The 144,179-nt window shown below is 34.2% G+C and overlaps 3 protein-coding genes across 6 annotated transcripts in view; 1 reads left to right on the forward strand and 2 right to left on the reverse strand.

The window, feature by feature from the left end:
• Window positions 1–4,700: 4,700 nt before the first annotated feature.
• LOC142972511 (uncharacterized) lies at window positions 4,701–112,482 on the reverse strand. Of its 4 annotated transcripts, none has more exons than XM_076113712.1 (12): window positions 112,284–112,482; window positions 76,295–76,345; window positions 19,542–19,649; window positions 15,022–15,205; window positions 10,936–11,104; window positions 9,850–9,959; window positions 9,295–9,407; window positions 8,366–8,502; window positions 7,933–8,085; window positions 7,396–7,576; window positions 5,799–5,938; window positions 4,701–5,706 (listed from the first exon to the last, which is right to left on the reverse strand). In XM_076113712.1, the coding sequence occupies exons 4-12, from the start codon at window positions 15,193–15,195 to the stop codon at window positions 5,435–5,437; spliced, it is 1,449 nt and encodes a 482-aa protein (XP_075969827.1). In that variant the 5' UTR covers window positions 15,196–15,205; window positions 19,542–19,649; window positions 76,295–76,345; window positions 112,284–112,482; the 3' UTR covers window positions 4,701–5,434. The 4 variants fall into 4 exon arrangements, with proteins under 4 accessions (XP_075969827.1, XP_075969830.1, XP_075969829.1 ...); XM_076113715.1 differs by lacking the exon at window positions 112,284–112,482 and adding an exon at window positions 88,674–88,689; XM_076113714.1 differs by lacking the exon at window positions 112,284–112,482 and adding an exon at window positions 77,610–77,668.
• On the forward strand, window positions 95,971–101,173 carry LOC142972510 (uncharacterized). The gene is made up of 4 exons (XM_076113711.1): window positions 95,971–96,346; window positions 96,768–96,969; window positions 97,597–98,456; window positions 98,701–101,173. The coding sequence occupies exons 1-4, from the start codon at window positions 96,335–96,337 to the stop codon at window positions 99,751–99,753; spliced, it is 2,127 nt and encodes a 708-aa protein (XP_075969826.1). The 5' UTR covers window positions 95,971–96,334; the 3' UTR covers window positions 99,754–101,173.
• Window positions 112,483–142,694: 30,212 nt separating the features above from the next.
• The window catches only part of LOC142972512 (uncharacterized), an 18,721-nt gene continuing 17,236 nt past the window's right edge, over window positions 142,695–144,179 (reverse strand). The window contains exon 5 of the mRNA XM_076113716.1: window positions 142,695–143,614. Within this exon, the coding sequence (XP_075969831.1) occupies window positions 143,247–143,614 (368 nt within the window). The 3' untranslated portion in view covers window positions 142,695–143,246. The remainder of the gene's footprint in view (window positions 143,615–144,179) is intronic.

Below are 144,179 nucleotides of genomic sequence, written 5' to 3' on the forward strand. Positions count from 1 at the left end.
AACTAAAAGACAACTTTTTGAGTGAACCTGAGACTATGGCCTATTAAACCACGTTATTAATCACGTTAATCCAATTAAATAATATTCGAATTTGCAACAAAATACTTATTCCCATTAATGTAACGTCAAACGTGGCTATTTTACAATCAATAGAACTTTATGCAAACTTATAACGAGATCCTATTGGCTGTTTAAATTCCTCATCGAATTGCAAAATCGAATTTCGAATTGATTGGCAGCGTGGGATTGTGTTGACTTATTTGTTTGGTTATTGTTCCCAATGAGAGCAAATTATGAGGGACTTCTTTGAATATGGACCGAGCTTTGAATCGCGTATGTTTTCGTTATTTGGCTTAAATTGCTTCATTAGGCCAGTAGGCACAAATATTCTGTTAGATTTCCGTATAATTTTTAGTATTAAACCAACTTAATTTTATCTTGAAATCCATCTTGTATCGTATGGATATAGGAATCGGTGACACCGTAATATAGTAGAAATATTTTTTGTGAGATAATCAGGTGACCCATGGTCCTAAAGGGTCAGAGCCCATTCGTCCCCTAAAATTCGTCCCCTAGTATAAAAGTTGTAGATTCGGCCCCTACATAGGTGCCCATTGGTCTCCTGGTAGGGGACCAATTAATATTTTAATAAAAAATATTATTTTTAAGGTACCCATTCGTCCCCTCTAATATGTATATATGCAATATAAGTTAAAGATTCGGCACCTATTCAGGTGCCTATTGGTCCCCTGAGATAAAATTAGCTATATTTTACATAAGAAACGGTTAACATAATACACTTGTGAACAGTTTATTAACGGAATTAATTTAATAAATCATAACAGATCATTGAAAAAAGAGCTATGATGAATGATAATCCGTCATGATAATAATATAACCTGTCGATAGGCTTACGATGTAAGATTGTCTCACTACGAATGGCTTGTTAAAAAATCATCAAAGGATCAGGTGCAAAGGGGTGTCCACACAAATAATCGGACTCCTGAATCGATTGAAAATGAAGCGAGAATAAATCGCATAATAAGGCAATTTTGTGAAAATCAAATTTCACTAGGCCACTGCTTGGAAAAGCTATGCATATATTTATTAATTTAAAATGAAAAAACAAATATAAGATTAGTTTTGTACTAAAATAATGTTGATTTGTTTAATCTTCAATAATTAATGTTATTTTAGTCATTTTTTGTTATTGTAGTTATAGTTTGTTAGATTCAATCAAGACTGATTTTTGTAAAAGAGTTGTATTTTGTTAGTTTCTACTTAGGACATTGTGATTTTGTATGTGTTAATCTTATTTGAAATAAACATGATATCTACCGAAATACTATATTTTTTATTATAGCCTTTTCTGCGCGACTGTACCAGGACTACCAAGCTGCAGTATACACATATACATGTACTTATATTAGAAGAATGAATAAAAATAAATATTCTTCAGGGGACGAATGGGCCCCTCAAAAGTTCCAGGGGACGAGTGGGCACAGGGTGCGAATCTTAGGGGACGAATGGGCTCTGACCCGTCCTAAAAGACTGCTTTTTCACGATCATGTTGAATTCAAGAACAAATTAAACCTTCTTCATTGATGATATTATAATTAATACAATTAATCGATATACCACATTATTATCATCAAGTAAGTTCTTTAAATGACTGCGTATTCGTAGCCTCATCCCCTTACACGAATCATTCCTGTGCTGTGTCTATTCCTATATTTGTTTTCATAAACCTATTCAAAATTTCCTCAATTTCTATAAATAAAATTCTAAATCGACAATATTTTCAAAAGATCGTAACGCGATCAATCTTTGGTAAAGCACCGTATAAACAACGATGTAATTCTATGGATAACGTATGACCCGTTTACTCTGTGGAGCCCCTTCGTGCCTCGGAGAGCACGTTAAGCCATCGATCTCGGTTTTTCCAACACCTACGTGAGTAGCTTTTGTTAAGTCTGCATGATAAAGCACCCGTGTTATACCGTGAAATGTCCTGATTAAAACACCTTTCCTTTATAGATTACTGTGTTAGAAGTTTCATTCTTACTGAATTTTTCTATCTCGCTTTTTCTTGCTTTCTTTTCTTTCTTTTAAAGACAATTGCTGCACTAAGTATTGCGCTTCTGTCGCGGGGACTTTCACAAACATACATATATAATATCACGCCTTTTTCCTATAGGGTAGACAGATACCAAAGAACACCAAAAAAAAAAACGTGAAGGCTTTAATTCTCTGCAGCCAGTTTTAATGTGGCACGTTTAATGTAGATTTTAAGACATTAAAATACATCCCGTCACACGTAAGGTTTTTGTATGGCATGCTTAGAATCTTTAGTAAAAACTTTAAGCACTATAAAACTCGAGAATTAGTACAATGGGTTTATGTCAATGAAATAAAAGATCGTATCGTAGTTAAATTTTTATTTAAACCGAAATTAAATAAATACACCTTTACAGCAAAATTTCAATATTAGATTTAAATTACCTACGTTATATTTATTTTAAATAATAAATGTGACTATCAACTGTTGGTACAGGGATACACATTCACAATTGAAACATTGGTATATTGCTTCGAGAAATTCAGATTACAAAGGGTCTTACACTATGGTTATGATACAAGCATTCGTACAACAATTAAAGGGTAACAATGCATATAAGTTTATATAAACAACACACATATATAACAGTGAATATATAAAATTCCATTATGACTTAATTCTAAATTGATATGCTTGATCTTATGGTCCGTGGAGCTTTTGAGTACAATGCTACCACCCTCACGATATGTTTTATGCTGGTTCTTTTTATATAGATTATTTTATAGTATTTTATGTAGAATATAAAGTGATATATAGTGTAATGTTGATCCATGAAGATTGAAAGATGTTTGTATATAATATATTATAGTATTTTTATGTGTAGTGAAAGTGAACCATGAATAGTGATTGATAATTTTCCTTATAAGTATAGTGAGATACATTGAAACTATAGTAAGTTATATAGTTTTTAGATAAATATTTATAACTTTTTAGATACTGTCAGTGACGTTTTTCTTCAAAATCCTGAGTATGTTATAATATATTTTAGTTTCGCGTTTATAGTTCATTTGTGTGGTTGTGTGTTTGTATGTGTGTGCGTGTATCTGTACTGTGTGTCTGCGTCTATGTATGTCTGTGGGTGTGACAGTATCTCAAAAGTTAAAACAAACAATTAACCTTAACTTACGTCGGATTTCTTAGAAGCAAGACAATACGAATATCAGAAAAGTGCAACACGACATATAATATCGAAAAACGTTTATGAATATCGATTATTATATTTGATATATGAGACGGTTTACTCTTAAATATAATCAGGTTTTCTGACCATGATAAATGTATTATATAAGTGCTATATATCTGTATATAATGTGCACAAACCGCTATAATATATGAACAATGAATGTAAACATCGAAGCATCAACATTGATAATAATAAAATGGATTTCTAAAATGTATCAATGTATGCAAATTGGTTACAAAAGTAACCAATCTCGCGTCTTACATAATTAACACATTTTTATTCTAAGATATGGTTACGATATAAAGGAGAAATTAAAGTTTTGGTCGTCCAAAGATTACCCCTGGATTCTATCACATCTGATGTGCTTATGAGCCTTTTTAATTAGGAATAATTACTCCAAGAAACTACATTTCCTATCTTTTCAGATCAGAAATATGAATTTTTTTTCGTGCATATTAAAGTTTAAACTTTAAATCTCAATATTTTATTTCCTGACCAAATACACCCAAATCCATACAAAATGTTTCTCGTTTTAACATTTTACGAGAGCACGAAATGCAAAGTGCACCTTACCCGCTTTACATCATAGAAATAACTTCCCAACCTCCGATTTCAAGTTTCCGTAGCCAAATTGTTCATCACACCGTTAAAAGTACATTTACAAGCGAGCATTGTGCAGGCTATGAGAATTTAGACCAAGGTTTCTTCTACAGCTTACCTCAAATGTTATATAATATTCATTTTAAATATTTTGTATATTTATTCTTATAATTAGTAATTCAGACTAAAGGATATGTTTTTGGTTACATTTTTATCACTCGATAATGATTACACATTGATTAGTGTACATTGATCACAGGGCTCAGAACATTTTTTTACTTTTTCAATGAACTCATGTGACCAGGTTTCATCTACACCACAGGGTCACCGAAGCAAAGGAAAAATGTTCAAAGTCACATTTATTACTCCACTACTTACTAACGATAAACTTTAACATCAAATTTTAACTAAACATAAAATCATTTAAAGCTACAAATATTAAAAGACTCCGTATTAAGCCTGTTAAAACATAACTATAAAAATAAAATTACTTCTACAACTTTAAAATGTCTAAAATAATAAATCTATTTTAAATTATTGATTTTATAATAAATCATACAAAATAATTGATCGCCTAAAATCCAAAAGTTTTAAATTAAAACAGCGTTTTATAGAATTTCATCTAACACTTAACTACTTAATACTAGTTCTACATCAATCGAACATTTATGGGCTCTAACTATGTAATATAATAATCAAGATAACATATTCGTATCATTTCGAAAGCTAACGTAACTGCTCCTGAACAAGACATAGCGTACATAGAAGTTTCAACCGGCAATGTTCCTTTGCTATATAAGAGAAGTATAATATATCATATTATATGTATGTATGCATGTGAGGTATACGTACCTCGAGCCCCACTTACATGTATCATAGAGTAATATCGTAATAGTCAACATTGTAAATACGTAAAAGCTTACTAATAGATTACATTGTAAGGCAGGGGTAAACGATAAAAAATATTAGAAATTCTCCTTGAAATTCATAGGGCATTGTAAATTACAAATAAAAATGTTCATGCTAAAGACCGTGTAAAATATCTAGCTCATTGTGAAATCACATTTTTTGACGTTTTTACTTAAGTTCCCTTCTGTCGGGGCTTGCTACGACCATTAAACGACAATGAAACACATCTTCAGTGATACCTACTAATACTAGAATGCCTGCTGTTAGATCGTGTAGTTACCTACATTCTGGTACATTACTATTAGTAAGGCATACCGTAAGAGGTTTTTACTACATTGTAAAAATACTGTACCACTAACTTACCGCTCTTGAAAAACGACCATCTTCACTTACCAAGCTACCGCTCCATATATACTACATTTTTTGTTAATCAGCCCAAATTGATATGTATCGTAGTTTATTGCACAAATTCATCACTTTACGAAGATTTGAACCGAAAATACGAACGTTGCGAAGAGGAACGTCCCGAGCCATCCGGCCACAGCTGGCGCGGGGGTAACGCTTCGCGTGAAATTAAATTAGGATTAACTTAGGAGTTAAATAAAATATAGTTTATGATTATTCTAGAGCCACCTAGCTGCGACGACGAGAAGGGCGTTGGTCGCGAGGCTAATGGCGGGGCGAGAGGTGGGCGCGCCGGAGGTGCGTCCGAACGGCGGTTTCCTCTTACAGTTCATCTTCTCGAGGGGCATCTTTGCCACGCTGTACTCCCGGTGCTCAGACACCATCGTACACATGGTCCGTTTCTTCTGCATCATTTCGTCGTCCCTGTCCCGGAGACCAGCGAGCCAGGCCTCGTACCAAGCCAACTCACAGTCGCATATCAGTGGGTTATCTACGAGAAAGACAATAAACATTAGATCGGAAATACTAGGTATCAAAATTAATAAATCGAATTTTTCAAACGTGTCTATTGTAGTTACTGACCCATAATATCAACCACTCGAAGCGTATCCAGTATCGGCTCCATAATTTCTTCAGGGATGTGTTGCAGTTTGTTATTCTGAAGATTCAGCGTCTCCAAAGAGTTGAGGTTATCGAAGCCCATAGTCGGCAGCTGGTGGATCCTGTTTCAACAAAGTTCTTGGAATTAGTCAAAGTAGTTAAAGTTGTCGGAACTGAGCTGCAATTCGATACTCGAGAGTGGAAAGCTAAGTAAAGTACAATGTAATCTATACGAGCGACGTGAACGTAGAACATAGTACAGATATTCCCCTTGAGGATTTTTTGACTTTATTAGTTTGGTGAATACATCGTACAGAAACTTGAAGTGAGGTTATCTTGAACTGTAGCTATACATCGCGTTAATTATATAGATGGTTTGGAAAATGTATTTTAATTTAATAATTAACGCTTTTAATATAAAGATAATCAATAATAAAGCACAACAACAAAGAAGTTCATAATTCATTGAAACTCGCAGCGCCAACACAAAGAGCGCCTGATAAAAAGTTTTTAATAAAATTAGCACAATCGTCGATATCAAAGCGGATAAGATAAAATTATTCCCCTCATCGAGCAGGTTGAGTGACGTGACCCAAAAATCGAGGCTCACGACACAAATATTAATATACAGACTTAAAATATAGAAGGTAAATTAATCAAACTCGAACACTACCTCACAAATGAGAAATATTTATTAAATCGTAAAGCCGTAATAACTCTCTCTAACAAAATTTACGGCTTGAATACAGAATATTAAGCTAGAATATTTAACACGGAGAGTTGAATCCTTAAATACGTAAGACATAAAAGCAAACATTACTTGAATTATTTACTTGCTACTTTATATTTTTCATCCTTTTTTACGTTTTCGAGATTTGAGAGACGAATGGGCTATAAAAGCTTTATTCCGATGTTTTTTCATACATAATGCGCTCGTAATGAACATTAAAAACGCATTATTCATGTTGCATGTGTTTTATGCGAGATTATAAATATTCAAACACACTCAACAGTAAAAATAAATTTTATAATGGGTATTAACTATAAAGGAAGCATTTAACCCAGTTTAAATTAAACATCTAACATTAACTGGCTGAATTGGGACAAGTTTAAAATCTTTCTGATAAAGAATAAGTTTTTCGATGAATATATAATACGTTGGGCATGATAATACCTCATATTATTATGTTGGTCGTGACTTTAACAATCTAACTGCATAATACTAATTCAACTCTTTTCCATGACATTATAGCCCAACAATTCAGTAGAGAGCCTGATATGCAAAGGTGCGTGGGTGGAGGAGCTACACAAGAGTAAAATCTTCAGTCACTTACTGGCTTGTCTGCTACAGCTAATCATACTTATTATAGGACAGATATTCACAGATTATTTATCTGATAAGCACCCCTGACGGGCGTCGTAGAAACTTTTTTGGCAGCACATTCTAAATGTCAAAATGTCGATAGCTAGCCGGTTGTCGGTAGTCGATAGTGGTAGAGAATCGAGATATTGGATACACCGTGCATGCCTAGTCTTTCCACTAAGTTGTTTGAATCATCATGAAGCTATTAAAACTTACATATTCTTCTGCAGGTTGAGGAAGGTGATGGAGTCTCCGTATCCAGTGAAGGCGTCCTCGCTGATGTAGGTGATGTTGTTGGAGCGCAGATCCAAGTGACGGAGACGGTGCAGCGGACGAAGAGCTTCTGAGGGTATCTCGTGCAAACGGTTGTCGCCAAGACGTAGGTATTGCAGGTTTTCTATAATATCGTTATAATATAGTAATAGTGAACAACTGTTTTTTTTTTAATTGTATGTACATATATTTAATTGCTGCCAGCATGCAGCAAAGTATTTTTTTCTTAAGCATTATTATATTCTTCCACAGCTTGGCTCTTGTTTGAGAATGAAAGAGAAGAGCTGAGTGTATAGTCTTTTATATGTACTTTAGGTAATATTGTTTGCTCTTTAACTACGCAATTCAGAGTTAACGGGCCGTTCCTAATTCCTGAAAGGAATCGCGCAAGAACTATTTTTGAAGTCCATGGAACTCAAGAGCAACTACAAATTCTGGTGCTTAAAAACCAAATTAAATACTTCTTCTATGTATTCTCACCTTCAAGTCCAGCAAAGGCAGTTTCATCAATCCTCTGAATCAGATTGCCTTCCAGCTCCAAGGAGTTGAGGAACGTCAGATGCGAGAATACCTGGGCGGGTACTTCGCGCAACTGGTTATGAGCCAATCCTAGCGAGTCTAGGTTACGCAAACCTACGAAAATACATTAATTACAGAAAGTTGTTACAAGGATACAAACGGTTTTTTAATTAATTCAAAAAAATGCCTTCTTATATTATCGTTTTTGTTTAATTTTATTTTCTCTTCACACAGTCATTAGCGATTTAACTTTGGTCCATTGTTAGGACTTCAATTAGTTTTGACAATTGTTTCTCAAGCATATATTTTTAACGACAACAAACGCGCTCACTTCATATCGAGTGACGTTTTAGTATTAGTAAAGTAGAATTATATTTAGTTGACAGCAATTTACCTGCAAAATCTCCTTCAGAAATAGAGCCGATTCTATTCTCCTGCATTTCAAGCTTTTTCAAATTCTCGAGCAACGCCAGCGCTTTCTGAGGCACCGCTGTCAAGTCGTTACCGCCAAGATTTAACCGCTTCAGTTTTCTATAAAGAAACAATCTATTTAGTTTTAGGAAATTAAGTGCCTTTGTTTTGTAACAACTCTAGAGAATAATATTAATATTTCAATGTTTACACACACGCAACCGAGAATTCGTTTCAGTGGGAGGCAAATCGACCATTAATCAATAATAGGTACGTTATTCCTGTTAAAAGAATCCAAATTCAACTATTTTCTGATTCGCTGAAATGATCTAACTATTATTTTGTAGGTATATTGAAAGTGACAGTACAAATAATCAAAACAGATCGAATATCGGAAGCAAAATTCTGTGAAAACTACACAATAGAACTATTAATAAAACAACCATTTCTGTTTATTTACGTTTCCAAATATTTCGAGCTTGTTCAGTGTGGATAAATATATTACCCTGTTTGTCCACTGATAATTACGTACCGAAATACATGATATCTCCATAATAAATTATTTGGTTTAATTTATATGAAGTTTTAATACTATGACGAATTTACTATTGCAATATTTACTAATGAATTACGTGATCAATCATTTTCCATAACAAATTAGGTTCTACTAATTTTTTAACCATTATAATATCATTATAATTAGGTCCTGCTAATTAGGTTGGAATTGGTATTTTCATGAAAATGTAACAGGTGTAAAATATATTACTGAAATAATATCAAGACCATATACATATTATTATGTATATACTTCGTTAATAATATATACTCCAAAAATATATGAGTACTTCATTTCTGCACGAGTATTTGATAAAAATGAAGTCAGTAGAAATCTGTTAATGATATAAAACTCACTTCTCCAATCCCTTGAAAGCCTCGCCGTCAACAACAGATATCCGGTTCTCGTACAGCGTCAATATCTCCAGTGTATCCAAGCCCATGAATGCCCTGTTGTGCACCGCAGTCACCTGTGAACACCGCTCCTTATAAATCATGTGCACTGAGCCTTAGGCGACCTCTTTATTTTTAACTCCACTTTATATAAAACATATCAATAAAAGTAAATAACTAGACCAGAAAACCGAAAGGGAAAAGTCAAAATATTTGCCAATACCAAAAGTTATAGCCAAACGTAAATTGAGTTACAGACAAAATTTTACTAACTCTCAACTCACGTATGTTCAATTTTTAGTTTAATAGTATCCCTAGCGACTAAATTGGGCAAACCCTGTCTAGAAACTTTGAGTAAATCCAGACTACATCTGATATTTTCACTTCTACTTTATTTTACCTTTTTCTCGCGACAGTCGGCCTTAATATCTCCCTAATTGTCTTTCTAACAGACGTGTACAGGTATTCTTTGGCAAAATCGATATTTATCTGGAACAATACGTTAAAAGCCAGTCTCACCTTGTTATGGTTCATGTTGAGAATAAGTAGATGATTGAGGTGCGTGAATGAGGACGTAGGTATTGTCGCCAGGCTGTTCTGCGACACGTCAAGTTGAGTCAGCTTGTTACCTGAGGGTATTGTCATTTATTGAGTTACGTTTACACGTTACGCTAAAAGTTTCGTGTCATGCCTCAAGACTTTATTTTGGGTACAAGTTTATACCACATCTTGCTTCATTCATCATAAAGTTTGAGTGTCTTACAAAATTGTATAAATTAGATGTTGGTAACACTTTTGAATATTAACGCCACAGAATCAGACTTCGAAATGCGAGTGTTTAGAGAATGTAACAATAGGAAAGAGGTTCTGAATTGTTAAGAGAAATAAAACGATGTAAACCACTTTACTATCATTACAACTGGCTGTATAGTCGACATAGTACCTACTTACGACCTACCTGTGGCGTGAATAAAGCGGCACAGCTGGCAACATGCCAGGGGGAGCGATCCCAGTCAAGTAACAATAATAAAAATGGTTACAAAACAAGTGAAAAGAGCATTGTCGATGTTGCTCGAAGCAAACCGTACATCAAAGCAAGCGAACCACTAGACATTACTTTTTATTCGACTGCTAAAGGTTTCTTCTGTAGATTTCAAAATCTTTTGCAAGATCTTGGTCAAACTTTAGAACAATGCTACTTTCTGTTTAATATTTTGTAGATTTTATTATTCTTTCTCTTAGGTTTGTCAATACCCTAAATTAAGACTCAAAACAAGGATTTAAAAATTAGGTCAATAAAGTCTTTAGGCTTAAGCTGCATGTGCCATTGATACACCTATATTATTCAACTTAATTCTGAGGCCTTCTCTAATCAACTTCTTTGCGTACTTCGGTCTTTCACTACAAAAGATCCCTTCCTCATATTATATTTTCCTGTCTATCACGACTTATACTATCACGACTTATTCTTTCCTAAAAAAAAGCGCTTTAAAAAGTTTCCCATCACCTAATTCTATAACTATGACCAACTATTTCAAACTTAAACATTATTTATAATAGTCGTAAGTATGACTTTGTTTACAAACAAGTCATATTGAAACTTACCAATAGAGCTGAGGGACGAGTCTTCAATGACAGCCAAGCTGCTGTTATGAACGGTGAGATGACGGATGTCCAGGCCGAGGAATATGTACGAGGGCAGTTTAGCCAGGTTGTTGTGACGCAGCTTCAAGTAGAAGATTATCGTCGGCTTCGAGCGGAGCGCGTTCATCGCCTGAGCAAAAGAATAACGATTAATCAAATAATTTACAGCGGCGATTCTCAAATACCACCTGACACAACTGGCCTAGTTATAGATAATTTTTTGTATGATAACAAGATCTGGGCCCCTAACGGGTGCCGTATGAACTAACTATTCGGTATATTTTAATGCTTTACGAACTAACCGGTCAGTACATTTTAGATGTCAAATTCCTGATAATTGTTAGTACCGACTGTAGAGAATCGTGCTACAGTTCAGTACAGTCATGTTGTAATTAACTTCTTATTTAAACTGGTGGCTACTATTTATAATTTAAAAGCGGTGAGCAGTTTACCTGTTTTGCGAAACTAACCTAAAACCTCGGTACTTGCAATCGTATAATACCTTCTGCTTAAACCGAAGTAGTGCTATTTATTAAACAGTCTAAGCAAAATAAAATAAAAATTCAAGTCACTTTTTCAATAGAATCACATACTTCAGTAATCTTGACTAGACCCGATGGTAACATTCTAAATATAGAGTCTCATTTCCGAGCTTTCACAAGGACGACCAGCAAACGAATAAATCTCCGCCCCTACATGGCCTCGGTCGAACTAAAATAATACTAATTTGAAGCTGAGAGCCCATTGCCATTGACGTAATGTAAGGGCACATCAAATGAATTTGTTTGTACTTCAAAAATGGCTTAAAGGTATCACAATAACTAAAATTAGAAACAGGAATGCATTTCAATTTGTATTAACAACATTTTATTAACAACATGTAAATAAATAACAATAATTTGAAAAAATAGAGTAAAAAATATTTTCATATTCAACTCTTGAGAGATAAGCTATTTCATAAAAACAAGTCAGAGGAGCTATTTTTTACCACAATCGACTATCAACGACCGAGTAGCTGTCAAGACATTTTGAACGGAAAATTGATCAGCGCCCCTAGCGTATTCCACAAGAACTATTTAAACGTCAAACGTTCATAACTCAATAGTACCGGATGCAGGAAATCGCGCTACAGATATATCGGACACATTCAATTCTACCATTTCAGACTGGCGTTAATAGATCAATCGGTCAGGACTTAAGGCGAAGATATGCCACAGAAACGCAGCAGCTTCGTGGAATCGTGCATTCAATAGTCATCAATAACATTCAGTTTACACCGATCTGCGATAGAGGGATCTATTGAATGCATTGTTGCTTTAGTTGCTAGGACAACATGTACGTATTTTCTTATATTATATAAATACGTTAAGTCAACGTTTATTTGTAGAACGTCGGTCCAGTCTGCAGCGCTATTGTTAAGTTGACACGCCTCTGCGATATCTCAGTATAATGTCATTTGTATTGCTCAGCAATCGTTTCTTTTATATTTTTTTTCGTTTCTGAGAATTATTGTGTCTGACAGCCTGCAGCCATTTTGTTTTTATTAATAATCTAAAACAATTTTGTGGCGACTATCTACTACTATCAACTCAAAAAAACTGATCAGTGCCTCTAGCGGAAACCGTAGGAACAATTTTTACAGAAGGTACGTTTTAAATGTCTATCTCTCGGTATTCAATAGTACCGACTGTAGAAAATAGTGATGCACCATGCAATGTCACTAATTACAAACACAAATTTAATTTTCGCTCATTATTTTTTTATTTCTAATTGCTCAGTTCTTTTGGTAGAATAATTTCAGTTGGTATAGAGTTATAGACACAATGCGCAGGATACAGTGTTAAATAACTAAGTAAAGTTTTACGGAGAAAAATGGCGCAGAGCCAAAGTTTTCCTACTTTGATAAGGCAAACATTATCTCAGTGTGTGACTAGAATAGGTCTTAATATTCATGAACTAAGTTCAGATGCATGCCTACACTGTTTCTACTAGATACGGTGATTTTATGTTATTATTCAAAATTATGATTATAAAATAGCTTAGGGTCGAATTATTAATTATTTTATTTTATAAGAATATTTTTGGTCTATGGTCCGTTGACGTAACATTGTCTAAAATTTTCAATTTTATTTCCAAAATTATATTTTCGCAATATTTTGGATTTAATAAGCAGTAAATACATAATATTATACAATTGTCTTTGTTATGGAGGAGGGCGACCTCAGTGATGACGATAACAAGAATAAAAAGGGCGACAAGAGAGCCCGGGATAGTGGTGACAGCAGCGAGGATGGCTATATCACGGTTTGTAGGAGAAAGCAGAAGAAGTTGTTCAGAAGTTTTTCAGCTGAAAATAATATAAATTCATCTGAAACATTCGTGGATGCTGAGGAAAGTATGCGAGTTGGAGGCGAATATGAAGTATCCTTGTCATCGGTACAAATTTTACCAAAGCAGATGGCTTTGGCTCGACTTATTCGTGATCAAGGTATTATGAACATCATTAAAATTAAATATAAAAGCCCGTATAAAGTATTTGTCCGATTCAGTAATAAAATTCAAGCAGAAAAGCTCGCCAACTGTGAAAAATTAATTGAAAAGAAAATACGAGCTCAGTTTATTGATGATATTAATTTGTCTTATGGTATTATTAGAGGGGTTGATCTGGATATTGATGAGAAGGAATTACTAGAAAATATTTTGGCGTCATGTGACATTCTGTCTGTGAAAAGATTGAAGAGATTGAACGGAGCTCATGAATGGGTTGACAGCGAAACTTTGAGGTTATCTTTCAAGAGTAAACATCCTCCAGTGTCTATTTACGCATACGGGTGTAAATTTACCGTCGAGAAATATGTATTTCCAGTTACACAGTGCTCCGCGTGTTGGAAGTTTGGGCATATAAAGAAATATTGTTCGTCGAGTAAAATAGTTTGCCCCAAATGTGGCTTGGATCATGTGAACTGTGATATTGCGGTATTTAAGTGTCCTAATTGTAAGGGATCGCACATGGCTCTAGACAAATGTTGCCCTCGATTTGTGCAAGAGAAGAAGATTCGTTTTATTATGAGTGACCAGAGCGTTACTTATAAAAAAGCTTTCGAAATGTATTTGAAAAATAAAGGTGAGAAGTCGGTACGTCAAAGTATGGTTAAAAAGAAACCTATTGACTTGAGCAACGTTTTGCCAAGTGGAAATAGGACATACAGCAGTGTTGTTCAAGCAAATGTTGTGGTGCATAGTTCTTCAGATGGCCAGCAAGACATGAATTCTTCTTCCCCGATATTACCACATAAATACAGCGTTAAACGAAAAGAAAAGAACACAAGGACAAAAAGCAGTCGGACTGAAAATGTGGATTCGTTTGAGTCCATTCCCACCTTTGTACAATCTGAACAATTTGAGAAAATGACTGGAGAACAACCTAGTAGTACTAAACAGAAAAAATTTGACTTACTGAATTTAATTTGGAATTTAAAGAATATTTTTATATCAGAAAAAACTGTAGACGAAAAGATTCAGTTGGCATTTAGAGTTATTTGTGACGAATGTAAATATTTTCTTAGGAGTATGTTTAACAGTGGAGAGGTCGTTGGACAGTTTTTTAATCTTTTTAATGGATAAGTTAGATATTTTACAGTAAAGCTCACAAAGTTTAAGGCCTAAATTAGTTGATTTTGGAACATTATTGTTTAGAGAAAAGGAAAATAACTGTAACTGTGTCGATATTTTTGTTTTTGTTGTGATGGGGCTGACTTAAACTCATAGAGTTAAAAGCCCTCAATAAATAAAGATTATAAAAAAATAAAAAAAAGAATATTTTGATTTTATAGAATGCGTTACATCCATCTAGGGGTAAAATTTATCTGTAGCATGATTATTTACTCTTGGTACCACCAACTAACTAGATTACGAGAAATTAGTTCTAGCGAAACACGCTAGAGGCGCTAATCATTTTTCATAAAAAAAATGACTACACTGGGAGATAATCGCCCTTAACTTCACCTGACTGTATCAATTCAGTAAAATATGTTACGAAAAACTCACTTTTTGTATATGTTGTTGTTCAGTGAACTCGCACAGTATGTCGAGGCCGTTCTTCTTGACGGTGCAGCTGCAGGGGGTGATGTCGTTGGGCGGCGGACACTGCTGCGCGCCCTGCGGGTGTGCCGGCCGCGCGCACAGCACCACGCAGCACACTAACAGCCAGCGAGGCACCATTGTGGATAACCTGGACATACAGACAAAAAATATAGTGAAACTACCAAAGAAGTAAGATAGTCTTTTGCATATAGAATTGGGTGTCTCTAGCCAGTAGCGCCATTTTAAATACTTACTCAATTCTGTCAAATTATTTGTATCTCGAAATGCATACGCAAAATTTAAAATTAATAAACCATAGTTAGCCTGATTAAGTTTAAAATATATTAATAACAAACTATTAAATTATTAAATTTAATAACAAACTATACAATAAAAGAAATAGCGCTTAAAAGTTTAAAATACAAAACAAAGTGACATGATTTTATGGTACAAAAATTGCGCTGCTGATAGCTTCAAATCAACAACACATGATTTTATGGTACGTCAGAAAAATTTATACTTAGTTACACAATCAAGGAAATAATATGAAAACTAAACAAAAAATCAATTCAAACCCCAAGATATTCAAGTCTGACATAACCGTGCACTTGCAATTCAGATTTAGCTCCAACATTTTGACGTTAAAATTGCAACAGGAGAAAAATCCCTAGCCTTCTTTTGTCTCAACTTATCCCAGCTTCGAAATGAGACTCCGCATTATACAGGAACGTAGCTATTTTACATTTCTGTTTTAAAATACTGCCTCGAGTTAGGAAATATACTAGGAACGTTTCTCGAGGAAAGCCTTGGCAGAGATTTTTGTTTGTTATATTATTGTAGGTTGTTTGGAAGCGTTTACGTTGCATAATGGACAGTGTTGTTGGTGTCTGATGTTTAGAAGTTACTTTCAAAATTGATATTACATTGTCATGTAAAAATATGAATAAGATAATTTTATAAACTTTCAGAGTTAATAATATGCCTCTTACGCACGCAAGTAACATAATAGACAGCGCAACTTATATTAATACGATGCTTAAACATACGTTACATTATATACGTTGTACATTACGTAGGACACGTAAGACTTTTTTGAGGTTTCAAGTTCTCCTAATGATTTTAATAGGTAAAAGCATCCCCAATCGTAGTCGATAGTTAAGCGACAGATTCTAAGCTATGCTTTGCTACTAAATATAGTTATTGTGTAGCAAGGCAATCGAAGCTAAATAAATACTTTTGAAAGATATATTATTATTTCGGTAGCTCGATTCTCTACTACTATCGACTACCGACAACCGACCTGTCATCGAGAAATTTTGTATCAAAATCTGATCAGCGCCTCTGACGGGTGTCGTAGGAAACATTTTGGCAGTACATTCTCTATGTCAAAATTTCGATAGCTAGCCAGTTGTCGGTAGTCTGTAGTGATAGAGAATCGAGGTACAGCAAATTAAAAAAAAATTAGAATAAAAAAATAAATTTATAACATCTCCAGTCTCCTTCTATAAATCGAACCCTTTATTACACCGTGAAGCACGTATCAAAAAATAATGTTCCTATACATTTAGATTGGACATGTAGGTATTGGCGAGTTGAATTATTCTATTGGTTCGGACGTCTACAGAATACTAATGGGCAAGTCTGTGGTGGGTTCACAATTGTTTAACAGCCCGTAGGGTTGCTTAGTAATTGTGTGGTTGAAATAACAACTGTCCTGCGAAGTAATTAGTTTGAGATAATGGTACGAATTAAAAGTAAATATATTGTAATAGGGCATGTACTGACGCTCTGGGCGTTTTAGTGTTTAAAATAAGATTGAATAAGACTGTTTGATACCCATTTACGCAGGTTTTACTAATACATGATATTGATTTTGTTCATACGTACATAGTATCACGCCTGTTATTCCAAAAGTTATACCCGGGTTTTGCCATTATCAATGTTAGTCCCATATAGTAAGGGGCGAGTATATTGCCATATTATTATGTATAATGTTACTCTTATTACCATAATAATATAATGTTTAAATTGAATAGTTTAATATTAATTGATGATACATATAGACGTACTTTATGGTAAGTCCGATAATACGTAATAACTAAAGTAACTAAAAACAAAGTACATTTAATTATTTTATTACTAATCACAATTACATATATTTACGAATGGAATGGAAAACCCCGAAAATAAACCAAGGACACTGACAAATTTAATTAAAATATTAAAGTAATGAATTAATAGATAGTTCGTGTATTACATGACGTATGTGGGAGTAAGTCCTTTGATCTTAATATAAGTTAAACTAACAAGTAATAACTTCATTTCTTAAGTAAAGTGAACATGTTACCTGCGCACACTCACTAGCTCGAAATACTCCACTATCTACACTAAGTTTAGTTATGTTTATTTTTATAATTTCACCCTACACACAATGTCTTTACTTAATTCTTAACGTGACACGTTACAACTGTGGCACGATTCTCTACAATTGGAACTATCAAGTATCGAGAGCTTGACATTTAAAATGTACGGCAAAATAGTTCCTACGTCGCCCGTTAGAGGCGCTGATCACGTTCATTTAATATCATTTAATGCAATAAACAATAATATGTAACGAACCGTCGGTTTAAAATAATCATATTAACAGTATTACGCTTAATTGGGAGGTTTAAAACGCTCACAGTATAATTCGTTTATCAAAGCGGAAACAATCATTTTTGAGCTTAAAACATTAATATTTTATATCAAACTAGTTTTATACGGATTTATAAATAACAATTGTGGGTGTTACCTGAAACCAGTAATAAATTTTAACTTAATGCTGTTCGCGTGTATTGTCAACGGGTTTTTTGTATTTGTATTATTTACAAAGGGTTGTGTTAAAATATTACCATAATGTTATGGTGACCATAACTTTTATTGTGATTTAAAATGTTAATTTAATTATAAAATCTAGGTCCTTTAAGGCTGAATAACCGTGATCAATAATCCCTTCTTATGAATACTTAGTAAGTAAAATATTGCAATGATAAAAAATGCAGTTTCATTATTTATAATCATTTCGCTTTCTCACCTAAACGTTTTTTATTATATCGTAATAAACCGTTTTTAATACGTAATATTAAAATTAACGATTGAAAGCTTCAGAGTAGCATTTGATTATTACATCAAATAAATGACATCTCATACAAGAATCTTCGGATAAATCGTGCACCTTTACAAATCTTTTCATGATCAAATATCTCTTTACCATGTTGTGTGATTGGATCAACCGTTACCACAAATCAAGCTACACTGCTACCAAACTACTTCGGAAACCAGATGATACATACCACAAAACTGGACCTGACTTCAAAGCTTTTAGGCTAACGACTAGTACGTTACTCGTTATTCCTCAAAGTCTAGCATTTCGAGTACACTTACGTTCAAAAAATGTATACGCTGTCACATTTTCAAACGTAGTTTTATACATACATAATATCATGGCTTTTTCCCTTGGCAAAACAAACATAGTTTTCTGTGTATAAATATGTACAGAATGATGTTAGTACTGTATTCGCCCTGGTTTTATCTTTGTCCGGGGTAGATATCGCAAATTTTAACTAACATAGGAATACAATGAAAATGTATTATATGGCACAGGTCCATCCTGATCAAAGAGTGTTAATTACTTGATATACGTGTCTTACATAGATACCTGCAATATTAGCTCATTTTGTAATATTTGCATGATGATTATAAAAAATATTTTTAAGCGAACACGCAGACGTACCTATCACTTCCATTATCATTGATGAAAATACGTAATAGTGCATAGATACTTTTGTCATCGATTCTGCTCCTGTTACTTTGAACTTTAAATTCAAAGAGTAACTTGGTAAAAGGTACGCGTTACAAAGAATCCATCACGGACTCACAGCGGCTGCTCTCTTCCGAAACAGATTTGAAAACTTTTAAAAGTCGAGCAAATCCGAAACCTTATTATTAAAGTTGTTTGTTTGCGCTCCTTCCCCTAATTTGATTCTACATCTACTGAATAGATTTGCGAACTAGTTTTAGAAGTGGAACTGTGAACTCATTGTGTTACTTAACGATTATAAATACGAATGTTAATCTTTATTATAGCAATAAAACTATATCGGAGCAAGTCTTTGTATTGTTATTGATCTATACAACATTTTTTAACGCTTGTGGCGCTAACATTTATTGATTTTGAGTCCAAGAATCTCCGTCCTCTTTTCATACACTGGCCATTTTGCACTATTCCCATAACATAAATTGCTTACCTCTATAGGAAACTTTAAAAAATATCTACTGATTATATCTTACAATAGCCGTAGACTTTCCCAGTTCAACCAAATTCATTTTCCTTCCAAAACATAAATCTAAAACATAACAAAGAAAACGAACCAACAAAAAAAGCTGTACAAAAACCATGCGCCGTCTCACACACACTCATTCACACGATTACATACAATACTTACGTGTTTGTCTGTGTGTATGTCAGGCCGGCGAGCGATTATGTAGGGGCGAGGGGAGTGCCGATGTCATGGGCCACTAGGTCATGATCACAGGAGTCGTTGTGGCCCGCCCTGCCGGAGATACCATCACGTTAGTAAAGTACAGAGGAACAATTTTCTACGAATAACGAGTAATCGACCAGCACATGAAAAAGAAATTGTATTAAAGGTTAATTAACACCCCTAGCGTATTTTGCAAGGACTATTTCCATCATTTTTGCTACTATCAACAACCGGACAACTAGTTTATTACTGAAATTTGTATGAAAAACTACCGATACGCAATAGCTCCGACTATTGAATTTGGCGTTAGGTAGGGGCGTTTTCCTACTACTACTATCAAATATCGACAACCAATTTTGTTCGAAAAACTGATAAGCACACTGAGCGAGTGCTGTCGAAACTATATTTGTAGTACATTTTAAATGTCAATCTCTCGATACTCGTTATGACCGACTGTAAAGAAACGCACTACAGTAACGCGATTCTCTTCCCGTATAGACTATCGAAAACCGGCTGGCTATCAAATAATTTTATATCAAAACTTGATCAATGCCTCTAACGGGCGCTGTCGGAACTTTATTTGCAGTACATTTTAAATGTCAAATTCTCAATACTCGATTTACCGACTGTAGGGAATGAGCTACAGATTCGGATACTCGGTCAACAGCTGTGCGACTAATCCCTATGTAACTTACGACTGTTTGCCGTCGCAATTGTACCATTCGTACTAATTCGCTTACACGGACGTTTGTGATTGTACTGATTTAGTTAGGTTTGATGCTTGTTAGCTGTCGAGTATGATTGCGGATTGACAAAATGTGGTTAGTAAGCTTGTCACTTTTGTTATGAACAATTTGTTGCGGATATTACAAAAAAATAAGAGCACAAAAGTAATGTAAAAAATATTTTTAACATTGGTATTACTTTAATCACGATTACAGGGAATCCATTAATTCATACATGTATGAAAATCTTTACATCATAAGGTACAATTTATCTTGAGTTCGTTACGTTCAAAACCAAAACAATTAGATAATAGCAAAACCTCAACATTCATTGTTTAGAACACACATTGTTAATCGGAAAATGGGTAGTCACCATTTTCACACCATTTTTCGCAAAGGTTATTATTTCAATCAAATTTGTAACCCCATCGGTCACTGTCATAGTAATCCATTTCCTCCGGTCACTGCGCACAATTACTTTTCACTTAGTTCGCCGTTGATCGGGCGGCAATTCTGAGAACTGTCACATGTAAGGCAAGGGTATCGCAGTTCAAATATATTGGAACACGTCGAATAATTATCAACGTGTGTGTATACATGTTTTCGTTTCATATGAGCTTTGTTATGTAATAAATTTACAAATCAGAGTACCGACTTGCTGATTTGGCTATGTAAAATAGAAGGAAATCGTCTCTTGTTGGATTCTAAAGAATAAAGCTACTGCAAAGAAGTAATTTCTATATAGTTGGTAGGATAAAATCTGTAGGTCGCTGTATCTGTTAGAAGTTAAATGCATAGACAGTATAAAACAATTCAGTTAATGCTGACTAGATTATATTTAAGAACTCTGTGTGCTTTCAAAATAAAGTATCAAACAAACCAACGTCAGCTACAATTCCATGAGTCACTCTATGTTCTAAATTTTGTATAATCTCAACCCCATCAAATGCAAACCTTGCATACAAAGCTCTCTAAATTGTCAGACTAGAATCCAAACACAGACTTACCAAAATAGCCAATGGTTTTCAATAAGCACCTCAATTGTTTTTCAACCAAAGTTGTCCAATTCAAAACAAACTATCCTAGATTTTATTACGTACTTCCATTGTAGTCCCGAAACTGATGGGTACGCAACTCACAAAGGGAAGGGCTTTTGTTCCAAATAAAATTAAATGTAGAGAGTCACTTCCTTCCCTTTGGGAAATTTAAAACGCCTTGATTCGATTATCTTCCCCGCGCTCGAACAACGCTTGCGATTGTATGCAGATATACTGAGTGATTGTTTTACAATCCTTCCGTGATAATGTTAGTGAAATTTATTCGTTTTAAAACAAAGAAAAATGCGGAATTTAATTGTATAGACACAAAAAGTTTCACGCTTAAAGTTTGTGGGCTTTAGGGTCGATTTGCAATCGGTGAACCAAAATAATTTCGTAAAGACATACATAATATAATTAATAGATGTGTTGTGTATTTTATTTATATCTAAGGCTGTCTAAAATTACAAATATAAAAGAAATAATCATTTGTCTCCAAAATTAGATTACGATACAAGGTGAATCTTTGAATATAGCAGTAAAGAAGTCAAGATTTATGATACAAAACAATAAATGTAATAAAAGTAGAGGCGGAATCCATTATTCAAATAAAATATTATCTTAGTTGTGTACCTGAAATATTCATTTTAATATTTCTATTTTTGTACTCATTCCCAAGTGGACGTGAATATTTTTTCCTGAGAAGAAAATATTGCAATAAGCCTTTCGGGTTTAAAACACATTTTTCTAGGAAACAAATGAAATGAATTTTTCTCCTAGCTACAAATTATTTATACTTTCACTAACTTAGTGAGTCTTGTGATCTCATTTCAAAATCAAACACTCACTAACACAGCAACGTGATAAGATCAAAAGTTATTAATAATCATGGTATGAAGACTCTAAACGCCTGCTTTAACTTTACTTGTCAAAAATTATTTCGGCCCACGCCAAAGGCTCTAATAAATTTTTCCTTTATTATTTTCTCGATAACAACTTGATAAAAGGCAGAAAATAGCTCTTTCACTATCGAACTAGACACTGATCCATATTAAACGTAAAATCTCTCTTCGATAAGAAGATAAAACAATATTACCGGGTAAGTAATACAGACTCCATAGCAAAAGTGCTCCTCTGTGAACACCAAAACTATAGACTACCTTTTGTGGACACAAATAAGGTCATACAAACAATACATTTACGTTTATCTAGTGATATTTGAACGTACATACATTTGTTGTAGGCGGACGGACAAAGAATACTGATTCGTCTTTGACGGCAGCTAAGTGAATTGCAAGATCTCGAGTCTTAGGGAGGTCGGATCACGGGTACACCTGTCCTTTACCTTAATATCTATTTCTTACAAAATGCTATTGTACCTGCCTTGTCACCTTAAGCTTTTTCTAAGTGGTTTGGGACCGGTTTTCAGTTAAAACGTTGGCTTGTCACGAGGGAGACTGACAAGGTCGTTTAATGGATAACCTGTGCTACTTTGTGACAGATATGATAGCGAAATCTTTTATACTGCGTTTATTTAAAGGCGGCTGTGGTTGCAGCTGTGGTGGACATGAAGCAGCGCATACAAATATTTATAATCTTAAATTTTTGACAGCCAGTGTCTTTAAATTTATTCTATCTGCTATTTGTGATACGTAAAAAGTAATTGATAAAAAATATGAAAATGAAAAATATGAACACAATAATTGAATAGTTAAGTATAGATCTCACTAAATTATTTGATACAATAAATTAGGATGACCAGTGGGGTAACGCAATCAGTAGGAACGTAATAATTCAACTGTACACGTATGTAAATTATTTCAAAAACAGTTTTACCAAAACGTGACCCAATTTCAGTTTAACTATAATTCTAATCATAAACTAATCAGACCTAATGAGCTGGAACAATGTAATTCGTGTATTTTAAAAAACACACACTAAAACAATGTGTGTTCGACAATCAGGCGACCCTGAACAGGCTACGCGGCGTAGCTAATAAGTGCGTAGCAACCTAAGTCATTAGGTAGATGGCTACGAGCCTGCTACGTGCCTACGAAAAATCTGATAGTATTGTAATCATGAACATAGTGTTAAATAATTAATAGTAGAACATCCATTACCCAATGGACATGTTTTTCTGTTCTGGTTGTTATGAAAGCCTATTGCGGGCACTTTTCTAAAATGCCTTTGTGAGACTTATTCAATGAAAATTCAATCAGTTCGCACAGAAAATGAGAATTTGTTCCATTAACGAACCGTGACAATAAACTTTTCACTTTAATCAAACACTTTTGCATACGTTTCACAAAACTGAACTTAATAACTAAATAACACTTTCAATAATTGACAACAAAGCGTTACTTTCATTTTTTGACAACAAAGCGAATAAAATTGTACAAATCTAACCAGACTAAACCTCAAAAGTCGAATAATGGCTTAGACTTTACCAACTCAGACTTACATAGCTTAACCAATCACAAGCGAGGATTTCAACAAACGTGTACTTGTCATTTTCTGTGTCCGTCGTGCTACAAAGTGAACTAGATTTGCACATTAGTCATGTACATTTTTCTACAGTTGCTTTTTACAATTTAACTAGGTATGGTATGTATTATTATGCCATGAAAATGTTTTAAAACAAGGACTGCGAAATAATTATAGAAATCAAAAACAAGTTTCCTGACGCTCGGACAAAATACGCTCGGACGTCTTTTCATTCCGTCAGGAGACCCTGACGGAATGAAAAGACGTTATGAATCAAAATTTAACATATTAAAAAAAAATATTTAGATTACCTAAAAAAATCCCAAGATAAAGACACATAATACAAGTTCGGAATATATTAAAATAGTTACCAAATTAATGGATTAACCATTTTTTTTATGAGAATTGATATCTATCCCAATGCTCTCTTCGTTTCGTGTGTTTCGTGATCAACTACCAATAAGAGTTCAGTAAAAGCAACACCATCAATAATGATAAACAAACGAAATTGAGCCCTTTTTACTAAGCAATATACCTACAGCCACAAGTCAACTAAACCAATTAAAATTTTAAAACAGCACCAGAAACTCTGGTAAAGAATTCACTTCAACACTGAACAAATTCTTTAAACTTTTCTGAGTTAATTCACTACGACACTAGCCTCCGAGAGACCTAAAAAGTAAAACACGACTTTTCCTTTATGATTTTTTATCAAAATAACCTTTTTTGTTACCTCTCTAGAGGACTGAGGTTGTCTTCACTGATATGATATTACGAAAAGATCTAGTCTGAAAAGAAAACAGTGTTTTTTTACTCTTATCTGTAGCTGCCAGCTTTATATCCTACTAATCCTATTTATATTATAAATGCGAAAGTTTGTGAGTATGTATGTATGTATGGATGTTTGTTACCTTTTCACGCAAATACTACTGAATCGATCGACCATGAAGTTTGGTATGTAGGTAGCTGAAGACTCAAAATAACACATAGGCTACTTTTTATCCCGGAATTCCTGAAAGATCGGGATATACACCGGAAGGGTTTCCACGCGAACGAAGTCGCGGGCGACCTATGGCCCTTAATAAAAAGAAAGAAATATCCTATCCCTACAGTAATTATAGACATTTCACTGTGGTAGTTAATCCCTTCAAGAATACATCAGAGGCATTATTTATTTAGAATCATCTAGATAGTGACTTGATAGTCCAATGCGAAGCTGACGATAATGGAGAATGTTACCTAATTTTGATTTTTAGCACTCCATATTCTCGTTTAAAAATAAAAAATACTGGTGAAAGAATTACTTCGATACGTCAATTAGTTTTCGATTTATAAGTAAAACAAGTTGTAACCGCACGACGCTAGCTCTCGGTGACGGTGTGACGTCACTCTACACTTGCTCAGTCTGGCTCACACAGTCCGCTTACGGTCGCGCGCTCAATGCGTTGAAATTATTCCTAAATACTTTTAAAAATGTCCAATTCAAATACTAGGAAATCATATGTTGTGCCTAAATGTAATTTAATTTTATGTAGGTAAGTACATAAGGAATAATAAATAGCTTCATCTTATAATGAAACAATTTCTAACCGGATTGATCGCGAGTTTATTGATTTTACTGTGGCAGGAGAAATGTAAAATCAATAAGTACGCGATTATTTCGGTTAAAAATTGTTTCATTATAATATGCAGTGATCGTAAATATCTAACATATTAGGTACTTATATGTATAATATACTAGAAGCGGCCCGCGACTTCGCCCGCATGGAAACCCTTCCCGCGTAAATCCCGATCCTTCGGAACTCCGGGATAAAAAGTAGTCTATGTGTTATTCTGGGTCTTCAGCTAGCTATTCATATATCAAATTTCATCGTAATCGGTTCAGTCAAATTTGCGTGAAAGAGTAACAAACATCCGTACATACTTACATACATACATACGTATATAGTAGTATATACATATATACATATACAAACATACGTACATACATACATACGTACGTACGTACACACATACGTACGTACATACATACAGACGTACGTACGTACACACATACGTACATACATACATACATATGTACATACATACAAACATACGTACATACCTACGTACATACGATGACATACATACATATGTACATTCTCACAAACTTTCACATTTATAATATTAAGTAGGATTTTGGAGGCAACAAAACCTCAATTTGTTTCACAAAATAATTCGTAACCATTATTCCATTTATTTTAGGTAGTTTATCCGATTGCCCTTTTTCAAATCCTTTATCCATTTTATTAATCGAATAGTATTTACTATTATTATGAGTTATTTTATACATAAGCGGACGAAAACACAACAAAATACTATGCAAGCTATACTAAGACTACCAAAATACTAAGCGGGACGCGGCCCGCGCGGCGCGGCAATGTAATATGACGTCACAGCCGCTCACGCGGCTGCTAGCGGGACTCGATATTTTTCGAAACTTTGAATGCTTATAAAATCAAAACTATTCGGTATTTTTGACTGAAACAAAAACTAGTTTATATGTATACATACAGGCTATACTGTGTCAAAATTTAAAGCGATTTGGCATACCTAGTAACATTCTCCATTACGTCAAAGGTAAGATGATATAGAAGGATAGTAGAGGAAGGGTTGACCCCACCATCATATGGGATGACTATCCAGTAAGAGAGAAAATTACGGGTTATTCCACTTAACTCCAAAAAAACGTTCCACTTTAACTCCAAAACAGTTTTAATAAATATTTTATTTAAATATAATTCATTCCACTTTAACTCCAAGAAATCAGCAGAAGTAGAGTCAGCAGCATAAAATATTTAGCCATACGGATGACATGGATGCAGAGGGAGCAGTTCGAGTCGCTGCACTACGCGCAGGCATGGTCAGGCCCTGAATAATTATAATATTGAACATCCAATCTTATTACGTAGTAAACATCACTTAAAAATCAAAAAAAAAATCTAAAATTATAAGAACATCGAAGCGAACAGCGCGTGTACTCCGACAACTTATATCTAAAAAACTTATATCTTATACATTAAAACCTGCACTATTTATTTTATGTTAACTTAGCTAAGTAAGAAATTTAATTTTTATTTAGAACTTTATTCTAATATAACAGCTTAATCCCGTCCTTGACTTTCAATCTTTTCACCAGGATAGCACTTTTGATCCTACGGTGTTCGTTTTTGAGGACGATGAACTGACTAACCTAATTATAATAACTTGGTTTGTGAAAAATTACTAGGACGTTTGGTATATGGGCTTACACCAAAATATCGTCAAGATATAATTTTTGCTGCTGACTCTACAAAAACTCTTTTGGAGTTAAGTGGAATTGATGTAGGGAAATATTTCTATCTGTAAATTATTTTTTTTTATTGCTTTGGAGTCAAAGTGGAAATAATGTATGGGATGTTAAAGTTTAGAGAACAATGGATTTGGAGTTAAGTGGCATAACCCAAAATTACATGATACTCCATAGTAGATAGAGCTAGAACATTGCGCTTATATTCTAGGTTTTTTTTGGTGTTTGGATGCATGTTGTTCCAATTTTATTTATTAAAATAATCTCCAATATTGATGGATTTTTAATCAAACAGCTCAATTATATAGACTATCCGCGTTTGTAGCTAAAATTATATTCTATAAATAATTGCTCCATCGAAATTCTGTTCCATTTCAGCTCCGCGTAGGTCAATTTGTGAAATATCAAAAAATCAAACACCAGATCTTTTTTTAACAATACAAATTGTTCAGCTATTAATTCTCACCCGATATTTTTTTGAAAACTGGATAACACTTTCATGCATTTTAATAGGAATAACCGTTTTAAAACTAGTATTTGTACACGGATTTGTGTGATTCCGTTACTGACATTTGAAAGGCAGTAACGAATCTAGCGAACTATTGAGTCGTTTGCAACCATTTTAAAGGACCTATTTTTAAAACTTTGAACATGTAACACTCTGTAGCTCGATTCTTTATTACTTTCGACAACCTATAAGTCATGGAGAAATTTTGCTCGGCTAGTCATCGAAAAATTTTGTATGAAAATCTGATCAGCGCCTCTGGTGGGCATCGTAGAAACTATTTTGGCAGTACATTCTAAACCGTTTCGATTAACGCTGTACTTAAGCGCAAGCGATACCATCGAGTTACAAGTTTAACATTTAAAATTGTAAAGAAAAACTTGTGAAGTCCGATATATTTTTCAAACCGGCTGTCAATCGGAACTATTCAAAAATCGGAAAATATTCAATTGTCGATAATCCACAACATTAGCAAATTATCCCTCAGGATTTCCTTTAAGATACGCACCCTTAAATAAGCAAATACTGTAAAGTTTCACACACTTAGCCTAAACACCAACGGGAACAAAACACGTGTCATGTTTGCTTAGGACCGTCTCTCAGTAAGCCATTGTGTTCTGTACCTACATGTATTTGCGCTAAAGCTTCAGGCAAGCCGTCACACTCATGCCCCATTAACATTTATTAACATCTAACGCAATTCATTTTCGTGTTAACTTGTAGTTGTAGAAACAATTAGAGAACAAATTTAGTTATGCCGCTAGGGGCTAGGATATTTAATCGTATCGAGCACTTGGCAAATAATTGATACTTTATCTTAAACTTGTATCTTTTTTAAAAACTGATTTTTTTATTTACAAGAGAATAGTGAATACTAAAAATACATATAAATAATTGCACAAGAGTAAAAAAATATGACTGTTTAATACGGCACAGTGAATTACAAACAGTTTTAATACACAATTATTACCTTTCATGATCAGATAACAACCTTATTTCTATACTGTTGAAATGAAATTATAATTTTATATTTGACTTTATTTTGTACATCATTTATTCAAAATACCTAAGCACACAATGATTTTTAACGAAAATCTAAGTTTTAAAATATCCAGTTATAAAAAATGCATTTTTATGATTATTCATGCTTGCCACGTAAATTCTTTATATTTTACTACAAGTAATAGCATACTATATAATATTCTTTAAAGCCGTAACTGTAAGAAATAAAACTGTTAGTTTAACTAGTTGGTTACGTTATACAGTCATTTAACTGTTACTGCTAAGTGGTTACCACAGAACTCTATTATTACGGCACTTGGTGTTACAGACCCCAGTTTTAGTACCCATAAGTACAACGAGTATGTTGAAGCTTGTTAGGTTCAATTTTCAGCAATAAAAACACGTAAAGCAAATATATTTAAAAAGGATGTGAAATTATATTTCACAGAAACATTAATCGTACATCACATTATTTACATACACATTTATTAACTTGTGTTTGACATAAAAATCGTTGGAAAATGAGTCACATATATAGGAATACATAATAATATGTATCTTATACACATCATGCTATTATTTTATAATTGAATATCATTTAAGAACTTTAATCCAGTCATAACTTTCAAACTTTCACCTTTAAACTCAGTTAGATTGCAAGCACAGCTTGTGTTTCTTTCGTTACCTTCTCTGCGTATTCGATGCTAAAATGCATGTTCGCATTAATCCCTTACACTAAGTACACTCTAAACCCTAATAAAAATTAGGTTAATTATATGACTCTTGATCTTATTTTATCTATTCACTTTATATCATTTCCCCCCTCGTCCCAAATTCCTCACCGAAAAAGCCACACCAATACATACACTTACACCCATGTAATTCTAAATAACCACACTGGCCACGGCCAATTTGGTCGCTACTAACCAGAGCGGTAAATTCTGTTATTTCTTGGGAACTGCGTCCAATTTTGTGTTCAAATTGGACAAACGGCCGAGGAAATAATAACGTTAATTAAGGTGGAAAACAAAGAGAACGATCCTTTCCGTCGCGACGATTTTATGAGAGCCCGCCCTCTTAACGCAACAAAGTGTTTTATTCTGTAGCTATGGGCTTATACGTGTGTGTGCGTATAAATGCGTGAGTGTATGTGGGTGTATGCGTGTGCGTATACATGCGTGAGTGTTTGTGTGTGCGTGTTTGTGTTTTGTATCGAACACATGAGATAGTCTTCGATTTTATAGTACAACTAATATTTTATGCAAGTTATGAAGATTTATTTTGCTTAGATAAAGTTAATGTAGTAAAGATTTTGAACTTTTGCTTTGTAGCAATATACTTTAGACGCACGTTTTTAATTATGGATTTGTTAACACGAATAATTTCTATTCGTATCATGAAGTTTTCATTCCTTCATACTATCAAAACAAATAATTTGTATATCATTGTTTTATGCTTCGTACTCACATGCGGTACAGACGCGATAGCTGTCCTAAATCAATGTGTTAACTTAAATCAACGCACTTAATTAAATCAGTGTGTGAAAATTCATCCTTTATCCTTTTGTATCCTCATCCACGATTTTCGTAAAGCATTTTACCTAATCGAGCCGGCACTTTGAGTAAAACTTAAGAGCAATATAAAGACTGATAGTTTTATAATACATCGCATATTATTTCCCCATCCTGCATTAACATTGTCTGTCAAAGCGCATTACAATCACTTAGATCCCTTTGTTTCATGATGAGTTGACGACAGACAATCAAACGTATGGCGTCGCCCCTAGTTTTTATGTCCCACACTTAAACTCGTAAAACACATTTATATGTTCGTATACTATTAGTTTTGTAGGTAAATAATACTGTTAAGAGGGTTTATTTCCTTAGCTGTTTTCTATGATCATGAAATTATTTTATTAACTTGATTGTAGTAGTTATGCTGTAAGTGCTTTTTTATCGTTGTGAAATTCTACGTTCTACTTTATTCTTCATAAATGATACATAGTATTTAAAATAATTCCAGTTTTAAAATATCGATATGAACTGTGTGCTTAAAAACCTTTTACATGGTTGGTCCCAATGATGACTCATTCACACCAAGAATTAGTGATATTCTAATAATATTCATATAATATATACAAAACCATAGCTAAAATGAATTCCTAGCTTTACCTCAGACAAATGCGTTTTGTTTATTTTAATAAAATACTAACGTCCGCACAGAATTTTTAATTCATAGTACTACTACACCTACTGTGAATTAAAAACACAAACTAAAAATAAACCCCGGAAGCTTTATTTAAAAACAAGCATTTGTTCTGTCTAGGAATTAAAACTAGCTGTATTATATTAAGGTACAGTTGCACCACATTTAAATAAGTACCAGAGAGTTTGACATTTAAAATGTGGAACAAAAATAGTTCCTACGGCACCCGCTCGAGGCTCTGATAAGATTTTTATATAAAATTTACCGATAACGCGCCAGTTTTTGATGGTTAGTAGTAGTAGAAAATCGCCTCGCTGAAAAAAAACATTCCTACAAAAATACACTAGAGTTGCTGACTAGCATAAAAAAACTATCGATAGATAGCTGGTAGATAGCTGGAGAAACGCGCTATTCCTGTGATTTTGACATGTTTTTTTCCAACAATTACTATCACTTTATCTATTTATTCGGATAAAATGTTATGAAGCTGGCCCTTAGTCTTATTTAGTTCCAGAATAAATAATAATTATAACTTTATCTTGTGGATAGGTAGTTACCTTACACTTATTTACAAGCTGGAGAACTTGCTTTCAATAGTGAACATAAATTATATTAGTTTCTCAATACACGCATATCATAAAGGCATATTACAAAAGCTCGTTTTTGGTATTACTAGTCGATTTTCAAGGGATAGGCGTTTGACGTGAATAAACATGGACACTGGATCCATTAATATTCATTAAGTATATTGAACGGACTGCGGAATACCATCCGTCCATTGTGCCACAAGTTTCGGGTTGGAAACAAACAAGAAACATAATAACACGTACATAATTTGATATGGAGGTACATTACAGAAGAAAAAAGAATAAAATGAATAGACGCAAAGGTCACATAAGCCTTTTTGTCGCTAAAAGCACCTTTTATATGAATAAAACGTCATAAAAAAGTTCATGAAGTTGTATGGAACTTGGATTCGATTATAGAAGGTCGAAGAAGAATTCAATATCAATATGAGTTTTTGTACTTAAAAAGTGGTAGCTCAAATGGATAGTTAATTAGTAACTAGGGGTCTAAATTGAAAGACTGACTTAAGAAAATATTATTCCTAAAACAGAGTCACCCCGAATTAGCCAAGTGAGACACCCAAATGATGTAAATGTACGGCCTCTCTTATGCATATAAAAAATAACTCCTTATTCCCACTAGGATCGGCAGAAACCATATAAAGGTCTCTCTTATTATAATAAAAATTACATACATTTTAACAAAAAGTAAGTTAAAATTTAAAATATGATCCGTCGCATGGCGATCAATTTGTGAAATATATTCGTACGATTGTAAAAATTACAATACGTGATGTGAATTATGCTTCGCTTTTGATGTCAGATACGTGCAGATCAGTTTATCTTGCTCCCAGAGGACCTCTCGCTTTTATTAATGAGAGCTTACTATGAAAATAATACATATTTAATATTGCGCAAAGGATTGGTTGCAATTGCAGTGTGAGGTTTAAGCTCCGTTTACAGTAAGTATACTAGTAATTTATAGTAGGAATACTCTGAATACTATAAATTACTAGAATAATTTCTCTCCTCTCTCTCTCTCTCTCTCTCTCTCTCTCTCTCTCTCTCTCTCTCTCTCTCTTTGCTCTTTAGTAAATATTTGATAATGTTTGCAAAAAGGTCATGTGCGTAGTACTCGTAACCGGCGGTCTTGTATGACAAGATGTATGGATGTGAATGAAGGGGTGCTCTCTGGTCTCTGCCTACCCCTACAGCAAGAAAACGTGATTTTATGTATGTATATATGTATATTCGGAGTTTGATAACGAATTTATCGCAATAGGCGCGCCCCCTATATTTAAGTAAGAATTGAAATGGCAAAATGTGGGTGTTTATATTGATTATTCATACTTCCTTAACCACACCATCGGGTTGAGAAGGATTTGCTTAACGTTTTAGGCGGGCCGAGCCTTGGTTATGCTGCGTTTTTCTTTTTTATTATAAAGGAACATCATGATCCAAAAATAGTTGTTGCTACTTTATCATTAAGTATCACATTATAATGTTTTTAAATTGCCCGAAACTCATAAATATTTCTAACGAGCGGCACTTGAAGAAAAAAACATAAAAATGTTGTCGAAGTCGTTTTGAATCCATCAATATTAGATTACCAACTCACTAAGCTGTTACAATATTCTTCAATATTTTGTAAAATTGTGAATATTTTTTTGAGTATTTTATGGTTATAGTAGGTGCTGAAAGTTTTGGTAGCTGCTGCTCAGTAAATTATTAATATATAACATTTTCTATCTATTATTTTAGTAATGGAAATAGGCACAACGATATTACGATACTATAGATATGTAGTAGCTCTATGTAAGTCTGTGAATATTAGTGAACTACTTGATGTTCATATACATATATCTCAAAGAAATTTGGCCCAGGAATCTTATATCCAAGGGTTTTTCTATGGAGTATATATTTACAAAAGTTAAAGCTATAAATAAATGGCTTTAAGTTTGATTCACCGTAATTTAAATTATTGCTTGGATAAGATATAAATCTACACGATGTTATTTAAACAATGACAAAACTAGCCAAATGAACCAACAAATTTCAGAACTCATATAAATTTCAAGCAAAGCCGTATGACAGTACATTTACGAAATTGGGTGAAAGATGCATTTTCGTATAATCACATGGAGTTAAAGTTTAACAGTGTTGTATGAGTTGGGAAGCTTTTAACACGTTTGCTTTGTTACCTGCTATACCAACTGACATATTCGCTATTATTGTACGGCTTTGGTATAATGTATGGAGAGTTAACGGGTAATCGGTTGCAAGAGAACTTTGTTTAAAACTCCTGTTATGCATAGTGTAATTTGGTAAATTTTGTATGTAAACTTTCTCAAACAAGTGTTTAATTTATCTTCACTACATAGTATAAAGCAAAGTCGTTTACCACGTCTGTCCCTATGTCTCTATATATGTATGCTTGGATCTTTAAAACTACGCAACGGTTTTTTTAATAGATAGGCTGATTCAAGCGAAATTTTATTATATGTGTAAAAATTTAAGCGAAGGGCGAAGCGTACATATTTATAAACTCTGAAACGCCCGTTCTGAAAAAAACATTTATATATGAGTAGTGGTCGTATTAAAAGATGGTGCGGCCTTTACGATATTATCCATAGTAACAGTATTAATAATATGAAAGTGTTGTCCATTATTTACGACAAAATAGTTGACCTGTTTTAAATATTGGCAGGTTAAGATAAGGCTTGATTATACCTCGAAACTTAACACAAGATATTTTTTCAACGGACGGAGCTACGGTCAAAAGCCAGTATGAAACGCTTACTTCTAATATTCTAGACAGATACTTCTTATCCCATATTATTTTATGTAAAAATACACACAAGAATAACCTTTTGTATCGTTACGAAAGTGAAATCGTAGGCGGCAACCATTGTAACAAAGCTGGGTTTATATTGGATTATTTCTATAAAAAGTACCAGTTTCTAGATGATATTTTCGGATATAAAAGAAATCTATTTTCGCCGGATCATAGCCGAAATAATAATATAACAGATCCTTCAATCGTCTAGGCTTGATTCGCCCTATGTGTTTCGACATAAGTAGCACGATTCTCTTCTCGCTCTCTCAGTCACTACTTTCTAGTATCGAAACTCGGACTTTTAAAATGTACATCACAAAATAGTTCTCAAGGCGCCTAGAGGTACTGAACTGTAGCGCGATTCTGTATAGTCGGTACTGTCGAGTATCGAAAGTTTGACGTTTATATTGTACTAACAAAATAGTAACAAAAACGCCCGTTAGAGGCGCTGATCAATTTTTCATACAAAATTTCTTGATGACAAGCCGGTTGTCGGTAGCCGATAGTAAATTTGGCAATAGGTACCCGGTTGTCGATAGTAAACAGTAGTAGGAAATTATCCCTTTGAATATAACATGTAGCCTCATTGATACGAAACTTTTTATACATAAAACAAATTCTCTTTGTTCCAACGTAGGGTCAACCAAAGATAAAAGACCAAACGGATTACAGATAATAAAATAATCTTGCAAATATGAAAATGTATCATAAATAATACATTTGTCGTGTATATTATGAATTATGGATTTCGACAATAAGCCTTAAATTCTCATGAATATTCAAATGGTTTGGATCAAATTTAAAGTTATCGAGTTTCCTTGGATTTCATTGATTACCTTCCCGTAGTTACGTCGTTATGTATTTATGAGGCCTTGAGACAGAATGTGTGTATATACTCGTGTAATACATGATTATAATTATATATAATTACTTACGTATTATACATTATCGATAGATAATTACCATTTACAGGGGTATGGTAATTATACATATACATACGTTGTTGTTGTATAATTTCACGTACGAAGTTGCTGTTTAATTTCATTTAGAATTCATTTTTTGAAATATATTATTGGAGACCCTATAATACATATTTGTATTGCTGACTTATTTAAATAATACATTGTATTGCAGAAACAAAACAAATGGTTTTTATAGCTTAGCAAATGAGTCCATAAAAACAGACATTTGAAGATAATAAATTTGAAAGAAAAGAAACCAAAATACAGAAATATAATAAACTTATTTATTTATTTTCTTTGCCTTTATAATTCACCGTCAACACTCAGTTGTATCAAAATATAACTGCGTCTAAATAAAATAAAATTCAACTGGATATCAGTTTTTCGTAACGCCTACCAATTGACCTTCGCAACCCAAAGGGATAATGATGATAGCCTCAGGCTTACACCAGTTTTCCGGCTATACTACGACTTTGTGCTATATACTGTAATTTGCTGTGATTCTTTCGTTAATTGTTTTTTATTTAACGCGGCATTGTTTTAACTGTGTTAATTGTTTGAATAGGTAGCGACTTTGGCTGACTAACTACATAATAATATCATATTGTATAGCATTGTCTCGTATTTGCCGTGCGAAGGAATAACTTCTTAACTATTCATCCCTTCTGACGTCAGACTATTATTTGATTAACCGAAGACAGCATAAAAACATTAAAAAACTTATTTGAATACCGCAAAACCTCTGCTAGACCCAAATCAATACCGTCTAGGTATTCAGCCGTGACCTGTTCGTGACAATCGCCGGAATAACAGTAAAACGTTATTGTACTTACGTAGATAAAAATTAATTGCCGCACGTTGAGAATAAAAGCCTCGCACGTTTTATTAATATCGTAAAATCCCACTGAAACACACGACCGTCACAAATATGAGCGCCAAGTTAATCACACTGCACGAGTCCAGGAATACTCGCGAATAGTTTTTATCACTTACACCTATCATATCACTCTACACATATTACGTAACACTCTCCCTGAAAGCACTCTTTGCCGGAATAGCGGAAAAATCAACCATTATATTTTATAGCGAAATGCACTCAACGGCGACTCGCAAAAAACTCTACGTACACACGTTTTTCAGTTTTTTTCGAATGTCAAATACATCTGCGCAGAACGTCGCGCGACTGTCCAGGCCCCTTCGGTTGATCATATTCTATTATCATTTGATAGGCCACCTCCGTTTAGGCCGAGTCATTGTGCGAGGAAGTGTCGTATCGTTTTATCGTTGATAACTCGATTCACGTGTCGGGAGGGAATGGTGACCATTCGGCGGAGCGAGTCGGTGAACTCAAACAAAGGATTAACATTGAGAAAAACAAGCATCGCCAACGGAAACTTTACTTATCTGATTATTGAATACACTTAAGTAATTTTCCTTACAAATTCTTATTCTTTTCGAGTCCTACCCAATTGGCATCGATTACTTAAAGAGGAGGAAACATGAAAGGAGGTCGTAATTGTCACATAATTGCTGGGAAAATAATTTCATTGCGTAGTGGGGCGAGGCAATCTGCGTCCAATTGAGATAGGTGGCGAATTGGATCACGTATCGGATCATGATTACAAATGTTTGCCAAACACACGGAACGTGCATTTTGCAACGATTGCAATTAACTAACGATGACGTCAGGCCGCGCACGCAACTTAATTTATTATGGGTATTTGAAGGCTCATTTGTATTCAAAAAGGAAATTGTATGACGTCAAACTGAGAATACGATTGGATTTATTTTTATAATCGAATAAAGATCACGAGATTTCGTCTTCCGTTTTTAATTTTGTTAGTGTGTATTTAGAATGTAAGTGGAGCAGAAACGTGCAAGGTGTGGGAACTGCGTGAATCGTGGTTGCCTTGTGGGCTAGGAAGTAATAAGCGTACTCTATTTATGTGTGGTGACGATTTAGCTCATCGCTTATGTTTATTTGGCGGCGAATGTCGTCTACAAATTGTTTTATCCCGTTTCACTTTTTGTCTCTTATATTAATTTTAATATATTTTTCGTTATATTACTATTTTAAATGAGTAAATGTGTTATGTATTAAAACACACGTTTTATTATCTGAATAAATATCATATTTGAGACTATTTATCTGCTTCTACACAAAATATAATAACAACCATATTCGGCTTGTAAACGGCAGCAACTACTACCTAACATTTGCACAGATACACACAATCATCTCAATAATCGGTTACTGAAAATCAATATTGTGCCGACAGAACGTACAATGTTCCTTATTCCGTGAATAGCTTAGCTCCAAATATATACAGCGTTAGCTGGAACCACGTACAGTAATAACATATGTATTTAATCGTTTCCTTGGCGTAGGCAAGCGTAAGCGGTGACAGTTTACTCCAAAGAGCATTGTTTAGCGACCTTCATAGCTGAACTTAGGCAAGGTTCACGTAATATTGTACATGTTAAAAGTACTTAGCGTCGGTTACAGCTTTTGTTTCAAGATATTAGCAGACATTACGAATATCTTGCAGTTCTGAATGGCTAACAACAGAATCGCAAGTACACATTGCGATGGATAAATATTTAAAATCTAACTACATACAGAGAGTTTTATCTTAGAAAATGGGATATTGCATTTAGCGTGAATGCTATTTTGGCATTGTATAAATAATATATAGGTATACTATAGAAAATAAGTCTATAGAATTGATGTACCTCGCTCTACCTGCTTACCCCAATGGGAAAAGGTATTTTTATTCATCAAGGGTTGGGTAGCCAAAGTAACCAAGGGGTCCGGTTATCGTCATTTTTAATGGCATGCATAAATTATACATTATCTAGAGGCTATGTTATTTTAGGTGTTTTATTACTTACAATATGTGCATAAAAAGACTAAGTGTAAATAAAAAAATTCTAAATAAAAGTGAAAAAGTTCATACTATGTGCTTTATTGGCGTCGATGTAAAAATTTACAGCATTAGACCATTTTCCATGACTATATTAATGCAGTTAACAAACAAACGGTGGTAGAAACTAATTTTTGTGAACATTCTAAATGTCAAACTTTTTATACGATAGTATCGACTCTACAAAATCATACTACTTATTTTAAACACCATATTTTTGTAAAGTTACAGTGCCTGTCTATTGCCTGATTTGCATTTCATTCTGTTTCTCCCAAAAGAAGAAGACCAAACACAAACAGAACAAGGCACGTTAATAAATTACTAGATTTTAGCGCCCAAAAGCAAACATAACCTACGCTTTCCAAGCATTTCGTAAAGCAGGAAAACCAAAAACAGTATTTAACATCTGGTCACAGGAAAGCTCGGCAAATAAAAGGTATAATACAAATGTAAATTTTCCACATGGGTGTCGTTATGTGCCCTTACTAACTCGCTTACATAAAATTAAATAGCTACTCTGAGAGCCATATTGGATGGGGCAGAAAGCAAAATGTCGTATCGGATTTTAAGAGAGTACCTAATCAATAGAATAGGTTTATATTTCTGAGTATAACTAAGTATATAAATACTTTTCGAACTTTACATTGGGAATTATGGGAATGGACGCTGAGAATAAAATTAATAAATAAGTTAAGCTATAATTTTATTAGCGTATTATTTTCTTATTGGTATTTTTCTATATTTTCCTTCATGAGTCGATTATTTTAGATTTTTCTATAAAGCTAGTGGTAAAACGGTTGCGAATTAAGTGTAAATGTATAAAAATATTCTCTATAAAAGAATAGAATTTTCACGCGAATTAAATGTGCGACCAGAATTAAATTGGTCTCTGAATTTTTCAGTCGGTAAAATTAATAGTTATGTACCCCAGCTATTTGTGGAACCAACAACATCGATTTAAACTACAAAAACTGAAAAATATACAATTCTATAAAAATATTATATTGTAAAATGAAAACAAAAAACTTTGGATACACTTATACAATGGGAGCAATCTTTTTTTTAAACATTTCAATGTTCCTTTTGTCCTTTGCGACATACAATTATAACTTTTAACAAGTTTTTGTACGCATTTTTTTCATTGTCAAAACAGTAAGTTATTAAAAACGAAACAGAAAAACTATGAGAACAATTAAAAATCATATTCAATCTAATTCAATTTTTTTACTTTTTATGAAAAAAATGCCCTCTTATTCGTAAACACACTATAAACCTATTTTAGTTAAAAAACTACTAAAATATGTTTTCTCTTTTTCTTTTCGCTAAGGAGTGAAAGAAACAAAACTATAAGCCTTTCATAACTTCATATATTTTTATGAATATATTGTTTCATTCCAATTCATAAAAACGTTTATTTAAAAGAGGTCAAATGACCACATAATAAAAAATAAATCCACAACCCGCCCCTGAATCATATTCGTAATATTCCCACATTCGAATTTAAATATCGTTCCAACTACAAAATACGGCTGAACTCTACCCTCTAGCGACGTACGGCTAAGTTGTATCGGATAATTTTAGAGATGCGGAGTGGCGGGGTGGCGTATCGATCGCGCCGGTAACGGTCTGCCTCACGACACCGTCCCACTGTTTTCTTTACCTTGAACCTTCAAATGAAGGTATAACTGAAACTTGTGGTCACGTCCCTATTGTAGACATTTTTTTTAGAATGTCTCACGGATTTTGAATATTTGTTTTTTATTTTCGATTATTGTTATAAGGATTTGAATTTTGAATGTTTTTTTTTTAACAATGTTTTAAGAAATTGAATTGAGAATGGTTCTTTTTTTATTTGGAAATAAATTAAGGTATTTATTTTCATTGTTAGCGTTTCGCTCCATATTTTTTTTTGTGTTGTGCAGTAAAAAATATACTAAACTATAATAAAATTGTATTCCCGAATCGTTCGTTTAACCAAAATTTTAAACGATTTGGTTTTGCGTGGTTAAAATGTTAAAGCAGGTTTACTTCTAAACCACTATTTATCGTATATAGTATTATAACTTTTTCACTTAACAAAGATTCTAAGAAGTTATGAAACTATCGATAATAGACTGTTTCCCAGAATGCCTCCAATGAAGCCATAATGCAAATTTCCATAACTTTTATGAAAATTGAATTCTTCGTAAACTGTTTTATATTATTGGATCGTACGTATCGTTGAAGCAATTCTTGGAACTTTAACGGATTCGATATCCAGCTGAGGGAGTTTCTTGCAATTTCATCATTTCAATTGAGAATAAGCTTATTTTGCGCATATTTTATACGCGACCAATTACACCATTTTTTTCTATGAAACTTTTCTTGAACGTAATATTTTTTTTAATCTGACAAGTAATTATGTGCCCAAGAATCATTGGCTTCAGCTTAATTATAACACTACCTAGAGACTCACAAAAAAACGTTAATAGTTACTACTGTCATTTGAAGGAATATATAAAATTTGTTTTCTGCCTTATTGCTGAAGGCTGTATAGCTTTCTTTACTTACTTATAAGAAGCACTTACGATATAAAATATTATTATTATGGTAATTACGTCTTTCTTTGATAAACGACTTTGTTATTTAAGTAATGTTTGACGTCAATGGAACTTGAGGAAACCTACAATAAGTAAAGTGCCTTTATTGTGCAATTAGAATATTGTTACTAAATATAGGAACATCACTTGAATTTTCCATACTGAAATGGATTAAAAGTTTCAAAAATAATCGTTGCTACTTATACCGCTATAAGATTCTACGTTCGATCACATACTGTGTACTTATATATTTTTGTACTTCAGTTTTAATTGAATACACAATTAAACAATACATCGATTCACTATACTATTATAACCTTTTCACATATTATTGTGAAAGCGTAACAAACATAGAAACTTACTTTCGCATTTAAACATAAAAATTATCCTAAAATTACAATTTTCGTCTTCTCAGCTCAGTGAGGTACATGTTACATAATAATAATATCGTTTTCACTCCATTTAAATAAAACATTTATATTTATAACCTAACTAAATCTGTTCACGCAAAATCCACTTTCCTTCGTTATTTTACTAGACAAATACTGTTAAACATTTACTGAATATTTTAAGCTAGGGTTGCCAGATTCAAAATAGAAGTAGACGGGCGAACGAAACCGCAGACTGCCGGCCCATGGTAACTAGTAGACGTACCTTAATACAGTCTTGGGCAAAAACGTATTTTATGCTCGAAAGTGTTGTTTTAACTATTTCTTATTATATTTACACTATTAAATGTCGAAACATTTACCGTTGTATATTATTGCAAAGCAAAACTTATCTTATTTGTAGTTTTGATTATGTCTTTTCGTAAAATAGTCGAGGCGATTAGTAGTGGGTATATATTAAAAATGAAATGGAATTTCTTTATTGATCACTGAATATTATATTTTAAAATCAAAAAATGTCTCCCAGAGGCAATCTCTTCTAGGCAATAAAAATATTATATAGGAGTTATCTATTAAAAAGATTATCAATACATCTAGATTTTATCTAACCTTTCAACAAAATTGTCATACGCGAGCACGGATTCAAATTTTACTTTAAAAAAAGCAACATCAAAGTCGCGAAAGACTGAATTCTCCCCGTGGGAAATAGCTAAAAAAAGCTCAACTAACAGATTCAAACGTTCACTGTTTTAACTGAATTTAGTAGATTTTTTCATGTAGTTGAAACACTGGCACTCAGAAAATTTGTTCGTCAAAACAAAGCTATGCAGTAAAATGCAGTAGCCTGATTCTCAACTACTATATTATATCGACAACCGAGTAGCTATCAAATAATATATAAAAAATTGTATGAAAATCAGATCAGCGCCACTAGCGGACGGAGTAGAAACTATTTTTGCAGTACATTTTAAATGTCAAACTCTGGATATTCGATGGTTCTGATTGTAGAGAATCGCGCTACAGTGTTTTGAGGAGGCTTGATACCAATATCTTGTTAAATTCTATACGGTATTGTACGCTTTGAGGAGTATACGTTTCATTGTCTTGTAGAATGTTTGTGTGGAAACTGGTTTTGGTTCGAAGGTGAATCGTACAGGTCAGCTGAAAGCTAAAGGACTTTTGATTTTGCTTTCTGCCTGGTCACACGAATACATACAGTACACCAAGTATACACGATTTTGATGTGCCTGCCGTCTCTCACACAGACACAGAGGCCAAAAAAGCTACTCCTAAAATTTTCAGTTTGATATACCAACACTATTCATGTCATTGTGAGAAATCAAATTCAATGCAGTAAAGTAAACATATTTAATAACTAAAGAAGCGTTTTGGTACAAATTACCAAAACTACACAAAAAGCATGAGTAATAAAACTTGTCAAACATCAAAGCATACCGCATTTAACTTGAACTATTTAGTAATTTCAGTAAAATTACAGCACTTATTCAACGTTTGAATATTATGACTCTGAATAACATACCCGAAAAGTCAATTTAAGTAAATTTGCGTTTAAAACCGTGCTGAGTTGTGACACAGTAATTATGCAGTTCGCTACGTTGAACGGAACTGACGACAATTTCGACGAAGCCTCCACTATACATGTGAACTTTGCATGTAAATTACCTATACATACAAGTCGGTTTCAAATTGAATTGGCGACGAGAACATGTTGCCGTTCAACGACAGAAATATCGATATTTTTAATTAGTTTATTGAAAACCATATTTGCTATGGTTCAGTAGGGAAGCGTAACTGTGAATCGCGGATTTTATTTTCACATAAAATATAGGAGTCAGATTTCTGTTACAGATTTTCGATTCATACAAAAAATATTTTTTTTATTGAAACAGATCGAGACACGTGGCAATGAAATACGATATTTTTATTTACACGTACCATCGAACCTGAGAATATCACTACATACTTAATTATGTCGTTTATTGAGTAATCTAAATAGTCCTTCCCGCCTGAGATACAAGTTTACCTAGTTTAGGCACTGTCCTCAAGTAGTTTTTAGTCGTAATATAATATTATATGTAATATGTATGAAATTATGTGATTTGAATAAATGATTATTATTATTATATCTAATACGATATGTCTATTATCTACATACCAGTTTCTGCGCTCGTTGAAAATACAATGACAATAAATTTCTATGAAGATTACCTGTAAAAGAAAACAAAAAAGTTAATCTTACTTATACAAGCGATCTTCTCTAATAATAATTAAGTTTTCAGTAGACTGATAAAAGTACCTAAAATGAATTCTGTATTCTAATTTCGTACCGAATAGATTAAAAAGTCCCAAACTAATATTCACTAAAAATAAATGTTATCGTCTAAAATAACGGCTAAGCTTAGTTTAGTTTTAATAAAGCCTGTTACTAACTCCCTTCAAATTTTCTTTTTTACAAAGCAGATGAAGTAAAAAAATAACCTTATTAGAAAACTAAGCTACTAGATTATTTACATTGTTCGTAATGAAGGTCAAAATATTAACTTATTTCACATTTTGTAACTTATACTTTTGACCTACACGTAGGTTAAATTATATTTTGAGACCCTTTTTTGCCATTAAGTGGCAACTAGTCAAGCATAGTATACAACTGACAGAAACAAAGTTAAAACCTCTACCTATAGTAGAAATCCTGATTATTTTCTTTAGTTTATTTAAAGAATTTTCTTTAGCCTGCGAATAAAAGCCTTTCATTCATTATGGTCCGTGTAATTGTTTAAGTGTAATATGATAAACAAACGGACTTAGTAGTAATTTTAAGTCATATTTTGTTACAAATAGTGACAGAACATTCACACTGGTCCCTAAAACGGCTATAATACGTACACTACAAAGAACGTGCGGACACGTAACACTGGACAGTGCAGCTAAACTCTTTTATCCATCAAGACGTGCTTGACATTTTAAAACGAAGAAAATCGACATTAAACCAAGGCCTCCCAAACACAAACTCAGTCATAACATAGAATATTCAGAACTTTGAACAAAATAGAGCCTAAAACAAAGCCTAGAGGCCAGATTTATTGTGTGAAAATACTTTTTACGAGCCATCTCGACGCGTTTATTACATTATTTCAGACATTGACGGCTGTATTACAGTTGCCCCGCAGATGTTATTGTTGTTATCAAGGCCCGGGAAAATCCCTTCCAGGGACACTTCTACTTAATGAAGAAAACGGCTTAAGCACCATATTTCGATATGAATTCCGACGTGACTTTACAGCTTTGTTTTCACTTAGTCAACTCATAATAATAGTGTTTTTGTATTAACTGTTGTTTATTTGCTTTTTCATAAATGTTTTTATAGTAAACAGCTATAACAATTTTATTTTACAGTGATTTGTGAAGGGAAAGAAATAAAAACGTACAGAAAATAATGCACACCGCAACTCACAAAATAAAACTACTAAATCTTCTAGCAGATTCATCGCAACTACCGTCAATATTTCACAGAATAACCAAGTTACGGCGAAAACTCCAGACACATCACAGAAAGCCGCTCCGATAGATTGATAGGAAACGCTCCGTATCAAGCAACTCGTAGAAGCGGAAACGGACCGACCAATCCAGTCGCGAATTCATAATCAGTTTACGTCAACGGAACGTAAACAGGATATGAGCAAACCGCAATTGCCTCAACATGTTATGTAACAAAACAACTGTAGAAGAACCTCCATTCGTAAACAATGAATAAAACATGTAACAACAACATTGTTGTTATCCAACAACAGATCGATAGGGTATCTAAGAATAACTTTTAGAGCGAGAATTCGAGAAATTTCCACGAATATATTCACGTAAACTAGGTTATATTTCGCTTAGGTTTTTATATGTGAGGTTTACCGCTGTGCTCTCTGAGTTAGAAAATACGAGTACGTTTGATGTCACGCTAGAGTGTCTTGGATTCGTTTTTATTATTTCGTAATACATCCTAGATCTGAGATGAGATCTTCTTACTAAGTTATCTGCAAATAAAAATATGAAATAAAGGTTCAAAGCTAAATATGGTCGTATATCGTTGTCACTGCGGGGAAGCTGTCGGCGAGCTCGGGCACCATGGTCTATCATGTAATAAGAGTGCGGGTCGTTTCCCGCGTCACGCCCACCTAAACGACATAATTCGCCGGTCTCTTGCCACCGCGGGTGTTCCAGCTCTATTAGAACCCAATGGGCTGGCGCGCGACGATGGGAAGAGGCCGGACGGTATGTCATTGTTGCCTTGGAGTATGGGCAGGCCCTTGGTTTGGGATGCAACCTGTGTCGACACCTTGGCGCCTTCCCATATTCCAGGTACGGTGGGCGTTGCGGGCGCTGCTGCCGCATCAGCAGAAAACCTCAAGCGGCGCAAATATAGTAACATTATTGGTAATTACGTATTTGTGCCGTTTGGGGTTGAAACCTTGGGACCGTGGGGCCCGAGTGCTCGTAGTCTCTACCGAGAGATTGCGAAGCGTCTCGTCGATGCTACGCGTGACCAGAATGCTGGCCTTTACTTTGGTCAAAGAATTAGCATTGCCATCCAACGTGGCAATGCTGCCAGCATTCTGGGTACGTTACCAGTCGACGATGGTGAGGAGAAATTCTACGACGCGTGACGCACTCCTTTTGTATCCATATTTTATATTGTAAATATATTGTATAATTGTAAGTATGTAAATATTTTGTTTTTTTAAATTATTTCTAGTTTAGTTTAGTTTTTAAAAGTTACTTATAGTTAAGTTTTATTGTAATAAATTTTGTGTTATAGTGTAATTAAATAATTATAGAGTGATTTTATAGAGCGTGACAAATATGGTCGCGATTTTAAAAGTTTTTAGTTTCGAGCTTTCTCAACAAAGGTAATTTTTAAAATTCACGTTTAAACTAACAAACTATTGCAAAATTAAGGCACGGAATTAAAACAGATTTGTTACAAATAATTATACGCTCAGAGATTAAAAAAGTGAAATCCAAAATCTTAAGGATTAAAACAACTGGAATTTAGAACGTTAAAAAAACTTTGTAATTTACGTCGGACGTAAAACGAGTGGAGGGCCGTAAATCAAATTATATCAAACATGAATTATAGAGTACAAGTGGGCTGAAGTCTTTTTCCAGTCCGGTGGGCAATTCGAGATAACTTGGCAGAACTGCCGTGTGCTTCGATATTTTTCTTTTTATTGTCTTTTTGCGTTCTTTATTCGACATTATTACTCTCCCGGGCAATCTTTGCTGGCTGTTACGACCTTCACTTAATAATGCAGTTTAGGACTTCCAAGTAGGTACTTTTTTATTTTAACCCTTGAGCTTGTCTGGGTCTTAATTAGGCTGCTTATGAAATATGTAATAAGTTAACTTTGTAGGAACGTAGAGACATAAAATGTTATACGTTGAAACGTTTTCATGGAATAAGCTAAGACTCTTCTTATTTTATAGTTTGACAGCTAAGTAAATGGCTATGACATCCACGAGTTAGCTAGATTATGCTCGTAATTGATAATTTTAATTTTTCTGTGTAATAAACTAGCTGTATCGAACAGGTCACCATCAGCTGCCTGCCTGCGGATCTCTGATGATTTCAATTCTCAATATTTAATACCTCCGCTAGCTGAGAACCATGCATACAAGGCCACCTAAGGCTTCTCAGGGCTAAGACCTAGCTTTCATCTTTTATTCAATAGAATAATTATACAATATCTATGATATCAACACTACCACGTATATATAATCTACAAATAACCTGATTAAAGACAAAACATAACTAAGAGTAATTAAACAAATTCTGTCTGCCCACAAAAATAAATTTACCATATTCCTTCAAGCTTTACACATGGTGTCGGTTGTAAACCAACTGTGTTTGTTACAACCGGGTTTAATTAAACAATCAAATATAAAAGCGTTAGAATTATTTTTGTGTGACCTAATTGGAGTACGGTGCGAAAATAAACCTTTTTGCAAAAAGGCTTATGAATTGTTAAATTTAGAATCAACGGTTTTGTTTGTGAGGGTTGTGGTGAATGTCAAGTACACATGACTGTGGTGACGATTTGACTTGTTGGCTTTTTATTTATTGTTTGGATATTTTTGATATGCGTTCAAGTGCTAGATAGTTTCTATCTAGTACTACGATATCTAGTTATCAGCATATCTAGTTGCCTAAAAATCTGTTTCAAAACTGGAGTTAGAGTCATCATCAATAATTAAGTATTAATAGCGTTTCTACATACTAGTAACAAATAAAAAGGAATAGAGGAAGAAGGAGAGAAGGCATGATATCTTTAAAAACTATCAATAAATAAAAACGGGACTCAATCACCATCCGTGCTTCAAAACTCAAATATGGCGAAATATAGATGCCGCTACGTACGTCAGCTTAAAGCAGCATGCCGTAACTGGCAAAAGCCGAAAATTTATTTGAAGAATACCACACAATCAAGCATGAGCGGTCAATCGTCAAGCTTTTAGAACAATAGAGCAACGGACAACTTCAATTACTAAGCGTGCGAGTTTTAGACTACCCTTTAATCGGCTTAAACCTGTGCCTACATTGTCATGAGATTATTTTAGGCTTCTCTGCATGTTTTGGATGCTAATACTGTATCATATCAGATTATGACATTTTGTCGAACCTTGAAACTGAACGTGAGATTATAATATTGAGCTAATTTGGTTTGAATATATGTAACGAAACAAACTTAAACTTGAAGGATGTTCAGTTATTGTTTTTTTTATAATGTAAGGCCACAAATATGAATATCCATGTTTAATAAAATCCAGGAGAAACTTAATTACTAACTAAATAACTACTCATATCTTACATCACAGATCTAAGTCACAAGTTGTCTAAAATCTTTTTAGATAATACTTCAAATCATTGACAACAAAGAAGAATGTAAATGCTCCCTTTATCTTTACAACACCCAAATATTAACTGTGGTAGTAAAATCGTCCAGCATTGAATCTACCTTCACATATACCTCATGTATAAAAACTTTAAATAAATTAAAGACTAAAAACCTAACTAATACATACTCAAAGCAATACACTCACATTGAACAACTACACCCCGACCTATTGTATCACACCTACATTTTTTCTCGAAGCACGTTATCGTGTGTACGTAAATAAAGTGGGGTACATTATTCATGTGCACTCGTACTTCGTCACAAATTTACTACGACGTAACAACCTTCGGATAACATATACAAAATAGATGACGTCATAAATCAGCCCTTCGGGTTATAGCTCGAGTTAATAAAAGGTGGGAATCCCAATGTTAGGAAAGAAATTGAGGTTGTATCGTTCAAAGGTCGCATTGAAAAGAATTTGTAGGTCTTCCCATCTTGATAAAGTATCTTTAAGATGGTATAAAGGATAGGTTTATAATCCGACTTCATTATATCAAATAAACAAAATTGTAACGCCTGAAAAAATTACTATTTGCTAATATTATGCATTCTTAGTACTTTAAACTCGAATTTGCAAACCAAATAAATGTATCGCATTTCTACAAATATACTATTTTCTCTATTCTCATTCACAAATTAAGGGAAGTATCGCGACAATAATTTAGTAGTTTTAAAAACGATTAAGTTAAATAAAGTTGTAATCTTCGTAAGTGCCGCGTTGACAGACAAGGTTAGCGCTTAAAATCATCAAACACTTCACGTTCGTATGTTAAACAATCCCTTGTGACGAAACATGAAATGGGTAACATAGTCTCTTAAATATTCTTTCATTTAATCCACTCACCAATTATTTAGTCTTAAAAGTAGATAAGATTTGCAGAACTTAAAAGTTCTGTGTTAAAATTGGTACAGTGGCAAACATCAGATACTCTGCAATTGGACAAAAAAAAACTGATTTTGTGATCGTCAGTATAGTCACTGCAGAAACAATTAGTACGAGGACAGTATTACACAAGTACATTTTTAAACAATCATTGAGTACAAAGGTTTTTCATTTCAGTCGTTAAAGGTGAGTTTCGAAGAAACAGTATCATTATATTTTTTACATTGAAGTATTTTTTAATTTTAATATTTAGCTTTACCTTTTCAAAAGTAGTTAAAACATTTAATGTAAAAAGATTTGAATATTTTGAATGCAAAATTATATCATTAAAAACTTATATTTCAGTGCATGAAACGACCACGTGATTAGATTTCCCGCCAAGTTTTAATTAGACTCTCGTTATTTTAACTGCTTGCCACCATTTTGTTAAATATTCATCGCGCGTTTTTGGACAACGCTTTGTATGATGGAACAGTCATGTTTTTTAACTAGATTTATTTAAAGTTTTGCAACTGCTTTTTGGAGAGTACCAAAACTATTTTTCGCACCTCAGCAGTTACTGTTGTAGAGGAACTTTTAATAAATAACCTTTTCGTTTCTTTGAATTTTTCATACATAATATTTCGACTTATTCCATAAGAACGGCACAGACCGAAGGACGTCACTTGGTCAACTTTCTATGCCTCACTTACATCCATACATCTTGTCATACAGAATATTATTGAATATTGAAACATTTTATTTTATTTTATTGTACCTATGTTTAGTGGTCAACATAGTGTCAAAATTATTCAAGTCACCCGAAAGATCATACGACTTATTAAGCAGTTACGAAATACAAGGTTTTCAAATTTAAATTAATTTAAGTAATTAAATCTTTCAACATAAAAATAACCACCATTTATATTTACCCACCCATTTTTATTTTACATTCGTACAAAAAGTCCACGAAAGAGAAACATTATTTTAAATGAAAACCATAGAGTTGCGGTTCGTTACTTACATTGAGCGCGATACAAATTAAATCAACGACAGTACATTATCAACTAGTGACCTCGTTTTGATAATGAGGAGGTACACCACATGCAATGTAGCAGAAAAGTATTATTAATTTCTTGTAACGGCATTAATTTGCATTTTAATTGATAAACTACTTATAGAAAATGAATTATGGGCGCTGTTACAATTTTATCACTTAATGTGACATTTTATTATATGCTACGAGGTTAAGTAAGCTTTTTTTATTTAGCACTTACTATCGATCGCTAAAAGCTAGCTTTTTTATTCAGCATAGGATTAGGCATTTTTCTCCCATTTCACTTGATGGTAAGTGATGATCTCTGTTTATCTCCACAATTCATATTCCTAGTTCGATACTCTACTGCCATCGACTACTGACAACCGGCCTGTATCCGAGAAATTTTATATGAAAATCTGATCAGCGCCTCTGACGGGCGTCGTAGGAACTATATTGGCAGTATATTCTAAATGTCAAATTATCGATACTCGACAGTACCGACTGTACTTTATTATAAAATCGTGATAAAACTAAAACTTTAGAGGTAATTGTCAAACTGCAGTAGCGCTATTACGGAATATCGACACCGCGTATCACATTCAAGTGAAGTTTGAAAGCACCTGTCAAAAGTAGTTCTTAAGTTTCACTCTAGAGGCGCTGACTGTTTGATATAAAAATAACAATACCTCTTTGACTGCACAGTTTATAAAGGTAAGTGGCGTGATCACCTTTCAACGTTATAAAAGCATTTTATTTAAGTACTGAAGTATAAAGTAAAACAACTTGATTTATACCTTTTTGATAACAAAGGAGTAAGGGTCGGTGTACACAGGTGGTTTTATTGTTTCGATATCAATTTCTAAATCAATCCCAAAAGAATTCCCGAAGGTTGGGGCACAAAATGATATTTCACATACATCGTCCGTGTTTCACCGATGCCAAAATAGAAGATATTTGTCCTACTCGGATTTTTATTAAAATACACATAGGACACACGCAGAATGAAAAATAGTAAAACAAAAAGTAGAATATTTTAGTTTTTAAATAAAAAATATACACTTAATTAAGTGCATTTTACTACTATATGCTTTATTTAAAGGAAAAGTGAAGTTATTAATGTAACATAATCTATTTATTTTTATCTTAAGTCAAAGTTTGCTAGAGAAATACAACACGGATGAAATCAAAATCAAAATCAAAATCAAATCATTTATTCATTTAGGTCAAGTGCTGACACTTATGATAGTCAATGATACAGAGAGTGAATTTACCGCCAGTTCGGAAGGTAGGGCCAATGAGAAGAGCTGGCAAGAAACTCCTGGCCACTCTTTTTAATCGCCAAATGATTTTAACAATATTTATGCTGGTATAAAACATTGATGATGTAAGTAGCTGCTACCTACCAACACTACCGAACACACTTTGGTCATAAATTAAATCAAATCAATATATTAAGGTGCTAAAAAACAAGATATAAATAGTATTGGAAGCATGATGGGAGCATCTACCCACATAGTAATATAAGTAATGAAATCATAAGAGGCATTTCAAGAGCATACTGTGATACATCTTGATTTGTGTAGAACGCGTAACTAACTAATCCCATGTTTTCTTATCCATTAAGTAGTCGTCAATCTTATAATAACCCCTTTTAATAAGATGATCTTTAACAACTGTTTTGAATTTTTGTTGGGGAAGATCCATAACACTGCTAGGGAGTTTGTTATACAACCGAACACCAAGACCTGCAAATGAGTTGTGTACTTTTTGCAATCTATTGCAGGGACCTACCGATGAAACCGATGAAACCGATCTGGAAAAACGGTAAGATAAAAATCCTATTTCTTATAGTTAGAAGGATTTCAGTAATAGACATTTATCGAATGAAGCTTTAACGCTTGTAGCGGAGTCCGATTACAGGCAGCGAGGCTTTGCGCGGTAATCTGCGACAAAATAAATAGAACTATTCGTATTGCGAACAAATCGCCACGTTTTGTCGCTAACCCGGAAGCGAACCTTCATTGTACAGCGTACAAGTTTAGTTTGTTTTTATTTTTAAAAAAGTACGGCATTGATCTAAATTTAAAATAAAATACACAGAATTTTCGATGAACAATATTCAGTTAGCTTGACATCCCTTTTTCCGAATTCAGTTAACAAAATAACAAAAGAGGTAGATAAACATCAAAATTCTTTCCACATTCCTTGCTGTTTTCACAATGAGACCATAGCAACGAAGAGCAAATATTGCGATGGAATATAAATGATATCTGACATCGTGCTCGGAGACAAAGAAATTTACAAACAGTAAGCATAACTTTGTAAAATTCCACGAATACCGATTACTTAGTCTGTTTATACCACTATAATCCTATTTCACAGTTTTGTGAATGACTAAAACGTGTTAATTTACATAGCGCTCCTTCCACCCGACTTAACTCATTACAGACCCAACTAAATTATTAATTACGATAGTGGTGGTGCGTCTACGTGTACGCGTATTATACTAAGAGCTCAAACTCATCTCGCCGACGCAAATATAGTATGAAACTACTTTGGAACCTTCCTGGCTCATTTAGAAGTTTCGCACCTACTTCAACAACGTTAACTACAGTTGCGGCCGGCAGTAAACAATTCTGCCAACTTTCTACCATAAAACATAAAAACTGGGGTGGCAGCGGCAAAAATTCTAAGCACGTCGTACAAATAACTCGATTTGCTGTGTCAGGCAAAGGCAATTATTTGTTTTCTGTGTCTAAATATGCCTCACCCGTGGGAGCAGGGAGCTACCTATTGGATTTATTCCGGTCAACTGTGTTACATTTTGTTCGTTTATTAGTTTTCCGCGAATAATAAAAGAGGTAAAAGTTGTTATTGGCCTTTATTGCGTCCGCTTTATGTACTGATGTGAAATACAATACCACATAGTTCACATAGTTGGGGAAATAACACGCAGTTTGAATTAATAAATCGTTTTCACACCTGGTTATTATCGCACTGAATGTACTACGCTAATCAGGATCTAAAATACCTTTTTAGGTTTTGAAGTGTATTTTATTCAAACCGATATTTCGTAGATGATTCTCAAGACAAAATAAAACTTTACTGCCCTGTCCATTCCTTAGAAAGGAAGATTAAGTTGTGAAAATACTGTAATCTTTGAAGTAAGTTTCTGTTTCTTTAGATTCCATTCACGTTGTTGTTAAATGAACTTTATAGAGTCAATTTTTATCCTTTATCTTGACGTGAGCTCTACCTTGTTCTTATCTCTACATTTTTCACTTTCGCCATTTTTTGCGTCGACTTTTTCAGGCCACGAAGGTTTTGCGACCTTTTATCGTGAAGTAAATTATTAAAGGCACTTTGTTCTGCACTACGTGTGGTTTTAGCAACGTACTATATTTATTCAAATAACGGTACCGATGAAGCTATTTATAATTGCACTTTAACATGTAGCCTATGTACTGTGTTCTAAAATATCTGTGTTGTTTAAACCACAATCATTTCACGACTTTACTTACGCTTTAGAATTTAAAGCAACAGACAACGTAAAGTCACAAAAGAAGTATTACTGTAGCCAAATTCTCTGCCTCTATCGAGTATCGACAACTGGCTAGCTATAAAAAAAAAATGTATGAAAATCTGACCAGCACCTCTAGCGGACGTCATAGAAACTAATTTTGCAGAACATTGTAAATGTCAAACTCTCGATATTAATTGATGGTTTCAATTGTAGAGAATCGCGCTAGTGGTAACCAAATCTATTACACTCTTAAAATTATATTGTCTTAACTATTCACCACTGTCATTATTATCAAATAATACAAACGACAGAACATTCTAGAAGCACATCAATATGTTTCGAAGTGACTATTCGGAATTCGGAGTGACTATAGACTAACACTTAGCTTAGACCAGAGGCCTATTAAGCCAACGTGTGGTGAATATCAATCTGACCGCACTTCGAATCTCGCTGTATCTTCACAATATGCGGCCATTTATCCAGTTCAAGCTCAGTTTAAGCTGTGCTCTATTTTAAGACAGGTTAAAAGGTATTCGCTGTCGGCGATATAGGTAGCTATAGCGATACTTTTGGCTTTTAATGCTTCTAGAAATCACACATACATTATTATATTACATATTTTAAATGGGTGGATTACAGAAGTGTGTAGAAAATGAAGCTTAAGTTTAATTGTGAAACAGTGACAGGCTATAAATAAATGATGGTTACATATACCTAGAACGAATATATTTATGTGATGAGCGTAGCTATTTGTACTATGTCTCGAAGTAATGTGTGGGTTTTAGGAAGGCATTAATTAAATTAATCTACTTAATATGGCTTTGTGAAAATACTGCACGTTTAGTGAAATAAATTTGCGAGATTGGAAGTCTGAAGAAGATTTGCGAATCTTTAACAATAAATCACATTTACATATTATGACAAACTACTTAAATGCCTAAGTTTGCAAAATATGGCACAATTTAACTAAAACTAGCTATTAATTCCTATTAGTAAACTTAAAGCGTAATTACTAAACTTCCAGTAGTTTTAAAATATACACACAGTTACCACGCATTAAGGGATTTGAGAATTTACGCTACCCCATCATTTAAGAGTTATTACGCACTGTCGACTAATTGCTGAGAGATGTGAGGAAGACCCTAATTTAACATATTTTATTGTGGTTCAATTAAACTACTCTTAGTAAAAATTTAGTTTGACAGTCTGAGAGCAAAGTAAAAATAAAAAAGACAAATAATGATTAGTAAATATTAGTTTTTAACTACATCAAGTAACGAGTACATGTACACAAGAAGAGGTTGTACATAATTAAGTATAATTCTTATGTAATATTTAATTTACCTTTGGCTTTGTGTCACGTATTGGCAGAAATATTGAATCCATTTAGAAAAAAATATATATTTCTAGAAATAGGCATTTTTTTTTAATATGCTTTCCACGCGAACAGTAAACTATAAATTTAATTACTTATCATACTTACTCGTAGTTGAATTGTCGATGATGCGTAACATTTCTTAAGCAAAATCAGTGATAAAAGTTAGTGCGTAGGAACCGTAGGGTCGTCGTAAAGGTATAAGTTATGTGTGGGCGGTAATTACCCCCTATTTGTAATTACATACATCGTGAATGTCTGAGGATGAATGTACTAAGGAAATGTAACGTGAGGCCCCTTTTTGAAGGGATTTGAAACTTCTAAAGCTATGGATGTAGGGATATGAATATTTGGTGCTTTGCGAAAGTATTATATTGATATTTTAACTTGCTTTCGCTTTGGGTGCTATGTATTAAGTTAAGTTAAGTTATATTCTACGAAATAATTGTCTTAAATTTGTTTTTTTAATCGAGAGCTTAAATTAATTATTCTTAAATTGGTTAATAATTAACCTTAATCATTGAATTTATTAAATTGAGTATTAATCTTTCAAGCTTTTCAGGTCAAACACTAAAACCTTATTATTAATTCTGCTTAGTATCAAAGCAACAAGTGGGTTTACATCGATAATGCACCGAGGGGTTTGAAACCACTACCTTTCAATCACCTGTTCAACTGACATAATTGTTGTTTGATTGAATTTCTAATATTATCTGCTGTATGATTTAATGTTTTTGAAGACAATATACTCGTATTATTATGCAATCACGTCACTAAACATTATAAAACAACGAAACAGATTTTCATTCCGTTTAAACCAATGTTCAGTGATACAGTGGGCCTCATAAGAAAACATTTGGAAGGCGTGCGTGGGATCGAAGCCAACAAGCAGAGGCCATGGCCTAAACAGTTTTAATTTATCATTATTATGAGTTGGCTGAAAATGTATGAATACTTTACTGTCAACGACCCGCTCGTGGTTGTATTTGGCCACATGTAGCTCCGAGTTTGTTGAAAACAATATGCCGAGTATGCGGAGCCAGCAAAACACAATGCGAAACAACGGTACTTAAATTAAAATAAATAAATTTGGTAATAATATGTGCATTTGTCATTTTTATTTCATAAGAAACTCAGCACCGGGTTGAATTTCCTTACTCGCAGCTAACTTAAAAGCTCGTGACGTCATCATCGTCACAGCGAGAATTCCATAAATAATAAATGCGTGGGAAAACGACATCGTAACGATTGATATTTAAAGTTCGAAGCTATCGCGTACAAATTATTGAGGCGTAACGAGCCGACCCCGATTGCTGATAATTAATCTGCTTTAATAAGAACTTTCAATATATTTTAATGAGGATACCAATACTGAAATCCATTGGAAAGTTTTATTTCTATCCATTTATATTGAACTTGTTACGTGCTCTAATAATATGAAGCCTTTTCGTTATAGAAAATGTTGAAGTGATTAAGCTACTGCGAAAAATAGATTTGTTCATTATGCGATTTTTTTTTCTAACATACCTCTCCAGTCTAAAGTTATTACAAGTAAGTTAAAGACTATGTTCCACACCTAAATACTATGTTATTGATTCTAGAAATCTTTGTAAAAAGGTTTAGTTTCGTTGTTATGCTAACAGAAATTGCTACCTATAGGCAATTTCTTAATCACTTTCAGAAGCTTTTAAACTTTTACGCAATTATTTATACACCAATGTCTTCTTAAACCAAAATTGTTAAATAGGTTTTCGACATTTTTGCTACCATATACTAAAGAAACATTGTAATTTCCAGCAATATCCAAATTAAACAACTCAATCACTTAAACAAACTCGACATTAAATAAAGTAAATAAATCAATTCACAACAGTTTCCATTAAAACGCCAAAAGAAAAATATCAGATAGCTGAATGATATCACAGTCGGCTGGTCAAATAAATGCTTCGGTTGTCGTATGAAACATCAATTACTTTTAAACCAATTTGTAGTAATTATTAATGGATCGCTGGTTGCAACGTAACATTAATCTGGATATACATATCGTACTATGTTAATAGCATTATTTAAAGGCAATATTTGTGTATTTGCTTTTGTGTTTTATTGTATTAAATACTCAGTAACTATTTACGTAAATAGTTGGACAATATAATCCCCATTATCATCATATTAACTTTAATACTAAAAACCGGTACGGATATTCTCTTTATAACCTTTATAATAATTTAGAACCTCATGTATTTTGTATTTCACGTCCATTGTTTGTATGTTTGCAAGTCTCTACGACTCTATTCTTGTTATAAGTGTTGTTTAAAGTAACATAGAAGTCACTTGTGGAGGAAGTTTCACTTTTCAATTAAATAAACTTTAAAACGGAACGCCAACCCGAAACGAAATTGCCTAATCTAAAACGATCCCCATTAAATTGTTAGACAAGTTCATCGTCAAAACGACAATCATTTTAAATCTTAATATTATTCTATCACTGAAAGTTTCACTGAAAATTAGCAGAAACATAAACTTAAGGAACGTTGTGAAACAAGTCATTTCAATGAAAGGAAATTCTCTCGTTGAACACTTAACTCAAGGTTTAATAACTGAATTGGGTTGAATTAGCTAATTGAAATTGCAGCCATCAGATTCTATTTACTTCTGTGCCTAACTTTAATTTCATCCCTTTAATTTTGAATAAGATGAGGCTTAATATCCTTTGTACGGTTTATATTTCAGTCTAGATTCTAACGAAACAATCACATGCGTAGAAGCAGGCGAAATTTCAAAAATCTAATCATTTACATATACTTATGGTTGTTATTATAATTACTGAATCTGGAACTAGCTCGGAAAGAAGTAGCAACGTAAAAGGATTCACGAGCATTTTTTACAGTAGCCCAATTTACAATATTTAAAACAACACAATTGCTGTTTTCTTAAATAAGCAAATATCTAGAAATGAACCAAAACAAATGGTTTAAGTGACTATTGACTTCAGGAATCAGTTCACTCCAAATATTTAGAGTAATAGACCTCCTCCGAAAATAGATTGAAAGTGTAATAACCTCGGAAATCGTCCAGTCAACGATTTAGTACTCTCATATTGCCATTTCTAACACTTAAGCGCCTTCAAAGGTTCAGTAAATGTCGGCGTTTAGTCCTAAACCCACACAGTTTGTTCACAAGCCAATCTAACCCAGCCATTGTGATTCAGACGCTCCTATATCAACATGACCTCATAAAGTACCGTTCTTTCAAAACTTGCATATCATTAGCGCTCATAAAGAAAACACCACATTAGAACAAATTATGAACACGCAATACTTGAATTATAAATGCATTTAAAATGACTAATATCGCCAAATTATCTAACGTATAAAGTGATTGATGATTTACATACCCTTGATGTAAGTCCTTTATAAGATTTGCTTAACATTATTATATTTTAGCGTATACAAAGGCCATTTGGTGGAACGAAATGCCTTCGTCTGATAGAACAAAGTAACTGGCTAGCAACAAAAAGCAATTTAGAACACTCTCCTCTTTGGTATGTAGACAAAGAAAAATATTATCTTGTTAGAGCTCGAATCAGCTACGAGCGCTACGCTGCGGCGTAGCTGGTTGGAATATATTTAAACGAATGCCTTACGAAGGTCGCAATAAGTGTTGCCAGTACTTTACCTTGCCGGGCACTTTGGCACGCCCTGTAAAACTCCTTTTTGACCCCTATTCGAGCGCTCGCCTACACCGAGTTAACTCGCCCCTGTAGCCGATTTTACGGTTCCGCACAGTTAGGTAATGTCTATTTGGGGGTTTAAGACATTTTATTCAATATTTGAAAGGCTGCCGTCGTTACCCGCTCACTAAAATTTTGATGACCCGAACTCAGTGAATTATGAAGGTTTCCTTTTACTTTGTAGGCTTTTATAAATTGCGTAGTAAAATGTCACATCCATAGGCATAAGCAAATTATATATTATTATCATAAAACCTATAATAATCGGTGATGTACAAGAAATAACATGAATAACTAGTTGTAATTTGAACCTTTTTAAATTACTACATCTATACTAATATTATAAAGCTGAAGAGTTTGTTTGAACGCGCTAATCTCAGGAACTACTTAACCGATTTGAAAAATTTATTTCAGTGTTAGATAGTCCATTTATCGAGGAAGGCTATAGGCTATATATCATTACGCTACGACCAATAGGAGCAGAGCACCACTGAAAAATGTTACAAAAGCGGGGAAAATTTTGACCCATTCTCTCTTATGTGACGCAAGCGAAGTTGCGCGGGTCAGCTAGTAGTTGATATAAGTGAAAATATAATTTGACACACCTAAATTAGTTTTTTAATGCATGTTCATTTAATATTGTTTAATTATGAATGGTTAAACCAGGTACTCGAAATGTACATAACATCTTTGTCTCATTGAATTAATAAAACGTTATCTTGCTCACGGAAGCACACGAGACTCCATTTTATCTCAAACCACAGTGTACAGAGCGTACGGCCATATTCTCTGTAATAACCATGGTTTTAATTTTAAAGTAACCGTGAAACAATTTCGCTGACTTTCGCAGGAAATGAGGAAACGGAATGCTTAATAGTTCTGGTGTTTCATTCAGCTGAAAAATCGAGACATTAACAAAATCTTTCAACATCTATAACTTTACATTTTTATGTGAGGTCCATGACTTTTGACTTCTAGGATTAAATTATTTTCTTTATACATGCCGAGGCTCCGGGTTATTCCACTTAACTCCAAAAAAACGTTCCACTTTAACTCCAAAACAGTTTTAATAAATATTTTATTTAAATATAATTCATTCCACTTTAACTCCAAGAAATCAGCAGAAGTAGAGTCAGCAGCATAAAATATTTAGCCATACGGATGACATGGATGCAGAGGGAGCAGTTCGAGTCGCTGCACTACGCGCAGGCATGGTCAGGCCCTGAATAATTATAATATTGAACATCCAATCTTATTACGTAGTAAACATCACTTGAAAAATCAAAAAAAAAACTAAAATTATAAGAACATCGAAGCGAACAGCGCGTGTACTCCGACAACTTATATCTAAAAAACTTATATCTTATACATTAAAACCTGCACTATTTATTTTATGTTAACTTAGCTAAGTAAGAAATTTAATTTTTATTTAGAACTTTATTCTAATATAACAGCTTAATCCCGTCCTTGACTTTCAATCTTTTCACCAGGATAGCACTTTTGATCCTACGGTGTTCGTTTTTGAGGACGATGAACTGACTAACCTAATTATAATAACTTAAATCAAAATTACTGGTTTGTAAAAAATTACTAGGACGTTTGGTATATGGGCTTACACCAAAATATCGTCAAGATATAATTTTTGCTGCTGACTCTACAAAAATTCTTTTGGAGTTAAGTGGAATTGATGTAGGGAAATATTTCTATCTGTAAATTTTTTTTTTTATTGCTTTGGAGTCAAAGTGGAAATAATGTATGGGATGTTAAAGTTTAGAGAACAATGGATTTGGAGTTAAGTGGCATAACCCTCTGAAACACTAATTAAACACCGTCGATAGCCGTTCGATAACTGAGTTAGATAGTCCACAATCGCCCCTCCGTATTATAATTTCCATCTCAAATAAAGAAATGGTCGTACATTTAAATAAATCCCTTTTTAAATACGTGTTGAACCTCAATAACGTTTAAAAACTCTGGTAGCGTTATCGGAGGATTTGACATTTAAAGACGGTGTGAATAAACCGAGCGAAGGCTTTGAACGAACTCTGAGATAAATTCTATATGGCCTTGCTGTCTTTGGAACATTTTTCAAGAAACCTTGTGAAAGTCGAGAACTTTATCCCGCATGTAAGAGATTGTAAGGCTTCGAGGCTCTAGTCTCGTGTTAGACGCATCTGAAACATCTCCCATGAATAAATGTTTATATATAGGGCGATAGACATGTGAAGTTACATTCTGTATCCAATCTTAGCGTACATTTTAAAATGCCACGTCCCTTGCCGCTGAAAATACCATAGGTTACATACTGAATTTTAAAAAGGTACTACCACTGCACTTAGGTATTGTCACCTACCCTAAATATTGTAACAAATAAATATGAATCAGTTTGCCTTAACTAAAAATAAACACGAAATATTTTTACTGCAATTGTTCATTAACGCATCCAATGTACATATAAAATATAAGTTTAAAATAGTTTCATGGTTTGGTTGACGTGGATGGAATTAGACGAAAGAACGTACGATCTCGACTAATATTCTTTGTCTCTATTATTAGATTAACAATCCTAAATCTCAAGACTACACTTATACAAAACGAAGACTACGACTTATACAGAAGAGAAAAAAACATCAAAAAGATTTGAAAATGAATGAAGTTATCATGAAAACAATTTACTCTTAATTGTACTTGTCTGCCAAAGTCCCTAATCTCAAGTTTAAGCAAGTTAAGATGGCGTTACTTGTCCAAAAATAAGTTGTCGTACACAAACGTCAAGTTGGTAATCGCTTCTTCCTTGGAGATTAATTTAATAAGCTTTACGAAGCACCAACATTTATTTGACGGACATTCATGGAAAAATTTGACTCAATTTTAGATATTATTATCGTGAATTCATATTTCTTCAAGTATATTTTGAAGCCATCAGGGATGATGTAATATATTTTCTATGTTTGTTTCTTTAGCTTCTTCCATTTTAAATTATACCAGATGAAGTCATTTCTTATTAGAGCTGCTAGTAAAAGACTAATTTAACGTATTTTTTGGCCTAATTTACTTTGTCTAGATGAGATTATTGTTAAACATAATAGAGGCCAGATTTTTTTAAAAACACGTAATGTACAAAAATACTTAACTTGCCCTTATACTAATTCTTAGTGCGAGAAAATTGTCATTAACGCGTTTAAAGTCCTTTATTTTGTCCTTTTTTTAAGTAAAGTACAGAAATTGCTTCCTGAAAAATATACGATTGAAAAACATTACAACTGAAATCTCAATGTAATAACATTTCGCAAAAACACAAAGGTTAAAGTTACACCCAATATTAATTACATCAGATTAATTACAGTCCGTGCCATGTACAAGTAATTAATGTGTTTTTATTACACTTATGGAAAATTAAGGTCGGCTGACTCACAAGGCAAAAATATTTTTGCCAGCGCTGTAAACAAGTGGTACGCACTAAAATAATGGCGTAATTTGCGAATTAACCCGATAGATGGCGCTGTAGTTGTGTGAGTTATTTGTTTTCAATGGGTTTTTATACTCGTAGTTACATAGAAATTTTATTTTAGACATTTGGTTGAACATAGAGAAACAAATACCAGGGTTACATGACTGAGTACAAGACGAACTTTTGATCAGTATACTTCTATTGTGGATTATACAAGGTTTTACGTAGTACGGCGGTAATAATTCAAAACTGCTATGATAGATACCTACTTTTCATGACTGATCGAGTAGGTATGTTGTTTTCTTTTTAAGCATGAGTACATGACATTACCAGCTACAGTCTGTTGTCTTGTTTGATGTTAGCCGACTCGGTACAGCTGTTTAGTATTGAAAACTTTTCATGCGTGAAAATTTATAGTGAACTTTTATGATAATTTTTTTCTTTGTTATATTCTTTATCAGTTATCGTAGCAATACACTTGATGTTCTACACACATAGTAGTAAAACCGTTGAGTTACCTTTGTATAAACAAATCAACGTAAACGAAGGCTTTCAATATGAAGTGGCAAGTGTTAATATGTGACTGATTATACCTTAGGGAAATGAATGCCTATTACGAACACGTACGTGACATGCCGTTGTATGAGAACGATATGAATGTACACTCATGTACATTAATGTATAGTGGAGTTCGGAGTAATGTACTTCGCCAACGATGTTACGATTTAATTGATGCTTACTAAGAGTTATTTTGTATTAAAGTTTGATTAATTGAATAAAACACATTTACGCAGTAGCCTTGATCCTAAAATCTAACAGTGTTAATTTCACCTTTTTCACTTATCTGATCACTAGATTAAACATACATTAAGAATGTTACATAATTATAAGTTGCCCTACAACTTCACTTCCTTGTTTCAGTTATAAGAACGTCCTTTTTCAATAAAAGGTAAAAAAACGGTGCATATGTGTTACTGAGTCTAATCATATCCCTGAAGAAAGCTTTAATTTTCAGTCGTCAAACCTCAATGCGATCCAAATCCGATGAAATTTGAGCCGTGATCCGTTTATCCTATATATAAGACTTTTACGATGTGTAAAATAAGAACATATTTGTGTAACTGCTACGACTATTTTAGTGAAACGCCAATGCTTAAAAGCCCAAAGTGGAGGCTCAAAAATGAAATGTGTACATTCTCTTACACAAAAGATTTACTTTACATATGTACCTAATTACGTAGATTGATATAAGGCAGGAAATGTGTGGAACCCACGCCCGAGGCCGAGTGTAATTGACACCTCCTACTCCTAATTAAATACGAAAAGTATTTGCGAAAGTTAAATCTAAGCAGAGTTTCCGAGATTTGAGATCTTAGATTGGGAACTTTATTTTGGGTTGATGTTTTCAAGTACATAAATGGAATATCCCTTTGGATGTTACACATTAATTAATCAATCGTATCTTTTAAACTTGTTTATTATATCTAAATATAATAGAATAAGGGATTAAAACGAACACACATTTTACCTTGGAATGCCTGTTGTTTCGGCACATACAGGCCGTGGTCGCAAGTTGACTACGTCAATGGGTGTTCGCGTTATTTCCTATATTATATTATAAGTCGTCGATAAAATAGATTGATAAATTGACGAACGGAAGGTGATGGTAACCTTTGGTAACCTTTTTGAATGTCGGCATCACGAATCACTGAAAAATGTACAATTTTACTCGCATTCTACAGTCTATAAGGTCAAATGTCAGAAGGGCAATTTTCGTAGTTAACCCAATTTTTGACTCCTTTTTATTTTTGTACCGAAAATGCATGGAAAAAAAACCGTTTCCTGTATTTTTGTGATAAAAATTATTAAAAATTCTAACGATATTCTTTTCGAATGGTCATTCAATATACGGATCTCAAAAGCTACTATACTCGGGCCATTTCAAACGTGCGAACAGAGTCATTGAATCAAAGTCTCTCGTTCGCACTTATACATTGTCACACTTCTATGATTATAACAAAGTTCTCACGTTTGTAACGGTCCGAATATAGTGCAATATTTAGGCAAGAAGCCTAATTATGGTAGCTTTTTCCTTCTAAGCTGAATTGACCAAGCGTGCATCGATTGCTTATTAAAGAGAACCATCAGCCGCACTCGTCAGCGTAGTGTCCCATGCACGCCACTGACGTCATTGTAAGAACAAAAATAGTCCTTACACTACGTAACAAAGGATTTTCCTGCAGTATATTCGTCTCGCTCTCTCTTTAACAATAGTCATAGGTCACAGGGTACAACTATTACAATAAATTATTCATCCACAGAATTCATTCGGAGTTTCTTGCACACCGGTCTCTCATTCATCCCGGAACTAACTGGGTGCAATACATTTTTCATTCTTATACCGAAGTCGACTCTTTGTACTTTCAAAAGAGACGTACAAAAGATGTCGCAAAACTTAGTTACAGAAGTTTATTTGAAAATGCTATTCTTGTTAGAGTATTTAGCATTTAAATACTGGGGCAAGTAAAGTTAATTTCTTGTTTTTATTAGAATGTATGTCATTTTATAGATAGAGCTGCTTCAAAACTGCAATACATACGTATTCACATTTCAAAGCGTCCTTTGAAGAAACAGAGGTAGGAACGCCAACAAGACGTTAAAGATTTGATGTTGGCAACTAGGTACTTCTTTCAAAAGAGTCATGTCAGTGACTTCCAGAAACAAAGTCGCCTTCATCAAGTCGTTGATTGTCGATGACTTTGGTCTTCTTAAATGCAACAGATGTCATTCAGTGAGTAATTAAACTAATCCCCGTTTAAATTAGATAACTTAAACAACTATGAATAGTCCCAGACCTAATTTTTATAAAATGTCGGTGAAACAAAGTCTAACAAAAGAATAAATTAAAAATCGGGACAAAATCAAAACCCGTAATAAAATAAATTATAAAATCATTCAGCAATAATGGTTGTTATTTTCGTATATCTTTACAAAGAGGGATGCCTTCGGGAGGCTTTTGTGTGAACAATGGAAGGCATTATACGAGCCGCCGACAGTGACTCCATCTGTTGACAATGGGCAATCACACCACTCCGGCCCGTCCATACAACAACACGACAACGGACAAATCCTTAGAAATAATACAAATCTAAGGGCTTAGGCTGTTTTTCATGTCTGGGTATTTCTGACCTTTAAAATGTCCTGTCAAAATTATAAATTGTTGAATGAAAAATATGAGACGAAAACAAACAATGCTTTGTCTCAAAATAGAAAGGAGTTGTTTTACTTTGAGTTACAATACTACCTTCTATACGCCTTTACTTTGAATATTTTAGTTTTCTAAGAATATCCTGACTTTTTTAATGATAACGGGTCAAACAGCGGATAACAACTTAGTGATATTAGTCTAAAGATTATTTAAAACGTTGTGTTTGAAAGTATCTTCATACATATATTTCTTGTATCTTGTGTTTTTTATATTTTAAAGTAATTAGTAAGCTATAACTTTCAAAAAAAAGCTCTTAATGACACGTTTCTATAACGAAATTACAGATTATCTTTGTGAAAATACACCTTAAAATTACTACAACAAAAAAGATAGGTGCTAAAAAAACACAGTATCATCAATTTGATAGCATTCGCCCACTTCCCTACAAAACGATATTAAATAGATATTTTATAGCAACCTTACGAAACAGACCGTAACCGTAATCTTCTAAAAAGCTTTTGAATAAGAAACTTTTATACGAAATAGAAAGAAGTCTTTGTTTCGAAGTCTTTTCAAAATCTAAATTGCTTTTTCATTATTTATAATAGCTGAGTTGTTGGGCGATAGAAAAGATTATGAATGACCTCGTCATGTTGATAGTTATAAATAGACAATAATATGATAAGCTTGAAGATATTTTACTTAAACTCGTGTATCTATCTTATATATAAAAATGAATAGCCAAATTGCCAAGCGCAATACTCAAAAAGAGCTCAAACAATTCGAATTTATGCTTTTGTAAAATTCTCTTCAAGACACGGGGAAGGTATTGAAGAAAAAAAGCAACGAAAATTCGCGAGCTGAGTAGCACGGGTCCACTTGTTACAATTAAAAATGAAATTGTCGGATACAGAGTAAATAAGGCATTAGATCTAGTACTTACAGAAATGATTTCTAATCAGAATGGTGTAAAGCTGGTAAAAAATATCGACATATGCTTGAAACAACCCGTATTGTGTTTATCACTTAACTTACTTTGCTTAGTTTTAATACTCAAAATTAATTAAGCCATCCTCAAGTTACTCCTGTTTACTTTTAAAACAAATGCTACCTTAAAGATTCCCTTTAGGAATATTCAAGTTTTTCCAACATAACTATCCCTTTAAAAAGTTTCAATATAATACAGCCGTCTGCGGTACTGAACAGCAAAATACACTTAGGTCCTACACCTTTTGAAAGAGCCTTTTGTCTGTTCAAACTTGTTAGACTAGGCAAATTATGTACTTAATAGCTAATTACAGCGGTGGAAATAGTTTGAAACCACAGACCTAGAAGCCGACCAGTGAGCTAATTCGACAACGATTTTGCATTGAGATTAAAACAACAAAAATAAATTATTATAAAGATTAGCTACTCACAGAAACTCTGTGCGGCGCGGCGCTGTGGCGTGAGTTTGAGCACCGTTGCTTCAGAGGCACCGCAAACCTACGCCTTGTTTACCGTTCGCAAAGACAAAGTTACCCCACCCTCCTACGTTCCCGCAGAATTGTGGAACCACGATGCATGGATGCGTTATTCCATAAAACTTTCCCACTCGTATATGAATTTACAAACTTCTCTTATTCGAAGTGAGACAATTCGCACGGTTGAATATTAGTTCTGTGTTTTAAACCGTATGTTCATCCAGTGGTTAAATGACGTTCGTAGCAATGAGGAAAAACAAAACTATATCTAATTGTCACTCGTGTCAATAAAAAAGCTTATCAACTTGTCAACTGTCACATGCATGTGTCAGTATTGACACACTCTTATATCATTAGTACCACGATTTCCCGCTAGGGAAATTAATTATCGTCAATATACGCCCTCATTAACAAGGTAACATCACGATTATTAACACCAAAATTGTAATTACGGGCGGCAAGATGTCACCGCTGGTTGTGAATCGAATCTCTGCATGTTGTATGTAATTTGAAATTCCATTAGCCGAGCTTCCGCCTCAGAGCATTTGAATATTTAGTGCCTAATACAGACATAATTACGTGGGGTTGTGTTGAGAATATTATCTACTGTATGAGTAAAAAGTAATCCATTATGTTAAAACTCTCGTCTTCAAGTCTCCTGCAAAATACAATAGACGTATAAAGTCTCATGGTATTCGTCACACAGCGTGGTCTACTATCACGCTCACGAAACAGTAGCTCGATTCTCTACCACTATCGAGTACTATCGACCAGTGACAACCAACTAGCTTACGAAAAATGTTGTATGAAAGTCTGATTCTGCACAGTCGGTACTTTTGAGTATCGAGAATATGACTTTTAAAATGTACTGCAGAAATAGTTTCCACGACGCCCGCTAGAGGCGCTAAGCCGATTGTCATACATACGATGATAAGTAATATTCTTACTTATTTTTTATATAGTATAATAATCAGTACTGAGAACTGTTTAAGAGATAAACATTAAGTTCTGTAGTGGTTTTTTGCGTGGAACATAATAGTCTGTATAAAGATAAACTGCAATAATTACATTAAAAGTTAAGTACATATTTTTATTTCAGTCCCTTTCTTACAACTACAGTAAGTTGTATGCCGCGCGTCGACATTGATGGATCACTATACACTTATCGCGACTGGAAAATTACTTAAAGGTACTGGAACTTCTTAATATTTTTTTTTCCATCGTTACAGTAATTTCAAATTAGTATTCGATTAGAGCGATATTTTGAGACTCTTCCACGACAAAGAAAAAGATTATTTTAAATGATTAAGTATATTGGCCTAATTTTCACCCGGTATCAACTTTTACTAAACAACTTGCAATAAAATAAAATATTTTTGGTAATACACCAAAAATATTTTATTTTATTTAAATAAAAGCCCATTTTAATTTATCCCACGAATGTTCCACTGCCGAGTTTGAGTCTACTCCCGAAAGTAGGCAGTGTTAGGCTTTGAATCCACCTCGCTGGCCAACCAAGTAATGTGTGTATTGGTATAGTCACCGCTGGAACAAGTAACAAGTAACTATACTAATACACACATTACCACTAACAATCAGACAAAAATCCCGGAGTTTTATAACTAAAAAAAAGGAAAGCTGCCAACACCTAACCTAGATTACCAACTACAAAAGTATATCCACATTTCGCGAGAAAAAGAAAAATAGTACAAAAAAACCTAGTTGGCTTTTGTTACACGAATGTCAGTATTGTAGATGCAACAGGTACTGGCTGTAAAGACCAGACACGGTAATGCCTGCAGCTGACAATAGCTAGCCTTTAAACAGATGGCAATGTTTTCTCAGTGTCTATTTTTCCCGCAGCTAAATTAAATAGTTGAGAAATATCGTAGAGGTTTTATGTGCTACGTTTTAATGAATGGTTTACTTAGGATTTAATTTTATAATTTACACTATGAATGTTGTAGACTTTTGTTATATTTCTGAAGTAGGTAAGAATTGTTAGTTGTAACTTAACAGGTTCCCTGTCCCATGAATCATATGTGATTCATGGGACATATTTTGTAACAAGGATTGTACGTTCATGAATCACATATGATCAAATTTAGAGCCAACTTAATGCCCCTTTTTTAAATGGACGTAGCAGGTTAATGCACATTTTTAGTATTGGGACGTATGGAGTACATCCTCCTGATTAGCAAATCAAATAAAACCACAGTGATTTATCAAATTATTTTAACAATTTACTACAAAAAAAGAGTGGGACATATACGATAGAAAAAAGTGGATTGTATGGGGACAGGGAACCTGTTATGTTTAGAAATAATCTTTGCAAGCTGACCGGCTTAACCACGTCATATGGGATGTTTTTGTGCGTTTCCATTAATAGTCCTATAAGGAAAACTTTTTTTATACGTCCTAAAAAGCAAACATTATGCAAAAATTAACAACAAGTAACGTACCTAGTTTTTCCCTCATTTTCTTCTGCGTTTGGGAAAAAGAGTCACTACTATGTTTTTAACCTATCTCTATTGGACAAAATGAAGGCCCTTCATTTCCATAAAGTCAAACACCATCCATATTGTCATCATACCAAAATAGAACCATAATTAACTAGGTCATTTACAACATTAACATAAACCGCAATGTACCATTTTCATTCCGTGTCCAGTTACCGAGGCGTCAGTTCGACAATAGCGAGCGAGAGCAATGTAACGCCTGCTTTTCATAATTCACAAATAAAATGTAAAATAGCTCGCAATAACGGTAATAAGAAGGGGAATAATCAGTTCGTGCTGCGTCGTTTTTGTAAGGAAATGCAAAACAAAACGTAAAATGTTTTGAGAATGCCGGAAAAGTGTAAATAAACTTTGTAATTAATTCAGTTAAAGGGTTCACGTATTAAAAACATGACTTTTTGTTTTTGTTCCCAGACACAACTTTTTTTAAATTTTACAAAACGTTTTACACTAACTGTCCTACTAATAAACGTCGTATATACTCTGACTAGTTATTATATAGCGTCACTTTCAATCAATTTTGAAACTGAATAAAAATACGCAGACGGCACGGTAAAATACTAGACTAAGACTAATCTAGTTTTAATTTATTAGATCAAAATAGTTTCCCCATAAAAATTTAAAACGTTAAACGCACCGCCCCACTTATTCCGAACTCTATCAATACATTTGCAAAACAATTTATCGTCTTCAATGCAACCAATAACGGGTTTAAGACGTGATAGACCAAAATACTCCCCAGTTGATTCGCAGTGGAACTTGTTAAATGCAATTGATCGCGCACGGATCGTTGCGGTTCTAGACGACAGCAGTCTACGACAGACGTACAGCTTATTCTGAATACTATAGTTATATAGTAACTATAGTACAGCCAATCTTAGTCGCAGTGCTAGGATTCAAATCTTATTAATTAGTCGACACCTGTTTCAATATTGTTTTATGCGATGCTGTTTGATTGGTGCGCATCTAGATTGAGTATTGTTCAATCCGATGATCCGAATGTTTATTTAATATAAGTAAGAGAAATTCTACTAGTTACTAGTTGATATATTTCTTTGACTAGAATAAATGCAAGTCGGCCGTAGACGGTTACTATTTAAGATATCGGTTTTGTTTTTCGCATAAAAATGATATTAAAAACAAATTCACGTCTGGCAACACTACAGCGGCAAATCTGGCCTCAACATCCACTATAAATAAAGCAATTGGAACGAAAGCGAACATTGAATATTACGAGCTTGTTCCACAAAGAAAATTTCTGGCCACGTTCCTGGTACCAATTAAATATAATGACTAATTAGAGCGAGCGGAACTGGCCGAAGTGCGACGAAGATTGCCGAAGAAATTGTGAGATCACGTAATGCCTTGACGACGAGCCAACTCATCAATACTCATTTGACTTGCAAATACCAATAGTGTTCGATTCGATAACGAGGGTTCTTTCTCAGAGTCACGGGTAGCAACAGGTGACAGCCCCTCATTTTTCAAGCATCTCATCGTTATTGTGACCTGAAAACCACAAACTAGCAAGACGCGAGCCGTAAAGGGGCTATTTTCATTCAAATAAACTCACAACAGGCTTTTCTCGTGAATATTAAGACATTATTCGTGCGTTCAAGTGTTTCTTAGTAACTCAAAGGGTTAAACCCCTTAAGCCGCCATTAAAATACCACAACTAGTTATGGGATAACGTTCTCATTCATACTACGGTGCGCGAAAGCTTAGAGTTCTCAAACAATAGTAATAGAAGCTTTGTATTTTCACATTTCCTCATAGTTCTGGTAAATAAAGAGAACAATAGCGATGAAAAACTATATACTTTTTGGTTCTCAGTACTTTCTCTATAGGAAATATTCATACTTATAATAAAATCGTTTCTAAATAGTTTACGATTAAACTTCATATTTAAGAAGTTCATATATAAACTTATATGAGATTGGACTCAACGCTTAGTGCTTATTATGCTGTGCTTTACAATCCATAATAGCATCTAATAGTATGTACCGGACACATATTTTTAATTACTTAGACCCCGAACGTGTTTGAACGATATTCCAGCATCGTAACGAACATTATTTAAAAACTCCATTGGCCAACCAGAAAATACGGAGCCCAATTAATAAAAGCGCTCGATATTTACAGATATGTCTGTTTGAAAGATATTTTATTTTTATTTTTCCGTCCATCTAGGTTTTGAATAGATACAAGAGCCACAAATAGTTTAACAAAACCAACTGCATAATTCCATTTATCGCTGAGCAATTCATTTGTCAGTACAAAGCAGGACAAAAGGTGAACAGAACCATTGAAGTTTTATGCAACAATTAAGTTCGTTGGGACCGACTACAAAAAGGCTTACTGAGTGAATGCACGATGAAAAAGCATGCACAATCCCACTTGTCGCAGTAACGAGCCGTTGTCGAGTTCCTATTATTACTACAACCGAGTTTTGTTCAATGAGACTCGAAATTTCGACCAAGTGTGTACAATGCCTCTTTCGTGAGTTCATGTATCTACAATGTTAGTGAGTGATGCTCAATTTGTTGGCCGTCTAACTTTGAACTGCTTCGTAAACGACGAGTATGTCCACTTAGATGATATAATTGCTTTATCAAATTAATTGTTAACCGACTTTGAAAATGGAGGAGTAGTTTTATTTAAATAGTTAGCAGGAGTGTTCGACGCATAAGTGTAATCCGACATTTTGCTAATGTGCATCGAACTCTAAGTTACTATTAATACCCTGTAGCCACTATCTGTATTAAAGTATCTGCTACATATTTAATGTCTACGGCTAGGCAAAATAGGCTACGCCTTTTAGCAAATGCCTTAATGTATATTATGTGATATACTAATATCTGTTCAATACGATTTAAAATATTATTTTGCTGGCTTTTTCCTTTCGCCTTCTTAATCGAACTTCCTTTTGTCAATTCCTACTTTTAAAATTAAAATAGCGAACGTTCGCACGCTGGTTTAAAACGGGAATAATATGAATGGAAAAATCCCATTGGTTCAGAAATGGTAATGGACAGCACCTCGATCTTTTTCATTATCTGTATTATTGTCAATACCTTTAGCCAAAAAAGGCATAATGTGTTAATTCAAATGCATTTTATAGTAGCTGAATATATATCTGCATCCTGTAATAAGTTCATTGTTTGTTGGTAATTTTGATATCTATAAAAAATATAAACGTAATTGGAAATTTCTTTGTCATTGGCATGTAATCTGGTCACCCATCCACTGACCAACCAAACTGATAGGATTCAACAAACGATTTACGTAAAAGTCATATTTCAGTCCGGAGTTAATAAACTTCGCTTGTACAGACAGAATTTGATAGAGATGAAATGTGTGAATTTTCAGACACAAATGGGAACGTTCAATGATTAACTACGAAATTTAAACTGCGCTTCACAACACATTGGAACTCAGAAAACTTTTATTTAAATATCGCTATAATTTCGTACTGCAGGTGATGTTTTACAATATATAAAAGTTTACAGTGAAAAATGGTATGCTTGAATGTTTTATAACTTTGATGTATGCAGTTACTGCGAGATCCGTTTACAGTCATAGGCATAACATATTTATTTTAAATCTTAGCATAGGCGAGTGGATACTTCCTGTTTCCGGAAAGTTGTTCAAACAAAATAGTTTAAAAAAAACACCATTGTAGCATTCGAACTTAATGAAACCTAGTAGAAATACACTATATTCGGGTCATTATAAACGTGAGAACTACGTCATGTCATTTCTTCGGACGCTCTCGTTCACATATTATTGTGCATTGTCACATTCCTATGATTCTTCGAATTATGACTTAGTTCGCGCGTTTGTGATGGCCCGAGTCTAAATAATGTTTGTTCCGTGTTCAAGCTTAATACACCTCAAAAAAAGGTATAGTGTGGTCCATCATAATAGCACTCTTATAAAATATTACGATAATAATATTTTTCCGAAAGGTTTTTTAAGTTCGGTAAATACCGTTGAACAAAACACCGATAATAGGGTATGAACCCGCTATGGGGTAAAGGTACGTGTATTATCGAACCCTTACACTTCGGTGGCGTTATACAATGTTAATGCGAAAGGGTGAGCCGATCATCGGGAACCAAGTGCCAAAATATATTGAATATTAATTACATTTTTATGTGATAGGGTGTGAAATGGAGTATTGCGAAATTGGCTATGAAATAACGTTTAATACTTCATTTTAATGGTATTTCTAACGCGTTCGCGAACAGTTTAACTAACTCTATCCCAGACACTACTTTATGTCCGGTTTCTGAGGGACATTTAGCGGTAGTTTATCTATCCAAACTGTCATATTCATTTGAGGTTAAACGCTATTGAATAGTTACAACAAAAATCGGGGATAAGTTAGATGTTACAGGTTACACGTTCAGAAATCAAGATGTATGTAGTGTGTTTGGTAAAAGCCACAAAGTAAAAGTTACTTTGTTAAATTCTATTGTTAAAATTGTTATAAATAAACGTGAATCTGTGTGATGTTGTATGTTTTTCATATATATTTTAAATCCTTCAGTGGTTAAGTAACGGGTTGTGACTTAATAAAGCACATAGATATAATTTATAATATAGATTAAAATTACACATGGATGGTAGCTAAAAAATATTATTTCAGTTTTTTAATGTTCTCCTTGCGAATGTCAAACAAAATTCTTAGTAAAAAAAAACGTATACTATTACTTGTACAGCAATTAAAAATTATTATTAAAGACCAAAAGATATTATATTACTCGGATGAGAATATTATTTGATCAAACAGGATAATGTCATGACATTTTACATTTAATTTTAGTAAAGTAAATGTCATCGTTGTAAAGGTCATTCACATCAACCATGAGGGATGGTACTGAGTAACGACTGGCATGAAATGATACTAACCCTTAATTATTCGGTATAATTACAGTAAAAAGATAAGGTAGTATTAAAAAGGTCGTATGTGGGTCATGCATTTTGTAAGGAAGTGTACAAATTAGACACATTGTTTATTTACTATTATGTGTTCATTATTATGAGTGTTATTATGAGTTTACCTACTATAAATATTTAGCTTTACAAGTCTTAGCAAATAAAGTATTTCGTAAATAACCGTCCATACCTAGTTACTAAAATAATGTGAAATTTTGATTTATTTTTCGGTCCATTTAATAACCATTCTAGATGATTTTAATAAATTATTAAAAATCCTGCAATCACATAAACCATTTAAATTTAGACCAGGAATTTAGAAAAAATCACTGAAAGACGGGTTTTTGTGTACAAATCTTTAAGCATTCCTCGCTCTAAAGAACACTTAACTAAACTATAAATTCGACCGTAGCTATCTGACTACATTAAGGTTTAAGGTAACATCCTGTTTGATTTTCCCAGTTCGTAGTGACGAGGGATTCCATGGAACCTCTACATTCACCTCACCTGACACACGTATACGAATGGCGGCTTTGCGTGATTTACGAGCACAGAGACGCCACGGTGGGTAAACATCGACCACTTGTTACGGAGATCAACCTTTGGTAGGGTTGCTTAACCCAGGCGCTAATATACTGGAGGACGACTTCCTACTATTAGGTATTGCCTATCGACAACCGGCTAGCTAAGGTACGCTTTATTGGCAAAAACTATTTAAAATGTCAGACGCGCTGATGTCTGCAAAAAATCGTGCTACGTATTTATATAAAATTCTGGATAAGATAGATCTTTTGATACTGAAAGTCACTCAAATGTGCTTGCGGCTAGTCTAAAATTATGTTTATTTTGTGTCCGGAACTTGGCGTCTTAATACAAATGTCTGCCCGATGTGCCTTAAGTCCAACACACTTGGTTGCCTTATCAATCTCGTTCATAAATATTACCGTTAAACACCGCTAAACAAACTACACGTTTTATATAAGATCGAAAACTTCAAGCAAAGATAACAAACTATAAATAGATTTTCATTTATCTAAAAATATTTTTGGACTCACGAAAAACGATCTTCTTCCTACACACACTCATTGATGATATCAGCTTTCATAAAACAGAATTATGTATATTCCGAAACGTGAAAAGAAAACCAGCATCTTGGCACACTTGCACAATTCCCATACCTTCTAAGCCTTCCCGAGAAACAAAGAACCGTCAACCAGAAGATTAGAACACGACAAAATCACATAAACCTTAGATAATACCTGGCTTTTATTACAACCGGGTACATAATACCGGTGGGAGATACATACAATGAAATATTACTCCTCGCCGTTACTTAATCACGTCTCGGAGGATCAATGATTCTGTGCGAATGTTGGGAGGGACCTCAAATACCTTTTGTATTCAGGTACGTTTATCTTTATGCTTTACGACGGTTATGTTCGGTAAGATTGATAGTTTCGGTTTCGGGTTGCGGCTACCTCGTCTGGGTTTGATCAACAGGTTCACTGCTAAGAGAGATATACTGCTGATGTTTCTACTCTAACCTCCTATCGTATGTTCAGCCAAAAGACAAATAGTATCACCTAGAATGCATGACCAATTTTGACGACTCTACCAACGCCGCCTCTTAGACTGAAATAATGGGTGTACATTTCAAAGCAAACTGATTTAACTTTCCCCCCACGATGTACGGTAACATAGCACCCGACCGCACTTAACACAGCCGGTAATAAAAAATATTTCACCCATAGTACCGGCGCCGCATCCCAATTTGCCTTAATGCGAGTGTCCGCTGAATATTCATCATTATTATTTTCAGAATTATCTTGCATTATCTCCCCGCACACAAATTTTCATTTTGCGGTCCACAGTCGTTTGTTGGACAGCCACAATTTTGCTATCTACGTTAAAGGAAGATATAAACTCGACATCGTTTACCGCGTTCTCGAATTGTCACAAAATATCTTTATTTGAAACTGAATATTTTGACATAACACCGGGAAAGCTCTTTGTTTCCGCAGTCTCCCGGACTTATTATAACGGACTCAAGGCACGCATTCGGCTAATTTTTTAACACAAAATTTTTGGGGGCTTACCTATTATATCTTCGGTGTTTTATGGGCCTCTCGCCGCCCTTGTTCCGGCTCCTGGAAAAATAAATTCAATTAGGACTTTCTTCGTACATTTTTTTAAATAAGGTATGATACAACTTTTTTCCTTAACCTCCCCTTTGATAACCCTCCCTGATCAATGAACTGGACTGACATGTGCGGCTATAGTTAGTACAAGGACTCATCTGCCATGACGTACAATGTTTATGTAATATCAATTTTGTTATTAAATCACGTCGAAAATTCACTTGTTCAGTGAAAGTAATGGAGTCTTTTGTAAATATTCAGCAAATTACATTTTGTGATTGAAAACAATCTAGATTTTCCAAATCAACGAGTTTTGAGAGACGTAATTTGTAGTGGTATGAACTAAAATATGTTTTCATATAGACACACGTTGTCTTCGTCGCAACACAATTTGGACAGACAGCAATTTGCCGCGCGCTTGATATGAATTTTTAAATCGTCTCTGTCTCAAGTACAAGGGTTTGTCTTGCCCATGACAAAAGGAAAGATAGAAAACTATATAGCAAAACAGGCATGCAATTATACTAAATAATATATGTTTACCAATGTTTACCACTACATTTCTTGCTAGACAAAACTATAAAAATACGTGGTTTCATTCAGAAACAAATTAAAAAACCTTAATAGTAGAGGGTATGGAATTTATCAGTACTTATGTTTTGTATTTTAAAACCGGTTATTTTATCATATTAGTTATTTTATTAACTTAAGATAAATATTTGAATCCACGCCTCTAGCGACGAATTTCTTTAACCACAAACACACCCCGTGTAAAGTCGTCTCTTATAAACATGTATTCACCCTCTCTGTTTAATTAAAAGTAGTAGTTGCCCCGTGGTTTCGCTTGAGAGTAACATCCGCGTCCCGGCGGTGCTGTACAAATGGACTAAGGCATTAATTAACTAACGGGTAATGTCATCCTTCGCACACACTTCCGTCTACTGTAATAAGGTTTACATATCGTATGACTAGCGACACGCCCCGGCTTCGCTCAGCCAACCTTTAAAAAAAATTCACTAAAACGTTTTGAAAATCACTCTATATACTAATGATAGCCGCATGATTTGTTGAGTAAATTTAAATGTTAACGCAAGCTTAATTTTAATGTAAATATTTTTACTCGAACACAATTTTTACTGATTTTAACAGGAAGGAGGTCGTACTGCAGTCCTGAAGACTGTAATTCGACAATGTTTTTGCTTAACAGAACCCTATAAATTCCTTTAAGTCAGTCTAGTAACAGTGATTAACATTTTTATCATTTAACACTTACCTATTTTACAAGATAAAAGATTTTGAAAGTTTCAGAGTTTTAGTTTGTCGGGGCAGGCTATTTAAAGTATTCAACTTCACAACGGAATAATCACTGAAATACTGAAACCTTATGATTCAGTGTTATGCCCCTATAAACACACCTAACAATATAATAATAGGTATGAGCGGTATTCTCGATTGTTAATTGTCATAGTAAATATTTTGAAATAGCATGCGTCAGAACGACCATGTAACACGCAATATTTTGCACAACATGTTCATTATTTTTGTAATAAAACATTGATATCAGTATTCGAATAATATTTATGTGTGCGAAAATGTCTCTGTCCTATTAAATCTCGAGAACAGCAAGATCGATTTGGCACTATTGTTTAAAAATCTTTCTGCAGTACCAAGGTAAGATTTATATTTTTTTTATCTTGTTGGTTAAACAATATCGAATAATGTAAATTTATTTACGCGCAAGCAGAGCCGGTGGTACAGCTGGTTTTACTAAATTACTGCTTTTGAGGTTCAATTGGTAGTGAACACAACTGCTCACCGCGAGTTACTGAGTTCGATTCCAGGGACGTGAAATACGAAAAATTTGTATGAAGTTCTCAAGTCTCTCTGTTACGAAAATATCATGTGTCAGTTGGACTAGAGAAATATTATTAAATTTATATGGTAGCTATTAAACTCGCGCATTTTACATAGGACTTAACAGCTAACTCTTGTACGTACAATGTTCAACAGCGTCAACACAAAACGAGTATAATGCGAGCTGTTAGACTTATACTACCAAATACCTAACACTTTGTACTAATATACATGTAGCTAGAGGTTTAGACACGAAGTGGTTGCTAAGATCTTTAGACAAAACAGTTGAGAAACATTATGATTTACAAAAGCGAAGTAAGACTATTAAAATAATAACCAGGGACTATGTTTACTCAAATTTTCATTCTTGACACATCGATGTCAAAAAGACCTTCCTTATTAATCAGCTGTTAAGAATCGGCCATTTTGAGACCTAATAACCGTTATAGTAGAGTGCTCGGTTCTATAACTTTATAGTAGGTATAAAGAACAGATTAGCACTAAAATGATGTTATGAATAAAGATATTGGCAATCGTACTACTAATTGGCTACTATAAAGAGCTTATACATATGTGTGTGATATTTTTTTATGAATAAGACCGTATATGTGTATTCTGTTTATTATACAGATAACAATCTCAACAACATATTTGAAAGCCAATCGTGAATTATTTTAAGCATCATTTCATGCATGCTAGATAGGAACCGGGTTAGCGCCAAAGCCGGTGGTTCGTTTTTGCAACCAATAGATAAGCGCCCGCAACATTTCAGGTCAGCTACAAAAGTCGCTGAACGTATACAAGCTTTCGAAACTCTATATTCTGAAGCAAAACCATTGCAATGTGATTAAAATTATTCATTCCAACCAATTCTAATAGAGGTTCAGGTACTTATTAAACTATCGTAACAATAAGGTTTTGAAAATATGACGTAAGACGTTGATCAGCGACTTTTGTTATTGTAGCTGTACCTACCTACTGCTTCTGTAAAAAATAACCTTAACGAAATAAATTATACGAATTTTTTTAGTTAAAAAAATTGTCGCATACTACATTACAGCATAATATTATAATACTCTAATAACCAGAACAAATGAGAACGCCCACAACGAAATGGTCTTTATTTAATTTCGCTTTTCAATAACATCCTTTGTGTGGTACTGTTCAATGTATTGTGCCGGCGTACGGATTATGTAAATGAAGGTATATTTACGTAAACAGCCACGCGAAAAACATTACTCCCGGAATATTCGGAACGAAATGAAAATCTGAAAGCCAAGCTTTAGAGATCGCAAGCCGGGTAGTACACGGCAGGTAATTGAAGCCAGTAAAGCATGCAAGTCATTACCGACACGTAGCTCAAACAATAAACTTTTTAAATAGCCCATTAAGGTTCTCATCGTTGCTTCGTAACATGTTTCGAGTTTTTTTCATAGCAATTACCAGTCCGACGTTAGAATTAAGTAAAGTCGATAATGTGTAGCTTGGATTTGTTTTACTACGTTATTACTTAGTTAAGTACAGGGTTTGTGTAGTTATTTTTATGCTAATTCTGAATATGGAGCTAAAAATGTTCAGCTAGTTCTTTCATAAGCAATACCGTATTTTCATTATACGAGCACGAGACATGGTTGTTCTTAACGTTTACTCTTTTGATGTTCAATTCGTGTTTCCGTTTCGTTCGCTCTTGATTTATTATCCGTTGATACATAATTTTAAAAGAAATTCAGTATTATGTATTAAATCCCACAGAAAACCAGACTTACAAAAGCATGTAAAACATTTGCGTGAGATAAAAATCGCTCGATAATAACAAAAAGAGTTATGAATTTTAAAACATTAGCGCAACGCGAATTTTCGCTCAATCACCTTTGTAACTTACGACCTTTAGACTCGAGTTCATCGTCGTAAACACAAAGTTTTAGATTGAATAATTATACAAGTTAATGAAGTAATAAATAGCGTGGTTACTGAACATAAAGTTGACTAAAATACGATTATAACTCAATTGGAATCGGCATGGTCAGGGCCGGTGGGGGCTTTAATCGTAGGTTTTTACGCCGAATGAAATAGTAGTACAACCATTCATCTCTTTTACAACCCATTAGTGTCCCATAACACCACCGCGGTAAACAAAGACCTCAAAAAGTAAATCGGCTCAAGGTTCGGAGTCACCTTTAACAGAAGCAGAATTCGCGTACGGAGCGGCGACACGAAACACTATCGACCTTGCGTTCGAATTGTTACTGATAGCGCATGAAACATGTCACAAAACCGTAATACCAAAAATTTTGCTTAAGGGCATTTTGTGCAAACTTAAATTTCGAGTCTCAATTTATATTTGCACAAAATGTCTTCCCAATTAGTTCAGTAGTTTAAGCATGAAGAAATTTATCTTGATTTTGTTAACCCGAAATCGCACAAAAACAGAAACTTTGTAGCTAAAAAGCTATATTACTTTAGTCCAAGTGGGCGGAGTTGCGGGCAAGAATAAATAACCGGCAAATGACACGTATGATCATAATAATATACTTAATAAACTAATAGCTATCACAGCTGCACAACTAGTTACTGTTCAAATAACGGCCATAGCAATCAAAGGCTTGACTAAAATTAATTAACTAACCCTATATTTGACATACGCTGATATCAGAGCACATTGTAATAATAGTTGAATTAATTAGTACCTACCATCAAATTATATGATTTGAATGAGCTGACGGACGCTCCCATAGAAATTTGTAGTGGCAATATATGTCCATTTTGTTGACAGAGTAATGATTGTGTTTGATTACTAATTGCGCTGTGTGTGGATGACAGAAGTTAAAGTGATTGAACGTTATATCGTTATGTTGTACTTTACTATGAATGCAAAGGGGACTTTCCTTTTAGTGTTTCTTTATTTAAACTAGAATCAAATAGTCTCTGTAATGTCGTCATTTCGTGGTGCGATTCTGTGCAGTCGATACTATGGAGAATCGAAAGGTTGACATTTAAAATTTACTACAACATTTTATGTAAAGCAAATTGGATTGCTAGCCCATTGTCGATAGTGGATAGTGGTAGAGCAACGCGCTCTGTAGCACGATTATCTACAGTCGGTACTATCGAGAACCGAGAGTTTGACATATAAAATGTACTGCAAATATAGTTCATACGAAGCCCGCTAGAGGCGCTAGTCAGATTTTCATACAAGATTTCTCGGTAGCTAAACGGTGGTCGATAGTCAATAGCAACTGAGAATCGCGCTACTGTACATCCATTGTATTTAACAATACAAGATTGGCACGAAGAAGAAGAAGCAATACAAGATTGATATCCTGTTATCGCTTCTCACGTGGAAGTGTCGGAAAGAATTCAATTTAATAAGGCGACAAAAAAACATACCCGTTAAATCAACCAATATTTATCTAAATAATATTTAATGTAACATTTGCAATGTTAAATCGACGTACAGATAGCCACAGAATAACAATATACTTTGAATTTGACATTCGAACCCAAATCGCAGCCGTTAACAGTCGATTTTATAACCTAGTTATATTGAACAACCTACAAAGTCTACAACTATAAATAGATGCCTACTATTGCCTTCACGTCCCTGATATTCGACCTCATCGAATATTCTAGAAACAGAAAAGTTCTCGACATTCGATAATATACCGCCGAAATAGCACTGTCACGTAAGCTGCTATGAACTTGGAATATTCAAAGGGGATCGATAATCTTAATATACAATATGTCGGATTATAATATAGTAATCATATTTGATGATAAGATAGCCATTGTGGGGTTTCACGAGTCAGAATTTACAGTGTTAAATGTATTTTTAAATACTATAATTGTAAAATGGGCACGATTTACTTTAGGTCATTTAATACATGTTATTTTTTAACACTTTCCTCGCAAACCACGAGTTGAAACATGCAAAAAAAATCTAACAAAGCTGTTGAGATTTGAATTAAAATATACACGCCAAAATTAAATCATACAAGAGGCAGCGTGATAAATGAATGCAAGTCAGGTACTTTCTTGCTCACAAATCCTTACACCTCGGTTGGATCGCAGCCAATTTCCTACAATGTAAAACGCCAATGTCAGGATTTCGTTAGTTGGCAATGCATTCACCAGATTTAAAGTCGTTAAGGAGACTCTTACGGGAAAATATGGACGCTCCCTCAGGAATTTATTTCAGAGTTAGAAAACTTTTCTGCTTTCACATTTGCAGTTGCACGGAGGTAACGTTAGATTTCCGAGTTGTAAATACGTAATTACGGAATATTAATGATATTATCCTAGAAAATCGGATTGTAAAAAAAAATCATTTACAGTTTTAAGTAAACTAACAAAAACCCTTTTCACAAAACATGAATGATTAAAACTGTTTAAAATAATAAAGAAAATCCCCAAAGGTTGATTATTAAAAGCATTTCAACAGCCTGATAATTAAGTAGTTTTATAATAAATGAACAGTCACGTAATTTGGTTGATGAAAGAACAACTTTGTATGCGGAACGCAAAGCTTTTTCAATCTTGCCCGACTAAATTGAGTGGGCTGGGGGCGATTAGGCAAAGGGAATTGGATCACAAAAACACTCGTTTTTTCACTGAAGGCTCGCAGACAAACATTTTTTGGGACGACGCTTCATTGACGAACTGAGCCGTGTTTACATCCAATAGAGTGGCGTTAAAATTTCGCTCAGAAATGTGGTTTCAATACCAAGCTTAATCCCTTTAGTTACCGCACGAGTGCATTTTTAGTGATGTGCTTTTGAATACGTGATAATTAGGAAGTTGCAATTAACTGTTAGCACGTCGCTTCTATTAATTATGTCGGGTTCTGCAAGTGAAAGCTACGTTAGAAGTATCTGTCTATCTGTGGAATTAAGAAAAGCGAATTGAACCGGGTTATTGTAATTTTTTAATAGACAAATTCAATCGTGATTTTAATTGTGTTTTTATTAATGCCAAAAAATCAAACTGAAAAACAAGTCGTCAAAATATATAGCGTTACATAAAGATATTGTCGTAAATAAATAAATGTTTAAATTAATAATTATAAGACAAAGGGTTTGTATTAAAACGGTTGTTAATTTGAAATATCTACGGTTTCAGTGCCGAAGGGGTGTAAAGTTTTGTGTGAAATTACATTTGTGTACAAAGTTGTTTAAATGAGCATTTGCTTGTAAGGCTCTGGCTTCAGGCTCTTACCAACTGCCCAAGTTCCTTTGTATCTTACTTAATACTTCCTTGTTTGCAATTATATTACAATTTGAACTGTTATGCTTTGACTACACTTTGATTGAATGCTTAGATTAGTATTGAACATCTTTACGATATAACATTGCAGTTTTACTACTATTTACTATTATATTTCAGACGATGGAACAATAACTATTGCGGATTGTGAAAGTAAATTTACTTACTAGCAAAGTTATAATTTTGCTATGAGTAAAGTAGATTGTGCCTTATACTCTCGTTGTTCTTTTGTTAAATTTAATTGTTTCTTATCTTTCAAGTTCTAAGCCTTACACTCGTTCGTATTTATTTCTATGTATAAAAAAAGACTATTCAAACCTTACTTAGCGAAAGTTCTCTGAATATACTACTCCATAATGAGGACGGAAGATATTTCCTAAAAGTCATGCAACGTCTATCGTAAAGACAAAATTCACAAATGCATTTCCGTGTCAAATGAAAACCTACGTCAACGAACACGTCACCACGAACTATTGCACTTTCCGATAAAACTCACTCGTCAGCTAAACCTTCTGTCGACTTCTATTAAATGTATCTACTTTGAACGAAGCACGTCAACTAGACTAGAACAATGTTTACCTGTGATTGGTTTTCGAGATAAACTGGCTGCGATCGAGTAACTTGCTCACGGGACGATCAAGTTGGCTTGTTTGTTGTTTAGATAAAACCACTGAGGTGTTCTACCAAACAATGCTGGCGTATCTGATCCGCCCCGGCCTATTTGACTGACGAATGGGAGCGGTAAATTTTACGCGTAGGAGAAAATCGCGTGGCTTTGTTATAACATGGGGTGTGATACCGCAGCTTTTGTTATAACAAATAGGAGTTATCTTTAACAAAAAGGGAGATTTTAATCCACCTGAGTTAGCAAGGTTCGTTATCGGGTGTAAAGCCGGCTGTTGACTATCGGATGTAATACATACATATATCATAATAGCACGATGTTGCTCGTGCAAAATGTATAACGAGCGATAAAATATTTTACCTGAAGATGTAATACAAATATTTCCCACGGTAAAAGTCCGGCTACTGTACTATTCTTTGAACACTATCCTTAGTATCCTTACTATGGAGCATCGCTTACGAGTCATGTTATATGAAAATATTAACTTTTATCTTCAACGTCATGCCGAAGCAGTTCTCTAAATTGCCACTAGATATGAAATAGTACTTCAGCGCAACAACGTAAAACCAGGAATATTGTAGCACTACATATGCCCGGAATAACAACTGACAAGAATTTTTAAATGTCATGTAGCTGGCGATATTGCTATACCATTTTAAATGTTAACTCTCCAAAAAAAAAACCTCCTGGTCCATAAAAATATCTTCTGCTATGTATAAATACTTATTTTAAATTGCTTCCCAAATAAAATGTTCCACCCACATAGCATGTCGGAGAGTAAATTAATTCCATTACGATATACACATACATAAAATAAGTATTTCGATACGAGAAAATCAAATTCGAATGTCGAGAAACATTTTTGTCAACGGTATGACAAATGATGTTACCTTTAATACTCGGCAGACGTTTCCGGGACGTTAAAACCGTTATTGGTCTACAAATAAAATATTTACGGACAATCCGGGCCTTATTAACGTCCAAAGTGGCGAATAATATTTTTCTCAGATACAATTTTTCATAAGTGGTCACGACATTTTCACAGCACTTTCCATAGTTTTCCGACGGAAGCACTTAAGTAGGTCGTTTTACGGCTGGCATCACCTGCACCCGGTTATTTCGAACCATTTCCTTCCTCGGCCGTGTTTTTCTTGAGCTTACATAATCCTCTCGGATCCCGTGCCAACGCCACGAGCCAATTTTGAAGCAATCGATAGCCGATATCGCGTTTAAAATCTACAGATACATCCTATCGAGGGTGTAAGATCGTAGTTTAAAGGAACAGGTTACATTGCACCCGACTTGCTTCACAATATATACCCGGAGTAACGGTGCACGGAGGTTCAGTTCATATTGATTTTAGTATCTTCGACGAATGTAGGTTGTGTATTAGTCACGACCAAAATAAATCTCTGCCGCCTTTCTCTGTATTTGTTAGTCCGTATAACATTAGGTTTTCTGCTTTTAGTTCTGTTTTACTGTAATGTCTTACACTTTTTATTATATAATATATTCGGTCATGTAACTGAAATTGATAAAGTAATTTTTTCCCAGTTAAATAGGCAGAGACCGTATTTTTCAAAAATCTCTTAACGTATGTAATCTTGATTTTATTATTAGTAATTCAAGGAAATGCAACAAATAATAAATGAATGTATTACCTATGTTTGCACAAAGTGGAGGGGAGGCTCCAACCCCAATTACCCCGGCTTGTAACCTACTTTCACTAAACGGGTGAACACTGCTTATTACCGTCTACGTCGTTAGTCGCTTTCAAAAAGCGAATAACTTAAACTTTCAACTCTCCTTTTTTCAAGAAAGTATCTAGAGCGCGTCTGTAAAGCCAAGAAACTCTTTTAATATTTAAACATTTGTTAGATACTAACTAGATAATTAATTGCAGAAACATTCTCTTTTTTCTACCTGGGACCGAAGAATGGCTAGCGAGTACTGTCTTCCAAGAAAATATTCTATTCTCTAGGGTCATCCAATTATGCAAAGAGCTCAGCTACATAAAAAGATGTTCTGCGATTTAATGAATCGCTTCATAATGAGATTTATTCTTGAATGTTCGCCAGAGAGACCGGTCGAATTAACTAAAGGCGAGTATTTTAGTTTCTGTTATACAAAAGGGATGCTACTCGATAACGTTATGCAAGAAACTAACTTTGTCCCGGACTCCGGGAATTTCGATATCAAGTGTCACTTGGAGCAAAAACCGGTAGCGGACCTCCTCGCAGAAGTTGCGCTTCAGACTTGTTATCTGCGCTCTGTTCCTAGCTCACGTTTCACACCAACAGACGCAACTTTAATAAATACTTGATGTTCTTATAAATACAGTTTCAACGCCGCTGTTTTACATTGCTAAATTGATAACATCAACCGTAATTAAGACTCTCAGAAGTTATTGCAAACATGAGGTATTTTAACTTGAAGGGTGCAAAAGTGGTACGGTCGATAAGTTGGTTCGAAACACACACCGCAAGCCAGAGCAATTTTACTCAACGTGTACGTCAAAGGAGAACCACAGTTTGCACAACTTGCAGGGCACGATGAAATATATTCCCGGAGAGATTACAACCGGTATATAATAAACAAACTGTATTTCTGTAAGGGAGTTTTGGAGTGTAATGAAAACCGTATTTGCAATGGAGGTAGGTAGACATTAGTACGCACCGAGAACGTTAGCTCCTCGCGAAGATTGAAGCTCGACTGAGTCTCCGGCGGTGACAAATCGAGTGAATCTTCGACTACCTTCAACTAGCGACGTGCACAATGCAGCAATATTTCAGTGAATGCCGTCACGAAGCAGAATGTTCATGTGAGCATGTGAAAGCCTTTCACAGCCACTCGGAACCATTTTATTAGCAGCCAATAAGCCGTAACGTGTCGTGGCCACTTATACCGGCGCCATGGATAGAAATAGGACAGCTCTTTATCCAGGAAGTGCCTTTTTTGCTCCCGGACAATAGGTAACGCACGTGGTTTCTTTTATGTTGGGATATTTATTCACATTTATGAAGGGTTGCGGATCCACAGGGTTCAACATTAGTATGTTTTTCCAGTGCCGATCGAGGAAAATATTTTGGTTCTCTATTATTCTTCACTTAAGAACTCTAATAAAATTTTCCTTTAAAATTGTGCTAAAAGTATGCATTTACGAAAGTTGTAAAAATGTGTTTTTAGTACGTATGACAGGTTTAATCCGTAAAATATCATCCCATGGTCCCTCGAAGGTTTCGTTGAGATGGCTAACAGGTGATTCTTCTTAATTCAATTTCTTTTACTTAAGATATTACGTGAATCTATGTATGAAAAAAGATGAGTTGCCCTAGCTGTTTGCAAGGTTCACAAGACTTAACTGCCTTCATGTTCTATTCAGATATCATTAGCAGTGTTTCTTTATATTTTAATTTTTAGATCCAGTTCTTTGAGAAAAATAAACATGAATTTATGGCAAGCTCAAAACCAAAGCAATTCGTAAAGATTTTCCTTCGTTAGCCGTTGTCTGAAGCCGTGAATCACTGTCCAGATTATAGTGCTGCAGAACTTGCGTCACAGACATCGATCTCACTTAACCATTTTATGTTTAGCCCGGGCAGCTACCTGTTTCCTTTACTTTTATAAGTGGATTCTAACTTTTGTTGACTTTTTTCTGTAGTTCCCGCGTTACCACCTCGGAAAAGGGGATATGAAATTAAAAATAAAACAGTTTGAACTGAGAAAATGAAATTACTGACTAATAAGAACAGGAATGTCCCCCGAGCTTATTAAACTCCACACGGAACGATAACGAACATATTATAAACCGCCATTTCAAAACCAATCTCATCAGGACCGTTCTTGAGGCTTTAAAATGGCGCTAGAATTACATGGACGCCATAAAAATTCACGACGACTCCAACAAAAACAATCCAACGCTACAATAAAAAATAAATGACACAAATATTTTCCCTCATTTCCTGGGAAAAGTTTGAAATAAGCCATTAGTTTTGCGAGAAGAAACGTGTCCGGCATGACAGAGCGTTTCACAAACGAACTGTGACCCGCAGGCCGGAACTTTGCATCCATCTAAAATTTCTTTGCAATGAATATGAGAAAGTCACGTAAGTACTTTAAGAAGAACATTTTTTTCTTTACCAACTCAATTTGTTTTGCTTTGCACCCTGCAGTTGTCTCAGATAAACAAGGACTTTTATGGTATTTTGACGGCAACGTTTACAAGTTGCTTCTGTTCGAAACATTCGTTTGTTGTGTTTGAAGGAAGTCGTCCCGGAAACCATCAATTGGCCCATAAAACAACATCGTCTCTTGATCTTATTGGCTATAAGAAAAATATATTCGGTGGGACACGAGGCTCAATACGTTAACTTTATTAGATTCTCGTAAAGAAAAATGTTTTCTTATAATTTGGTGTTTAGAATAAAAGTTTGAGAGTTGGATATGAGAGTGCCTTATTGTTTTTTTAACTACATTGTGTGTTATACTGATATCTGGGTGACTCAAATATTTGAGTTTGTGGAATTAAAGTCATTTAAACCGAATCAATAAGGTAATCTTAATTTGACAAAAATAAAGTAAAATATCAATGTACTTTACCTTGGTCTAACGTTGAGACTCACTAACAAACTACTAAGGTATGGCTTAGTCAGTCGGGATAAGTAAGCAAGCCAACATTAGTATGCAAGTGATTGTCGTCTTGCATCACCGTAGTGACCGAAGTACTGCCTCTTATTTATAAATACCTACAGGTAACATTTAACATAACACGCTAAGGATTTACAAGTTTATGTAGATAAATAATATAAGAATATGTATTTGTTTTCAAAATAATTATTGTATTATTATTGCAAGCATACGTTCAGAGGCATATTATTCATAAATATTTTAACAGCAATATTTTAAAACTGCTTTTTCAGTACATATTCTACAGTCCTCACAATTTCAACAACGCGTAAAATGCTGATACGACGCCCTAAAACGATGAATGATAGCGGGGTGAACACCTTTGCGTGCTTCAATCTGATCGCAATCACACGTCGAGGGTACTGGCTCCTATTATTACTTAATCTTTTGATTTTATAGCTGATTTCTTTTTATACTGACATAGACCTTGATATGATACCTATAGGTGCGCCAAACTGGCCAAGACTTCCTTACAGCATTCATAGACAAATAGCTTTAGGAAATTGGCTTGTTTCCTCTACCAGCTTGCTAGAAATACATTATTAATATTGTACATGAAAGTTCGTTGCCTCCGTCGGTTGGTAGCTCGGTAGTGTTTCTGACTGCTGATCATGAGATCTTGGGTCTGAATACTAGCTTGGGCCAAATAGTGCTTTGTAGCTGTAGCCGGATATTGGCTAAAAGGACATAATTATAAATTACAGTTTCAGTTCTCCTGTAATGGTGAAATGATATTAGCTTAACATCAATTGATGGAGATTGAAGGGTTTCGCATAAATCTGAAAGCCTATAAATCGTTAATAAATCTTTTTACGACTCGATTTTATATTTCTCCGCGAAGTATATTTTTAGATACAATGACAGCACTTTTCAGTAAATATTATTTTTGTAACTTTTAAACTCTCGCGTTGCATGTTTAATGTATAATAGAATACGGGAATTAACGCGAACACGCATTTTACCTTAAAATGCCTAACGTTTCGGCGCAGGTTGCACTCGCCTTCACCAATGTTCCAATTAAGGAGTGTTTGGACGTGGTACTTTGCGATTATACATTGAGTTTTTAATTAAGGAACATTTAAAGTTATTTTAAACTACGCTAAGTACTAAACGCTTATACAAAGTTCAAATAAAGATAAAATCTACAAAAGTGCAGAACAGAGTAACCAATCGCAAAGATATGTATATTTATATTGGCAACATCGTTTCTATTTCCATGTCCACCTGCACTGGAAGGTCTTCAAAGTATTATTTTCTAAGTTGGCAACTCATTACGCGTTCCTACAAACGCTGCTAAACTACGAACTCGTGGCAACTGCCAGATTACATGAGAAAGAGAGACTGCCACACCGCATAAAGTTTACCATCTTAAAATAAATTCAACTTTGCGTGGAACAAATCCTAAAATTATCTCGTGAAATTTTTGTCTTCAAAAGTTCGCAAATTGAAGTGAGACTTTACAATTTTATTCTTCGTTTGTTTATTTGGCTACATTTGGAAGTGGTTTCAAAGATATATTTTGTAAAACAATAATCTAAATTAATTTCATCTTTTATTTCCTTGAGAGAATATAATTATTATTTTCTTGTATTCGATCGGATCGATAATTAATAACATTGGTTTTCATACATCAAAGTAATAACTATTGTGATAACCCCCTGTACACTTACACACGCGTTTTCACCATAGGAGTAAGTAAATAGCAGAGAACACCACTTGGTACGATTCTCACAAATTTCCAGTGCTTCATTCACATCCATACATCTTGTCTTATAGGACTGCCGATACACAAAAGTTAGATTTAATTTAAAGGCTGCAAACATGCTGCAAAACAAATAATGTCCGTTTGTTAAACAAACAAAGTACACATGAACGACTCAAATGTTATAAAAATATTTTCACTGCAAAGAACATGATTATCATTCCATTCCTTTTTATTAAAAATACAAAATTCTTCATAGGAAAGCAATAAGGAAACGTCCCTAACCATGTAATATATAAAAATAAAGTAGCAGTCTATTTTCCCCAACTGATTTATGATAAAACGAGATTACAGACTCCATCTTCTTTATTGGCTTAAAAAGAGATTTTACTGATGAAATTATCGGTCAAACCATTTTAATATCGTAACATTATTTAAATTTTACCGTAGGGCGATTTTCCACAGTTGTATCGAGTATCAAGAGATTGACATTTTAAATATGCTGTAAAAATGGTTACTAACGTGTCCGCTTGAGGCGCTGATCAAATTATTTTATACAAAACTTTTCAATAGCCATTTTTCATAAGTCAATGGCGGTAGAGAATTGCGCTATCGTTTTCGAATTCGGTAAAGTTCTTACTTCTTAGCGCGATGTTCTTAACTGTTTTACGGATAAGTCTACTTGTTTATGTTTCGGTAGTTTAAAGAGTTAGTAGGATAAAAGTCTAAGATAAAGCTCACCTAGTAATATGAAATATTTTAAGGAAAATTGATCAGCCTTAACTAAACTTTAAAAAAAGTATGTATAAAGTTTTTAAAAGGCTACAATTTCCTTACTCACCTCGGGGTTATATTTTATGCTTAAGATATTCATGAGCATAATCCAAGTTCTATTGTAAGCCGGTTTGAGGCAATCTAACTTTTTCTACCTTTCTAACATATATTGTATCAAATACGATATCTAGATATTCTCGACATCAATTCCGCAAACCTGTATACGTAAGTAAGAAATAAAACGAATCAATCTATTGTAACAGAATAGATCAAGTATGACAGTAATGACTCTAGACTTAAATATATAAATTATGTAGCTAACATAATATTTAGTTTTAATACCAAGGGGACATTCTAACAGGCCAAGCAAAAGAATAGAAGCTCACCTAGGCATTGTTAATAAACATAATTAACTCATCTAGGCATTATTAATAAACATATTTAAGTGGTTTTCATGCAGCATCTCCGCTTTGAACTAATATTAGTAAATTGAATTTTTGTCAAATTTTCTATTCCCTTTTATCTACCAGATAGGGTCTCTGTCACTTATCCGAAAGTCGTGAAACTGGTCCTAAATGTCGTAAAACATTATTTTTATTTGTAAATAACAAGAGATAAGACAGAACACGCAGTAAAGCATCAAGGAAGTAATAACACGTAAAAGCTAATACATTAGCTGAAGTGGATTCCATACGTTTCTACCACTATACGACAACTTAATGTTTTAACAAATGGACGAATGTCAATTTCTTTTTACTGATTCCAATGAGATATACGCTCTTTCAGGATTATTTGAGACGTTTCGACAGAAACTCAATACTAGAATTTATTATCACTTGAATAAGGATAAGAAACAAGTGAAACTAAGAAGATATTATTATGAAAAATATGTCTGTAACTAAACTACAATACACGACGCTGTACGTTTTTAAAAGCTTAGAGTAACCTCTTTGCTATTCCTCTATTCCGGTATAGTTCCCTCTCTGAAGATAATATTCGTGTATTTCACAAATTTTATTTATTTGAATTTTTAGGTATTATTAAAGTGCAAGTTCGAAGTCACGCACAGAAGCCAGTTAAATATATTTAAAAGGAATCTAATCTATAGATTAAGTCAAACATCGCTCAACAGCTAAAGTCAGCCATCTTGTTACGTGTACGTCATAAAATGGTGACAATCATTGGCGACCCCACTCGCTATAATCAACGGAACTAGACCGACGCAATCCTACGACTCATTAGGTGCGCGGAGTACGCTAAATTACCTATTACTTTTAACATGCTAGGAAATGTGCACCGTTCTCTCTCTACCTTAAACGTCAGATAGAATATACGTAGAAATACCTACGAAAGATTGTCGTGCCTTTTATTTTAAAAGAAAGCAATGGCATTACTAATTTCTTATATAATTAAATTACTTAATCGTGTGCAATGCAAATCTTAATTAGTATTACTTACATTGTAATTATTAAATTCGGCTAGGTATGGAGTTTTAGAAGCGTGTTATTTTTTAAGGAAAACAAATAGGTAGGTACATTCACTCAGCAAGACTGGAATTATATATTATAATGTTTTTCTCGATTTTTTTTATAGAAAGCTACCAATTTTACAATGAACAATAAAATAAAATCTTTAACTAAAACGCAAATGGCAGACCGACGAAAAATGTATTGCAGCTCCAAATAACAAAGGCAGTGTTGCCAAGCGAGCATTCATCGAAGCTGACGTAGAAAAATTGTCAGGCGCATGAACTTCGACGAGTGTGTGGCGACGAGTAAATTGAACGACGAATGTTCAAGCCTATCTGCATGGCTGGCTGCCTACACACCCCTCACTTCTAATAGGCTACCCTTCCTCAAACCACTTACATCTCCAGCATTTGCAAATGCAACAAGAATTTTAACATTACTAGCTGTCAATGCAGAAATTCATTTAACAGGTACAGACACCGAAATAATCTGCATTTCAATGATACGAAGAATAATGAAATATTTGTTACTTTTGTTTTTAGAATTACTGAATTCGTCACGCATACATTTGTACAGGGATGGGCATCAAATTAGACTACACTAATGATGCGTTAACAATTTCCAAAATACATTGAACTATTTGTTATATTATTAATTAGGTAGATACATTATAGAGTAACTTCAACAAAGCGTTTTGTTCTCTACCTATTTAGGCCAAGAGTCACAAACCGGCGGAACAAATCAGTAGTTCGATTCTCTACTATTATCGACTACCGACAACCGAACTGTCATCGAGAAATTTTGTATGAAAATCTGATCAGCGCCTCTGACGGGTGTCGTAGGAAACATTTTGGCAGTACATTCTAAATGTCAAAATTTCGATAGCTAGTCGGTTGTCGGTAGTCCATAGTAGTAGAGAATCGAGGTACTGTCGACAAGTTCCTTGCCTATAATTTGATCAATGACAGTCCAACTCTAGTTACAAACGTCACCACACCTATAAACGCCCACTAACCAGCACATTAAACTACCAAATGCAAAATTCGTGCTGCATTTCTAGAAATTGTGCATCTAGCACCACGGGGAGCGCCTTACTGTTGAATGAATTTGGTCGTTAACGCGAATTGCCGCAGATTTCCTCAGGCGCTTTGTGAAAATACCGACCGTTGAAAGATATGTTCCCGCAACGTTCCCAGCAACTATAGAGAGACAACTTAGTGTTGCCTTGCCATGCACGATTTATTTAAAGTATAGATTATTATTCTACAAAGCAGTGATAGACGAGTAGTTTAAGTTGGCACCTCGCACGCAAGTGGTGGCAGGTTCGAATTCGAAGCAACACACCAATGACTATTCGAAAAATAATTTTAAAAAAATTATAAACTTCTATACTATAGATAACAAATTGCAGAGGAATATACACGAGTTTTAATGGATGCAATGGGCAATGGTTATTAAAATTTGACGTACAGTAAAGTCAGTGAATAACACAACTTTTATAATAATCTATTCTTTATTGAACTTTTATAATCTTCAAAGTAATTTTACAATCATACAGTTGACTGAAATCAATTATGCAACTGTCATTTTTATATAAAAAACTACTACTGAAAAGGTGACAAAGTTATGACAAAGCTCCAAATTTAAAAAAAATACTTAGTTACTTTGTGTAATAATTTAAAACCCAATTATATCATTCGTATCACGGGCGAGCCCTACATATAGTACAATGGTCACTAAGAGCAACGGTAACTGTCCCGATAGCCGCCCTTGCCGGAAACGTAATTACCATCGACCCCTGTAATTAACTCCGTCCCGTTTCCGTCACGACGCCGCTTCACACGACACGACACTACACGGACACTTCACGGCCTATATTTACATCATACGACTAAGCCCCGGTTTCTGAAGCACATTTAGTAGTATGTATGTCAGAAATGTCAGAAATTATAAATTGTTTTTTAATATAGCGTAGGTATAAATCATTTAAAAGGTACTTGACCAGCGCAGTTTTATTCGCGTACATAGGTACGCTTTTCTGGTACCTACTTATTTTTTATGAAATCACAATGCAGTATTTTATCGAAATTGGTGTAGGGATTTAGCCGTGAAGATAATAATAACACACAGACAGACTTTTGCATCCAAGAGTATTTAAGTAGGTACCTAATTGTTATCAGAATTACCAAGATGCACCCAATTGAGATACCTACCTACTTAGTTTAAAAATATTTCAACAGATTTATTATATTATGTATACGTAAGTAGGTACCTACATGGATCCAAGTACCTACCTACTATACCTACCTATTTTATAATTACGTGGGACATTAGTAGTACTTAGTAAGATATTTATTTGAGTACCTCATAGGAGATATCACTATAATGAGTTTAAAGTGATATCTCGTAGTGCTATCGTTACTCAACGATGACGTCATGCTCAAATGATAGTCATCGGGGACTTCCCTAAGCATTGACCCGTGCTTTATAGCCGAGCGAACACTTGAACAATCCTAAAATTGGGTAAATTACCTACCTAATTAAAAATAAGTAAGGTTAGGCGAAATGTATACAACTGACTACCTACTGAGAAATAAATGTAATAACGTATTTTTACAAAAGTGGACAATGTCTAGATATATTGCTGTTGTAACTGTAACAACTCTCCTGTACACATGTTTAGCAAATAAACGACTATTACTATTACTCTTACTATAGCCAATACAATGAAAAAATATTATTTGCTATTGTTCTGAGTTTATATTGTTATTTATTGGATAATCACATTATCCGATTACTATTGACATTTCAACCAGAAAAACAAACTTTGAAAAACATAATATTTATCTACGCTATCTTTTGTAACGTGCTAAACTACACATGCAAACCTACAATAGAAGTAAAATTTATTGCCAAAGGTGAGCAACTTTATTTCTCAAACTTATTTAAGACACTATTATTTTCTTTAGTTAGCAGATGAAATATTTTTTTTTTATATATACATATATAATATATAAAACTTTAATCTAAAATGCGAAAAAATTGAGAATCACAAATTAATAGTACCAAAATAAATAGGTACTCTCCTGATTTGTCTACTATTTTAATTTTATCTCAACATCCGATTTACTCTATGAACGGGGAATACCTAGAACGACTACACGAAACTAAATAGTGCTGTGACTAAATGCAACTCGTAATGTCATCGATTATGTCAAATGTGTTTACGTTCAGCGCTTTACGTTTAATTAGTCGGTTAGTTTAATAGTAAATAATATTAGGCCAAAATGCGTTTAATGAACGCCTAAACAAACAAAGTAATAGTATGCTACTTTAACATTAATTATATGCCCAGCAGTGGGACGACATAGGCTTATAATAAAATATAATTGTTTCTATTGATAATCGCTAAGATCGCCGATAATAATCGATTAATTTTGTATTTACGCTGCCCGTTAGTGCCCGTCACTATCCACTGATAGTGTTTTTGATTGATAAACAGAAAATTAACAGCCCGAATTTCATTTCACTGTGATTCTCATTCTTGAGACAACTTTAGACACAGTGATAGCTTTTCGTAACAGCAATACATAATTTTGCAGAACAGGTGAATCGTGAAAACTTGTACCATGGCAGATCATGTAAGTTGACTTTGATTTTTAAACTTTTATTGTGATTGAAGCACTTATATATTTTTTAACAATGGTGTATTTGTGTCCTACAACTACCAACTTTCCTGAACAAGATTGTTATTATTCGAAGATTTGCAAATTACAACTTCTGTGAATTTAATAGGATTGTTTGCTGTTCTAAAGTGCTTTTGAAATATTAAAACTTTACAACACTATGATTTTAAAGTACTTTTTTAAATCCTTGATTTTTTTTATAATCTAAGGACCACCCCGAACGAGGGAGAGGCCATGTAGGGTTTGAGTTGTGTAGAGTGAGTTTGAGGACTTTGCATAATTACTTATTTATGGAAACTTATTTTACTTAGAGTATAATACAGTACACATTACATTGTAAATTTAAAAATGTATTTAAATAGATAACTTGTTTCAGGATAAATGGGTTTTGGGTGAATTTTCAAATACACAATATTTTGTGTCCTTTGATAATCTAGACATGAGTCTGTTAGGACATCTCATAGAAAAGCCTGCGGAGAAGAGAAAACTCTTGTGGTCGAGGCAAGACTTGGATGGAGAGTCGGGATATTACTATGTGACGGTTTCTGAAGGCACTGAACATGAAGAACATTGTTATGGTAAGTGTTTGTCATGATATTTCATCAAATTGGTATTATATATAGGTCTTTAAATGAATATCATATCTTATCTTATCATTAACTCCCTGTTTCTGAGGTACATTTAGCGGTAGTTTATCTATTCAATAATGTTTAAACTCATCTATACTAATATTATAAAGCTGAAGAGTTTGTTTGTTTGAACACGCTAATCTCAGGGACTACTGGTCCGATTTGAAAAATTCTTTCAGTGGTAGATAGCCCATTTATGGAGGAAGGCTATAGGCTATGTATCATCATGCTAGGACCAATAGGAACAGAGTACCAGTAAAAAATGTTACAAAAACGGGGTAAAATTTCACTCATTCTCTTTAATGTGACGCAAGCGAAGTTGCGCGGGTCAGCTAGTATAAAATAATGCTGTTGAATAGATAAACTACCGCCAAATGTACTCTTCGGCATAAAACATCTAATTTCTTAACTTTCTCATAATTATAATGAAGCTTAAGATTGAACAACTTTACCAATGAGTAGCCATTAATATCGCTTAAACAATTTATTGTTAATGAAATAATAATTGGCGTTTTCAGTAACTACAAACTATCACTTAAACCTTAAATATTTTGCAATTTTTTCTGTTCTTTGCAGAACCATCGGAGACTGATATATGTCATATTTGCAATATAGAAGTGCCTAAAATATATTACAGAGCGCACATTAAAACTGAATATCACCAGATACACAAAGCATTGGCTGAAACATTCCTTGAGAATGTTTCTAAACAAATTAGTGTTGAAATTGAAAACCCTGATGTTAAAAGAAATGATGACATATATTACTGTGAACCTTGTTCAAAAGTTATTGCTGTAGAAAATAGAGGGAGACATAACACATCAACCTATCATTCGAGTTCTGTTGAAAGGCAGAAAGTAGCTGAGAACTTTTTAAAAATTTACACAGGTAATATAAATGACGATACTGAGAATGACAGTGTAAATAATCATGCAACTGAAAGTAATGGTACAAACACAGTAGTTCATGGCACAGATTCTATGTACAGTACAAACTCAGTCTCTGATCTAAGTGAGAATGAGAATGGAAACAAAATTATTCCATATAAGGCTAAAAAAGAAACTACTAACACAACTTTGCCTGCAACTATCACTCATAACAATAGTGATAAAGTAATGCCTATCTCGGGTATTGTTGGTAATAAAGGAGTAGATTTTATATTGTATTTGAAAAAGATGATTCAGAAATACAAACTGACATATAAGCTACCGATGATCGAGAACGATGAAATAATTGTAACAACACCCAAGGGTCACATAGAAAAGGTTCCAATAGATACCTTCCAAGGATTGAAAGAATATAAAAAATATAAAGAATCAAAGCATTGTCAATTATGTAAGAAGTGGGTACTTAAGGAGGACAGGTCACACATAGAATGTGAAACTCATGTGAGGAATTTGTTACAACCCATAAATGATCACTTTTGCAGAGAATTGGTGAGTGTTATTGCTTATCATTTATTGTTTTCAATCGTATTTTTCTTCCTACTTTCTGAGTTGTGCTGTTAGATATCATAATATGATATAATTTTTTTGTCCTATTCAATATTTCACAAGTATATTATACATTGCTGTATTTAAAAAAGAAAATTTGTTGTCCAATCATTTGTAGGTCAATTACTTTGATATAAACTGAGCTTAAGTAGGCATGTTTAAATGACAGTTAAATGAATTGTTTCAGACAAGCAACAATTTGTGGAGCCATTGCCTTCTATGCAATGATCTAATTTTAACTGGAGCAGTCCATACAATTGACCCAAGACATGAAAAATATTATACACCAAAAACTGCGGCAGGGTCAACAAGCACAAAAATAACACCGAGAACCTACTGTGATGCCTGCAAGATTTATATTGATTCACATAACTACTCGAGCCATATTAATTCCAAGAAGCATAAACTCAAACATAATACAGTTGTTCCTGAAAACAAACCAGCAGTACAACCACAAAAAGAAGCTACAGTTGATACATCATCATTTTGTAAACTATGCCAAGTACATGTGCCGAAAGGCGGTATGGGGGTCCACGAGCGAGGAAAGCCACATAAAAACCGACTTATGTCCCGGATTAATGATGTTGACTCACGACCTACAACCATTGAAAAAACTGCAAAAGCGATTGCCAGTGCTGTAAAGAATCTGCCTAGTACGTCCAAAGCCAATCCTGCAGTCCCACAAAAAACTAAGGAACTGACAATTGACGAAAAAATGGCTGAATATATGAAACAAATGGAATATTTTAGTGAAACTGAACTCGATTGTATGGTGTGTGAGGTAAAAATTCCCAATTATGATTTACATGTGGTAGAACATGTCGAAGGAGCAAAACATAGAAGCGCTGTTGAAGTTTTACTCAGTGAAAATAAAACGATAAGACTATCAACCAACATGTACTATTGCGAGACTTGCAAGATTCAGTTTGATGACTTCATTGACCATTTCGAGGAGAATGTAGACCATATAGAAGCGAAATTATTATCTGCAGATAAAATAGATAAGGATGAATTAATTGAATACGTGCACGACTGGCCGGAAAACGGCAGTAGTTTGGCATTTGCATACAGAAGAATATATGACCAACTGTTAAAGAAAAATAGAATATTAAAACTTTCGGAAACGTCTTATTACTGTGGTGTATGTCTTATAAATTTGACACGTATCAGTGAGATAGATCACATGTTTGGTGAACGACATAAACAATCGTTACTGGCGCGAGATACAAACTTTACATGAACAGGTTTTTTTATTATGTTATAATTTCACCTACAATGCTCTTGATAAAAACTAATTAACATCATGCCACAGAGTTATAATTTTAGTACATCTTATATTTAGTCATCATAGTGTATTTTATAAGTTTAATTTTATAACTGAACACACTGTACATAGCAGCTATCTCGCCTTTATTAATGTAAAGTAACTAGGTATTTACAATATTATGTTTCTTAACAGATAATAAAATAAATGTTATTTTTGTTTTATAGGGCTACTTTTATACATATTTTAAACATAGATATTTTAATAGCAGTGAAAACATTAACGTGCCCAGTATATGACTGTAGGCTCGCTATCTATTACATGGGACTAACATTGTGAACGAAACGCGGGCCTAATTTTAACCGACTTCAGGAAAAGGAGGAGGTTCTCAAATGACTTGTAACTTTTTTCATATATGTATCTCTGTTTAAGCCTTCGGATATAACAAGCGTGATGTTATGTATGTATTATATAAATAACATAGTATTCTTATGCAGATAGTCGTTTATTAGATTTGAGTAAGTAAATTAAGTATTATTGTTTTTAAGTTCTTAAACTTGATTGAAACGAAAGTGTGTATAGGCACAAGGAATAATATACGATCATGAAAAAAAATAATTTGTAAACACGATACGCTTCTTTTAGTTGTATTTTAATCTAACATATTAGTATAGTGAATAAAAGTGACAATTCATACATATATCCTTACTAGCTGACCCGCGCAACTTCGCTTGCGTCCATTAAGAGAGAATGGGTGAAATTTTTCCCCGTTTTTGTAACATTAATTACTGGTACTCTGCTCCTTTTGGTTGTAGCGTGATGATATATAGCCTATGTCCTTTCTCGAGTAGGTATCAAAATATCTCCATACCAAATTTCATGCAATTTGGTTCAGTAGTTTAGGCGTGATTGAGTAGCAGACAGACAGACAGAGTAACTTTCGCATTTATAATATTAGTATGGATGACTACTATTTTGTATAAGGTATATTTATTGCCTTATGAGATCAGTGACTATTGGGTCTCGGTTTTTTTAATATACTTATCTGTTGTAGGTACCTACATCTTTATTTAACTGGCCATCGAGGTAATTTTGGAAAATAGGGGCTTTTAATTTTAATCCTATGGTTTTGTTTTAACTTCAGTATATTTTTAATAAATATTACTTACTTGTTTTTAATAACTACAAAGTACCGTATAATTATGATTGGCCGTGTCGCTAGCTTTAATTCGGCTTATTTACTTTTTTTTATTATTCCCAACATTTTCCTAAGTCACAGTTCATAGTATATGTAGTTGTTTATTTTAAGTGTTATGTGATATTAACGTTTGTATAAGAGCTTATTTTTTATGATTATGTAAATATTTTAATTGTAATTGTTTTAATAAACATTTGGTCAAAACATTGTTTTTTTATTGCAGTACCTATTAAGTACAGTTATTAGTCTAAATAAGTGACAATTAAACGACTCGATTGGACTACGAACGCAGTTTTTCTTTTGTTTTATAAACACACTAAATAATAATGTTTTATAATATGGTGGTCGTTATTTGTAAAACAGTTGCACCATATAACGTTTACATTAATATTCAATTCCATTCATTTTGTAGATATAGTTGAAACCATCAAATGTACTTAATCTACCTTTAGTAGGTATTCTAGGATGCCTACTCTACCTTTTCAAATGTTCAGTTTAACAACAGCAACATTTAAATCAATCGAAACTTTGGAAATTTAAGATTGACTAGCATTAATTCGATTCGCAGTCGAGGGAAGGGCCTGCTACGTAATTGTTTAAGTTTCTGTCAAAGCACTCTGGCATACGATGACGTCATAATTGTCCGTTGTACGTTTAACAAAGTTAGTGGGTTTGTTCGGTGTAGTGCTGTTAAAGCGAAACACTCGTGGACTTGATAACACTAAGTTAGTTACATCCTGTAGCTACGCTTCCCGAACGATAAATTATGTACCCACTCGTCTGTATGTTGCTAACTACATGAGTGACATGAAAATAGCCTTTGCATGTTTAGTTGTGAAATACGATGCTTGTGAATCTAGAGAGTAATAGGGGGCTCAAGCAAATAATTCCCTATGTAGTAATCGTAGTAGAGCTATCATCTGTGGCGCGGTCGGTAGTGTATCCTGCTGACCACGAGGTAGCTATTTCGTAGCCCGCAACTTCGGCCAAAACAAGCGTGATATTATCTATACTAATATTATAAAGCTGAAGAGTTAGTTTGTTTGTTTGTTTGAACGCGCTAATCTCAGGGACTACTGGTCTGATTTGAAAAAATCTTTCAGTGTTAGATAGCCCATTTATCGAGGAAGGCTATAGGCTATATATCATCACGCTGCGACCAAAAGGAGCAGAGTACCAGTGAAAAATGTTACAAAAACGGGGAAAATTACGATTCTCTTATGTGACGCAAGCGAAGTTGCGCGGGTCAGCTAGTGAACTATATAGCTGACCCGCGCAACGTCGCTTGCGTCACATAAGAGATCTTCATAAAAGTACTTCAACTGTAACTAATAAATACATACGAAATAAACCTTATCTAAACTAATGAGATTAACTTTAAACATGAAACTTGATCTATTTTACCCATCTCTATTTGATTAACCATACAAATCATTATTTGTGCGAGGTTTAGTGAATGATAAATGTAAGTAGGTATAAAGAAATAATAAGTATCTACATTTTCTAAGAATGTTTATTCTGGATTGTTCTCTAAAATATTAATATTTACAGTTCCCTGTGTTCACTCGTTTTTAATTAATCCCGTTCTATTATTTTATTTAGCAGCGACGAGCAACGTATTGTTAAAAAATTTAAAACACTTTTTGCTGAAGAATAGAATTGAGAGGCACTTGTTGAGAGATTTTTTCTCTTTTTCTTTGTTGCTAATAAAATTAACTAGACGTATCTTAGTTCATTTGTAGGTATATGGTATTATTTTTAAGTTAATTACATGACGTCCACCTATGCGGCCATGGGATATATAAATAAGCATTTTTGTACGAAATCTTAAAAAAATATTTATGAAATCGTTTTGAGTGGATTCATTTCTGATAGAGCAAAAGAGGTTGGATCCAAGCTAACGACCGGTCTTGATCGTGGGATTAAACACTTTTTACTGTTGATCTACTGCTTCATCATAGTTTTAAAATTAGCAACGTGACGGTCCAAGTTCTCGAAAGTGATTCCATTCTGGGAACCTATCTTAAAGTATAGGTAGTGGTACGCATATAACTAAGTATTCACTTAGCAAAACAAGGTGTCTAGTTACTGTCTTACGATTAAACAAATGAATCTTGCGTTATCTAGGCTTTCTGTATAAAATGAGTGACTAATGGATTTATTGTGGAAAAAGACTGAAATTTATTATAATATAAGCCTGCAGGCGAAAAAATACCAATACCTATAATCTGGTCTATTTTATCTAATCCTACTTCTAAATCGATATTATTTTATTACATTCATAGAATAGTGAATCTTCAACATAAAACCAAAAGAAATAATATGGCAACAAAAGATACGAGAGGATCCCTACAATATTTTATGTAGGGAATACTTTGCATAATATTCTAGTGTCGGCCTATCGTGTTCCGCGAAAGGAGATAAATTCATACGTATTATATTTATAACAATTTCATATGAAATTTCAAACCACATTTCAAAGACTTCTAACTGGTATATTATATTCCTTCTCGCTAATGTATTTGGAATGTTCATAGCTACTAGCTAGTATGCTCGAGATCGACACTTTCCCACCTGTGGACTATTCTTCTTTGTCAAAACCATATGTCTAGAAGATTATTGTGATTTTTATTTAAGTAGGAGGATTATAGGGTATTTCAAACAGAATAGATAAATAATCCACGATGATCCCGTGTATTCTAAGGCCAAAATTGACCAAATGCATGAATGACATTCATTGATTTGGAGAGGAAGAAGTAGATATAATTACTTCGACATTTTGGGATAACATGGACGAACAAATATGAGGTTTTAACATATTTTACTTTAAATAGTTCTTTGTTATCACTGTTGATTTTAAACAGTAATAAACCGTAAATATTATCGTTGTCAGCTAACAATTTCTAAAAATCGTTCATATTAATATCTAATGGGTAAAGTAAGACGATAAACCTAAGTCATAAGTCTGCCTATATTTCATAAACTTAATAATTCGAAGTTTTCGCCTAACTTAGGAGTGTTCTAAGGAAATGGATGTGAACTGCTTAATGCTTTAATCCAATTCTGTCCTTTAAAACATTACCGAAGGAAATTAGTCACGGTCTGCGACACTTTTAAGACTGTAATTTAAAGTTTAGAAGATAAATTAGGTTTTTTTTACGCTAGTAACACAGGCTTGCATGGTTGAGTGGAAAAGTTGTCAAAAGACCTCATTATGATTTCTTTTTAATAGTTTTTTTTCTTTTAAACGATTTAGAAAATTTATAATTATTTGAATACGTTAATGGCACGCTGCGTAGGTAGGTCGTGAATTCGATTCACACACGGAACAATTATTTATGCGATCCACAAATAGTCGTTTCGAGTCTGGAGGTTTGTAAAGCTCCCCGCGACACAAGAGCAATACTTATTGCGAGTCTTTAGAAAAAAAACTTAATCATTTACCCTCGGTTTCTGAGGTACATTTAACAGTAGTTTATCTATTCAATACCGTCAAAACTAAAAAAAAACGCTATTGAATAGATAAATTACCGTCAAATTTACTCAGAAACCGGGGGTAAATAAGATAGGTAGGTACATATAATATACCAGAACTGTGGTAGTATAAATAACAAGAATAGATCGGAAATATTTCGTAGTACCTAGGTACTTCCGATCCACAAAGATTTACGGTTATTTTATATCAGACCTTGGTTTATTTATTACATTCTATCAAATTCTTTTTCTGTTTTACTACTAACTGAAGAATGCATCGAGCGGCCATTTCTATTTTATTCGTTACGATTTCGATTCGTTGAGGGAATAACAGCGATGAATTGAATTCTCTCACTTACTACTCATTATAACACATCCGTATGTCTGTTCGCAATATACTCATAAACTGCCGAACGGATTATTGTGTGGTTTTTCTCATCAATAGATAGAGCGAATTTTGGAATCTTTAGGTGGATTTACAATTTCTAAAGATTTTATTTAATCTCCGTGAACAAACCAAATGGTATAAGTTGAAAAATTTGAGGCGCCCATAGCCATTTGCGCTTACCGGTCAGTAAACGATTTGTGGGGAAAGCAAACCTTGGCGCGGTCATTCCATAGATGGGTGACCGCATAGTGGCATTTGAACTGGGCTTCTCCGTGCTTCTTAGGGCACGTAAAAAGTCGGTCCCGGTTGTTGTCAATTAAGATAACAGTCGTTAAGCCACGTCAAAAGCCCTCGGGTGGTTTGAACAACTTTGTCATTAGGTTGACCACTAACTATCCGATAAAAAATAAATAAATATAGTTGAAAAAGTTTTATATAAATATATTTTTCTATTCACATCTACGTACGAGGACTTATTTTAATCGTATCGTGAATAAATCAGGAGTCCCGGCGAAACCCATTTGTGGCGCAAACATCTTGACACTGGAGGCAAATAGCTGTCCCTACGTGTGGCTACACAATTCCTATGACAATGTGTTTACATAACTTACGAATATATAACTCGCTGTACGATATGTGATTACTATTACTAGTAACGTAATTGAAAAAAATTGAGTTTCCATGGTAAAAATGGACATGTTGCTATTTTTTTAAGATCTTACCTCCCACGCAAGCCGCTGGTTCGAACCCGAGGCAACCAAACGAATGTCTGTTCGATGTTACGTGTGTGTTTATAAATCTATACCTACTAATATTATAAAGCTGAAGAGTTTGTTTGTTTGAACGCGCTTATCTCAGGAACTACTGTGCGAATTGAACAATTCTTTTACTGTTGGTAACCTATTTATTGAGGAAGGCTATAGACTATATATCATCACGCTACGACCAGTAGTGAAAAATGTTACGAAAAACGTGAAAAATTATGACCTATTCTCTCTTATGTGAAGCTAGCGCAGTTGCGCGGGTGAGCTAGTAATTAATAATTGTTCCAGGTGAAGTAAAACACCGTAATGCAACCTTGCATGCCCTAGAGTTCTTTAGAACAGTTCTTGAGGGTATGCAAAGTCCCCAATCCGCACTACGCCAGTGTGGTTGTCTCAAGGCGATACCCCGCTCTCATTACGGGTGAGACCCTAGTGGCAGTGGGACATTAATGGTTTAAATTTATACCTAATTAAATTACGTATATGCAAGGATCTTTTTTTACTGAAATGAGAACATTCATAATTAATACTCTATACCTGCTTTTGGAGTATTCTTTGAGCGTGTTTCTTGTGTTCTTATCTTCTTAAACCATCAAAGATAACACATCCAATTTTGTGAATACCATAAAAACATAGCTTCGGAGTTTTATGATTACATAGGTATCTACTTAATAGTTACCGTCTTACCAAGTGAAGGTGTTTGAAGGATAAATGCCAGTATAAAACTACTGATAATGAAAACCTTTGTGGCCAGATCTCCCCTCACAGGGATTTGGGGCCGACGTAGTCGGAGATAACGCAGCCTTAGTTTATAAGCCCGCCGGGGGCCGAGACTGGACCGTGGCGCTAACTGACGTTATTTCATTCCTCTTCCTTTCATCTACGTCTACACTAACGAAGCACCGCACGCATTTACCCAAGAAGAAAATACCTCGAACACATTTACAAAATATGTGCTTTAAGAAAATATGTATACAGATAAAATATATATTATTTCCTCACGCCAAGGCTCTCTCGGGTTAAAGAATAACAATGAAAATTTCCCTCGCTTTTACGTCGTAAAAAAAGGCAACTCGAATTTTTGTACGGTATTTGGGTCGGGTGCCATAAGTCAATTAAAATGGTTTAACCTGTGTGTACGTGGGCAAATAAGCTGTAACATGTTTAATTTTTTCATAAATCACCATCCCGCTTATAACATTGGTGAAATTCAATTTTATTATTGGTAACGTGTAAACAAATATTTGTGAACTGAATGCTTTTATCACTTTAGTCAAGTAGACGTTCATTTGTTGACTTAATCGACTCAATAGTTGCAATAAATATTAAACGAGCTTTGATAAATTCATCTCTGTCCTAAATATCGACTTTAAGAATAAACATAACGGGAAGTGAATTACACGACTTTTCTGAAAATATCTCACAAAGCGAAGTCTCTGAGGGGGCAACTAGGAAGTTTGAGCAGAAACTTTTTATCTTAAGTCCGTAACAAGTGACAATGTGCAGTAAAGTTCGGTCACCGGCAGAACGCACTGATACAAACTTCCACACAGGATGAACTCCCAGTGGCCCCTTGGGTGTATGTTTATAATAGACTATGGTTTATTAGGAGTCGCATCAGATGTTATCTCGCGCAAAGTTTCGAATTTAGGGGCTTAATGGCTAAACTTAAAATTAAAGGATCTTTCGTATAATACATAAAGCAACTTCATCTGTCTTATAAAAGGTACCGCTGATGGATGATACTCAAGATTTAGGGAACATAGTTCCTTAAACACATGCGTGTACACATATACTCGTGTGCACACTGTGCACGTGTCAGAAAAAATAAACTCTTGTATAAAAAACGATGAGTTATCAAATCGGGCACGTGTTCCACAACTCACAAGTAACAACTACCTAAAGGGCGTTAAACTCAAAATAATGTCAATAACGATGAAAATAGGTCCCATTGACAAATTACACGATAAAAATCGCATTTTATTTCAAATAAATGAGTCTCTCATCGATCAAGCTATTGACAATAAGCGCCGTCAAAGAAGAAACGATGTAGATGTTATATTTTTGTCCGAAACACGGTTCCGCCTAAAGTAGCACAATCAATCATTCAGCGTTTTCAGATTTTTGCGCAAATCTCGGGACTTTTCTCAGTTTTCTGTTAACTTTGTTTGTATACAAAAAGGGGTGGCTTTTTAATCCAAAAATGTTTAATGTATACTTCTTTTTTGTGAGTATGTTATACACATAATTAAAGTCTAGAACATTAGCGGTATGTTATCTTAAATTACAGTAGAAAAGATAGACAAGAAGTTACATTTCTTTTTACTTCTAGACAAGAAGTTACAATCTTCCAAAAACGGTAACACTTTCCATTCGCAGAATGCTGGCCAGTAGGTGGGATACATTTAATTTATTGCTTCAAAAAAGAAAAAAAGAAAAACAATTAAAGACTCGACCTCTTTCAGTGGCTCCCCTGTGGCATTTCATTTATTTTTCTGTTTCCAACAGCGCCAGTTGAAATTATTATTTAAGCCTCCCGGACGAGTGGACCACGGATTATTTTCTCCTATGAATAAAAGAGCACAGGTTCGTTACTAATTCCAAAAACATAAAACCTTCTTGAACCAAAAGTATGTTTTCCTATTATATCCAAGAAAATTGAACAATCCAGAAGAGTTTTTTAAGTAAATCCATGTCAGTACTAATAATATGTCTGGCAGAACGTATTCGTGAAATAATTAATGTAGAATCTCGATGAGTCTTATATGCAAATAAATAGTATACTTATTATCATGGACGTAAATATTAAATTTGTAGCTATGAATGGAATTAATGTGTGTGTAGATCATGGTTGTCGTTATTTTGGCAAAACTACAAAAAGAATATGGATGAAATTTTTTAATAGGTAAAATTAACGAGATACATTTTATGGCAGAAAATGCATTCACTAGAACGAAGTTAAAGGCAGAATCTAGTATTATTTTAAACATACTTTCTAACTTAAGAAACCTGCGTGCGTAGGTACAACGTCTAAACCTATAAACATAATTTATTCAACGCTTGATTAAGCGGGATATCAGAAAATAGCTAATTTACTGTTAGCTACGAACAAAACTGACTGGAATACTTAATTGAGATAAAGGTCCGTAATTTACTCAACTAATCCCTGCTGCTGAAGATATTTTGTCTTTCTTTCACCAACTAGTGAACGCCAAGATGTCGTTTTTGAACTTCAATCTCAACGTGTTGATTCTCTAGTTAAGTAAGTTCAAGTTATTAATAAAATATGTTGTTATTATTGAAGCTTGTTTTATTTTTTATTAATCTTGCCAACTGTATCCTCAAGAGAAAATAAGTTGCAATAAATACACATCACTCTTCCTCCAGTTTTATAGATCTCTCAAAAAGATACCAATAAAACAATCGACTTTTTACAACCACTCGCCGGTGTCAAACTCAACAACTGCAAGATTTTTACTGCACTTTTCCTTAGCTGCTCTTAAAAATTTATAGCGACGCGGATTCGCTGCAGAATAATATACGTGATCCAATGAAAATTCAGCAGCGCTATAACGAGCTTTACTTCAGCGAGACAGAGCAATCGTTTTCGTTAAAAAACTGACTTTTTATGTGCGAACGTGTTGCGCGATGGGTGAAAGGTATTGTTGCCCTTAATGGTCGAGGGAAATTACCTATTTCACGCTCAGACGGACCGCGTATTACTCACGTATACAGTTACCATTATTTAGTAAAACAACAGTGAGCGACCGACTAGCAATTAGCCGACAGATACCTACTCAAGATTGCTAGGTGTTATATTTCGCCCGAAACGGTTCAACTGCGATAGCCATTTTGTAAGGGCCGGTGTCAATTAGTAATTGCCCTATTCTTAACCGAATCAAATATTTGATTTACTCGAGGCGTGGAAGGAACGGTCTACGTTACAACTGTGAGAAACGGACCGTCTGAAACATTCACAGCTAGGGTATGTGTGTTAACTATCATTTGCCAGTGAATTATAATAGTAGCTAGAAGTTAGAATGGACCTTTTATGAATAATTAATGAAACCGCCAGTATTTAACGTAGAAATATATGATGGAAAACAAAATTGTAATGAGTAGGTATTTGTACAAGCACTGCGAGGAACGTATTCATTATATCAAAGTTATGGAAAACTGAAACCTATAAAATATGTAATACACGACAAGATTTGAAATTGCTATTGGCGACAAAGCGTTTTTGATCAAAATTATAGTACAACTTATATATTCAGCTAAGAAAATCGTATAATAAAACTTACTTTTAGTTTTGATTTTACCACGACGTGTAAAAAATTAAAATACTCCTAACTACAATAAAAAAAAATCTATTATCAACAAAACATTCAGTTTTTTATCATAGCTTATCATATTGTGGAACACCTCCACGTACATTTAAATGCATAGTAGATTTAAAAATGTATTAAATTTACATATTCAATTCGTAACAAAGAACATTTTAATTAGAAACCACCGCAGGAGCTCATAATAATTTATCATCGTCGTGTTTAATTCAAAATGCATTTGAATTTCAGTTTTTCACAACCACAAACCACAAAACTGAACAATGAAATATCTAACACATTCATTAATGTACATTATTATTTTGAATAACACAAATTCAATTCATTAATTAGTTTTTGACACCTAGACGTGATGAAAACCACAAAAATACGATGTACGTACGGGTGACTGAATAAACAAAATGATGAAATTATTGTTATTCGATTATTGAGTTCTGTTTTTCTATACACGATTAATGATCATACATCAATTATATCGTATCGTTTTGCATGTATTTACCATTAAGCCTAAAATACTCGAAGTCCATGTGAAAATTCGTTAAAATCACTAGCCGATAGCTGCCCGAAACTGTAGTTAATAGCTAGGTAAAGGTTAATAGTTTTTTCTTCAGATTTCCGTCTGTATTAGTAGTAAAGTCAGAAAACACCTTGACAAAATCGCGAACATGAACCAACATGTAAAATCTAACTGCTCAATTTTGGCACGACACAATGCAGTTATTACTATTATCGTTTAAATTAATTTTAAAAACCCTCAACAAATTTAAAACTTGTTATTTTATAGTATTAATTTAATTTAACAGAGCACTTTTATGAACAGATTGACCGCAGCGTCCGGCGAGTGGCCCCGCGTTGAATATCAAAAGGGTCTAATTGAGAAAGCAGATACATCATACGCGGGATCATTAGACCGAATGTTTGTTCAATTGATCGTGAATATTTTGCGGGTTTCATCTACGGACGGGGAAGTATCCGCGCCCCCTCTCGTGCCAGATTAAGCTTGTGACGTACCCTTAGAATAAATTATCCCTTTCACAACCACATTTTCTTTGTTCCCCGGTTTATTTTGCACGCTATGTGTGCGGCATTACAAAGTTTTAACGAGATGAAGAAAGGGCAGCGGTCAAGGCTTTACAGTTGACACTGCCACACTGCCAACGGATTAAGTTTGAAGTCGAATTGCATCGGAGCCGTTTATTTTAAGCTTCAAATTATACTCGGAGTTTGCTTTGTCGTATTGCGAAACGTAATGAGTTTTCTTGCCTTGGATTGTGATGTTAATAGTTAGAACATATTAAGAAACATTTCAGATTCAGTAAAATAACTCTAATCACTTACTAGAGGCTGATATCTATGCTTTACTTGTTATTACGAACACATTAAAGACATTTCAAAGTAATATACTTACTTAATTTTTAGATACAGATTAGAAACAACTGTGTTCAAAGCTTTTAGTCCGGCCAAAATTCTTACGTAGAGTCCAGAATGAATAAAACGCGTTAATGGCCAATATCATCTTCTAAAAACTAACAAGCGACATAACTACCCTCGAAAATAAAAAGCTCCATGTATTTCAAATCCTATAAACAGAACCAACTTTATATCTGTACATTTTGTACATGAAAAGCTCAGGAAGCTAATATGTCACACACGGAGAGCGGCGGCGGCCGGAAACGGACTTCAAAGTTTAACACAAGCCCACTTCCTAATACGAACATTATTCACAGTTGATTCTGTTAACTGTGCTCTATTGCAATTTCCGCCGCGCTCCCACAAATAATGGAGAGCTGTGTGCGTAAAATGAGGGGCAAATACTCCCTGTTATTCTATTTGAACTTCCTCCACTGACCAACGATTAAATATACATTGTGTGCACAATGATGTCAGGCTGACGTGGCCAAAATCATCCTCAATATTTAGATATATCTACAAATGGATAAAATAATATTAATTACACGCTTTTTCATTACGAATAGTAAATTAATAAAATCACCACCAATAACTCCATAGTATTGTACAAAGGAATAATACATTTCAATCGGATTAAATGCGACTCAATATTACGAAACATTATTTGTAAATATTTTAATCCCCTTTTCTACAAACGTGAATAAGCGTCGCGTCGTCTTATAATATGTAATCGGAAATAGTTTGCAATGGCGCCAAGCGACGCGCCGGCCGACCGGTTTATTTAAACTTAATTGTCATAAAGAAAATTCTTACATACTTTATTAAATCAAACGGAAAATGTATCTTACAGCCTATTTAAGCTTCAAAGAAACAGTTAAGCCTACTTATCATTTCGGAAGTTTAACAACAAAAGAAATTGTTATACTTACGAAAATTAATTGGAGGTTCCGGTAAAGGCGCGGTTCTTTCAGTGGTGAGGTCGCGGTGGGATGCAACAGGCGCCGTCGGTCCACAGAACTACTGAACAAGCATTTTTTCACACAAGATGTTCACTGAACTGTTTTATGTTAAGGCTGCGCGGCTTGCGGAGGCTAACGCGGCGTTCGCCCGCCGCTATCGCGCGCTCGAGTCTGCCCAAAACGCGGTGTTGCTACGCTTCCATCGAAAATGTGCCACTGATTTCCACCGTTCTGGTACCCATTTTCATTGCGATTTTCTATAACATTCTTATATATCAAATAGTCATTTTATTGTAACATAAAAAATAAGGCATATTAAAACGATAAAATGAATAATTTTTTCGTAATAATTATTCAATATGTTTTCGTGAGAGACTTTACCTTTTGCTAATCCATCGTTTACTTTGAAGTATAAAAACTAATTCTGGTTTAAAACTTAACTTAATACTGTACTTGGTTAGATTATTTTGTGAGCCAAAGTGAGCGGACTGAACAAATAATTATTCGCATTACCATTTTAAGAGATAGTTCTTATTTTGAATTATTTATACGATTATTTAATGTCTAACACCGAACTTTTATATAAAAGCAAATCGTACGAAAGTGTAAAGGCTGGTATCACAGCTGGGCGGCGCACACCGCCCGCGCCTCGCGCTCCCCGCCCGCCCCACGCTCGTCGAAGCCGTGAAGCCTCCATTCGTTTAGTATTCGCGCCCTTTGTGACACTTAAAACCATTGTTCTCAAACGAACCTTTTCAAAGTTGAACTACAGCACTTACACGAAAACGATATATCGAACGACTCCTATTAAGCTCGAATTACACCAATATTTATCCTAAAACAATAACGTGCGTCAGTTTAAAAATCCATTTGGACAGTGGCCCGAAGAAATTACCTTATTTAAAGGAGATTGTGCCCTTTTCAGTCACAACAAATTATTTTTAATTCATCGTACCTCCCAATAATACAATTCAACAGTGTTACGTAATACTTTTAAAATTCAAAACTCCTTTTTCATAAATTGCGTTGGTGAAATGAAAATCAGACAACGTTTTCTATCGCTATGAACATCGCTTTTACGTAAGCGGAAAAAGGGAGGGTTTTGAAAAGGTTCGCAAATGAAAGAAATCATTTAAGTTCCGAAATTATGCCTTAGAAATAGGCAGAGACCCCGTCGTCGTTGAACACGAACGAATTCGACCTCCGCGGCTCGTCGCGGCCTGATAATAGTCCGATAAGAATTATATTTGAAAATTAATGTCAATGAAAATTGTACATTCGTATCGCTGGGTTGTACAAGACGGTTGAAGTTGTAAGAAACGTTCAGTTGACGTAATCTTGGCTGGTGTCAGCTACCGTAGAATCAAACGGAATATTTTATTATTTGAACAAGTTATAACAATAAACTATTTATCTTAGTATTCATTGATAACTGTTAAGTAAAACTCTAAAGACGTTAAAGTTAAAAGTGCTGTCGAGCTCGATCCTTCAACGATGTATATCTATGAAATTTATACAATTAAACACTGTGATGCCTATTTTTCCCAGAAGCCTTTAATTTTCACCGCTAACAAAGGCAACAGGGGGTTGAAATATACATTTATCGCTATAACGAGGGACTTCGTATTTTATTAATTAAGAATTCATAAACGTGCAGCTTCCGAATACAACTTTCAGACGCCAAAATGAATTTCGATACCGTTGTTTGTTGAAGAGCATCCTATAATATTACCGAAGAACGATAACAAGGAGCCAAAGTGATATCTACAAGAATCAATATCATTCAAGCCATCTTACAAAATACTTCGAGTAATGAAGGAGACTTATCACTTTAGTATAATTAAAAAATTTAAACACATTACCACATCCTAGTTCGAAAATGATTCGTCCTTAAAAGCACGCCTTTAACCGCGATATATCTGGTACCAAAAATACTCTATCTTTTAGATTTTCGTCAAATACAGTGGTGAGGTCTATTTCTAACCTTTTTAACCTACATCCCAAACATTATATTCTTAACTTTTTAAATAAAAAAGGACTATTGAGAATATTGTGTCGACTCAAATTAGCCGTGTGCTCAAATAATAAAATCTTGATTTGTCTTCAAAATATTGTTTACTCGAACGTAAACCAGTATACGATGTTTATAAATCAACAAGTCGCAATCTTCAAGCCATTTGTAAGATTTAATTACTGATACAGGATCTCAAGCCGTTTAATGGCACAATATTGCGGCTTTACGACTTGTCAAGTTGTAAGCACGGCCTCATTGAACATGAATTGATAAAGCTTGAGACCTTGTTCACAGTAAATGGGATATTTTATTAAATTAGACCGCGGTAATATGATGTTTATTGCGTATAATGAAACGGTACGTTTTATAATTATCATAATAATAGAATGTATAAGTATGCACATATTTGGTTTGGGGCAATTCTTTTAGCATTTCTCAATGATGACGTTTTAAAGTAAAACGAATAAATATACCGTAATATTATACATTAAAATAAATAATTGAATTTAATTTATACGTTTTTTAATTTACTCTGAGGTGCGAAGAATAATACGATTTAATCATTTTATCTCTAGAATTAATACCTTTGAATCTGTGAAATTATTATGTGACAATTACATTTTTTTTTATTTCATTTATTTATTTCGGGAAAACACAGACTTTTCTTAATAATAAATACTAGCAATTATTTTTATGCGAATGTGTAGCACAACTTTATCCAGGCATTATTAAATAAATATTTAGTATAGTTAAGCAAACTTGGGTGCACCAAGTTTATATACTAAAGAAAAATATTATTTCTATCTGTAATTTAGTTTCCACTTTAATTGGTCAGTCGATATAATACATCTACTAAACCTAGATACATTTAGCAATACGAGTAAACAGAGCGAGACGTCATTAATCGTAGCGCGGCTACGGTTACAGCTACGGCGTAGGCAGTGCTAAATTTAGCACTATTACGGACAAGAATAGAACGAGATATATTATTGTTTTTGTTAGATCCTTACTAGTTGATAACAATATTTATTTATGGATAAGAAATCTACCAGGTGTTTTGAATACGTGGGCTACAGGATTATTTGAAGCATTAATATTATTTAAGAAAAGAAAGCAAGTGGTAAAAGTTTAAATAGTCTTATTTTGAATCCTGATGTTAATAAGATGGTTTATTTTTCAAATATGAACAGCTCAATGTTTAACTATGTATTTCACAATAACATGCACTTAAATGCTTAAGTCATGGTACGTGGAAGTAGGTCAATAGCAATACCTCCGACACTTTGATATCACATATTTTATTTGGTCTCCCCAAACGACTGCATCGAACTGTCATTTCCTGCGAATTGATAACTTAAAAAATGTTTTTCTAAGCATATAATAATATCAATAACAATCCGATAGTACTATTGATTTACCATAAAAGAAAGTCTGCAATCAACCCCCATAGTCACAGCCAGGTGTACTCACCGGCCGGTAAACGGTCTGTGGGTTAAGCAACCGTTGGCGTGGTCATTCTTTAGATGGGTGACCGCTTGTGGTATTTGAACTGAGCGTCTCCGTGCTTCAGAGGGCACGTAAAAAGCCGTCCCCAATTTTCGTCAGTAAAAATAACAGTCGTTAAGCCATGTCAAATTCCTTTCAGGCGACTTGAACAACTTTGAAACTTAGTTGACCACTAACCATACGATAGATAGATAGAATACAAATAAAGCCATACATTATATCCAACGATCTTTCATAGTAACAGTGAAATAACGTACAGAAACAAAATGTAATAACATTTACTCGATAATTACATTGTTCAAACATTTTCCACGCTTCGGTAATAACGAACGTACGTATGACTCGTGGCTGCTATTAATTTGAATTTTTGATTTTCCGATACCGACTGTGGTCTATAACGCTATTTATATTTACATATTAAAGGTTTACATATTGAGAATCGTTTTAACAGGTTTTAGCTGATTTTAATCTGTCAGTTTCCCTTGCCACTGAATTGTGCAGTACACTTTTTAGGTAGACAATATAATGTCAAACAAGTGCAGAGCTTTTATAATTTATTTTTGAAAATTCTTATTAGTTGACTAAAGTTTGGTAATGTGCCTAGTGGCCTATATGGCAATAGACACGACTTTTCCGGGATAAAAAATCTCCAGTTACACAAAAGGATTTCTTATTTTTATTCCTACGATGTGGGTAATATAGAAAATCAAAATATCTATGTACCAAAATTAGTAAAATGATTTGTCGTAATTGAGTAACAAACATCTATGCGAAGATCCAAATTTTCACACTTATAATGGTACTAACGTCTACCTGCGACTTTATCCGCGATTCATGTGGTTAAAGGCATGCTGAGTGTTAATCAAGGGATGAATTATCTTTGTATCAAATTTCATTTAAATCCGTTTAGTAGTTTTGTGTTAAAAAGTAACATACATACGTCAATCCTCACAAACTTTCGCATTTATTATAAACCTCTAAATAAGATATACATTCATGAAGCCACACATACAAACTGTGGCGAAACGACCGAGTTTACGACATCTAAAGTCTAATAGAATAAACCTACCAACACATTTACACAATAAGCCATAGATTAGACGCCGACTAAAATTAATTTAGCCATCAACTCGGCACAATATATGGCTAAATGGAGTTGAGCCGACGGATTACGGGCTTACAATAGGCTTAATCGATAACACGTTTATGTCTAAAACTATGCATATTATTAAGGAATGTCTTCACTGTTTATATCATGTAAGTATTTACTTGCTATAATAATTTTAAAGAAAAGTCTTTGAACCCAATGAAACAAACGCTTAAATGTATATGTACTTCACGTTTCTGTGCTAAAACAGTTGAATTGATAAGATTAGAACATTTCGGAGTTAAAGATTTAGTAAGCAAGTAATGATATGTTTTACAATTCGGTGCCGATGATACATGTAAGGAATTTACAACAATAATTTTTCAGCACTTTCAAATGCTCTTTAAGTGGATGATAGGTAATCAATAAGAATAAGTGATAGGTCATAATATTAGTTTATAAAATAACTAAATTAATGAGTGTCATGTCAAGCGAGCGTCAAATCATGGCAAGCGTTCTTTCATTACTCCTTACTCCCAGAGAAAGAAGACATAATTTCGTATTTTACTACACTTTTTCTTTTAAATCCTATCACGACTCAGTAATATCTTTCATAATAAATATGAAAAAGCGGAGTTTAGCCTCTTTACTGTTCACTTGCCTTCGCTAATAACGAAGGCACTCGCATTATAATGGGCGCCGGGACAAGAACACAACACCCTTTTTGTCCAACAAAACAGGCAAGGGTTGCCCTTTCAAAGTCGTTATTAAGAGTTATAAAGGCTAGATGTCCCAAATATAATTATTTCAGATTTATAACTCACATTAGCGGACTAAAACACTATACTTTTGTTATCATTAGGAGACTTAAAAGCCTAAAGTACAGTTTACAGTTGAATTTTACATAGAGTCAAGTAATTATGTCGTTGAGAAGATTATAACATACAAATGATATATAAATTTATTAAATAATTTTCGTTTTTAGACTTCAGAGGAGCATTTTACAATCAATATCGAGTAGCTATACAAAAACTAAAGAAAATTTACGAGCCATCAACGAGCTTTAAAAGAACAAATTCCCCCAAGTGAATTTTAGTGTGTAACCAATACGAACGTAATAAGTTAATAAAATTATGCTATATAGTCTAATGGTAGTTAATATGCAAGAGAATTATTGATCTCAAAAAGCATATTTTATCCAAATTACAATTACCAAACTTTCTAACTATTTCATAACCAATTTAAAAAAGTACGTTATGTTTACTTCTTTTCGACAGAGGTTGTTACTCAACCGGCATACAATTTACGTCACTCATGGGAAAATATTGGAAGGCTCTATTTTTAGTCGCGAACTATTTGGCAAAATGTAAATGAGTGTGCGTCATATGTTTGGGATTTATTGATCCTCGAATGATTAAACAAGATACAAGATATTATGTACCTGTATAGTTTATTTAGAAGATAAATATTGAGATGTACTATTTCATAGATAAAAGGGCTGATATAGAAAATTACCATCTTCATAGAATGTTCATTTGTGATCGGGATGGTAGGGACTACCATGAATGTTGACTTTCAGTCTATAACCATAAATATCAGCATAGCCTTTCCTCCAAACTATATTGGAGTCGGCTTCCAGTCTTTTCGGATGCAGCTGAATACCAATACTTCACATGGAGCGATTGCCTATCTGACCTCCAGAACCCTGTTACTTGGGTAACAACACGATTTTCAGTTTATCACTAACTAAAACCAAAGTCCAGCCACTTTCTAAAAAAATATCAATGATGACATGACCAGCTTACCAGTCTTATCTGCAAAAGTAGTAAAGACATTGCTACTGGAGTTCCTATTGCTACCAGTAGTACGTAATTCTATTTCCTACGCGTAATGGAAGAAACTATCAAGAAAATAAACTAGTAAGTTCACACGCGAACAAAACAAACGATTACGAAGAACTACAAAATTGTTTTCCGTTCGGACAGCATAGTTTTATTTCCTACACCTTACTTCTCACGGATTCAAAATGTTCGATAAAACATTGTAGCCGTTGCTTCCGATGTCACTCTTTTACAACGAAACCCCAAATAAATCCAATTGTAGTGGAGGAAATATATTCTGTTCCTATTCCGTTACTGTCATCTCAGCTGATATAATTTAATATCTGGCTGTCACGACGGCAAGGGCTGGTTCTGCGCCAACAAAAGATTTATTCAGTGGCTTATCGGCCCACTGTTACAACTTTCTCTTATATCTTTATGATGTACCCATAAATACTCCCACTGCGATAAAATCCTCGTTCAAACTTCACACATTAATGCCTGATCAATGTCTCATTTAAACAAACTTAATGAACTCAAGAAGTGTAGATATCACTTGAAGCAACTTTCTAGATAAAATGATAGTTTGTATTTCCAATTTAATGTATTATGAACTGTTAAAGAGTTTGTACTTTATGATAACCTCGAGACGATGCACGGAGCTCCTTTGCTGCAAAAGTTTACATTAACTAACTTAGTAATTAAAACATGACTGGAGAACGTCGCCGTTCATACTAAAGTTAAATTCAATAGTCGGTTAGTTTGCTATCAATATTTCATTTTATACGATACTTTTACCTTTTAATAATAATTTATACTCATGACTATAGTTTCAAGGATTCACCCTCTCGAAATATAAACAATATCCTTTAGGTGCCAGCATAACGAATGAAATGAGCTACTGTTAAAATATTATGCAAAATAAACTGTCCAATTATACTCCATGCAATTACTCTAAAAAGATTGGAAGTATTATGTGAAACACAGTACGTGTTACTGCTCAATGTCGAACGATACATCAGGTAATGACTTCTGAACATTCTGAACTCGCTATAAACCTCGCATTGTCCTCGCCTCAGCTGTGGCTCTCAACTCAAAAACTTTACGACACCGTTGTTTATTTCATAACTGGTGTCCCCGTAACTCTGGCTATTCGGATTTTATATTTTCCAACGGCATAACGATCGCTTTTAGGAAGCAGATGTTTAACTTTACTGAAGGTTTTTAGAAGGTACACTTTTTACGTCGTACTCTAAGTACTGCTACTTTTGAAGTGTTTTTTGTGTATCCCGTGATGTCGAAGTTATCGGCTTTGATGCACCTTTAATGACACCAATAAAAGCTTAACAGTATGGCATGGCAATTGTGAATACGGCTCTACTTAAGCCACCAAAGCATGTACACATTCGAGCACCTAACATAATACTTTTGAAATAAAAATAATAAGGTATAATTCTTTCCTATCTTCACTGACTAAATAAGTCCTTTTTTTGTAATTGTGATTACCTTTACCAACTGCAACAATACTAGACACAATTATACGAAGAACCCATAATGACTGCAATAGCGAAATCATTATGATGCCTCGCGAAGATCTATATTCCGGCATCGCGTGTTTAGAAAAGTATTTTTATAATATTAGGACTAAAAAATACCTGTAAGTACTAAGTTCTAAATCTGTGACTTAATCAACTGTCGTCGAGTGTAATCCGAAGTTTCAGCAAGTATTAATGACTCTATAGTGTGCGGCGGTCTTTCACGCAAACTTCATATTAGCTCAGTTATTCTATTATTGCACCTGAACCGACTATTACAGTCAAAACTCTGAATACAGGCTTCGAATTAAGTATTCGTTGGCCGGAATTTCGAAGTAAGTAGTTGCTCGCTTCACTTTGATTTTTATTTTATTTTTATTCATTGTCGTTCTAGAAAAAAACTCTATAAATATTTATATTGAATGTTACAATGAGAATTTGATCTGTGATGAGAATTTGAGATGAACTTATCACCACTTAAGTTTCTAATAACTCAATTACACTCGTGGACAGAACAGTTGCAGAACGTATTAAGGTATTATTTGTTCTATTAACATTAATCTAGTAAACATGTTTTTAACGGGATTGCGCAGATATCGAGATCTTTATTTAGATTGGCTATTCTTTTCATTTTTATTTTGAATACTAAGTTTAACAAATATTTAGATTTATAGTTAATTTAACTTAACGTTCAATTAGAACGAAAGGTGTAATATAAGTTTTGGACAAATCAGCTGTCGTTTCAACAACCTTGTACAAAAAAAATCATCTAGATACTTTAGCCTTAGAAACATTTTCGTGTTTAGTCTACATTTAATTTTCTGTAAAAGAGAAAAAAAATATTTGTGGAGAATATACAAAAAAGTTGGTTTATTATACAAAAATGGGGCTTGATTGGGGCCTGTTATTCGTATTTTTACTGATTTACAAAGGTAAAGAAATGAGTTTTACATCTACAACCGCAATTACAACACCGTATCGCGTGACTCGCGTATATCTCATGGTTTAAACGCTGCAGGGTAACCGGCTAGTTTGAAATTATACCGATACACGCATCCACGATTGTATCATACAATGTCCTTTAACAATTTGTTTGCGGTAAACAAATATTTGTGAACAATATCGTCCGTCAATATTATTGAAACAAACATCGGTGGACTGTTTTAATAGTTATTTTGTTTACTTATTTTTATAACCGATTGTTTGATTGATACGTTGGTCGTTACGGATGAAAATTGTTACACGAAATTATCCGTCCTTTTGTTTACTAAGAATAATGTTGTGCAATTATATGTATGTTTGTTTAGTAACAGGATATTTAAGGCTGAAACACAAACGTAAAACTAAAGAATGCGGAATGTACAAAAATCCTCGCGCAAATTAAACAAAGGGATTCTTGTCGGTCGTTTGTAATTCTTTGAGAAAATCCAGACAAGGTACAAAGTTGATGTTCTTCTTCAATTTCTTACAATTCCTCTAGATGTCTAACATAACATCAGGCTTGCTGTAAATTGTATAAACTACAAAACGTGAAGATTGGAGAGCGCAGACAAAATTCTTTATTTATTAACATGTTTAAATTATTACAAAGGAATGCAGCTTATCCTTTGTGGCTAGAATATTATTTGAATAATTAATTTAGTTCAAGTTATTTCTAATTTTCTTTTGTTATGACTTTAGTTTAAGTTCTTAATAGAGGGCGTTCACACCTATTTGGTACTTTCAACACAGCAACATGACACGTATCTATTCTGGGTTCTTATGAATTTGTACATGTACCATATTTTACACAAAAACGAAAGAAATGAGAGTCTAAATGCTTTTTACAATACTCCAAAATTATAAGTGAAAAGTTTGAAAGTAAGTCGAAGTTACTTAGTATCTAAATCGAAGTTAGTAGTCTAGTATTGTTTAAACATTTGTAATTACTTAAGTAAAGTCTAGTCTCGTTACTTATTCGCACTCACACTAAAACGCTAAAGGGTGTCAGGTGAGAGCTTACGAATAAACTTTACTCTTTGCTATCAAATGATACTGTTGCGACCCGACACCACTACTCTTGCTACTAAGGAAAAAGTTTCTAGTACGAATATTTTCATGTGTTTGTAGGTTCTAGTTAAGTTAACTTTTAAATAAATACAAAAGTATAAAATATTTTTTCTTTCTGACAAAATGCTGATCTTTGATATAAAAATGTTTTCTATTTTAGAATGAGCTTTGAGGGGAATTTCCGAAAATCCTCTCTTAGTGCTCCTCTGACCTCTACACTTTCTAAGCAATCTTCTACCTTTCAACGTTATAAGTTCAGTAGTCTAGGCTATGTGTTGTCAATCAGTAAGCCAGTCAATCACTTAGTAACGGAATAGCTTTATTAAATATTTATTGATAAAAAAAAAACAGAGTATATTAGTATATAGATTGAAGAAGTATTGCAACGTTCCCGACTGTGTCAGTACAGTCGATCGCGCTATTCATCGTGCGCTCCATAACGTTTTGTACTCGTTCAATAGAACTTATTGAGTGTACAGTGTTTCACATATGTTTCGAGTTTTCATACCACTGTTGTATCGAGTTGTTTAAATTTAAATACAAACATAATCTCAATTCTCACGCCTGATATAGTATGGTGTAGGCAGTAGTGTATGAAATACGCCCACGTTTCGCCATTTACAATAAAAGCCCCGAAGGAAATTGAAATAGAGTTCTGTATTTCACCTTAGATTTGAAATGTCGTAATAAATGGCCAGTTGATACCATCTCTGCTTTGGGCATGGTGTTAAAATTATGCATCTAATAGGTACTATAATCACAGCCGTAAATTAAGTACTTAAAATTATTGGTATATAAAAAATGGGTTTTTAGATGCTTTCAGACGCGTTCAGTCAAATATATCCGCCTAATTTTGGGTCCCCATTGCGAAATTATCAATTTTTCATAACTTAAATAACTCTGTGACTGGTTCCTATTTAAATAAATAAATTTCGTATTTGTATTTGTAATCCCAAGAAACATAAAACAAAAGAGATTGCGGTCGTAAAATATTTTTGTAAAATATTACACGAACTCGTCCGTTGCAGCACGAGCGTGCGATTCGCAATTCATGGCTGTTATCTGACAATCCGCTTTCATCGCGTCCCTGTCACTCCCTTTATTGTGCACTAGATAACGAACAAGTTAATATTCAACGTGTTTCACAAACAAACGCTTACAATATTCACAACAGATTTGCTTTAGCTTAAGTGAAAAACTTTGATGGGATTTATTTAGTTATCTGAATTAAATGATACAATATTTATGGGTGGAGTTGTTTTATAGTTTTGGAACGTGTTTTTGTGTATAACTTGTATATAACGGCTGATTAACAAATTTTTAACATTTCATGCTAGTTTTGAAAATATTATTATAAGTAGATACTTACTTATTTAAATTTTTCTTTGGTTATAATATATCGTCCCCGTAGAACGAAAAGTCATTAAGTAACAAAATGTTCAAAATCGACTTATAAATACCAATAAAATCAGTAATTTTTTCTCCATATTTCTGTCTTACTCTCGTATTCATAACGTAATTATTTAGAAAAATGTAAATCGCGAGACTTAATTAAGTATATTATTTGATTTGTGACAGTTGAGTTACAAGTAACTAAGTCACCTGATTACTTTTTCTCTTCTTTGTTGAAAAAGATACTTACGCATTAAAGTTCCTTATCTACTTTTTCCGCATTACTCTCTATAGCCATGTCTTAAAAAATAGTAATGCGAAAACTCATCAAAGTGACTTAGTAATTTTATTGTATGTGATATTTTCGAAAAGTAACTAACTACCATTAATTATTTTTCGAGCTATATTATTTAAGACCAGACGTTTAAAAGAAAAAACGACAACTAACTATAGTGTTCTGGTTAATATTTTCCCTGACTGTAGATGACATAACACATTAGAGTATTATAATTAAAATGTTTTGGCTACTTTTCACTCAGCAAAAACACTACTAGATGAGAGGTTGGTAACTATGTCCCGTGATACGATGCTACTTAGTGAGATTACGCCCTTTGACCTTAGGACCCTCGCCGCGCCCGCGCATTATTGCAGTCATTCGCAGAGGCGTATTTTAAGATGGCGCGCCCTGGGCTCCGCTAGCTTTCCGCCCCATCAAGGAATGAAAAAACTAAACTTTATTTTCATTTTTAACAAATTAGTTTTTTACATTGTCCTGATCAATTTTATTTATTAAATCGGCTTTAATCGACCTTCACCTCCTCTGGGCAGGCTGAGTCGTCCAGATCTGTAATGCTCAGTTCCGCGGTCTTTGTGGGCCTGGACACTCGGAAGGTGTCCTCCCCGATAACTTCCCTCAATTTAGAGGCCAGGGCATCCGCTTTTCCGGTCCCTGACCCCTGGGAGCTCAACATTCGAGCTCCCGTAGCCGCAACCCCGAAGCGGACTATTTCATTGTCGGCTTGGTTTATTTTGTCCTTTGCGTCCCTAATAACGTCTCTATATGTCGCACCGCTTTTTGCCGCCTTCAGCTGCAGCTGGAGCCCGAAGATTGGGCGCCTTCTTCTTCCTTCTTCTTTTATTACAGAATTGATGAGTATCTAAACGACAATAGCTCTTGGGATTAGTCGCTCGCTTGATTATGATTCTTTGAAATTTGGGAACTTTGCTATAAATTGTATAAACTCAGTAGCAGTAGGTCTAAATATTGTAAAATATGGGCACTTAATGATGCAAATAGGTGATGTTACATACAATTTGATGTTAATCATAAAACTGTCACTTTTTTTCTTTTATATTGTTCACAACCAATATGCTCACTTGCTGCCCATATTCTTATTATCACATGCTAGTAGGTGCTCCCAACATACGGTATGATCAGAGACTAATAAATAACCTAACTATATTCATTTTCCTTAATTGACGTTTAGTCTATATCGCTGATTGTTGGCAGCTCCTCGCATGATCAATTATTGTATCAACCACATTGTAAAACTTTTGGCGATTGAAAAGAGTGGCCGTGAGTTTCTTGCTAGCTCTTCTCCTCATAAGGCTCCTCCCCCTTTCCGAGCTAGTGGTAGATTCAGTAATTGTAACGACTATCATAAGTGTCAATATTTGACCTAAATGAATAAATGATTTGATTTTGATTTTGATTTTCTTGCCCTTTTTGTCGGCTTCCGTAGCCTTGGGCGCCTTGCTAGTTTTCCCGACGAACTGCTACTCTTTGGCAGCCGTCGGTTTAGTGAACGGCGGTTTGGAAGCCACTGCACTGTAAGACGCGGCTGTTTACCCTGCTTCTCCTTGGTCCGGAGACCTGTGAGCTGCGGTGCGGTGGCGGTGGCGTGGCGAATGCGTTAGCAGGTACAGCTGAGGACGCGGATTTTCTGGAGCGGGGGTTGATGCCGTTGTCTGTGACATGTGATCGACCTCCTCTTGCAAGCGATAATTCTGGGCCTGACGCGCCAAATTCTCCTTCGTGGCATACTGTCTGCTCGACTCCGACACTGCCAGTTTGATGTTCCTGGCAGCGTCTTTGAGGGACTTTATAAAGGTCACCTTTGAGGTGACCGGATTTGTCGGCCACCTCCACCACTGGCTGGTGGTGAGTGAGGATGGTGTCCGCCAGCTGGATGGTGAATTTGTCCTTAGGGTCATTGTCTGACACTTGCTAAAACTGGGCGTGCTCCGACCTACCGCAACCATGCTATGCAGTCAATACGGCTGGGCTTCTTGCCCCCGATCTCCTCGGGTTTGAGCTTCTCGCCTCTCCCACTTACATCATTTGGGTTCGTTTTCAAATTTATATTATCCGAACAGTTCCCACGAGTGTGGTGGCAAGTATCGTTCCACCGAGGTAGAGGCCCCATAATCCGGTGACCCTTATACTACTGGAGGGCGGGAGGTGCCCCAGTGGCCGCTTGCGTCTGGTTTTTCTGGCGCGGGGGTCCCCGCTAAGCGAATGAACTCTGACCACGCAAGGCCCCTAAAGGGGGCGCCACTGCTGGAGTTACTCGGGATTTTCACAGAGGTGGTCTCCTCGCGACCCAGCCGGTTAAGGCAAGGCCTTCGGTCAAGGATGGACGGATTTACGATAACCGACGGTTGACGAGGGCGGCAGCGGCCTGGCTCTTCGTCAGCTCGGGGCAGTGTCAGTGCCTACTGAGCCCGTCCTCCCACTGACGGCTTACCTGTCCCGCACCTGTGTCCTCTGCAAACAGAGGGACACGCACAGTAATTTTTTGTTACTCGCGATCACTGTTTCCCCAACCTTTCAATTCTACTAAGCCCCCTCACCACGACAAGATGCAGACCCAAGAGAGGAAACCGGCCCGGGCTATAGCCCTTCTAGCCCTAGGGTAAATACACCCCTGCAAGGAAAGATTTGTTAAATCTTTGTGTCAAAGGTGTCATACCAAGCGAACTTTATCCTTGGTATGAATCTTTACCCTGTTAGTAACGATGTGGTGGATAGGCTATGTGAGCCTGACGTCACTTAGCTCGAGGAAGAAGAGGAAAATGATGTGGCTACATCATTAATGCTGTTCTATTGATGATTTTGTAACGTGTTCTTGTTCATTATGTTTTAATTAGGTTTTGTATCCTTAAAGGCGGTTTTTTTTTCAATAAATATTGCCTAAGAATGTTGTTTTACTTTTATACTTTTCAACTGATAGGACACTAGTTTTAAATTAGGCAATAAATTAATAAATAAGCAAAGTCTATTTAGTTGGGTATTTTATTTAGACATAGTTATGTAAAATATGTTTTACTCCTAAAATAACTAACTGATTTTAGTTACTAGTATAATATTTAAATGCTGATGCGAAAACTAACTAACTACATGTGAAAAGTAACTAAGTGACAGATAAATAGGAAAACCTTGGGGTAAAACAAATTATCCTTTACAGTTAATAATTTATATACTATTTTCGTGGTTTAATACATATAACATATACTTAATTAATGTATCTTCAAAAATAAACCTTTCATACATCGATAACTAATCTCCGAAAAAAGTTATATTTTTTTTTGTCATTTAAGACATAAAACACCTCGTATCTCAAAATCACTTAGGTGTTAGTTAGTGATTTTTCGCTCTACGGGGACGATATGTACGTCATCGACATTTATCAAATGAAAAAGATCCTTATCCATGTACCTCATTCAATATTTTTTTATCAAGACTTAAATCGATGACCTCTAAAAATGTTTTTGTTTCTTTAAATGTAACTATTTTTCTTATTTATAGTTTAAATCGTATTCTCAGTTGAACTCACCGTGCCGCAATGAAATTATATACTTAGCTCGCGTCTTAAAGCTCTTATAATTATAACAGGCGCCGCATGATCGTAAAACTAAATTACTGTTTTTTTTAAGTTATTATGGAAATAGGATCTTAAGAATTATTGCACATACTTTTTTATTGTTTGTTCTCTTTTGTTTGCAAATAATTTTACCTAAACTTAATACATATTAGGATATCAAGCACCCACTGAGGGCATATACCTAGTACCTACTCGTGATGGTTGCTAGTTCAGTTTCATTTCTTTTGCCAGATACCACTAACTCAATCGCAAAAATTGTAAAATCCAAATATCACAAACTAGATCGCAAAAACAGTAAAAAGTTTTCATTCAAATCTGTCTCAACATCTTGTCAACGCTAAAAATAACGCAAAAGTTTTGGTGTTTATGACACGAATATTGTTATTCGATGTAACATCTACGGTATGTAAAAGTTTTAAACAAGTTTGGACAATTTTACAAAAAAGAGACCGTGTAATCAAATGTAAATGGATTACCTACATCTACCTTTTCTAAAAGAGATTTATGTTAATGTAAAAATAATGTTAATGTAAAAATAGACGGGAAAGATGCGCGGAGTAAAGTAGGTAAGTAAATAGTTTCATAGTCTCATTTATGACGCTATTATTTAGACTATAAAAGATAAGGTTTGCCATGGTCTTATTTCCCACACTATAGTCGTCTTTATATGTCCATAATATTACGCAAATTTTCTTGAGATAATTTTAGATCTTGATTTCCTCAAAATTTTACATCTGTATGACAACTGCAGACAAAATTTTACTATTTTAAGTATAAAGTTCCTGCAATACGGAGACACGTGTGATCAAAGAGAATATGTTACGTTTGCGGAGTCCACGACGAACCGCGAAGAAACAAGGTCAACAGAGCGAAGTAAATGTCAATACGGCAAGGAATCGTCGAGTTTTCTCATACATTTGATGCTTACCCCAACAAGAGAGCATTATTGTAAACAGAGTTTGTAGTTCCCAGCCGTTGTGATGGGCTGAATTGATAAAACTATTTGAAACAAGACGTCAAGGTGGCGACAGCCGCGGACCTGGCTAAATGCCAAACCTTATTGTTATATTTTTATCTTCAACTACTGGATCGCGGTGACTATGCGCTTTTAAATTGTCAAATGAAATTTCATAGCGTTTTTATTACCTGGATTCTGCCAGATATTTTTGTAACTGTTCATAAATGCAAATACTTGCGGTAATATTTTAGTGAGTGCTCTAGCTGCCCGACTCAGTCGTGGATACCACTTTTATCTATTAAATTTAGCAAAGATACCCGGTGATTTCCAAAACACCTAGCTAACGGCAACACATTTTTTTAAGAACCGTTTGGTGGCGCAATTATTTCCGTCTGAAATAAACCTATCCTACGTCTTCGAACTCAATAAACAACTATCTACCAACAAACATAACCAATTTTACGTTAGAATACCTAGTAACAATGTATTGTACAACTTTACTAGAACACTAGAATAAACATCGTGTCTGTAGCATTCTGTGTACTTCAGTTATTCGAAACAAATTGGGCACCATCTGTGACGCTCGTTACGGCCAGTCACTCAGTTACGCGTGAAAGCTTTGACAGCTGACCCAATCTTAGCTTCGGCTACAAACTTGTTCCAATCTAAGTTATTTTCATTCTATGTACGACTCATATTTTATACACTTGAATGTTATACAACAACTTCTATCAAGAGGGACTAGACGTCCAACGACACGACAATATAGAATGGTGTTAGTCCAGACTCTGTTATGCATAAAAAATTGAGATCTTATGTTAAACAATAAAGACCAGAGATGGGAAATCATTTGTCTAAAAGATCTTAAAACGATTTCATGAAGAAAAGTAAAATCTCAAACAGGCACTTGGTTATTTGGTAATACAAAAATACTTAGCCCAGTAGCCCAATTCTCTATTACCGGCTATCTATCGAAAAGTGTTTCAAATGAGAAAGAAATTCTTATCAGCGCCTCTAGCGGACGGCGTAAAAACTATGTCTACAGTACATTTTAAATGTCAAACTCTCAACAGTACAAACTGTACAGAATTTCCCTATAGGTTCTAAAGCTCTTTATGGACAGAACTTCATAGCTATGAAACGTAAACAGATAATATAATAGGTACAAACAAAACGAACAAATGAAAAGAAAATCTTACAAAAAGCCTTGTCGCTTATTATTGCACTGGTGTATAGCTTCTCTAAGAAATGGTTTAGATTATTAAGTTTAAGTGTAATATCGCTCGTTTAAGAGCCGCATTAACTTATAACGTTCCTTAGTTCCATGGCTTCTTTAAAGTTGATGACCCGCAAGAGACCATTAAACTGTGTAAGTACGATATTACATTAGTTTTACAATATCTTTCAATGTATTCACATCGTTGCTATATTATATGCTATAATATTATACGAACAACAGCTGTGCATTCTTGTTAGTTTTCATAAAAGGTGTTACATACTTTAAACTAAGCGGAGCAACAATATATTTTAATATGAAAACACGTGTTTGGAAAGAAAGAGGGGGGAGGAGAAGAGAAGATTTGGGAAGAAAAGTAATACGTGTGCTATGAGTTTCGTCTAATTTGTATTTACGCGTGTATAGGACATATAATATTTGATTTTTTGTTAAGACTACGGTTATTTATGCCTTCTCTTCCTGTGCTAAAGCTTTACGTACAATCATCTGTGTATGACTTAGCTTTTTCTTGTTACGTGGAACAAATAATTTGCAGTGGAACACAATCATTTAAAAAAATTGCAGAGGAGTAACATACAAATCATAGTTTGTGTGTTTAATAAATGAAATAGGTAGGTATTGTTTTATTTACTTCAACGTTTTGGTTTATCAGTAACAGTTATTAAAGATGAGTCTCGATTAATCTAGTACCTACAATATACCTACATTAGAAAACTTTTTTCAGGACGACAAAAAATGCCTAAATATCATCGTTAATGAAATAAAGCTATAGCTACATTATGTAAAAGTACAATTTATAACTCAGTAAAAGGCAAGAATAACAAATATTTTGTTGTCTCCAACAATTAATTTAATAACTTTTATTAACTCGGCGCAGACAGAATACTGAATTTGACAATTTCGTTTTACTTATTAATTTAGCTTTACAGTTTATTTTAATGCTTCATCTTTTGGATGTCAAGGGAACAATTATATAAATAAGTACAGATTATTTATGGCTCTATAGAATCACCTAATTAGGGAACTAAATTATGTATTGTTTAACTATCTTTTAATATTAAATGTGAAATTTGGGAAGATGTTTGAATGTTTGAAAGGTTTTTCGTAACTCAATCACGACAAAAATACTATCCATACCACTATCCAAAAATACGATAATTTATATCCTGGATAAACTCACAAGATAATATTTTCCCCGAGATAAAATTCACGCAGACGAAGTTACGGGCAAAATCTAGTTTGAAATAAAAAGCCCTGCTAGTATTAACTTTCTCTAAAATGTAACATACACAGACCACATCGGCGATGTCTTGAAAAAAGGTCAGGTGCAAAGTACTAGTAACCGACGGTCCTGTATGACAAGATGTATGGATGTGATTTGGGCAAGGGAAGTTTATAAGTATCGTACCAAGTGGTGTTCTTTGATTTCTGCCTACCCCTATGGGAATGAGGCGCGATATTGTTTATGTATGTGTGTAAATATATTTATACCTATATCATAACACTAGCTGACCCGCGCAACTTCGCTTGCGTCGTAAGACAGAATGGGTCATAATTTTCGCCGTTTTTGTAACATTTTTTGCTGGTACTCTGCTCCTATTGGTTGTAGCGTGATGATAATATATAGCCTATCTATAGCCTTCCTCGATTAATGGGCTATCTAACGAAAGAATTTTTTAAATCGAATCAGTAGTTCCTGAGATTAGCGCGTTCAAGCAAACAAACAATCTCTTCAGCTTTATATATAAAATAATAACCAGTTAATGAAACCACATACTATCTTGATTTCACACAAAGAAAGAATAACGTACTCACGCTTGCATCAAAGTTCAATAACCCAGACGAGTGAATGATCAAATTATATTACACTTTTACTCTGCATTTCATATTTTGAGTAACGAACATAACTATAAATACTAACTTTTATTATTTCTTAAACACCATCCGTCTTGTTCGTAAAAATATATGAAGTTATGAAAGGCTTATAAAGTGTATTGTTTCTTTCACTCCTTAGCGAAATGAAAGAGAGAAAACATATTTAAGTGGTTGTTTAACTAAAATAGGTTTATAGTATGTTTATGAATAAGAGTGCATGAATTTAACTAGTAACATCACGACTGTCTGTTATACATAAAAGAGTAAGCAGAGGTGTATAACATACACAAAAAAGAATAATCCTTATATATTTAGCTGAACAACATATGTATATTTACCTGATATATTTTTTGTAATTGTGTAGAACAACAAAAAGTATTAGCTTTACTTTTATACTGTAAGCATTTCTATTGTGCGTTTATAAGTTTAGTACCGAAGTGAATGCCTGAATAACTAGGATTTCAATAATATAAATAAATATTTGTATGTACAAGTTTGCTATAAGGGGACGTCGCTGTTGGACAGACCCGAGAAACGCTGGCGTGACGACCTGGATGCCTTTGATAGACTTTGAACACGGAAATCGTTATAGGGATGACAGAAAAAAAATGTGGGAGGCCTTTTCCCAGCAATGGGCTCAATACAGGTTCGCCTAGTGAGGAAGTTTTGACTAGTCCTACTAATATTATAAATGCGGAAGTTACTCTTTCACGCAAATACTACTCAACCGATTACGATGAAATTTGGTATATAGGTAGCTGAAGACCCAGAATAACACAGAGACTACTTTTATCCCGAAGTTCCCGAGGGATCGGGATTTCCATGGGAAGAGTTTTCTCATGTATGTCATTTATAGGTTGTTTAAATGTTCTAAAAATTGTGTTTTCTTGTTCCTTTCTTTCTTAGACACTGTCCACTAATAACGTGTATTGAACCTATAAAGCTAGCTTAAACACCTCGAAATAGTAACAAAATATCACCCTAACAAATTAGAATAGGGGGAAATGTAACAGTAGTTTTATTTAAACACAAAAGTGGTGTATTTCCTAAAAGATAATAAGCTATAACGTGGTAGCGGCCCCTCGGTCGCTAGTAGCCACTACACCTGGCTATTAACCTACTTCAAGCCAAGGCTGAGTGTTGCGTGTGACATCGTGTTCCGGGGTAAACTAGCTTATATCTTGACCGTGTAAGTGCTGAAACGAAATACATACTTATTATTACTGTTTTTATGTTTTTTGACGATCTTTGGGGCTGTGGATTGTAATAGAGGACAAATATTTGCATTTGTTGGTGGTATAACGAAGTAGGAACATACTTTTTAATTCTTAGCTGCCTCTCTGGTCCCAGTAGAAGTGTAAAAAACAGTAGCGATTCTCTACTTCTATTAAAGTATTGACTATTGACAACTGGCTACCTATCAGATCGTTATCCAAGAGTCATGAAACGGGGCATAAATACTTTTGTCTGTAAATTATCTTTGCCAAAGTAGGTAATAGTTACTTCTACTATCTTAGGGGTTATACTATCTATACGTCAGTATACGTTTGTTATCTATGTTGTTATTGCTATGTTCTAATCTATACTAATATAGATAGTTTGTTTGTTTGTTTGTTTGGACGCGCTAATCTCAGGAACTACTGGTCCGATTTGAAAAATTCTTTCACTGTTGGATAGCCCATTTATCGAGGAAGGCTATAGGCTATATAACATTACGCTACGGTCATTAGGAGCGGAGTAGCAACGAAAAATGTTACAAAAACGGGGAAAATGTTGACCCATTCTCTTAGATGACGCAAGCGAAGTTGCGCGGGTCAGCTAGTTATAACATATAAAGAAAAATTCTAATGTAACTATAACTTACGTGTCTAGTAAATACTGTTAGTGTAAGGTGGGAATAAATAAAGAATGTATTCGTTGTAAATAATCTTGTATCTATATAGGTAACAATTTGCAGCGTTGCGTGATGCTTAACAAGTTTGTTCGGCGCTTCCCATCAGACTGACTTATCGCTTTTATCGAACTTCGCCTAAATTAAAGAGCTAATTCAATTTTTAAGATGTTCCGATAAAAATCGTAGACAGGTGATACGCATCGTGAAGAAAGTTAGGTGATTTAGTATCCAGACCTCTCTTAGTTCCATTTTTTCCACTTTAAAAGTAAAATTGTCGAGAAGGAGTGGATCTTCCAATCTTTATCATCAAGCCTTCACTGTTAGATATAATGAAAAATTCAGAAGATCTTCAATTGACTACTACTTTATACTAGAGCTAAAATGATCCAGTATTTTCTTTTTCACGGAAAAAGCAATATTTAATATTGTATTTACTGCGGCAAAAATTTACGTTATCAATGTACGACGTCCCTTCTGCATCTTTCTTATAACAATAATGTTCTAGCCGATATTCGGTTACGGCGACTTCCTTATACAATTTTAGTGAAACGATATTATTGGCTTATTCACAAAACCGTAGAAAACATTCGTAGCGGGCACAAGGAATGTATTCTACGTCTTTATAAATTATTCGTTCGTAAAATCCCCGTTCCGTGGGGTAGTTCACATCGCTAAATAATTCAACTATGGCGATAAGCCCTCTGACGTTATGTCTAAGGGTCATCCCTTCATACTGTCCTCTGTACTGTCCCTTTGGTATTATTTAATATACTTCCGACAATATACGCTGATTAAACTACAACCTGCTTTTATGATATATAAATCCATTCCTTATATTAAGTTTCTACATTAATGTATTGTATTATAAAATAAATGCAGCTACTATAAAGCCTGTAAGTCACGATATAATCATCGTTCACCTCTGCTAAGCAACAGAACATCTCTACTTATGAGACGACTTTGAATAAAAAATATCAGTCAAATATTTAAATGCCTTGCTTTTCTAACAACCCTTGTAATATTTACGATAGATAACAACAAGTTAAAAAAACTCACATATTCACCCAAACGGTTACCAACTCTTATAAAACAATCTTAACAGAAAAACTACGTAGAACTCTCACCTGAAGAATATAAAAAGCCCTAACAAGGGTTTAGTCATGTCTATTATTGATACCCCACTAAAAGTGCTCTAACACTGATAAAGGTTTCAAACAGAATGACGTAGAGTCGTACTTATGTTGCTGTACTTACCACGTTTTTCATACATACGGAATAAGGTAGCTGACCCCTCGTAAAGCTGTCATGTATTTTAAATTCCTTCGAGGGAAATGAGACAGGATGTGGAGAAATAATATAACTAAGTGACTAAGTGTAGTGATAATGCTGGTGTTTATTATTATAAATGTCAGTCGGTAATATTAAACTAAGTAGATAAGTTAGACACCTAGACAGACACACTAGTGGAGGTAAATATATAGCCAAAGCATCAGTACTATTCTGTTTAGTATTTTTGCAATACATCATATTACAGCACGTTACAATACAACCTAGTCTTGTTAGTTGATACTTACCTTTTCAAAACAACAAGCTTTTCAAGACATATTCGCATTAAATAGAATCGTCGAACATTACCAAAGTATCAAGAATAACTCTCGGACAATTTTATTTCAAACCGCTTCACGAAAACCCCGTTCAATTAGGCGAAGAAACTTCACTCGTTGCAAACGTTTGCAAACACAGACGTCATTGTTTCACAACAACACATCAAATGCATATAAATAAAGGTAACTTTAGACGCTCAGTACAGTGCCTTCGTCAAGAGAGCTCCGACGTTGTTTGATCCGAGATGATAAAAAGATCCTTCTCGACCTTTTATCATAACGTCACCCACTTGTGTTGTTTGTACTCCAGTCTCTTACGCGAACAAACAACTTTGTTTTTAATAGTTACTGAAAATGAATAAAATTTATAAAAACAACAACAGATTTTTTGTTAACTTGCAATTTTCTCGTTATAGGTATGAAATTATTCATTCGATTTTCTAAAGGTTACAATTTAACCTTTACAGCCTCCGCTGGTTTGGAGAATTGACACCCACATTCATACATTTCTGTTACGTAATTCGTCAGCATTACATCTTTGTTCTTTTGTACACGTCACTCGAATTTCTGTCGCTACTTGCATAATGTCGCAGTCATTGAATCGTGAACAACCGTCACGCATGTAATCTTGTGAAGGGATAGTAAGAGGTCCACCACCCGAAATCTTATTTGATATTAAAAGGATATTTTTGAGTACGAAGAAATATGCACTCCAAAAATATTTTATACATTATGTTTTTTAAAACGATGACGTCAGTTACGCTCATATTATTTCATCCAACTATAACCTCTAGTATAGCTTTACCGTAAAAGGCACTTTCAAAACAGCAACTGAAAGTAAAAATCGTCAGTAGGTGAATATTTTTGCACTTTTGGCGTAGTGGTTAGAGTGGTCAGCTCGCCACAATAGCCGCAGTGCCGCGTGTGGTGGGTTCAAATCCCACCCGGGACATATCTTTGTGTGATGAGCACGAGTATTTGTTCCGAGCCTGGATGTTAATGTATCTATTTATAATTACGTATTTACAAGTATATAAGTAGAAACCTAGGCTACTTATAGTATATAAGTAGGTTTCTACTTATATACTTGTAATTGTTCTCAGTTAATTGGTTACCATAATACAAGCTCTGCTTAGTTTGAAATCAAATGACCGTGTGTGAGTTGTCCGATGATATTTATTTATTTATTTTTAAGTCCAAGAAAAATGTTTTCGTTCTACTTCACCACCTCCTATAAACATTATTACAATCATAGATTCCAATGAACCTATTTAATTCACAATATAATCATAATCTACATCTTGATAACACATTCCTTCACGGGTAGAACCTTACCGGTAGAACTACCGAGAACTACATATAAGTACACGTAATAACATAATCCTCTCAATTAATCATTGTCTTTCCTTGTGTGATTGTGGTTAATGCGGCTGTTCTCACGTTATGAAACAGTTGCTTACTGACATCGTGTGTTTACATCATATGTGTGATTATTGCCGTTACATTATTAGGGTACAAATCGTTAGGAAACTCGGAAAGACATTTTAGAAACATAAAATATAAAAAAAAGGATAAATGCTCCCTATTTATTTACATTTTACTGACTTCTATTAAAGTTTGATTTATCGATTTAATCGACCATTAATTTAATCGACGATCCTACGCTATCTTCTAAATATACTAACTATTTATGTTCAAAATAATTCCAATTAGCTACACTTCCGTACCATTTTTATCGATCGTCGTAATTATTTATTTATTTATTTATTTAAACTTCTTATACATAAATTGTATAAAGGCGGACTTAATGCCAAAGGCATTTTCTGCCAGTCTACCTTGGGGTGATGCAGAGATTAAATGAAGTAGGTGCTTAAATAATAAAAGAGGAAAATTAATTTGAGAAAGAGGTTTACAAATAAATAACAATGGTTCATGTGAGTGTACATAAATATGGATAAGTATATACATACATAATTATTAATAATGATAAAATATTAAATACGAATAAATCAATATATTATCTAAATAGATGATATTAAAAACATACTATAAACTAAATATAATACTTATAAATATATATAATTCATAAATACAAACTATGATAAGTGTGAAGTTTCTGCAACTTGTTTTAACAAGAGATCCCGAACTTTGCTCTTAAACGTAAGACGGTTAGTGGACATCCTGATTTCAAGAGGGAGCGCGTTCCACAATAAGACAGATTGGACAGGAAAAGAAGAGTTGACAAACCCAGAAGTGTGTGAAGGGCAGAGAAGAAGAAGATTATTAGAGGAACGAAGGTTACGGTTGTGATTATCACACAGATATTGAAAGTAAGGAGTTAGGTAGGCTGGGGGAGTAGAAGAAGTAAGGAAAGAGAAGAGAGTCGTGAGTGCACGTAAATTACGACGCTCACGAATGGGCAGCCACCTAAGCTGGGAGCGATATGTAGATATATGATCAACTCAATTCTCAAGCATATCTTCTTAATCTTCCGAGCCCTATTAGGAACTTATAATTACCACCATAAACATCGGAAATCTGATAATTTCTCAACAGATGAATAGACGGTGTATAATTATAACCAAACATACGATTTAACACATGTCAATTAAAGCGCGAATACAAATTATTGACAAGCCGCCACAGTTTTAGGCGCTTTCTATTTTTATGGCGCTTACACGATCGTATAATAAATCTGTTTAAGAATGATTTGCTGATTTGTATTTTACACTACTACCACCATTATAGCTGACAACGTTTGGATGCGCCAGATTGTTTTATTCGTACGTAGGATTTGAAGTTTATGCCTCTCTCTCTCTCTCATTCCGAGAAGAGACCTCTGCTAAATAATGGGACAGTAATAAAAAAATATTGGCGATATACTATCTAGATACTCGCTTTTTAAGTCCCAAACAAATTAGGATAGTTAATAGCAATTTATTTCTTATCTTACACTAAGATGACGTATTTAAAAACGTATTTACATAGTTAAGCTTAGTATTAATGATAAAATATAAAAATAAACAACATGTCAGAATACATTTGTTGTGAACATTATGAGCAATAACAACTGATTTGTGTCCAAAGATTGATCGAGGCGTTATCTACTTAAAAAGTGAAAGGCCGGTAAAGGCAGAACAAGTTCCGTTTAGTGGAAGTACAACGTTCCATACTTTAAACCTTTGTTGCACAATGGACAGGCGAAATTTTTAAAATAAACTTCGGCCATTGTGACAGCCATAATGAATCATTAGGGTCAAGATGATTTCACTAAAATATTACGATAGAAAGAGAAACAACAGATCTACTAATTGTTATGCGTATTAAGTAAGATATTTTCTATTAACAATCTTTAAACTATTAAAATGCGAAAATCTTTTTAACTGATCATTATATTTGTTAAGATTCCACCAAATAATATTTTTGTAAGTAATAAAAATATAGTCTGAATTTGGTATATTACAGTATAATCTACGATGTTATTAGAATATTGTAGTGCTAATGTCATTTAAAATTAATATTTATGAGGGTTACAAGGTTCATTTCTAAATATAACGAGATTATAATGAGTAATAAGATTAATATTCAATTTGCCTGATATTCATTTTCACTTTTGAAAGCAGACTCAAACTGCTTTGAACTATTGAAAAAGCCCACTTGAAACCATTGACGTACCTACGTTTATTTTCATTAAGTTGTAACTCGATACTCCATAAAAGATGTTGATGTTAGAAAAACTGGTTTCCGAAAAAGGTTTACTAATGGAACAACAAATTAACATGAAAGTAAATTGATTTATTAATACAAACCCATCAATTGACCATAACGTAAAACATCAGTTACCATAAAATTACAAGCTTTTCTTATTTTTATGACAACGCTAAATAGTTTGTAGAAATTAAATACGCTTGGATACTTAATTTCTTAATGTATGTGATTTTTTTAGTTGCTGCAAACAATTGTATATAATTACTTAATAAGGTATGTAATTATAAGTTATTATTTATAATTATAGAAGTAATTACATACGTCAGGATTTCAGTCATGCATTTACGAGGCATTTATTGTTTCTTTTAAAACACGCTACTTGTATTTCCGTTTCGTGTCGAATATAACTATAATTTAAACATTTACAAAAGTTTCGTTATGATAATAAGTATTTCACTGAAATTACGTAATCATAAAATTCTGCATGCAACTGAAACTTATTTAAATAGTAAAAGTGTATGTACGTCTCCGATTTCTAGATAATTTGCAATCAAAATTTATTCTTAAGACTTCTTAATTATCAAATTAAAATTTTGTTAAAAATCTTACAAGAATTACTGAAATAATAACGCGTTTTATTATGCATGAAGTAAATAAATAAATCTATGCGAAGTTTTTCTCTCAACAAAATATTGGTCGCGCGGTCTCGACATTTAATCGAATATCGGACAATTATTGTTTCGGTCGTATCCGCCGCTGTCGCGACCGCAACAATCGAACACTACACGATACCTACATGTCCTACAATATATAGGTACAAATATATTACACGAACTCTCGCAAACGACTAATACATAATTGGATGGCGTTAACAAACAAGGTGTTCTGTCTAATCAGGCGTGCATTAATTACTACATGTTAAATTGATAATTTGCGGATTGCATGAGACAACAAGTTGCATGATGGACATCGCTGACATGTTAGACAAATTGTTTACGGGCTTATCTGATTATATTATATACATATTGTACCACGTATAGTGTTAGTTTCCTAAATAGTAATTATGTTTTTCAATGATACTTTAATAACATGTTGATAAATCTATTAATGGAGCTGCTACATGGGCCACCATTAATTATGTTGTTCACGAAATCGTTTGAGATACTACCTGTTACGCTGACCCATCGCTTTATTTACTGCCTGCGGACATCAAATGGAAATTAAAATGTCTACACTTTACCTTGCTTTACGAATTACAAGATGGTTAATTGTAACTACAGTTAAGTTTCAGTTTATTGTAACAACGGTGGCAGACCTAACATCAAAAAACGAATTATTCAGGAGAACTGTGTATGTTTAATAGCTACATATATGTAGCTTTATAAAATTTCTATGTATGAATCCATGACCCACAGTCCACTCTCTGTAAACCCACTGCTGAATTTAGAAAGTTACATTTCTTACAGCAAAATAAGTTTAATTTTTATTTTATAATGCATCGTCATAATAGAAAGGTGTGTCTGTAAGTAGCACAATATATTGTAGCAATTAGGACCTCAGACATTTGACAGACGTTAGTCTATCAACAGTGATATAATTAGCAGCGGAAAATAAACCGTGTCAAATGATTTATAATGAAGCACATCGAATAGTACAACAAATGTTAATGTCAACTAAACACTAACCCTCTTATTCATAAACACACTATAAACCTATTTTAGTTAAAAAGCTAATAAGCTAAAGCTAAAGCTATATGTTTTCTTTTTTTCATTTCGCTAAGGAGTGAAAGAAACAAAACACTTTATAAGCCTTTCATAAGTTAATATATTTTTATGAATAAGAGGGTAAATGTGTATTATCTACTTATTTCTACGTAAATACATGTTTACTGGCTCATTTTCTACTGGTAGTTACATTAAGGTGTTTGTACAGTTTCTAAAGAATAGGCACTTCAAACGAAGACAATCGCATTCAACTGCAACTGTCAATAAAAGTTAGCTACGCCATCCACAGACATAACTGAAGACGATCGTAAAAATGATTTCGTAAGTCTTTCAACATCAACATACATAAATTTATTTTTATGTACAATGACAGACACAAATTGTGAAATAAATACACAACATTCTGTTCTTTTTTCTGTAGATGATGCTGAGGCTCATCTCAAATAATTATTTATGTAACGAAGATTACTTTAAAATTACCTTATGTAATTTGTACAGCACAGGCCTATTGCCGCAAAATTTATGTTCGCACACCGCCTGCGGCTTAAATAATACGATGCTCTGAATTCAATTTAAGAGCCTAGATATTATAGAAAAAGACATAAATAATCTTATTACTCGCGCAAAAACCTCAGTATGAAGTCATTATTATAATTTTTTTTTATTTAAAATATGCTTTTTAACGTCAACTCTGAAAACAATTTATGTATGTCACGGATAAGACGGCAAGCGACACGAGGTCCCTGTGGAAATCGCCGAGTAAGATGTGCACTCTAGGCTCCCGGAAGTATAACACTAAACTAATTCTTTTAGCGACTGCATATTGTAACAGTATGCTCCGCAATCTACTGAAAAATATACATTGTCTTTTATTAAATCATCATGGCTTAGCCTTTCTTCCAAACTATGTTGGAATCGGCTTCCAGTCTCACCGGATGCAGCTGAGTATCAGTGTTTTACATGGAGCGACTGGCTATCTGACCTCCAATACCCAATTATCTGGGTTATAACACAATACCCTTCGGTAAGACTGGTTGTCAGACTTTCAAGCTTCTTACTACTGTTAACGACTGTCAAAGATCTTCGAAATTGACAGCCGATTGTCTTTTATTAAAGAAGATAGGTAATAAACCAAGCTGAGGTTCACCAGCAAATAGTATTTAGAGACCGTCTAATCCCAACTCGATCCATTTGACCGGTTTGGTTGCCTACGAACACGAGCTTTCGGTATAATCGTCGAACCGCGCTAAGTAAGCATATTTTTCAAAGAAGACTTTGCTGGGTTTCTGACATCAGCGGGGTCCGTGGGTAGAGTCATCGCTTGTCATGTATTTTTTTATTTTTTCGGCAACACTAGGCAAAGGATCACTTTTGTAAGTAACTTCATCTAAATGTGTATACTTTGCGATTGTACTTTTGTATCTGCAAATACCATAGATAGAGAGACATAAGATTGATTGTAAGACAGCTTACGTTGCTTTTTTTGTCTTGGAGTCTAGAAACCTAAAAAACAGACAAGTTCTTCGCCATTCACTTGAGTAACGTTCAAAATAAAATAATAACTAAACAACCGGCTTGTCCATCACGAATTCGACACGGCTACGCAAACTAGGTGATATAAAAAAAAATCATTTTGTTAAAATGTGTTATGACTTTTAAAAATTAAAGCTTTCTTAATTATTTACTTTAAGTTTTTGAAAAAATTATTCATAACTATAATTGCCTATAATGATTGTAAAAGCTATCTCCCAAAGTACTTTACTGTACTACTACAAAGATAGAGGTTGTAATTTGCCTTTGAGATTTCCTCAACGCATAGAAAAATGATTTTACTATTCGCCAACGGGGCATTTACCGTCAAAAATAAAAATAAAACGATTTGGTAGCCGCGTCTGACGCGCAGAGGCACTTGCTGTAGGCGGCCGGCCCAATTACCCACACTTTCACTATTTGTACACTCACCGAAATTGAGACTTCTCGCTTTTACAGTACCTCACCTAAATTTAACACTCTGATGTTCTTCTTACCAAGTGATTGATCGGTACTATAGTCGAAACTGGGACAAACGCCGCTATTGAAATGAAAGACAATCAATATTTTATAAAATTTTCTTTATTTACATTATTATGCTAAAGTTATTTAAAGTAAGTCAGATCAACGTAATATCATACAGCTAATTGTTCCCTGAATAGTTATAAGTTATACACAAATACTTGCAACTAATGCCATATGTCAATGTTAGGATTACCGACACAGTACATATCCCGTGGTTTGGTTGTACTAAAATCACAGATACAAATACACCTGGTCCATACATAGTGTCGTTTAAATATTTATTCGTTGCAGAACAACTCAATGCATAATATATTCTGAGCTTTTACGTAAGTACTGCAATTATTCGACATAGAGTCACAATTTGGTTCATTATTACCGCTTCTGAAAGCATTCTCAATCTTCGTATTTTTATTACAGGCATTTCTGTATTTACAGATTGTAGTTCAGCAATCTTATATGATACCCCTCCAATCAAATACCAATTTTGCTGTACAAAGCGAATAACCTAAACAAACATATCACAAATGAAATAAATAAGTTGAGCAATAATACAATCTATAAGGTAACTTCAGTATCGTTGCTTGGCCAAACTCATATTAGAAAATATTCTGGACCAACATAGGAGCCGCACTTGGGGAAATCTGAGGGCGCCTGAACAAAGTCACTTTGCTCACCTACTTTTAATATAAAGTCTAGTCCTCTCGTCCAATGAGTGGACCTTTCGTCCCTCATCATCCAGTATCCTGGATTATCAGCCTTGAACCTTAAAGCTACTGCGCCGCGTTTGGGCACTACTATAGTATCTTTTATGACTGGATCGACAAGATTTTTAGTGAACAATGTACCTTCTTCATTCATCTTCATTATAGCTTCTTTATCGACGCTGCTGTTGAGGTCTCTCATCCCAACCACGTAGAAACTGTATCCGTGTAAATGAAATATGTGGTCCGATTCACCGCCTGCAATTAAAACGAGATTTTAATAACGAGTAAGTTTTTACTGGTGAAAACCAAAAAATACATATGTTTTTTGTTCGTTTTGTAATTATGTTTTAAATACTGGTTATCTGGGTGCGCGTCTCGATGTTATCGTATCGTAAATGTATTACATAAGTGCTTTCATGACGAGCTACCGAATAATATATTCAGTTAGTAAATTATCTCTTGATGATATCGATCTACTTCTTGGGTACATGCATAAGTAATTCATTAAATCAGAGGTTGATTTGAATATTATACAACTCTACATTAATCATAAATAGAAGCAGTCAATCAAAAATATTGATTTAGCTCTTACAGAGACGTGCAAGTTAAAAAAACATTTTATATTCCACTTTTATATTTGAAAGCGAAATAGAATTCACACAGTTTATTGGAAGAGACAAATTGAATCAGCAAGCTTACTCATCGCAGTCAGAATGACACGTGAATAGTACCTCTAAATACTTACAAAGATAATTTGGATTCAATTAATGCTCTACGAGATAACATTTACTACAAAAAAATGTAATGTGCTTACTCAAGA

Source organism: Anticarsia gemmatalis, chromosome 4 (assembly GCF_050436995.1).
Source record: "Anticarsia gemmatalis isolate Benzon Research Colony breed Stoneville strain chromosome 4, ilAntGemm2 primary, whole genome shotgun sequence".
NCBI lineage: Eukaryota > Metazoa > Arthropoda > Insecta > Lepidoptera > Erebidae > Anticarsia > Anticarsia gemmatalis.

Coding starts and splice junctions, on each gene's coding strand:
- LOC142972511 (XM_076113712.1), bottom strand. CDS start 15,195: ATGGTGCCTCGCTGGCTGTTAGTGTGCTGCGTGGTGCTGTGCGCGCGG. Junction 11,105..15,021: donor AACAACAACATATACAAAAA/GTGAGTTTTTCG, acceptor TCTTTTGCTCAG/GCGATGAACGCGCTCCGCTC. Junction 8,503..9,294: donor GCTTTCAAGGGATTGGAGAA/GTGAGTTTTATA, acceptor GTTTCTTTATAG/AAAACTGAAGCGGTTAAATC.
- LOC142972510 (XM_076113711.1), top strand. Junction 96,970..97,596: donor ACATGAAGAACATTGTTATG/GTAAGTGTTTGT, acceptor TGTTCTTTGCAG/AACCATCGGAGACTGATATA. Junction 98,457..98,700: donor ATCACTTTTGCAGAGAATTG/GTGAGTGTTATT, acceptor GAATTGTTTCAG/ACAAGCAACAATTTGTGGAG.